Raw genomic sequence first — 144179 nt, forward strand, 5'->3', positions numbered from 1 at the left:
TTGCCAAGATGGGGGGGTTATTAACTCAGTTTGGGCCAAAATAAAAACCTTATGTATTAATGAATATGTAGTTTTAGAAAGGATTTTATATATCTCTGGTATAATACCATCATTACCCGGTGCTTTGTTTGATTTAAGCTTATTTATTTGTGTAATAACTTCTGTATATGAAATACTCTTGTCCAATAGTTTAATCTGTTATTTATTAAGCTTTTTATTCATGTTTGTGGTTATAAACTCCTTTATTTTATCTTTAGGTTCCATGTTAATGTTGTTATGGTTAATCTTGTGAAAGTGATTTCTAAATTCATCCAGTATTTCTAGTATACTAGAAACATTCTTCTTTTTCCTTAGAGAAAAGATGTCTTTGATATGGTTTTGTTTATTCAATTTTTTTGTTTTATTTTTAAGTCTATGTAAGTATTTGGGGCTTATTGAATAAGACAAAAACTTGTATTTCTCTAAAGTTATTTTAACTTTATGAGTTAAAATTTCTTTGTATTTCTCATTTAGTTTGTTTATTTCTTCAATAACTTTCTTGTCCATAATATTTTCTTTATTATTATGTTTATAAGAGTCTAATTTACTTTGAATATCTAACAATTCCTTATCCCAAGATTTCCTTTTATTATTATACCATCTGATACTTTGTCCATATAGATATGATTTTAAGGCATCCCAAACATAGACAATGGAGACTTCAGGAGTATTATTTATGTCTAGAAAATGTTGTACTTCTGAAAGTATATATTCTTTATAGTCTTTTAGCTGAGTTAAGTATGCTGGTATCCTTTTGATCTGAACATTATGAGTATTTTTATCATGAATTCAAAAACAATTGAGTTATGATCAGATATAGGACATGAAATGATTTTGGAATTAATTAAATCTGTTACCATCTGGTTAGAAATAAAGACCCTATCTATTTTTGAATAAGTTTTGTATCTGTTAGAAAAAAAGGTGTATGGTAATGATTTTGAATCTATCTGATTATTAATATCATTCAAATGATAAGAATTAGCAAAATCATTTAAGTGTTTTGCATTAGATGTAATTCTTCTTTTCCTTATAGTGGTAGTATCACTTTCATGTAGTATACAATTAAAATCACCAGCTAAAATAATATCCCCTATAGAGAATGATATGATCTTATCAATATGATGTTTCACTGTATTAATACCAATTCCAGGTATCCAATATACATTAATTAAAGTGTAAGTCTTCCCATTAATTTGTATTGTAACCATAAAAACATTCCTTTGTCATCCTGATAAGACTTAATGGTTTTAGGAATGGGCATACTTTTATTCCATAAAATAGCCACTCCTCTTTTTTCTGAGTGTGCTCTGAACTAACCAATACTGTATACTTATTAGTGGCTAGTTTATCAATATCTTTTTCAAGAGATGGGTTTCTTGCAGGAAGACTAGATTGGCCTTGTGTAAATTAATGTATCTTATTAGGCTTGCCCTTTTACACGGATTATTCAATCCATTAATGTTTAAAGAAATTCCTTTTAAAGATGTCATTTGGCATTTTTAAAACTCAAGAATCTTATGATCGAGATAACAAATAACAAGATAAATAATGTTACATCTCCTCTTTTAGGTGTACCTTTAAATATAGCTGTATTTATTAAATCTCTTACGGGATTTTGTATAGGATTCAATTTTGTTTGTAGTGACAATGAGTGTACAAAATATATTGTGGATGTCAAAACTATATACATATAACTATGAACAAGTGAAAATAATGTAAGGATTAAACCTTGCATCCAGCCTGGAGTTGAAAACTCTAACTTAGAGTAGTATTTACTACTCAAGTTAACCCCCTACCCTAAGCAGCAGTACCTCAGCTACCACCTTATAAATTTAATACTAGTTATATTTAACTGAGATTAACAGTTTTCAGTTCAATTATCTATCAAGACAAAACTATACATTTGGTAAAACAGCATCATATAAACTAAAATAAACTTTTTTTTTTTCCTTTTTTTTTTTAAAACTGTTCATACTACTATATAGATCTATGTAATATATAACACTTGTATTAAAATAGCATTCAAATAATCTTGATGTTAGAAATCAAGAGGAGAGAAAATTAGGTTCTAACATTCATTTAAATCAAAAACTTTGGCTATCATTCAGACATTACATATATTAAGATGCATCTATTTTCTGTCATGTGAATACTATTAACAGCTTCCAAAATAAAATCTTGAATTGTTTGTATATGAGCATTTACTTAATCTCATTATTGTCAATAGAGTAAAATATTGTATTCATAAAAATTATTATAAATCATATTGCATAGTTATGCAAATTCTCAGAAACACTTGCATTAAAAAAAAAAAAGCCATCACACACATACACACAGACACACACACACATACACATATACACACACATACACACACACACACACACACACACACACACACATATATATATATATATATATATATATATATATATATATATATCTGATCTCACTGAGTTATGTCCTTGTTGAGCACTATCCTACTTGCTGTCCCTAGAATAAATCTGTCTGCTTTATAGAAAATAATGCACAGCAAACACATTTTAGTAACCAGATTTTACAATCATGCTAACCTATTGCTTTAAAATATATCACATGACATTTCTTCCAGAATAGAATTATAAAATTGTTTATGCTTGCCAATCAGATGAATTAAATGAATTATAATAAAGTATATGTTTGGAACACAAGTTTTTAACACAGATTATTATGCTGCTGTTAAGTAGATTTTCAAAAACATTTAAATAAATGTTTCATTTTCTATGCCTTCTAAAATAAGACATTTACTTACTACAAGAAACTACATCATTTAAATTCATTATAACTGATATATTTTATGAATAGAGTATTTTTCCTGAATCTGTGGTGTGTCAGTATGATGACTAGGTCAGAAATCATACTAACTGCTTTCAGTTTCTCTGTGAGAATTCTGTGAGTTGAAGCTTCTGAAGTAACTCATGAACACTGTGCATGAGACAGCCCCCATCTCAGATTGTCTCCCTTAACATTTTGGTGGGAAACTTATTAAAACTTGTGGCAAACATTCATTTTGTCAATAGAGTAAAATATTGTATTCATAGAAATTATTATAAATCATATTGGATAGTTATGCAGATTCTCAGAAACACTTGCATTATTATATAAAAAAAAAGCCATCACACACACACACACACACACACACACACACACACATACACACACACACACACACATATATATATATATATATATATATATATATATATATATATATATATATATATCTTATCTCACTGAGTTGTGTCTTTGTTGAGCACTATCCTACTTGCTGTCCCTAGAATAAATCTGTCTGCTTTATACAAAATAATGCACAGCAAACACATATTAGTAACCAGATTTTACAATCATGCTAACCTACTGCTTTAAAATATATCACATGACATTTCTTCCAGAATAGAGTTATAAGATTATTTATGCTTGTCAATCAGATGAATTAAATGAGTTATAGTAAAGTATATGTTTGGAACACAAATTTTTAACACATATTATTATGCTGCTGTTAAGTAGATTTTCAAAAACATTTAAATAAATGTTTCATTTTCTATGCCTTCTAAAATAAGACATTTACTTACTACAAGAAACTACATCATTTAAACTCATTATAACTGACATATTTTATGAATATAGTATTTTTCCTGAATCTGTGGTGTGTCCGTGTGATAACTATGTCAGAGATTATACTAACTGCTTTCAGTTTCTCTGTGAGAATTCTGTGAGTTGAAGCTTCTGAGGTAACTCATGGACACTGTGCATGAGACAGCCCACATCTCAGATTGTCTCTCTTAACATTTTGGTGGGAAACTTATTAAAAACTAGTGACAAACATTCATTTAGCAGTGTAAATGCATCTAAACATGACAAAACCTTCACAATGTATTCCAGAGACCATTACAGCCTCTTACTTCTTTTCAGAAAGAGAAACAAATTGAATCACAGCTTGCCATTAAATCTTCAGATATTTTGACTGGTTATGAAACAAAACATTATAACTGACATATTTTATGAATAGAGTATTTTCCTGAATCGGTGGTGTGTCAGTGTGATAACTATGTCAAAGGTTATACTAACTGCTTTCAGTTTCTCTGTGAGAATTCTGTGGGTTGAAGCTTTTGAAGTAGTTCATGGACACTGTGCATGAGACAGCCCACATCCCAGATTGTCTCTCTTAACATTTTGGCAGGAAACTTATTAAAAACTAGTGACAAACATTCATTTAGCAGTGTAAATGCATCTAAACATGACAAAACCTTCACAATGTATTCCACAGATCATTACATCCTTTATGTAAGTGAAATTAAGCCCAAAATTACCAACAAGCAATAAAACTCAACATTCTTCTCCCAACTCAATTTTCATACAAATCCTATTATTCACTGTGCCCACACAATCAAAAGCATTTCTATATATTAATAAAGAAAAGAAAAAGAGAGTAGAAAATAAAAGGGAGTGAGGCAGAAATAAAAAAATGTAAGAGAAAGCTGTAAGAAGTATATACAATGGAATGTTACTTACTGTTTATATTAATAGAGTTAAAAATAAAACATATTATTTACTCTTATTTAGTTCTGATTATTATTAGTTAAAGCATGACAGATTATTTACAAACAAGCATAAGCAGCATAATCAAGAAAGTATAATTAGAAATAGCATTAGAAGAACTTATAAACTTTTACAAGGAATAAATATGTTATTATTCTATTAATGATATTTTCATTACTGTTCTCTCCCTGCCCTCCCCCACCCTTTACCCACTACATAATCTAAATAGAATGTCATTGTTTAAACAAAGAAAATAATAAAAGAAGAAGGAAAAAAAAGGTAAAGATAAAAAAATGTATCAAATTACTAACCTTACTTCTTTTCAGAAAGAGAAACAAATTGAATCACAGCTTGCCATTAAATCTTCAGGTATTTTGACTGGTTATGAAACAAAACATTTCTTTGCACATAGAGAATAACTTTGATTAAATCTTTTCCAAAATATTTGTGGCTTTCTGGAAATGCAGGAACTATATTCAAAAGATTAATAATGAACTAAAATGATGAGAGAAAAAAAACATATAACAAATCATTTGTTTTTAGTCTCTTCTTCTTCTCTGAAGTCTTCCACGAAGCTTCAGTTGCCAATCTCTTTAATGAAGAACTAGCCCATTCCATTTCTTCTATTTTATCCAAAATCCTTTTTTCTTTGACAAACAGTAAAGCAGAGTCTAAATCATCGAAAACCTTAGGACCATCAGGAAGGAAGATTTTAAGCTTGGCAGGAAACAGAAGGTATGTTTTAAACTGTGCTTTTTTAAGCTCCCTTATTAGTGGCAGAAAAACTTTCCTTTTAGCTATTACCATGGAAGAATAGTCATTGTCAAAACGCACAGTTGTCTCATTAATCTTAACAGGAGCTTTAGCCCAAGCAGATTTAAGAACCATCTCTTTATCAAAAGATGATAGAAATCTAACTATAACTGATCTAGGATATTTTTGTTAGAGTTAGTATTAGCTATAGATCTATGTGCTCTTCGATACCAAAAGAGAATGCTTCTGGTAAGTCTAAAGTTTTAGGGAGCCAAGTTGTTAAAAAGAAGTAATATTGTTACCTTCAATATTTTCTGGCAGTCCAAAAATCCTAATGTTATTGCGCCTAGATCTATTTTCCAGGTCATCCAGCTTTGTTTGTAAATGTGTATTTTGTTTCAGCAGAAACTCAATGTTGATTTCCTCTTCTTGGATTCTATTTTCCATGTCATTCACAGCTTCTTCTATGCCTGTCATCTGGATCTTCTGTTGTTGCAGGTCTGTATGTAACAGGTCTATTTGTTTTGTAGTTTTTCTATGAAGGTGTCTATTTTAGTATCCATTTTATCCATTTTATCAGTAAGTTGCTGGATTATAATTATCAGAGACTGAAGTTCTTTCTTGATGCTGGAGTCTTGAGAATTTGTCTTACTGGAACTCATTTCAGACTGATAAACTGACAGGAAAATTTCCACAGTGATTTCTGACAGGAATATTGTTAAGATTTCCTTTCTTTTTTAGATATAGTTCAAGAACTATATAAAACAAACGTATTTAGAAAGAAAATTACTTCAAAAATTAATTTTTTAAGTAATTAATTCCTGTCAGTGTAATGAAATTGGTGGAGCTGAAGAAATCTGCTGCTATCCTGTGTTCATCCTTGGCCACGCCCCAATCTATTTTTTCTAATAGCTTGTCTTAGTTCATTCTCCACAATATTCTCAAAATTTTTTAATTGTGTATGTATAGGGGGGGGTTCCAAGTACTTTTTTTCTTTAACTCTTTAGAGTAGTCAACTTTTAATGTGATGTCACCATAAATTAATCCTGAATTTATTTTCCTCAAAAACATCTTAACATCAATTATTAATCTACTCATATCACATTTACTCCTGGGGACGAAATTAAGGCCATTTAGAAAACAATTCAAAATAGGTGTCATTAATGTCCATCTCTGTGTAATTGAATATGTTAAAATTCTTAAAATTAGCACATGTGCAAATAACAGTTTTGTCATGTGCATTTCCCAAATCTCTATCAATATTATCATTATCGGTGTCAATATTGTTACTACCATTATTGAAAAATTCCTGATGTTCAGGATATATTATCTCCTGCCCCTCCCCCCCCCAATTCCTCCATCAATTCCTTTGAAAATTTCCTTCTTTCTGATTTTTGATCCTTTCTGACCTCCGAAGGGGGGGGGGGGAGTCTAAAGGGTCAAAAGAATCCTGTTGTAAATCACCCTGTCTTTCATCATGATAGTTAATGTTTTCATGTCTATATTTGTTATTGTATAAATATCTTTCATTCTTATAATTAAAAATAGTTCTAGGTTTGGGATACTGGACCCCCTGATCATATTCAAATGTGTCTCTCATTATCTTTCTTTTTTTCTTTTCTACAATTTTACTGCATTTCTTGTCTATGTCCCTTCTTAAATCTAAATATTTATGTTTCTCTTGTTCCACAGTAAATAAAAGGTCACTAGTTATCTTCCCATTAACAATATCAATTTGTTTCATTAAACACTCAATTTCATCTTCATTATTCTTAATAATGGCTCTCAGGAGCTCAAAGCCCCATCCATCAAACATGTTTAATAACTTGTCATAAAACTTTGTGCCTTCCTTCGCATTGTTAGGAAATTGGTAAATGTGCAAGCCCTTTGGTGCAATTTTAGCATGAAGACACTCTTTTAAATATGTATTATCAATGTTCAAAATTTTGAACTTAAACAACAAATCATTCAGCTTGTATATGTTGTCAGCATATGTACAAACATTTTCATTTTCAGTTAATAAAACTTCATTAATCTCAACCTTTTGTTTGAGCCACTCGTTCAAAGATATATTATTGTACAAACAGTCACCTTGTTTTTCTGGCGAATTACGCGTGTTAACATGTCCACTATAATCCATTTTAGAATTAGTACCCTGAATGAGAATGTTCGGATAATTGTTAGCACCACCAGGACCCATATTCCCAACTTCAGTAAAGCTGTGATTTAAGCCAAGTCCATCTCCGCCAACTCCGTTCTTGTCTCCATGAGAAAACAGTACATTCTGGTTACCAGGAAGAGAATCATTGCCGCTTTGGCGTACAAGTGAATGGCAAAAAGGAGTCAGCAAAGCAACAAGCTGACTCAGCTGACCAATAAGTGCTGGTAACTGATTTCCCTGCGATGTAACAGTGTCCATACGGACCGGGGAAAAGCTGTCCTCACCCTCCATATAAACTGGTAAACTTGAAATGCGAGGCACAGTGCAACAGAAACCAATAAACAATAAAACACTGTGGAGAGGACAAACCTCACCGGACAGCCGAGATGATTTAAACAGATTTATTCCAAAGTTAAACGTTAGACAGATCACCACGTTTTTCTGTAAGACTTCCTCAGACAAAAGCATAATCTAATTAACACACATATATATATATATATATATATATATATATATATATATATATATATATATGTATATATATATATATATATATATGCTGACAAATTTTAAATTAACCAATAAAAAACTGTTCAAACCATCCTCATGAATATAAATGTGAATAGGAAACAAACAATCTCAAAAACTCATTCAATAATTTAAATACTTTAAATACATCCCTATTATTATGTATACGATATGTAGTGCATTAAAAACATTTAAAATTCATTTATTAAATCTGTTTAAAACATCTCGGCTGTCCGGTGCGGTTTGTCCTCTCCACAGTGTTTTATTGTTTATACATGCACTAACTGTCATACCTCCATGATTCTGTTTTATTTACTTGTACCAGTATTCCGTTAGGAGTGAATGCATGGATGCTGTTTTTGACAGAACTCACTTTTTCATCCTAGATTAAAATTTTACTCAGCCAAGTAAATAAGTACATGCAAACATTTCTGTGAGAAAGCACATGGTTAATTTGCATTATTCACTCTCACAAACTGCCGCTCTAGCATACTGCTTCCACAGTGAGGTCTGTCTCCATGCACATGCCTCCACAAGGGGACAACCTCAATGGTATAATGTTCTCGGTATCAAAAGGCTTACTACAGCCAGTGCCATGTCATAGAGGAGTAAAGTCTTGACTATGAACAAGGTGACCAGCATTCAGTTCAAGAAGTGAAGGATGAGTGTGTCCATCCTGGGATGAAGAGGGGAGGGACATACACCTCTGACACACAATGCAGTATAATTTATCTCTTAGAAAGTAGGCAAACAACTTTTGAATAATACTGAAGATGGTTGGGACTGCTTGCTGATGTCAGCCTTTTTGCAGAAGTGAAGGAATGGTCACCCGTGATCACCCATTTTATGTCCCACCCTCAGAACATGCTACCTTTCACTCATCAGGCAATGCCCAATCACACTAGACAACTGTAAATAACCTATTTACTTCTATTTCCATATCGGGTAACAGAGAGCAGAACTGCTTATCCAATCAACTTATTAATGCTTTGTCTACAGTACACTGCTATTAAATAAATTCACATTTCAAACTTTTGCACCTTGACTCACCTCCCCATCAACTTTTATCCATCATAACCTCTTTGTCTAAAGAACAGAATGCACTACCATCCCATAAGAACAAGACAACAAACATTCACACTATACAGAGAGGAAATGTTCATTAAGGGAATGCGTCATGTGGACAAATGTATTTTCAGTGATCACAAAAAGAGTGAGTGCTTTTTGACAAAATTACTTTCACCAACAGTGAAGTTTGCTTTTTTCCTCCACTGTTGTGCAACTTTAGAGTTGGTATATATAAGTCAAAGGAGTGTGGGGATGTTCTCCTGGGGGTGCAGGGGAGCTTGCCCCCATGCAAAAAATTATAATAATGTTCAACAAAGTTAGTTTCAGCAAGCAGTTTTCAGTTTGTTTCTGATTGCTGAAATTATCTTTGATGACTCAACATGAATCCATATGCATGTTCACTTTGTAAATGAGCCAGGTATGTCTTCATTCAAATAAAGAAAATATAAAGGATTATTTGATAGATGCTTACCAGTATCGATGTTTTAAGGAAAATGGTTGATTTGACATGAAAATTGCTTATGAAAGCTGTGTATTTTTTATTCATTTGTTTACTGACTAAGTCCATTTGGCATGCTTCACTTTTCAGGGATGACTCAGAAGCACTGTCTGGTTAAATAACTTACTTGGAGTTACATTGTAGACAAATGGAGGCTAATGGAATCAAATCTTTAACTACAGAATGGGGCTCGCTAACAGATTATAGTCTGTCACCACTGCACCATACTGTTAATTAAAATTCTTTATGAAAGAAGTGTATATATTTTGCATGAGTATAAAACAATGTGTATATACTTGAGTTTCTTCTACCCTGCTTATCTAATCTAGAAGTGTAACAATAAACTGCATTTAGATGTATGCATTTGCTACATCTGCTAGGGAGCAATTGGCATAATGATCCAGGTCTTTCCTTCCGATGTATAATGTACAGGGTTTGATATTGATCTTCGGCCAGTGCCTGTATGTCTCAAAGAAATGCTGAGTGTTTCCACCTCAGATTGTCCCAAAAATGTAGCTGTGGGAAGTATCACAGTCTCAAGTTTGTGCCCTATAGGGGGAAAGAGTTGTATAGACCAACTGCTTTGGATATCAACTGGTGCACAGTGTCCTCAAGATAACAAAACATGAGCGGAAAGTATTCTAAGAACTAAGCCAACACAGGAATGAAGAAAGGAGGTTCTGATGATGAGAATGACTGCAATTAGGCATACAGACAATAGGTGAGAGGGGACTAGAAAATATTGGAGAAAACAGGCAAAGGAACCAAGGTATCAGGAACTAATAGTATGGCAGGGAAAGGTAATAAAATGGGAAGAGGCCAAGAATTTATTTCAACTGCAGGCTACAGATTGCCTCACTATCAAGAATTGATATCAGAATACAGGCAGAGAGAAATAAATAGGGGGATACTATACAAGAGACCAGCGCTGGTGGAGGTTTGGTAGAATCTAGAACAGAAGCTGCTGTTAAAAACAGAATAATTAGTACAGCATACAAAATATTGCATAACTATAAAACTTAATCAGAGGAAGTTAGAAAAGATAGAGAAGAAAGATCGGATAAGCAATTCACAAAGAAACAATGGGGGATTTATGTATGTCTCCAAAATATGCAACAAAGTTTAGAAGATTTAAGATCTTTGCTTGGAGGTGTTTACATAGGTATTTTTATACCTCAAATAGACTCCAAGGAATTTTTCCTCAGGTAGACAGCAAATGTTGGAGGTGTGATAGGGAAGATAGAGGCAATTGGAAATACATTTTCCGGGATTGTAATGAGTTGCAGAGTTTAAAGATTCCCCTGCAGACAGCTCTGTCAATGATACTGGGTGAACAAATTGTGCAACTAAAGACATTTTTTTGAGCTATAATACAGAATTGGAATTGCCTAGACATAGTAAGGCCTTGCTGAGTCTAATTATGGTGGCTGCCAAAAAGCAATTACTAGAAAATGGAAATCAAAGTCTAAATCCACTTTACTAGAAATAATGAATATAGTAACAGAGATAAAACAATGGAATTTGGGACCTTTAGAAAATATAGGAGCAAATTATATAGAAAAAAATGGGAATTGCGGGAACAATACACACAGAGGAGGAATGAGGTTTAAAAGAAGGCAGGAATTGAATGAGGTATGTAATGCTTGACTGATAATGACTTGATAAATTATAAGTGATGTATAATGTTTGCAACTAAAATTATGTCTGTATGGTTTGTGATGTATAATGTTTGCAAGTAAGATCATTTCCATATGGTTTGTTTTCATTTAAATAAATGTATGATTGCCTATGTCATGCATGATAATTTAATAAAGATGTATCTTGTTTAAAACAAAAGATAGGAAAACATGGATCACAGACTGTGCACCATGTTAGGCTAGTCACTCAACACTTTAAAAAATTGTCTCTAGGTGATTTGGTCATGTTGACTAATGTCGCCAAATGGGCATGGGAATTTGCTGGTGGGTTGAGGACCTGGCCTGCTCCAACCTAGGCCTGGGACCCATGCTAATGGTGGAAATGGTGTATGTGTCTTATTGGCCAGTGTGCGCCCACCATAAAGTCTAACATTCCTGGGTCAATAAACTTCCAGATGGCCAGTGCCCAGTTGCCCAGCTTGAGTTACCTGAGATAGCTCTGCTGAGTGAAAGCTGGGCATAAAACCAATCGACCTGACAAATGTAAACTAAGAATTCTTGCTACGCTAAGTTTAGGTTCACTAGTAGGGCACAGCCTAGAAGTGGATGACATAATGGTAAGGAGGAGACTAGACATCCTATGTATCTAGGAAACAAGATGGCTTGTGGTCCAGAGTCTACAGCACAGGAGATAGATAAACAAGAAATGGTGTGGGAATTGTGGTGAGGGAGAGGTTTCAGAAGACAATTGATATGTCATCAAAATTAGTGACAGAGTCCTGTAAAACAGACTTCAGTGTAAGGATAGGACACTATTTATTATCTCAGCCTACTCCGGACAGCAAAGTTGTGAGAAAAAGAGTGCATTCAGACAGCAGTTGCAGGACCTACTAGATAAACAGAGCAATGTGAATTTATGTTGATAATATGTGACCTGAATGAACATATTGGGACAGACAGAACAGGATATTCATGTCAATGGAATAATAGATAGGTCATTCTAGACTTTTGTCTTGCAAATGGCTTGATTGTGGCCATGATTCAGCAAGAGTCACAAGTTTACAAACAGGAATGCTGAACCTGAAACTAAGATAGACTTCCTTCTACTAAAACAAGGGCACTAGGGTAGAAATAATAATTGCACAGTCATCTCCAGTGAAACAGCTGGCTAATAGCATAAACCACTGGTTGCCACAATCAGCTGCAAACAGTGAGCAGAGAAGGCTCTAAGGTCAACAGGGACAAGGCTGAAGTCCTAGAAGATGACTGGAGAGAAACTGCAAGAGTTAAAGGAATTAGTCAGGACTCTAATACTTCAGGAAGAAGAAGAAATAGGTGGAGTTGAAGAAGAAAGGCAATGCCTCAAAACAGTATGTGTGAAGACTACAAAACAGGTATATTGAGATAGAAGGAAAAGTGGCTGAGCCAGGTATGGAAAAAAGATACATAAAGAAAGTTGGTGGTGGAATGCAGAAGTCCAGGAAGTTATCAAAAGAGAGAAGGAGTGCAGAAGATGGAAAATACTGACCAGGCTAAGAAGGAATACTGCTTGGCTAACAAAAAGTCTTAAGACAGGAATTGCAATAGCAATGAATAAGGCATCCGAGGTATTGTACCAGCTTCTTGAAAGTGACTCAGTAGATGACACAAACAAATTCTATCAGGTGCAAGGGAAAGATAGAAAAATAAAGAAGATAGACACTGTTCATAAGGGATACCAGTGACAACCTCCTCACCGGCACAGGAAATAAAAGGCTGTTGGAAGGAGTGCATTCGCCATCTTCTGAATGAAGGAAAACCCACAGAAGCTGTACTGCCCCAGATAAAGCCTATGATGAAAGAGAAGGAGCAGCTCACCACAGAAGAAGTAATAACAGCACTAAGGAAAACAAAGTCAAAGACATCAGCAGGCTCAGATGAGGTCAGAGCAGATATGATCAAGATGTTGGGTAAATAGAGGAGAAAAGGCTCCTAAAGGTACTCACAGCAGTATGGAAAGAAAGATTTATCCCTGATGGCTGGTGAATAAGCATACTAGTGCCAGTGTACAAGAGCAAATGGAACATCCAGAACTGTGGGCAGTAGAGAGGCATCAAACTCATGTTACTCTGCATGAAAGTTCTGGAGAGAATGATTGATAAATGAATACCCATAGTAGTAGAAAATAAGATGGGAGAGGAGCAGTTCAGATTTAGATCCAGATGCAGCACAACTGAGCCAATGTTTGCAGTGAAACAGATAATTGATAAGATGGTATAGATGAGAAAAGAGCCCAGCTGGGCATTCTTAGACTTGGAGAAAGGATATGACAAGGTACCAAGAAAACTATTTTGGTCAGTCCTGTGATGGTTCAAGGTCCCAAAAACATTGGTAGAATTAGTGCAGGCTATGTACAAGGACCCAATGAGTCAAGTGCGAACAATATACTGTCTCACAGGGGATTCACAGTGCGAGTGGGTGTGCATCAGGGTTCAGTTCCGAGCCCACTGCTGCTCATACTGGTGTTAGACTACATCAGGAAGCAGGGTAAAGGGGACAGGGCTATATGCAGATGAGATGGCATTGCATGCAGTCTCTCAGAAAGAACTTCTGCAAAGAAGAGAGGAATAGAATGTGAAACTGAAGGCACATGGGACAAAATGAAGTACATATGAGACATTTGTAATGGCAGCAAATAAAGGAAATCAGAAGATGATGAGAATTGAGATAGAAAGAAAGAGTGGAACAGGTTAGCAGTTTCAGTTAACTGAGAAGGATGGTTGAGGAAAAGAGAAGTCTGAAAGAGGAGATCACAGCTAGAATTAGAGGATCTGTAGCCAACTGGCACAGAGTGTAAGGGGTAGTGTATGACAGAAGAAAGCCAAAGAAACTGGCAAATAAGGTGTACAAAACTGTGGTGCTACTGCATGCTGCAGAAACCTGGACAGTAAAGGAAGAACAGTTTTGGAAGCTAGAGGTGAAGAAAATGAAGCACCTGAGATGGGTGGTAGGATGCACACTGTGAGAGAGATGAAGAAATGAGGACATCAGAGCAGAAGCCAAAGTAGCTCCAATTGAGGATAAAGTAAAAGGCAACAGATTATGCTGGTTCAGGTACATGTGCAGAAAAGGAAAAGGCAATCTGGTGAAAAAGATTTGAGACAGACAGGAAAAAGGCAAGAGGAAATGAGGGCATCCAGCAAAGAAATGCATGGATTGTGAGACAAGACACGTAACAGTGAGGTATGACTCTCAAAGAAGGTATTAGAATGGCATTAAATCAAGAAAGATGATGCCAGTTGACACAACACCCTGATCTCTTGTAGAAAATGGGAAAAAAGGTGGTGTTGATGATGATAATTTGTTATATTTGCATTTTTTCTCATATGACTGTAATTACTACATTAGATGTGGCTCACAGCCCAGGTCATGTCTATAAAGGTGTTTTCAATTATAGATTTGAGGAGAGTAAGTGCAGTCCTCAGAGGTTTACCATGGTACGTTCAAAACTGATCCAGTCAAACAATGACAACACTGAAAAATAACGTCAAAATCTTACAACAGCGTAGGACCGGAATATTGAAAATAGGAGTGTCTGTTCGACATTTTCAACATTACAGTCTTACACATGATGGACTCAGCTAACCTCTACTATTAAGCAGGGAGCTTCACCCCACTGCTCCCCCCATGTGGGGGCTTCACCCCCTCACCCCCCTGCTTAAATATACCAACTCCAAGATCACACTACAGTGAGGAAATGGGCTACTTCCCTATTCCTCACTGAAGATTGACCTCCCTCCACAGTCTTGACTAACCTCGTTCGAGCTCTTTCAGTTTGATTTCCTGCCCCTTGACAATCGTGTGTTCGCACATCATCCATTCAACTTTCTGCAATTCGCGTAAGTGATTGCAAGCCGTCCTCAGAAATATTAAAATTTATGTTTAATTATGGGGAAGTATGTGTGAATTGCTGTATCTTGCCGAATTCCCTTTTCTCAAATGAACAATTATCTCAGAGTTAGTTCACAGATAGCTAGCTAGCTAGCAAGCTATATATGGAAAACATGAATTTGGTTGAAGCTATTTGGTCAACACCTGCTTAGTCGAAAAAAAATGGTTGACCAAGCAGATGGTCAACAGGTGTGCTAGATAGTACAATTTATGGAGTTGGAGAATATGCCATTTCACCAATAATGTACAAATTCGGAGCTAGTGTATATAATTAGCAGGAGATTGGGGGTATGTGTGAGGAGAGAAGCATACTTCCCTGCAAAAAATCTGTAGGACTCATGAACAATCATGTAGGCTTTGCATGAAGCCTACACAATGTTTACATGTTAGCGCAATAAACAGCAGACCTAATCGCATATGCATGCTGTATGGCCATACAAATGCATTGAGTAGCATGTGCGGGCACAGTAAACAAACAAGCTTGCTTATGAGTAAACCTGTTAAGAACACTAGTGTGAACAGCATGAAGAGCTACATAGGGCAAATAATGCCAGCTGTACCAAGTAAGGAAAATATACTGAGTGTACTGTGCACATAAATCATACATATGAATACAGAAATAAGAAAAGACAGAGGGTAAATGGCAAGGGCAACTACAATAGATGAGTTACCAGGCAAGAAAAGTGTACTGAGGATAATATGCACAGAAATCAAAGAGGTGTATACAGAAATATGTAAAAGAGAAAGGAAAATGATTTACAGGTGCTTATGTCACAATGACAATTATGTAATAAGAAAATTGTGCAATATGCATGTCATAATAATTAATGGTGGTCACACTTCCTGAGCAAATATAGGTAAATAAAAGCAGATGTAATAGAACAGGATGTGGCAGTTACACAAATTAACATTGTAACAGAGGGGACTACATGAGACATGATTGTCATTAACAAGTTGAGTTGAAATGACAGTAAGGATAGTACATACATTATGGGATATTTGCGTAGTCTGTATTTCGTCAATATAATATGTTGGAAAATAAGAATGGCTCAGAAATCACAATCTCCATTTGCAAGAATCTAACTCATTCCATCAATGTTACCACTGAGCTGTGTATTAACTGTATACACCACAGAAATAGGCATAAGACATGCATGTAGGATCAACCTTAAAGGAAATTATGCACTTTGAAATTCTAATGAGTATGCATCCCATATGTAGGTGTTTGTGGTGTTACAAATGTGGGAGCAGAGTGTGACATATGTAATACTCTTGAGTAAGACACTCCTGCCTGACACAGTTATTGTGCAGACAGATGAGAACAGATGCAATCACCACACTATGATGGGATGGGTTCCACAGAGCTGTGTATTCTTGGCATCTGCCACAGGAGGTAGCAATGGGTATTGTCGTAAACAACTGAAGTTAATGTGCGAATTAAGAAAGCATCCTTGATAATGAATATCGTGTCAGCATGTCAGACTGATGGCAATTAAATAAGTATGCTCATTTGCACACAGTTGTGATCAGTCCTTTATCAATGTTCCTTGGTCAAGAAAGGTTCATCTGTACATCTGTACACATGCCACCCAAGAACTGCAGCACACTCGTGTGCACCACAGTACTCCATGCATGTGCCATAGTACAACTCTTACCCTTACATTGGCAGAACAAATGTCTACTGCTATGAAATCCAAAGCTACATTCATGTGTTCCTACAACATATCAAGGGATAAGACTGATGTGAAGTAATGGTTGTTGTGTGATGTCAGTGTGCTCACACAAAATGATTTCCTATGATAGAACTGAACATCATATTGTACAACTCCTCCAACTGAAAATGTGCTATTAATCACATGCAGCACAGTGGAACTGTGATCACAGCTGTTGAACTCCACCTAACTGAACTCATTCAATCAGCTGTACTTTATTTGCCCATAATTTTTATATGTTAAAAAGGATGGAGGAGGCCTCTGCCACTCTATACATACAGTACAATGGGGTGATGTTCTACCTGCAGAGCAGTTAAAGACAGTTTCATAAAATTGTACACTGTAAAGCAGCAATATAGAGCAAATATCTTGTGCGCCAACAAACTTAGAGCAGCTAGTTGGGACTTGAGTGGTAATAGCTAGAGATTAAATTGAATTAAGTATTGTGTAAAGATTAAAGTTAGTAGAATTTAATACCGATTAACATAAATTGCTCCAATAAAGCACCGCTAATAGTGTTCTAACCCCGATACACCACCTCCTTTTTGCTCACAAATTAAAGGACTGAACAGTATGGATATGCAATTTCCTAACTTTTCTGTAACCAACTTGGTGGATATGGGCATCTTGAGACAATGTAGCAATTGTCTAATGTTTACTGATAACAATTTAATCCTTAAAGTAGCAGATATTGTATGCGAGAGGTGTACTTACACAATAACACTGGAGGCTAAACTCTTGCATAAAAGTGCACATCAGGTTGTCAAAACCACACGCACGACACCCACTTCTCAAAGTACACAACACACACATAGATTAATGTATCAGCAACAAAACCCAAAGGATCCACACGGCAGAGTATAAGTAAAATCTTTAATAAACAGGATAAGCACTTTCGAGTAATCCAACTCTTTTTCAAATCCAAGTACAAAACATAAAAAAACACAAACCTTTTTAAAAAACACATTCAACCAATAAAAATGCAATACAGCACGCACCCTCTAGAGGGACCAATCAATTCAATTTCCAATGTCTACACCCTCTAAGAACAGGCTTCAGTGGTAAAACACTATTAAGCCCAGGCACGTCTGCCTGCAGATCTGCAATCCAGTTTACTTCAACCTGTTCTGTTTGGAGGGAAATATCACCACCTCTCCTGGTTAGAGCACATAACTGCAGGACCATAAATTTAAAAGTATGTCCCAAATTATTCTTAACATGCTGTGTCAGTGCATTATGCTCATCACCAGTCCTTATATCTCTGCAATGTTGTAGGACCTTCTCCTTCAACATTCTATTGGTTTTGCCAACATAAAATGATTCACAATCCTGGCACTTCACTAAATAAACCAGGTTCCTGGTAGTACAGTTGGCAAAACCTGTCAGACAATACACACATCCAGTAACAGGATGTTGAAATTTATTAGGCCTGTCTATAAAGACACAGTCTTTACAATGTCCACATGTTCCTATTCATTGTATTCCCAAACCATACTGCCCAGAAGTACATCCCACAGAGTCTTTACAGAGCAGTCTCTTTAGATTAGGTGAATTCCTGAACCCAAAGACAGGAGCCGAACCTACAGCCTCCTTAATGTCATCATTCAACTGTAGAATCTTCCAATTCTCATGTATAATTCTCTTAATTTTGTTCACATCACTATTGTAACCAATAGTCAACCTTGGGCATCCTCTATTATTCACAATATCCATACGCCCTCTAGTCTGAGAGGCTAATTCAGAAGTAGGACTTCCAACTCCACCACCACAAAACCAAGGTTTTGCAGAGATCTGCCTCAACATATGACATTCCCTGCTTACCATCCTTATGGATCCCTGTGAGTAACCTCTTTCTTCAAAGCATGACAGCAGAAACTCAGTCTCTCTATCATGCACATCATCTTGGATGCACAGTCTGGAGGCATGCATAATTTTCCCTTTCATAACATCATTAAAAACAAGTTGGGGGTGCATACTCCCCCTCTCCAAGTAGGTGTTCTTCCAGCAATCTTTTCTATAAGTCCTGGTCTGCAGAAACCCTCATCTATCCATAAATAATGAAGTGCCAGGATTGTTCATAGGTTCATAGGTTCATAGTTAGGTACTAGGCTATCTGCCCAAGGGTGTACGTAAGCTGAGCCAATAAGGTTCCCTGGCTTACGCCACCCAAGAAAGTTATTTTCCTGTGCCCCTGTTGAGCAGAGCCATAGAAGTGATTCCCCGGGGTGTATTTCCTATTTCCCATCCACTCATCAAGATTTTTCTTGAAGAGTGCTAATGAGGAACTTTGCTTGACATAGATGGGTAGCTTGTTCCAGACTATAGGAAGTCTCTGGGACAGGAATCTATCCCTCCAGCATGTCCTGTTTATTGTGGTGACAAGGTTTAGGTCCCTAGAGCGTGTAGCTCAGAGGGATTGGGATTTCTTTAGGTGTAGCATGTCCAATAGCTCTGGGTTTGATAGCTTTATATGTTAGACAGAGTTCACCCCAGAGTAGGTGATATGCTACTGAGTAAAGCTGGAAATTTTTGAGATGGTCAGTCTAAGGCATCTGTTTGAGGCCAGTAATCCTCTTTGTGAGGTACTTCTGTGGTCTTTCCAGCTGCTGCAGATGTCTTGTGAGGTAAATTCCAAAAGGGACATTGTACTCTATAATGGGTCTAATGAGTGTCAAGTAGAGGGGAGCAATGACCTCTTTTTCCCTGGATGAGAACCCTTTTGTGATCAGGTGTGCCACATAGAAGGATTTCTTGACTACTATGGTGATGTGATTATCAAAGGAGAGACTACTGTCCACCTGGGTCCCTAGGTCTCTTATCACACATTCAGCATTAAGTAGACTGCCACCTATGTGGTAGTTCATGGGTACAGAGTTTTTACCAAAGGGGATGACAATGCACTTTTTGGCATTGAGCTTGAGGCCATGGCTCTGACACCAGGCATTTTTCTTATGAGGCTCTTCTGTAGGATGTCCACATCATTTGGGGACTCAACTATGGCTCCTAGTTTGCAGTCATCTGCAAACTTTGTTAGCCAAAGGCCTTTTGTGTTAGCCTGTACCTCAGAGAGTAGATACCAAACAGGAGAGATCCCAGGACTGAACCCTGTGGTACTCCACTTGTCACTGGTTTGAAGTCAGATTAGCAATCTGCAACTTTTACAGTGTGTGTTCTGTCAGTGAGCCAATTGGTAACTCATCTTGTGATGTAGGGATTTATACCTAGTTTAGTGAGTTTAGGTATAGCTCCAGAATGGGGGATGGTGTTGAAAGGCTTGGCGAGGTCAGGATAGGCTGTGTGAACCACCTTACCCTCGTCTATGGTTTTGGTGACTGCCTCAAAGAAGTTGATCAGGTTCAGGAGGCTTGATCTGCCTTTCACAAACCCGAACTGGGTGGGGTCCAGAGTTTGGAGGTTACCAATGTCTTTGTTTATGAGTTCCATGATGACACGTTCCATGGCCTTACAGACCAGGCTCATCAGGCTAATAGGGCGATAGATCATGGGATCAGTGGGGGCTCCTCCTTTGTGGAGTGGAATAACTGCTGCTGTGTACCATTTGATGGGAACAAAGCCTGATGTGAAACTATGATTGAACATGGTGCTTAGGTGGGGAGCCAGTTCATTCTGAAGTCCGTGTAAAATGCAGCCTGCGATGTGTTTTTGGTTTTAGAGAGTGCAGCTCTTACCTGCATAGTTGTGATTACAGGGACTCTGCATTCTTCCTGTATGGATATGGGCCCTTTGGGGGTTGAGATGGGGGTAAAGTTAGCACTGAACCTATCTGTCAGGATGTTGGCAATATCAGCTGGTTCTGTAATTTTCATGCCGTTGTGCTGTAACTCAGAGCAGATCTGGGTGTTGCCATTGAGACTTCTGACATACCTGTATGAGTATGAGTATGGTTGTCCCTATAATCAGTGGTAATTTTGTTTTGGTAGCTAGCTTTGTAGGATCTTATAAGGGATGTCCCTTCTTACTGAAGCTAACCTGGGAACTCTTCCACTCATGGGATTTTACTCTGTTTTGCAACATTTTCTGCCTTCTGTTGTAGAGTTTATTTATGGCAGGGGACCACCAGATTGGCTTCCTTTTTTTGGAGGATAGCATCTTGGTTCTATTTGGGATAGCATGATCCATGCACTCGTATAAGTGCTTATAGAGTGCATCTGTGTAGGATTCAGCAGTTGTAACTGATTTGTCCATCTGCATGGGTGTCATGAAGCTCGCCACTTCTGTCTAATGAAGCTTAAGTTGGCTTTGGAGAAATTTTTTACCATGGTTTCCTTAATGGGGGTGGGGGGGGGCGGAATGTGGATATTTAGGGTGATTAGCTTATGGTCAGATCTGACCAACAAGGAATTGACTTCAGGTATGGAATACCGGTCACTCATGTTGGTAATGACTAGGTCTATGATACTGTTGCCCCTGGTCAGGGTATAGATAAGTTGATTCAGGGCATTGGAATTTATGAATTCCAGAAAGTGCTGAGTGAAGGAGTTGGTACATGAGTATTTTTCCTAGATAATGGTCGGGTAGTTGAAATCGCCCATTATTAGGGTGTTTGGTTGAACCCTAATATTTTCCAGTATATCAAGAAAAGAGAAGTGGGAATCATGGGACATGGTGGGGGATCTGTAGCAAACTACAATTTGGATTGCAGTTTTGCCCAGAGTTAGTTGCACTTGGATAACCTCAGATGCATTATGCTGAGCAAGTAGCCTGGAGGTGTGGATATCCTTAATGAATATGGACACACCTCCGCCTTTGCTGTTCCGGTACAGGTTAGGTGGCTGAAAAGTGTGGTATGAGTTATAGCCTGGTAATGCAGGGGTGCTCTCTAGAGCCCTTGAACCAGGTCTCAGTCACTGCACATATATTGATGTTCTCCATTTCAAGGAGTGCCTCCAGGGAGTGCATTTTGAGATTTAGATATCTAGCATTGAGTAGCATTACCCTCAGTTTTTGCTTGCCTATTCCTGTTACAGTGGTGAATTTGTCATTTAAAGCTTGCCTAAAAAAGGCACTATAGGGGCAGCAAGAGCCTTAGCCAGTATCCAGAATCCCAGGGTTGACAGGTGCAGGCCATCTGTGGCAAAGTATCATGGTCTGTCGACCATGTCATCTCTGGCAGACTGATATTGGATCCCCTTAGAATGACACCAGAAGCTTAGCCAATTGTTGAAATCAATCATTTTGTCCTTGTACTGCGGTATCATTCTGGGGATGGCAGGATGCTACTCAGGGATTGAGTCAGACCCTCCTTGGTTACAAGATCAGAAAGCTTTTCCATGTCTCTTTTCATGTAGTCCAGGGAGGTACATCTCAGGTCGTTCACACCAACATGGACAATGACAGAGTCATATTTGTACTTGTTGTGGAGTGACCTGACTGTGTGGGTTATGTGACGAATTCTGACATCCGACAGGCAGCTGACAGTAACCTTTTCCTTGTTTAGCCTGGTGGGTGGAACATCAATGTGCCTGACTATAAAGTCACCTGTGACTAGTGTGTTGGGTACGTTGTTTTGCCTTATGGGCTGTGGTTGAGTAGCACACTGAGTCTGTGGGCTATGTGTCATTTGGGTTGTGTTGGGGGGTGGAGGTTGCTTGCATTTCTGCTTTGGAGGTCTCTGTTGCTTTAGCAGATTATTATTGAGAGCCTCTGTGAATGTTTTTGTGTTTCTATGTGTGGATTTTGGTGGTGTAGGTTTAGTGGGACTATGTGATGAGTATGGTGTGGTGCAAGTGTTTGCCTTCTCCGCTTGACTGTCAAGTTCAGTCTTGGTTGGAGAGAACTTCACCTCCAGTTTGGCTAGATAAGTGCATCTCTCACAGGTTGTAGTGTTGGGTGGTAGGAGGAGAGAGTTTTCTGTGTCCATGAGGCAATTGCTACATTACCCCAAGATGCCCAGATTCATCAGATAGACAGGAGAGAACACTGGAAGCTGTACCTTGGACATGCCTGAATAAAAAACTATTTTCCCCTAGATAAGTGTGGAAAGTGAGTACAAGAGCTGATTTTCTCTAAGCATGTGAGGAAAGTAAGTACAAAAACTGTTTTCCACTAAATATTGAGGATGGTTGACTGCTGTAGTAATCTATAGCTTAATTAGTGCTTACAACAAGTTCTGAACAAGTGCTGAGCATGAATAAGTAACTTCAAGTGCTTGAATAAAAAACTATTCTCCTCTAGACAAGTGAGGAAAGTGAGTACAAGAGCTGATTTTCTCTAAGCAAGTGAGGAAAGTAAGTACAAAAACTGTTTTCCACTAGGTAATGAGGATGGTTGACTGCTGTAGCAATCTGCTTACAACAAGTTCTGAACAAGTGCTGAGCACGAATAAGAAACTTCAAGTCCTAAAACTAAGAATCTGTATCTGAACTAGACTAGTTACAGGAAAGAAACAAGTACAAATGTGGGCTTTTAAATCAGAAAATTGAAAGAGATGGAAAAATTGCCCAAACAGCCAATAACTACAATTTCCGGGCCAGAAACCACTCCTTATGTGGTAGATAAGCTACCCAGTGCTTACAACTCCCACTGATAAGCTAGTAGGCTTCCTTCCAACACAGAAAGGCTTGGGGGCCTCAGGAGCTTACAAACAGTCCTGGATACAGCAAATCTGTATCTGGACTAGACTAGTTACAGGAAATGGGGAAACAAGTGCAAATGCGGGCTTTTAAATCATTTTATGTTGGCAAAACCAATAGAATGTTGAAGGAGAGGGTCCTACAATATTGCAGAGATATAAGGACTGGTGGTGAGCATAATGCACTGGCACAGCATGTTAAGAAGAATTTGGGACATACTTTTAAATTTATGGTCCTGCAGTTATGTGCTCTAACCAGGAGAGGGGGTGATATTTCCCTCCAAACAGAACAGGTTGAAGAAAACTGGATTGCGGATCTGCAGGCAGATAGAGTGCCTGGGCTTAATAGTGTTTTACCACTGAAGCCTGTTCTTAGAGGACGTAGATGCTGGAAATTGAATTGATTGGTCCCTCTAGAGGGTGTGTGCTGTACTGCATTTTTAGTAGTTAAATGTGGTTTTTAAATAGGTTTGTGTTTTTTTTTTATGTTTTGTACTTGGATTTGAAAAAGAGTTGGATTACTCAAAAGTGCTTATTCTGGTTATTAAAGGTTTTAATTATACTCTGCTGTGGTGGCTCCTTTGGGTTTTGTTGCTGCTGTATTTGTTGTTTACCAATTTGGTACTTGAGTTCTGGTACTTCTGGTTTTGTTTGTTTGATAGATTAATGTATGTTGAGGCATTTAAAAACAAAAACAATATTTCTAAACAGCAAAGGTTGCTGTTGTCAAGGCTATGCCTCAGCAAGTCAAAAGGCACTCAGAAAAAACAACACCTAACACCACACATACTGTCACTCTCAGTGGAGCCCCATACACTATAGCCCTAAGGCAAGCAAACACACTTTCCAGGACTCTCATCATAGGAAACTCCATTGTAATATATGCTGATGCCCCTCTAACCAGGCTGAACAAGGAGAAGATGACTGTTAATTGCTTATCTGGAGCCAGAATCCTCCAAATCACGCATGCACACAAGTTGTTACATCACAGGTACCAGTATGATTCCATCATAGTCCATGTAGGTGTAAATGACCTGAGGCATACCACTCTGGAGACATTATGGAGCTTTCAGACTATGTATCCCAGGCTGGTATGAGCCTAGCATTGAACAGCATATTATCATCACCAAGGATGATGCCACAATATGAGCAACAAATTTTTGATTTTAACAACTTGCTGTCTTTCTGGTGCCATTCAAAGGGATCCAATATCTGTTAGCTTTGGAGGATGAGGTTAACAGACCACATCGGTTTGTCAAGGATGATCTGCAACCTTCTCATCTAGGCTTTCAAATATAAACCTACTGACATGGCAGCACACAGCTATGTATTGAACTGGTGGTTAATCATGTCACATTGACTGAGCCCGGTGGTATAGCAAACATGTTAGCTGACAAATTAATTTCCAACTTTGCCCCCCTCACCCCCAACCATTTCCTTAAAAATACCCACAAACATAAACCCTTCAGCTATAACTAGAGACCATGTATTGGCTGAACTCACTAAAGCCAAAATATGGCTCCAATTTGTCCTAATAGCATCCCAGGATGACTCCTGAATATGAATTATCAGGACTCATAGAGTCATTATTTAACTATAGTCTTAATATAGGCTTTGTACCATGACACTGGAGGACTGTTATGGTTACCTCTCTTCAAAAGATCCTGGAAGCTACAGCTCTATTAGTTTGACAAGTCTTATTTGCAAAGCCAAGGAAAATTATATTGAACATTATAAACAAGGGCATAGGACACCTCTAAAGACTGGATCCATCCCAGTTTGGCTTTGTTAAAGAATGGTCATGCTTACTGAATCTGGTGGACTTCTTTGAAAAAGTCACTAATGCAATGGATGAGAGAAAAATGTTGTATACTGCCTACCTAGAGCTGGCAAAAACATTTGATACAATGCTCTACTCAGGCATTGTCAAGCTTATAGAACCTGGTAGAATCTGGTTTATAACATGCTGGATAGCTAGCTGGCTCACTGATGGGACCCAGAAGCTTAGAATCAGTGAGGCCACCTCCACAAAGAAGCTGGTCATCAGTGGAGTCCCCTAGGGCTCTGTGCTGGGCCAACTCCTCTTTGGCATCTACTTCTCAGATGTCAAAGTCAGTGTCAAAGATTTTTGGTTAACCAAGTTCATGGATGATTGCAAATTGGGAGTAGTCATTGAATCCCCTTAAAATGAGAACACTCTTCATGAAGGTCTAATACAAGCAATAACCTGGTGCAAAATCCATGGCTTGAAACTCAATACCAAGAAATACAAGTACTAGGAAGAAGTAGAAGGGTAAATCAAGATTTAGACACTAAATTTTAAATGGTGTAAGTGCTTTTGTCTGTATTTATTAAAACAAACTTCTTCAGACAAAAAGGGGAAAGTAAAGAAACAGTTTAAATAATCCTCCATTAAATGATGTGACCCAAAAGGAAATTACATCACTGAAACAATTCTTTAGAAACAACACCATTTTGTGGTTCAAAGACTGAACTACAACTAAATATTCAATTCATTTGTAAAAGTATCTGACTACCATACAGTATGATAGAACAGAAAACACATTGAATTGAAATGCAACCATAAAAACCATCACATATAAACACTTAAAACCAAAAATATTACCTATCCAGTGCCTTCAATTTTATAAGCACTGTATTGAGCATGTATCATTCAATGCAGAGTAATTTATCAACTGGCTTTAGTCTGAGTTTCATTACCCCTTTTAGTATTGATGCTATTTGCCTTAAGGAAATTTTATATAAAAATTGGAACCTATTGTTGTATGATATTAATTGAAAACAGAAATTAGGTGATCATCCTAGGGCTGTTTTTAAGAAAGGTGCCGATTTTACAAATGTATTTGATTCTAAAAATTCATTTGATTCTAAGAAGTTTCCTTTAGCTAGATGCCCTGGAATGTATACGTTTGAAGCTTGCCCTTATTGTAAATATGTTGATGCTGGCAATAATTTCATGGTCCATACTACCAATTATGAGATCAAGGGTAGGTTTAACTGTAACTCTAAAGGCATTGTTTATATGGCTAAGTGCTTGTTCTGCTAAAGTTTTTTTATAGGTAAAACAAAATGCAGATTTAGACAATGACTATATGAGCATATTTATATTATTAATAAATTGTATGTTCATAATGCCCTAGCCAGACATATTCTGACCTTCCCAGAACATCATTTTAAATTCAAAGTAATTGAGAAAGTTTTGTCTGATTGAAGAGTGGGTCTTTGGACTCTTAAACTGGAACACTGTGAACTTAAGTGGCAAGTTTGATTAAATGTTTATAGCTTTCCTGGGTTGAATGATACATGCTCTATACAGTGCTTATAAAATTGAAGGCACTGGATAGGTAATATTTTTGGTTTTAAGTGTTTATATGTGATGGTTTTTATGGTTGTATTTCAATTCAACGTGTTTTCTGTTCTATCATACTATATGGTAGCCAGATACTTTTACGAATGAATTGACTATTTAGTTGTAGTTCAGTCTTTGAACCAGAAGATGGTGTTGTTTCTAAAGAACTGTTTCAGTGATGTAATTTCCTTTTGGGTCACGTGACTTAATGGAGTGTTATTTAAACTGTGTTCTTTGCTTTCCTCTTATCGTCTGAAGAAGTTCGTTTTAATAAATATGGACAAAAGTGCTTACAACATTTAAAATTTACTTTCTGATTTTTAATATTCCCTTCTGCTTCTTCCTAGTACTTATATTACTAGTTTGTGTGGGTATTTTTGGTTATTAGTTGGTTTGTCATGGAGTTGGCGGTGGGGATAGAACAAGGCACTCCTTTGTTCTTTTCACAAGAAGCTCCGAGTTTAAATACAGCAGTCAGCAATCTTATTTTACTTGTGCAGCAGTTGTCCCAGTGGGTGGATGATTTATCATGCAGAACTTCTCCTTCCTTTTGCCACCTTCAGGAACTGTTGTTAATTCCTAGAATATGAGGCAGGATACTTTTGTGGACAATGGAAATCAACATTTTTGTTCTGCTGCCTTTCATGTGTCCCAAACAAATCATGTGCAAGCAGACATTCACCCAAAGAGTGCCAATGATATTAATGAAGGCACTAAAGGACCAGGTATCTCTTCCATACTATTGCAGTTTTCCATAGGGCTTATGGATGTTCCATTATTACAGGAGTCATTGAACAAGCATCCAGAAGATATGAACAGTTCTGATGATTTAAATTTAGGAGCATCGGCCAATGGAAGTGATATTAATAAGAATTTGAAATTGTTTGACTATAAGTTAGTTAAATATAAGAAATTACAGCTGGAAATCATTTATTTAAAAAATGTTTATGCAAGCAGCAAATCCCTAAAGACTTGAGACAGTGGCATTTTCCTAACAGCGTTGAGCCTAACTCTCCCTTTTATTTTGAGCTGTTGAAATTGTTTTATAAACAAGGCTGTGATTGTATAGAAATACTGATCAAGCATTACTCTAGACTGTTGGACTCACTTGCAGGGGAGTTGGATGTCCTTAATAAGTTAGTTAGAGATGATGGTGATTTCCTAAGGTATAAATATGAATATAGTAGATTATTTGAAAACATTGATCTGTATTTGAATAAACTGAGAGAAAATAAAGTAAAAAAAACTTGACAGGGACAAATGTGATTATGAGAAGGGAGCAGCCTACCCCCAACCCACACCTTCATAAATTTGGGATAATTTGGGTGGTAATGATGAACTAAGAACTTCTGATACTAATGTCAGTGAGGACATTAGTATAAATACCCATGAGGACCATCATGATGTCATATCAGAACAACAACTTAGATGTAGTGAATGCTTAAGAGAGCAAAGAGGTCAACCACCAGGGCCTATGCCTAGTACCACTAGCAACTAGTCTAATAAAGAGGATTTTCATACATCTTTGAGGAGACATCAAATGAATACAAGGAGGAAAAGGGGGCCAATGGCAGAACCCATAACCCCAAAGGTTGAACAATTGTCACCGGAGATAAGACCCAGTGAAATGAGTGACCATTCTGGACTTGAAGTCAACAGAGAATGTGTACGGGTTGTTACTAATACACAAGGTGACTTTAAAATGTTCAATTATTCTGATGTTGACGTTGAAATTTCTTTAGCCAAAATATTGGCTAAAGGTTTAACTTTTGCTCCATCACCAAGATCAGACCTTGCTAGTACTATTTTAGACTTAAAACTGTTCACACGTAAAATTAACTTATCATTATTGTTTGGTTCTGATACTTGCTCTGATGGACAATTCAGAGTCAGTAGTTAATTTAATCTACCACTCCACCCTTTATTAGGTACTTTTGAGCTTATTTGTGAAATGGGCATGAGGTCACTATTGTGTAAATGACATAAATGTGATGAGATGTATAATTTAAATAAGGATGAACAAGATTTGATTTGTTCTTTACATCATTCTAATGTAAGGGTCATGAAACCCAATAAAGAAGGAGGTCTGGTCTTTATGGATATGGATGACTATCAGTCTAGGATGTTTAAAATATTGAATAGGGACACATATGATCCTGTGTCATTGAATGAAGTGAAGTGAATGGGGCTTATGCTAGAATTAAATCTTATATCATTGACTTGCTGACTGATTTCTGTATTGACATAAATGTGTATAATTATTTGAATATGCCTTCACCATTAATACCAGTTATTTTTGGGATCCCCAAAATCCATAAGGACTTACATGACCCCCCTTTATGACCAATAGTGGATGGAAGAAATTTCATCACTAATGCTTGTGCAAAATGTATAGATAGTAAGCTGAAAAGATTTCTCGAACATGAACCCGAAATTTGTAAAGATTCATGGTCCTTTCTTGAAAAAATTAATGAGCTTGAATTTATGGCCAAATTTAATTTTCTAACTGTTGATCTCAAAGATCTATATGCAGTCATCCCCACTAGTTGGGGATTCAATGGATAACTGATTTTTTATTAAAGAAAGGAGCGACCACTGATGACATCAGCCTAATAGGGGAATTATTAGATTTAATTTTGGCTTATAACTTCTTATATTTTGACAGCCAGTATTTCTTACAAAAAAGAGGGGTTGCTATGGGTTCGCCATGCAGGGCCAGTTTTGATGATGTTGTCATGGCCATGTGGGAACATGAGTTTTTATTTATGAGCTCCATTATTAGAGAGAAGATATTTTTTACACCCGTTACCTGGATGATATTTTTATCATCATAAAGGGTAATGCTGATACAGGTTTAGAATTACTTGATGATTTTAATAATTCTACTGATTTTCTGAAATGTATTTCTGATTATAATTTTGATATGATTTCATTTTTAATATGAATTAAGGAAAGACAAGGCAAATTTTAGATATACCTCGAAGATTTTTAGAAAAAGTACATATTACAATTAATTTTTGCATTTTTCTAGCTTCCATCCTTTTCATCAAAAATGCTCTGTTGTAAAAAGGTTAGTTGGTCAGAGCAGCTAGGATGGTCAGTTTAGAACAAGACTTTTTTAATGAGTGTGACAATTTAAGGGATGTGTTTCTTAAACGGAGGTATCCATCTATTTTAGTGGACCAATTAATTAACAAAGTGCAAAGTAAGAGATCTAATGGGTTATATAAACCAATTTTAAATCATGAGGGCTGGCTGGAAAGCCCTGGAATGTTTAGTGACCATAGAGTTCAAGACAGTAATTTATCGACAGCTGGCTTTAGTCTCAGTTTCATTACCCCTTTTAGCATTGTTGATATTTACCTTAAGGAAATCTTACATAAAAATTGGAACCTACTGTTGGATGATATTAATTTAAAACAGAAATTAGGTTTTCATCCTAGGGTTGTTTTGAAAAAAGGTACCAATTCTAAAAATTTATTTGATTCTAAGAAATTGCCTTTAACTAGATGCCCTGGAATGTATAAGTGCAAAGCTTGCCCTTATTGTAAATATGTTGATACTAGCAATAATTTCATGGTCCGTAATGGCAGTTTATGAGATCAAGGGTCTGTTTAACTGTAACTATAAAGATGTTATTTATCTGGCTAAGGGCTTGTTCTGTGAAAGTTTTTATACAGGTAAAACAGAATGCAGATTTAGAGAATGAGTATATGAGCAGATTTATAGTATTAATAAATTGCATGTTCATAATTCCCCAGCCAGACATATTATGACCTTCCCAGAACATCATTTTAAACTCAAAGTAATTGAGCAAGTTTTGTCTGATGAAAGAGGTGGTCCTTGGACTCTTAAATTGAAATGCTATGAACTTAAGTGGCAATTTTGATTAAATGCATATAGCTTTCCTGGGTTGAATGATACATGCTCAGTACAGTGCTTACTAAAATTGAAGGCACTGGATAGGTACTATTTTTGGTTTTAAATGTTTATATGTGATGGTTTTTATGGTTGTATTTCAGTTCAGTGTGTTTTCTGTTCTATCATATTATATGGTAGCCAGGTACTTTTATGAATGAATTGACTGCTTATTTAGTTGTAGTTCAATCTTTGAACCACAAGATGATGTTATTTCTAAAGAATTGTTTCATTGATGTAATTTCCTTTTGGGTCACATGATTTAATGGAGGGTTATTTAAACTGTGTTCTTTGCTTTGCTCTTGTTGTCTGAAGAAGTTCATTTTAATAAATATGGATGCACGTGCTTACATTTAAAATTAAGTGTCTGATTCTTGATTTACCCTTCCATTTCTTCCTAGTACTTATATTAGTAGTTTTTGTGGGTTTTTGTTTTTAGCTTTTAGTCAATACCAAAAAATCCATTATAGTACCTTTTGGAAAATCTACCACCCTGGGTAGCATAATCAATAAAATACACTTAAAATTGGACTCATTCATCAGGGTTATGGGAACTCATGCAGATAGTAACATAGCCTTCAACCGGCATGTGTCCAAAGTAGTAAGAAAATCCTTCTTTGTTGCTCAACTTATAAGGCAAGGGCGTGGCATCTAGGTCCAAAAATGTCATCGTATCACTGTACTCAGCTCTAGTCAGACCCATTATAGATTATAATGCCCCCTTTGGTATGTACCTAACCAGACACATGCAATACTGGAAGGTCCACAAATGTTCCTAACAAAAAGACTACAGGAACTAAACACAATGCCCTACTCTGATTGTTACAAAGCCCTATCTCTTTGCTCTGTATTATACAGACTTCTGACATGTGATCTTTGACTGGCATACAGTCTAATCCCAGATCCTGTTTTGATGAATCTTTTGCACATCCTTAAAACAAACAGCATCAGAACTACTAGACGAAAAAATCTACATTTTGCTTGTGACATAAATAGGACAAGCTGGAGACAGATATGTTTCTCATACAATTCCCATCCACTGGAACAGGCTGCTCATCCATGTGAAGCAGAGTTCCTCCTTATCCATTTTTAAGCAAAACTTGGGGTAGTTAATAGGTAATCAAAAATGTACCCCTGTTTTAGATCCTGTCTCTGATGGACAGAGACAGTCAGGAAATCATCACCTATATAAATTAAATTTGTGGGTCACATTTGAGTTGTATGGCTAGGCTTATAAAGGCCCTAGTGGTTGTTAGCCTAGTGTACACCTATGAACCTATGTTTGCAGTCACTAAGTCTTATTTTGGAACCCTTGCCTAAGTATTGAGAAAATCAGCACCATAATGGGACCAATGAATGTGCCATGGTATGGGACCAATGAATGTTCCATGGTATAAGTGCATCAGCAATTTTCATATGTGTGGTTAAGCTGTAAGCATTACATCATTTATATGAATCAAGGAATATGCATCCTTGTAAATACTTAGAAAGAATCTTGCTGTATGTCAGACACCATTGCCTGATGCTAAGTATACCCTAGCACACCTGTGGCCCCCTGCTGTTGTCAATGTGAAAGAAGACAGTACTCGCACTGCAACTGTTATGGAACACAAATCTTTTCAAATGACAGCATCAGTCTTTAATACAGCTCTTCCAAAGGAAATATAGAATAAACACTTGTAGGAGGAAATGGCATCTACAAATGAACATAGCACATGTGGGTGACAACACTGTTAACAACATGCACACTAACTGTAAGCAGTGATGTTGAGATTTGAGCTATCTACGTAACATTACAAGCTAATGAATGTTTGGTGAAATAGATTAATTTTAGAACTGTGACACTGCACATTTCAATGGATGACATTACCATTGTGTTTTACCTTGATGCATCTGCTAAAAAGTGGTTGCAAGCACAGTGTATAAATATACCTCATATAGTTATGTGCAACCTGTTCTGTACAGTAAAAGTAAGAAACACACACTCACATAAGACAGTCATTCCTGTTTTCAAGCTCACTGAAACAGTCTACACATGTGTATTACATGCACATACCACAGGAGAAGTCTGACTGCAAGTGAGCCACACTGCATCTTTAAATGGATGACATCAGCTCTGTCATGCAAAGGAGATGTGTATGCAAAAATGACTTCTATAGCTATGTGCATTTCTAAATGTTATCAGTACTATGAAGTGTAACAAACTCCTGCATCCATTTATATTCAAACACACACACATAATCAGGAGATTCTCACTGTTTTATTCAAACTCCCTAACACAGTCAGGGGAGTATCACTGCTGTATTCAAACTCCCTGCCTATCTACTGCCACAGTCTATATACAACTGTATTATAGGCATGCACCACATTAAAGGACTGACTTTAGTGGTGCGAGAGTGCATTATTGAAATGATGACCTCATCAGTGTGTTGCAGACAGTATGTGTTTGTGGACAGACTGAAAAGAGAATGTAGGATTGATTTTACCATGTAAATGTTTCTCATGAGTGGGAGTCAAATGAGCACAGTTGTTGAAATAATTCTTCAGTGATGCTAAGGACCCACCATCATACATTCATTAACCTTCCACCTATCTAGTTATACAATCTAGAGAACGCACTACTTAATACAAGCACAGCTGCAGAAGTCTGATTTTGCAGTGTGACATTGCACTGAGGATGATATCAGCATTGTTGCACAGAGAAGATGATGTTGGGAGAAGGGTCTGATACTGATATGAGCTCACCCTGCAATTTAAAGTATCTCCAGGCTACTATTTTAGTACGGCCAGCAGTACATAAGGTCATAATGACATAACTCTGTATACACACACACACACACACACACACACACACACACACACACACACACACACACACACACACACACACACACACACACACACATACACACACACACACACACACACACACACACACACACACACATTGACTATTGTGAGAGTAGAACCTCCTACCTATCTAATTATACAACCTAGACAACAAAGTACTAAAACAAGCACCACTGACACACACACACACACACACACACATTGACTATTGTGAGAGTAGAACCTCCTACCTATCTAATTATACAACCTAGACAACAAAGTACTAAAACAAGAACCACTGCTGAAGTATGACTTCTACAGTGTGAGAGTGCACTTTATAGAGGACAACATCAGTGCTGTGTTGTAGACAAGATGATGTTGGGAAAAGACTCTCACACCACCAGCAAAGGTAACCATCATGAAAAACTTCTCCAAAGCTGACTTTGGGCTCTTAAAAACAGAGGTGGCTAACTTCATGGCACCCATGCAAATGGAAAATAGGTGCATAACCGCCGAATCATGCACCAATGCATTGTACCAACACGTACATAAATGCATGGAACTAGCCATACCCAACAGAACCAAGATGATCTCCTCCAAAAAAGGAAGCCAATCTGGTGGTTTCCTGCTATTAATAAACTCTACAACAGAAGTAAGAAACTGTTGCAGAAAAAGTTGAAGTCCCAAGACTGGAAAAACTCCCTTATTAGTCTCAACAAAAAGTTGAAATCCCTTATCAAAACCTCTAAAGCTAGCTATGAAGGCAGAATTGCAGCAGACACTAAAAACAACAACAAAGCCTTCTACAGTTATATCAAGAATCTCCATGGCAATACCCAGATTTGCTCTGTGTTACTGCGCATTCGTACCTGCTATACTGAGCCAACAGATATTGCCAACATACTGGCTGACAGATTCAGTGGCAACTTTACTCCACTCTCCCCTCAGTTACAATACTGTAAGAATGCCAGGCATCCAGCATTACTGCAGCACAGGTTAAAGCTGCATTGTCCAAGACCAAGAATACAGCTTCCATGGGACCCGAGAATATCCCTGGCTGTGTTCTACATGAACTTCAAAGTGAAATGCCACCACACCTGTGTTTCCTGTTCAATCACAGCCTCACCTCAGGCTTTGTCCCTACAAAATGGTGCACTGCTACAGTCATCCCTCTCCATAAAGGGGGAGCAACTACAGACCCTAGGAATTATCACCCCCATTAGCCTGATGAACCTGATATGTAAAGCTATGGAGTGCATCATTATGGACCTAATTAACAAGGATATAGGGAATCCTCAGACTCTGGATCCCATGCAGTTTGGTTTTGTGAAGTGTAGATCATGCCTGCTCAACTTGGCTGACTGTTTTGAGTCAGTCACCAGAGCTGTGGATGAGGGCAAGGCAGTTCATACAGCCAACTTAATCTGGCCAAGGCCTTTGATACCATTCCTCACTCAGGAATTTTTGATAGACACATCAAACTAGGCATCAACCCATATATCACTAGGTGGGTTGCAAATTGGCTCACAGATAGAAACCACAGTGTGAAAGTAGCAGATTTCTAGTCAGACTGCCGACCAGTCACAAGTGGAGTCCCATAGGGATCGGTTCTGGGTCCTCTCCTGTTTGGAATCTACTTCTCAGAAGTTCAGACCAACACAGAGGGACTCTGACTGACCAAGTTCAATGATGATTGCAAGCTGGGACCCATTATTAACTTCCCAAGTGATGTAGACATCATAAGAATGGCCTCTCTGAGACCAACAGCTGGTATCAAAACCATAGCCTTAAGCTTAATAGCAAAAATGTGTCTTCATTCCCTTTGGTAAAAACTCAGTTCCCACTAATTATGACATTGATAATAGCCCACTGAACACTGGAGGCATTATAAGACATCTGGGGACACAGGTTGACAGCAACCTCTCCTTTGACCACCACATTGCCACTGTGGTCAGAAAGTTCTTCTATGTGGCACATCTCAAAACCATGGCCTTAAGCTTAATAGCAAAAATGCGTCTTCATTCCCTTTGGTAAAAACTCAGTTCCCACTAATTACCACATTGATAATAGCCCACTGAACACTGGAGGCATTATAAGACATCTGGGGACACAGGTTGACAGCAACCTCTCCTTTGACCACCACATTGCCACTGTGGTCAGAAAGTCCTTCTATGTGGCACATCTCATTACCAAGGGTTTTGCATCCAAGAAGAAAGAGGTCATCATCTCTCTCTACTCTTCCCTCATTAGACCAATCATCGAGTATAATGCCCCATTTGGCATGTACCTCACTAAACACCTGCAACAGCTGAAAAGGCCACACAAGTACCTCACAAAGAGGATCCTAGGCCTTAAACACATGCCCTACATGGACAGACTCAAAAACTCCAGCTTTTTTCTGTCTCATATCATCTATTAAGAGGTGATCTCTGCTTGACTTACAAAGCCATGTCTGATCCAGCCCTGTTAGAAATGTGATACCTAAATAAATCCCAATCTCTCCACATCACACACTCCAGGGACCTCAACCTCATTGGTACAATCAACAGAACATGCTGGAGGGACAGGTTCATAACCCAGAGACTGCCCATGCTCTGGAATAGACTTACCATACATGTCAAGCAGAGAACCTCAATGGCCCTTTTCAAGAAAAATCTTGATGAGTGGATAGGAAATAGAAAGTTCACCCCGGGGATCATCCAGTGGCTCTACTTGATAGAGGCACTGAGAACTAATGGCAACATGATGCCAGGGCACTTCTATGGGCTAGGTTGTAAAGGCTCCAGGGCTGTTGGCCTAGTACACACCTTTGAATCTATGAACCTATGTGGACTCACCCTGTGGTGTAAATGTTTCTCAAGGATACTATTTCAGTGAGGCCTGCAGTACATAAGGTCATAATTATATGACTCTATACACAACACACACACACACGCACACACGCACACATGCACACACGCACATGCACACACGCACACACACACACACACACACACACACACACACACACACACACACACACACACACACACACACACAAACACACACACACACAATTTGATTGTGGTGAGATTAGAACCCTCTACATATCAAGTTACACAATCTAGAGGACACAATACTTATCGCAAACATCATCACAGAAGTTTGACTTCTATATGTGAGAGTGCACTTTGTAGAGGATGATTTCAGCATTGTGTTGTAGACAAAATGACGTTGGGAGAGGGTTCTGACACTGATGTGGACTCACCCTGCATTGTAAAAGGTTTTCTAAGCTACTATTTTAGTGGGGCCAGCAGTGCATAAGGTCATAATTGCACAAACTAAAACGCACAGAAATTGAATGCTGTGATATTAGAACCCCCTCCTTATCTAGTCATAGTACTTAACGCAAGCAACACCTTAGAAGTCTGACATCTGCAGTTTGACAGTACAGTATAAATATGATTAGTTTCTCATTCTGTGTCAGAGAAGATATTGTGATGTTGAAGGTGTTGAGCAAATTCATATTTGTATTAAGCAGTAAGTACAATCTTATGACCAATGATAAATATATACTGTTGACGTAAGTCAGCTATGCTGTCATTAATTTATCTTGCAGAACTAAGACTGACATGTACCTGTGTTGTGTACATAAGACACACACACACATGTGAAACACAGGATGGACAATGTAGGATCAACAAGTTATAATGATAGTATGTAAGCCTTAATGAATACTACTGATGTTATCAATGGTATTTGCTCATGCATGGGCAGTGTTTACTGTCAATACAAAACAATCCTTAATGCTCCAATGCAGGAGGGCTAAGAAATGATAAAGTATGTGTGTCAAGGCTGTATGTGGTTGTATATCATTTGCAAGTGTCTGTGCTGCAGTAAAGACTTAACTGCCCGGAATGAACACATAGTTCACTGTATTTCACTTGAGTACATTAAGAAATTTCCAAGTAATGAAGTAACATAATCCAGTAAAAATACTTATTTTTGTTCAAAATCTCTTCCGAAAGCACATTGCTGTGAAACATGGTTTGCACAGATGTTTGCAAAGTGTTAGTACATGTGTGATTATACTGTGAGGTAATGAATCTTTGAAGCAGCAGTGTTCAGTGGTGCTCCCTGCCAACCTTTGTGCAAATAAGGAGCAGAGAGATACTGTTGTGTTTGTGATCACATGTATAACAGATCTGTTTTATCTTAACATGTTGCATATATAAACATTGCATGATGTTATAGAATATGTTTCATATGTTAGGGCCAAGTTTAATTAAAAAAATGAATTGTGCTTGCCTTCCCTGTTTCAGTGACATTAGGTGGCAAGCAAACAGGGCTCACTATTGAAAGAAAAAAGTGAAAACTTTAATTAGGTTAGCCTTCCTTAGTGCAAACAGGCTTACAAGCAAGGTACGGTCATCAGCACTCTGGTCTGGACTGAGTGGGGAAAATCCACCTATCACCAACTTTCTCCATGGCACAAGGTGTAAGCTCAATAAGCTAAATGAAAAAGCAGACTTGAAGGCGGGGTCGAGTCCAGTATGCAGATCATTTCACAAGGGATGTCAGAATGCGATTATTATAATTATTTTTGATTATGACTGTAAGACTATGTAGGAATGACTATCCTAAACATGCCTATTGCCCAAACTGTGTCAGTAATGCCTGCAGAAATAACCTTTTATACCTATTATATAGCAGACTTGCTTCATGGGAAATCCCAAATTAATTGAGTGCGCAATGTGGTATAAGGCAAAAAATCACCACATTTTGCAATAACACTTGAAGTGCCATTTGGCATCACGCAAAACACTTGCTCGTTTCCAGGTCTTTCACAAATGCTGAGGACTACAACAGATAAAACAGAAGCTAGTTAAAAAAAATACATAGTAATCATATTCACAGGAAAGACACTTATAAAAGCAGGCAGTAAGAATTTCACCTAATGCTAGATTCAAACTGTCAAGATGAAAAATTCATTTTAGAGAATTGATCATTATCTTAGCACTGTACAAAGGAAATTCTGTTTCACACATGTCAAATCACACCTTTGAAGGGACAGTGATAACCTGTTCAGCCAATGGAAGAAGTAGATATTATTATTCACAAAGTAATGACCGTATGAAAATGCCTTAAGTTGAAATTTACATCAGTAAGCATAATGAATAGTCAACAGTACAAAGGGTTGAGAGAAAAAGGATGAAGATAGAGACAGATGGATAGACACATATCAAAGGCTGGTGTTATGGGTTATTAATACACATCTTTATAGTGTACCCTCATTATTCATCTGTCATGCCCCATTTGGCATGTACCCCACTAGACATCTACAACAACTGGAGAGGCAGCACAAATACCTCACAAAGTGGATCTTAGGCCTTAAACACTTGTCCTATATGGACAGACTCAAAAAACTCCAACTATTCTCTGTCTCATATCGCCCTACTTAAAAGTGATCTCTGATTGACTTACAAAGCCATGTCTGACCCAGCTCTGTTAGAAATGCTACATCTAAAGAAATCCCAATCCTTCTGCACTACACCTCCAGAGACCTCAACCTCATTACCACAATCAACAGAACAAGCTGGAGGGACAGGTTCATAACTCAGAGACTGCCCATGCTCTGGAATAGACTTCCCATACATGTCAAGCAGAACCCCTCACTAGCCCTCTTCAAGAGAAATCTTGATGAGTGGATGGGAAAAAGAAAATTCACCCCGGGGATCACTCCAGTTGCTCTACTTGAAAGAGGCACTGGGAACTAAGGTTGGGTGGCATGATGCCAAGGTAATCCTATAGGCTAGGCTTGTAAAGGCTCCAGGGCCATTAGCCTAGTACACACCTATGAACCTATGAACCTATGCTGTAAGTGATGGCTCTGGGGATCAAGACGTTGTAGGAGATGCAAAGCATGATTAAGACATGAGCAGAATAAGGGTGGTTTGATAAATCTTCCTTATAGTCATGGACATGTTTGAAAATGTTTTTTGGAACAGTATTCAAAATCTGTTAAGTAAAGGTCATAATTTGATAAAAAATTAAGGTATGTGTCAAGAAACATGTCATAGAAATACATCACATTAAGAAATAATGAGATATACATCTGGAATTGAACTCTTGATGATATGGGCAAAATTGAAATTTCAAATAAGTGATTTATGTCAGTACTCCACAGAGGAAGTTGCACTTTGCTACATCCAATAGTCAAAAAGGTTTTAGAGTAATGTTTGCCAGAATTTCCATTACTCTGCCTTTAATTTGATTCCGGTTGCGTGCAAGTTTCAGCATCTTTGCACAAGAATAACTGGAGTACTGCAGGTCATGGCAACAACTGGCCAGGTTTTGCCATAGGACATGAACAGCAATTAACTATCACTTGGCACGGGTGCATGTTACCAACACCTGCACAAAGGCTTTCTTATGGGCCATTTTTGGACATGCATGTTGCATATGATTTTATTTTTTGACTAGATTAAATGTACAAAAAAGCGATTGATAGGAAAGTGGTGAAATGTGGGGAAAGCAGAGAGGAGCACACAGGGAAAAATAGAGAAATTTGCAGGAAGTAGTGGGACAGAGACATAACTATCCACAACATAAATAGAATTTGCTGAATTTGGACTGCAACCACACCCAGGATAGGTGACAACAACAGAATGATGTTGTGCAACCAGTTGTACCAAATCAAGTGTGTCAAGAAGACACACAGGTGAAGTGGTGAGCTAAGTACTGGTTGATTTTTTTTTGGAGGGTGGCACAGGTGCCCATTTTGTATGCATGTATGTAGTTTATTTATTTATTTAGTTATTTGTTTATTTATTTTAACTTTCAAAGTGAGTGGAACGTTGGGGTATGGGCTTAGGAATGTGAAGGCTAAATAGATTATGTGAGGAACCAGGATCAGATATACAGGACAAAGAAGACAGACAGGGACGATGATAGATGCAAAAGGCTGGAGGACACCATGACTGGAGACAGGAAGAGGACATTGGATGCATACCCACATCAAGCTTGAGAATTATGAGACTCTAGTCCTCATCCTCAGAACTGTCATCACTGGCTCATGTCTCAGTTTCCTGTGTCAGTGTTCAATGTGACATCACCTTGGCAATATGACAAAGCACCTTTCCTACACAGCCGATTTGGGCACCAGAGCCCCTTTCCATTATACCCTCCACCAGCCCTGTCAGCTCTTGCCAGGTGACAAAATCCCCACCTTCACTACTACTACTACTACTCACAGAGGTTACCACTGCAATAGTAGCCAGGGCAGAGATCCCTGATGCAGATGGAACAGGTAGGGCAGGGGTTTTGGAGGCATTACTGAGAGGTTGGGACCCTGAAGTGCTGGGTGTCAGTGCTGCAACTTGTAGAGAGACAGCGGGCTGATCTGCAGTGGTCAGTCTACCTCTCTGTGTGTTGCATGTCAGTTTTTGTAAACAGAAATTTATAACAACAGAATATTTTTAAGCCATATAAAATACCCCCCCCAAAAAAAAAAAATGACAGAGAAGGGGTGGGGTTAGACAAAAAAGAGAGAGAGAGACTTAGATCCATGGCATGTCACATGACTAGATTTCAGAAAATACTCATTTATGATTGTCCAGTCTGTACACCTTTGCAACATCCAAGTATGATGGGAAGGTCTTACTCTGTTGTACTATTAATCAGTTGCACTGCTATGATATAATAAATACAACTATTTATTTCAGTATTGCCATATTGCATATAAGTACAATAGTTATTAAGCTTTCAGTAAGACCTGATGCATATGTACCTTGTACCTCTCTGAGGTGATTTAACTTCTCTTGGTGAGCCTCCCTGTTTGCTGCAATGTCTTCAGCAGCTGTACAATAGAGAAGAAGAGACACGAAAGCATAATGAACAACAGTCTTGGCTGTCTACAGTATTCCATATAATTTGATGCTGATGAGTTAGCATACTTACACAAGTGAGGGATGTCAGCAGTTCTAAATTCATCCTCCCATTGGCTAAGGAGGGCCTTCTTGCACCTTTTCAAGTCACTGTAGTGGCGATGACAATTCTCTCCAGTGCATTTGATGACAGATGCAGTGGAGACACCCTTGGCTAATCTGTTTCAAGCTTCAGTGTTATACTGAGACCCTGTAACCCCCCCCCCCTCCACAGCAGCCTACAGCTGCAGTGCTTCATGAGGAGTGCCACAAAAATCCTGGACTCCTCAACACCATACCTTTGTGCTCTAAAATTGACACCATCATATCCCACACCAGCCATGCCTGCAGAAGTCAAACAGCAATTATTTGTCTGAACTGGCACTAAATTCCAAACTCGCATATCACAGCTAGTGCACAAACATGCATAACCATGCCAACTGCATTTGCATGATGGAAATCATAGAGACATTGATGAGGAAAATATGTTATCAAACAGCAATGATGTTGTGAAACATGGCAGTGTGATTTGCCATGTGTGATGCTCAGCCCTTTCACACTTTTTCAAATGGTCAACACTGACATGCTTAATGGCTTGGTTTGTTAACCTTGATCTTTGGGAGTTTAAATAGGATGACCTGCCACATACATTTTGGGGATTATACACTGTAAAATCTTAGCTATACAATGTGAGAATCAAACCTATGTAGTAAATGCATACATTAAAAGCAAGGTTATTATTTGCCAGTGCTATAGGTGAATTTCCTTTGAACCATGTTCATTACAGATATACTGCATTCATTATGAATGGAAATTTACTTCATGTGTGTTACATTAAGAACTCCTCTGAAATGCATTCCAATGAAAGAGGCAGTATTACTGTTTGTAAATGTATGTCAGATGGATAGGCTTTCATGAGCTGAGTAATACAGGTTGGGGTATGTATGACACATACATACTTCACAAGTCATGCTGTCATAAACATCGGATCGGGCTATGTGAGGACTGAAGATTATTTTAACCTGACTACTCTGCCCATCATAGATATGCAAGTGCATTTTAATGAATTATAATAATTTTCCTGCTTAAACAATTACACACACAATCAATTGGGTTTCATAAGTAACTCTAATGAGATATGCTACTTAGAATAATGTACTTATCAAAGTGCTAATGATTATTTCTAGGAATAAACCTAATTATGATAGCCATGTGTATGTAGTGTTACTTTACTAATCAAAACGTTGTTAGACATTGAAGTCTAACAACCTTTGTAAAAATGTGTTATCTAGACTTGAACCTTGGATAACCTGTATTCTGTTTTTAAATCCACTGCATTATCACCTTGTGACACGGAGACAGCTGCATAGCAGGTGAATGTTCTCCTGTCAGTACTGTCCACAGTTCTAACATCATAAAAGCACCACTAAGTCTGAATGCACTACAGAAGGCTGTCCAAATAAAGTGTTTCACTTTTTTTCCTTAAACAAGTTTGATTGTATGCTGCTCAACTAAAGGCAAGAAACAGAAAAAAAACAGCATATAAAGTTGCGATGAAAGTAAATTATAAATCTTGAGTAACAATTTCCACATTCCCTTCACACAGCATGGGTTTGCACCCCTGAGCAGCTCTGTTATGGGTTCAAAGTCACGGTATTTAAAACTTGTGTCACAAAGAGAAGTATACATAATGTGCACATCTTCACTCATTATAAATACCGCTCAACAGTGACAAAAAGTGTTTGCACTACTCAAGATTACAGAAGTGAAACTGTTCACTCTATCCTTCACCGGTGAACCATATTTTCACTCTGCTAAGCAGTGCAGAAATTACAAAGGCTAATAAAAAAGATAAATTAATATTCCACACCACAAAACACTGGGAGAAACAAGACTTGCATTTCTACTCATCAACAGTTATAAAATGAAAAAGACACATGCTACATTTTCATATCTGCTGCAAATCTTGCAAGCAGCATGTGGTTTCAAGCTGATTAAAACCCTAAATCCTCCTTCCTGTTTCTTTAAACTCATTCCATGTCTCTGTTTCTGTCTAATGAAATTTGTGCACATCCATCACATGGGGAAGTAAAATTAGTAAACATCAGATGGCATCACTTTTAATATTTTGCATGTGCTTAGGTTGTTATGTGTATTCCTTCATTGGTGAGTGTGTGTGCTATCGTTTGCCTCTTAGTTGGTGAGTGTGTTTGCTATACTTTTCTTCTTAGTCAGGACAAGGGCATATCCTGCACTATGTCTGCCATCTCCTTTTGCAGCTGGAGGTTCTTCATCAGAATCATTGCCTGTATGTGCTCGAGGTGCTGGCCCTGCCACGGTTTCCATTGTATAACCTGCATCATCCAGGAGATGGTCTTGTGGAACATCTCCTTTAGCAAAGCTTGTGTAAAGGCTCAAGGTGTGCCATATGTATGAGTCATGATAACTCATCAGGTTGCCTGGACTCACACTGAGGATGATCCCTCAGGCATTACAGACAACTTGGCAGTTGATGGAGTTAAACCCCTTCCTTTGGATGTGTGTACTTCCTAGCTCACCGGGTGGGGGCCCTTATTTCTATGTGAGTGGAGTCTATGCGCCACCCCCCCCCCCCAAATCTTCAGGGATGTGTGCTATGGCATAAAAGTCATGCATTGTTCTTGCTCTTTTGTCTGGTGTGCATGGAATAGATGTACTCCCTTACATGTTGTAGCACAGCATTAATATATTGGTGGAATATTCTGGAGGATGAGGCCTTGACACCCATAGTATATCCCCTGTGGGTCTCTGGAATGTACCAGTAGCTAATATCCTTGATGCTACACATTCCTCATTTTCCACTGGTATTGGTTCTCCTCAGTTTCACCAGGGTCTGAGGTGAAGGTAGCAGAAGTCCTACAGTTCCTTTAGTGTTTCCCTATCAGTCCTATATCATTCTAATATTTCAGTATCATGCAGTCCATGATATGTTAAACATGGTCAAAAAACACTTCTTCTTGTTGGACAAGGTCTGTCAGCAGCAGCAGAATAGATATGAGCCTGCTGCACATGCACATGCAAGACAGGAGCACCAGCTTCTAACATTGTGTTTTTTTCTAAGTGTGATGGTGGCTGTATTTCAATAGGTTTTGGAGTTCATGGCAAAGATCTACACCAAGTCTACATGATTAATTTATAGCTTTCATGAATGGCTCCACCATCTTGGATTGGTTTGTTGGTATGTAATTCAGCCACTTACGCATTCATTAGCATACTGTGCCAGTTACCTTTATTTAGCTGCTCTAGATGATGTATAGAGCCATTTAATGAATATGGAATGGTACGCTATCATGTGCACATTACACTGTGACATACACACAATAGTGGTAGTGAGATTAGCCATTTATGAATCCGGCCCTGGATTCATTAACAATTGTGTAGGCGCTGTGCTAAGCCTACACGATATAAGCGTGTTAGCATGCAGATCAGCACTAACTGAATATGCATGCTGCTCACTACACCTATACATTTGCAAGCAACTTTTTTGTGGCCAGTAATCGTGCTCATGACCATGAAAAGGTGATTGCAACCACAAGCACAGAATGTAAATAAAGCAGCTTCCGTATAGGCAGAGCTCAGATACAAGCACATGCTGCAGCCCAGAAATATTAAGAGCACGTGCATTGAAAAAAAACTGAAAGAGGGGAAGTGAATTGGAGGAATTGTACATAAATAAATAATTGTTTTATACTGCATAATTAATGTGGAAAAGGAAATGTGTAATGTGTACTCATATACCACAGGCAAATGTGCTGAAGTGTCAAAGAATCATTTCTGACATAAATCCTGCAATGCTGATGTAATGATAATTAGTGTCAATGACAATACCAGTTATGCACATAAATAAAAATGGACATGCTAACAAAAGATTTGATAGGGATATAAAGGTGCAGTGTAATGAAGGAGAGTGAAAATGTGACATACATGTTAATTACATGCTGAGTTGAGATAGCAGTTGGCAAGGACAGAAGATAAATTATGGGATGAATGCATAAACTACAGTTATTGCATATGAGATGTATATACAGGAAATTTATGTATGCAAGTTGACACCACTGTTGCATTCTCCACTTCAGCATGCATACATAAGAAGAAATGGACCTTACAACTGTAATGTCATGTACATTAGACATGAACATACTTTTACAGAGAAATGACAGTAACACCCATAAGACAGGGGTTTGTTACCTACAAACGTAATATACAAACAAGTTTTGTATAGTCATGTAAATGCAAAATGGTACTCTAATAACACACAACATAAATAAGTGACAAATGACAACATAGATCGGATGACATGTCATGGGTTCAAGTATTCCACTGCTGATTTGCAAATGTCTCAGACATTATTATACTGGGCATGCTCACATGGAATTATAGGGAACAATAATAGTAGCTCACAGCAGTAACACACAAGAAGATATTGTAACAGAGGACGAAGCACAGTTTCTGATGGTCTGGCTACATGCCATACAGTAAGAAACAGTTATGGAATCTCTCATCTGCCATTAAGCTGCATTGTGTGAAGTAAACAAAGCAATAAAGAAATGTCCAGATGAAGACATGCAATACAAAGCATAATTATCTTGGCAACAGGCAATGCCTGTAAGCAATGAATATCATGCAGAACATTTTCATCATGTCATTTTCAAGCACATACCAGGACAGATATCAGAGACAATCACGAGTGCTACATAAATACACATATCGGTCATGTCATGAAGAGCATTCTTGAATGGCTTGTAGCACTTTCCTAGCATAAGGTGTGTGGATGCCCTACCTTGTAGGACAAGGCCTGAAAAAGGTGGCCCTATGACTGTGCCATAAGTATTGTCTGCGTGTAAACCACTTCTGTCTCACAGACACATTTTACTAGATTCAACTAGACCAGTGTATTGACTGCATGTACACCATCAGATAGTAATGATGGCTGGCAGAAATGACTGAACTGAAGGTGTGCATTAAGAAAAAAGTTACAAATATAATATGAACAATTATATTTAGTCAGAGTGACCAAAAGGAGCTACACATGTTAGTGCCCATACAACAGTGTGAAATACAAGATCAATGAGTCTTTGATAAGGAAGCTGCTTCTATTATGTATTACACAAAATGCCCCAGAACAGAGCCACAATCTATCTGGGGAGGTATGTTATACAAGCCAGTACTTAATGCACATGCCACAGGAGCAGTCACAGCATGATATGATGGAAATAACCATTCCAATACCATGCAATCACAACCTGTGATGATATATCATTATTCAATATAAATATGGATAAGAATAACTAGATACAATGGTGTTTATATAACATCAGTATATTCATATAATGTTGTCCTTTCAGGAACTGAACATCATGATATGTGATTCTACTAACTAATGGCATGTGGATGAACCACAAGATTCACAGTAAAAATCTTAACAGAACTGTGACACTCCACTTTTGCTAACATATTTCATCAGATGTATGTGTTGTAAACAAGCTCTTTGTGATAAAAGAGATGGTGGAGGCCTCACCCACTGCAAATGGACAAATTATAACTGTGTTGGATTCCATCCATGCATTATAGTATAAGGCTTTATAATGGTAATAGGCACTGAATGCAGATATTGAGTAGAAAAACATTTGAAAACATAAAATATATGATATTGTACAGGTGTAATGCACCAAAGTAGAAGTGTCACTGCTATTGTGAGATATGTCGGCATGTGAAGACAGTACATCATGTTATTGCTGCAAGGCATATGTGTCCCTGTAATTGCTGTACTAAGTCAACAACATACAGAATGTCATCTCATTCTCTTGTACCAGAGGACAACACTTACTACTTATGATATGCAAGGAATATGTAATCGCATGTCATCATTACTCTGAATAAAAGAAGTGCTACATGAGAAATTGTCAGAGCTTTTTGTAAGAAGAATCAACAGCTATACATGTATACCGCAGATGTGTTTGACAACAGTGTTAGCAACATGTACAGTCGCAGTAAGACTGACACAATGCAGTCTGAGCAGTAGTGGCTGGATTTGAACTAACTACCCAAGATCACAAGCTACACATTAGTGCCTGAATTGCAAGTGCCACACAACATGTTGAAGTACAACTGGGACACTGCACATTTCACTGGATGACTTTGCCACATTTTATTAGCTAGATGTTTATACTATAAAGTGGTTGAAGTGTACAATAACATTGTACAGTTACACATTATATATATATATATATATATATATATATATATATATATATATATATATATACCTAAACCTTGTCATCACAATGAACAAAACATGCTGAAGGGATAGGTTCTTGACCCAGAGACTCCCCATACTCTGGAATAGATTGCTCATACATGTCAACCAGAGCACTTCCTTGGCCCTCTTTAAAAGGAACCTTGACGACTGGATGGGAGATAGGAAATTTACTCCGGGGATCACGTCAGTCATCCTGCTAGACAGGGTTCCAGGGAAGTAAATATTGTGGGAAGAAATAGTCAGGGAATTGATATAGCCAGGCTTGTATAGGCCCTAGGGCTGATAGCCTAGTACCAGCTTATGAACCTCTATATATATATATATATATATATATATATATATATATATATATATATATATATATATATATATATATATATATCTGTGTGTATATATATATATATATATATATATATATATATATATATATAGAGAGAGAGAGAGAGAGAGAGAGTATGAGGATGAAGGACACACAAATGGCCTTAAACATCCTACATATGTAGTTACACAATGCATGAAGCACAGTATCAACATCATACAACACAAGAGAATCAGCACTTTTACTGTGAGATATTGCAGCTATTGTTGCATTATGTAATCATTGTGTTTCCAAAAAGTGATTATCCTCGAGGGATGCTTGGATTTGATAGTGCAACAATGTGCCATTGTAAATTCATCTCATAAATAGAAATGTACATAAATGTGATTGTGAGGTGGCCACTACTATACAACAGTAATCAAGGTCACACTATTTACACAGTGATGGACTTGAATCACCTACATTTACATTTACACCATTTGTACAACACATCAGCAGCAGCCAGCACCACAGGAGAATATTGTGTACAAGTGAGGCATACAGCATTAATGAAGGGATGACATCAGCAGTGTATTGACAAAGAGGTGTGTCTGGTAAAATCACCTCTACAGCCACTTGGGGTTGTATAAGTTGGCACTCCAAATTTGTGTAAACCAATCCTGAATTCATTAGCAGTCACACACACACACAGTTGTAGAGGTTAAGCACTGCTGTATTCAAACTTTCTACATAACAATTTACACATTCTATTGAATAGTGTAAGAAATGCAAGTACAAGAGAAGTCTGACATTTAAAGTGTGACAGTTCACTTTAGAAAGAATGACCTTATCAGTGTGTTGCACAGGGGTTTAGGTGCAGAATCTGTATTTATGTTATTTTCTTGCTTTCCCAGAAACCATCTGGCATTAGAAAAATGGAAATGGTTCCACCTACTTAAATTTTTGCAACCTGTTCAATCTGAAAACATAAAATAGATATTTTTTTTAGTCTATGAGACTGCTATTGGATACATTAAATTAGGCAGTTGTGGACATAGTATGGCTTTAAAAACATGGTTTCCCTAAGTAAAATATACAAATTTATACTCAGTAGAGTAAAGACAGTATGCCTGGTTACACCATTGTGCTGCAAAAAAGTTATGGTTGTGAAAGGTGGAATTAGGAAATGGTGGAATCATCTAACAGTTTGAAATGTTTATCCAGACTAGAAGTTGATTGAGCACATACTCACCTAACTATAAACACCCTCACTCACACATGCACACAACCTCCACATATTAAGCACTGAACATCTACCTATCTTATCTACCTTATACAATCTACAGAGTACTGTATTAATTACAAGCAGCACAGGAGATGTCTGACAGTTGAGGGAGAGAGTGCATTATTATCAGGATGACCTCACCAGTGTGTTTCAGTAAAAAAGTGGGATAAGGGAGCTGTGTGCATGTATGTTTAAATGCATTTGATTCGGGGAAAGTGGATATGACACCAGGTGTTATATCCATACACACACACACACACACACACACACACACACACACACACACACACATTTCCTGCATTGAGTATCAAACCTCCTAGCTATTTAGTTACACAATTTACAAATGACTGTATTAGTAATAAAAGCTAGAGGAAAATTCTGACACTTAAGAGGAGAGAGTGCACTTTGGTTAGGATGACATCATCAGTGTGTTTCAGTAAAAAGTGGGATAAGAAAGCTGGGTTCACATTTAAATACATTCATCATTGAGGAAATGTATACAACACCAAGTGTTGAACACACTCATACAAGATTCCAATGTTTGGCATCAATCCCCCTACTTATCTATTTACACAATCTAGAGAACATTGCATTAGTTGTAAGCACTACAGGAAAAGTCTAATTCCTTAGGGTAGAGTGCACTTTTCTCAGGATAACCTCATCATTGTGTTTCACAGAGGATGTTTCAGTAGATTGTGGGATAAGGGAGCTGTGTGAATAGTTAAATCAATTCTGCTCAGGGAAAGTGGATACAGCAGCCTTACACACCCCCTCTCTCTCTTAGACACACACACACACACACACACACACACACACACACACACACACACACACACACACACACACACACACACACACGTTTTCTATGTTTGATATCAAACCTCCTAGCTAGTTACACAATCTAGAGCACACCCATTAGTCACAAATACTACAGCAGAAGCCTGACTTTTAAAAAAACATTTATACCCGAGTATTATCAAAGCACACCACCAAGAAAGTCATACTTCTGATGGTTAACACTCAACGTTGCAGTTCAGAAAATGTCAGTCTATGTGCATATCTTCATTACCCTATTGACCACTGAAATCTGTGCATCCAGCTTCTCAGCTTGTTGGAAAGTATATTAAACTGATTAAACAGAACTTAGCACAGATCTGAACAGCACAACAGAGTAGTGTGGATGAAGTCAATAAAAATCACAAGATATTGACATAAGATGTGTAGTTCCATTTAGCCTTAGTTGTATTTGTATCAACAGGGCTAAATTCATGCAGGGACAATGTAGCTTATGTCAGAAACAGGATAATGGTGGTTCATAATAATATATAGCCAACAGGTACATTTAAAGTAGTGTACAAAAAACAATCAGTAAAACTTAACTAATGGCTGGATTAGAACCATTGAAATTAGTATAAAACCTTTCTAGACATGTGAGCATTAGCTCATCACACCTCAAAGGAATTATAACATCACAACATTAAAATAGCACATCTGAAGCACAGTGACAACTTACTGAAGTAGAAGAGATGAACAGAGGGAGATAAAGACATATGCAGAAAGGAGGAGTAATAATATGTTTTGTGGGACACTTAGGAACATCTATATGATGTTTTAGTCCTACTTACTAAATCATCATTAATCTGTCATGTTCTGTACAATGAAGTACTTGCTATAGATACAAATAAGGGGTGGGAGTAGGTAATAAGCATGAATACGTAAGCAGGATAAGGTTGACTTGACTTAATAAGTCTCCCAGTTAGGACAGCAATGTTTTTGCAAATAATGTCTTGCTGCACTATTCAAATGGTATATTAAGGAAATGTTTTATATGGAGAGAAATGCAGACATTTGCTTTTAAATATATGATAGGAATACAAAATGTCACGAATTAATAAATTGACATAATGCTGTAATCAAACACATGACACTATGTAAAAACCTTAGGTTACAAATGGGTAATTATCTCAACACACCACATAGGAGATCCTACTTCAGCAGCCTAAGAACTGTTAGATTACCTGTTCCACTGTATTGCTTTTGGTCAGCCTTTGCTCAGTTTTCTCATAGAGCAGCAGATTTAAACATATTTGCACAAAAGTAACAAGACAACTGCAGATTATATTGAAATGTGCAGCTGTTGCAATAAGAACTTAAAAAGCCTTCACTGCCACTTAGCTTTGCTGCTCTATGCCAGACTCCACACAAATGCTGAGGACATAAAGTGAAGACTTTTCCATGGGCCATATCTGGCCATGTGTGTTGTGTGTGAATCTATTTTTGACCAGACTAAATGTGTGAAAAATTGGTAGGTAGGACAATAATGGAAATGGGGTTGGCAAGCAGAGAGTAGTTCATGAAAAAAAGTATAGAAATTTAAAGGAGGGTGTGGGAAAATACCATAGCTATCCACATCTTCATGACATAAATGTACAATGGTACACTCACTTTCAGGATTTTTCAGAGTCACAACAGTGGTGGGTGACAACAACAGAATAATGTTGTATGGCCTATTCACCCAAATCAATTGTTTTAAGATGACACATAGGCAAATTGGCTAGCTATGTATAGGGCATTTTTCTCTTGGGGGGGGGGGTATGTTGAGAAATATGCTTAGGAATAATAGGATTAGATCTAGTGTTGGATAGGAAGCATGCACAGACATACAGGCTACACAAGACAGACAGGGATGGTGATGGAGACAAAAGGTAGGTGGACATAATTGTTAGGATAAGTAAGGGCTATTGTAGGAGCATGAATGTCCAGTTGGAGAGCTGTGAAAATGTAGTGATCACCCTCAGAACTGTCATCACTGTCTCCTCCAGCAGCTTACTGGGTCAGTGCCAGACATAGCATCATCTTTGTAAACCAAAGCAGGACATTTGCAACCCTGCTGATATGTGCCCTGAGGTTCCTTTCCATTATATCCTGCACCAGCCCTAGCAGATCCTGCCAGTTGACAAAATTGCTACCTCCACCACTACTGCTCCCACTGGGTACTACTGCACCAGCTGCCAGGGCAGATACCTGATTCATTTAGTGCAGGGGTTGTAGAGACAACACTTACAGGTTGTAAACCCAAAGCGATGTCTGTTGTGCTGTTTCTGGAGATATGATGGGCCAAGCCACAGCGGTCAGTGTACCTCTCTGTACTGCTGAGCATTCATTTTTTCAGCAGCAAGATATGCAATCAGCAGATTGTTAATAAATTATAACCCCCCCAAAAAAAACATTTAAAAAAGAGAGAAAGGGTGGGAGAGACTGGACTGGACTACATGAAAAGAGACAAGCATGTGAGATTATTTACTTAAGTTCTGTGCCTGTTTTATATAGTGTGCAAAGCCTGTTTTATATAGTGGTAAAGCCAATTGTTGTATTTTTATTCTCTATTTCAACTACATGTATAGCCAATTGTTTTATTTTTATCTCTATTTCAAATATATGTAAAGCCTATAGTAATTTTTATTGTCTTAGCATCTATTATGTTATCTGTACCTTCTTCTTGGAGCTTTTCTCCCCGGGCCTCTACTGAAAATGGACATGTATCCAGCTAGACTAGCCCGGTAAACAAATGTAAAATAATAAAATAATAATAATAATATGTAGCCCAGGCTGGTATGACCCTGACCCTGAGCAGCATCTTGCCCTCACCAAGAATGATGCCACAATACAAAGACAAGATGATCAGCTTTAACAATTGGCTTAAGTACTGGTGTCATTCTAAAGGGATCCAATGTCTGTCTGCCTGGGATGACATGTTGGACAAGCCACGCTGCTTCGCAAGGGATGGCTTACACCTGTCACCACTGGGCTTCCGGATATTGGCTAAGGCTCTTGCCACCCCCATAGTGCCTTTTTTAGGCAAGGCTCAAAAGACAAACCCACCTCCTTAGAAAACAAAAATGGAAAAAAACTAAAGGTAATGCTGCTCAACGCCAGAAGTCTAAATCTCAAGATGCAGGCACTCGATGCACTCCTCAGCATGGAGAACATCGACATCTGTGCAGTAACTGAAACCTGGTTCAAAGCTCCTGAGAGCACCCAAGCGCTACCAGGCTATACCTCGTATCGTGCTTTTCGGCCCCAAAACCCGGGCCGAACCACAAAGGGAGGGGGAGTGTCCATATTCATCAAGGACACCCACACCTCCAGGTTAGTAGCAACACATGAAGCATCAGAGACCATACAGGTGCAACTAAGCATAGGCAAAACTGCTACACAACTGGTAGCATGGTACAGACCACCCTCCCAATTTCAGGAACCCCACTCAGCCTTCCTGAAAACATTGGAGGATATGAATGTATCACAAAATACCATCATAGTGGGAGACTTCAACTACCCAAACATAGATTGGGTACATTATTCTAGCCCTAACACCCTAGCCCAAAGGTTCTTGGAATTCATAAATTCAAATGCACTGGAACAACTAGTCACCTCTCCCACTAGGGGAGATAATATACTAGACCTGATCATCACAAACATGGGGACAAAATGCTCCATACTGGAGGTATACCCCTCACTAGTGAGATCTGACCACAAACTAATCACCCTGGATATACATATCCCACCTCCACCCCCAGCACAAAAGACCACAGTGAAAAACTTCTCAAAAGCAGACCTCACTCTTCTTAAGACTGAGATGGTATCCTTTAAGCCCACTGGGCCAGTGGACACCACATCCCACAATGCCGAATCCTTCACAAATGCTTTCTATGGACAATCCCAAATAAATCTAAGTCCCTCTCCACCAAAGGCAAGCGTCCTGTCTGGTGGACCTCAGCCATTAACAAATTGTATAACAAAAGAAGGAAGCTACTGCACGTCAGAGCAAAATCACATAAAGGGAAGACATCTCTGATCAACATTAGCAGAAAATTACGTTCTCTCATAAAAACATCCAAGGCCAACTTTGAGAGAAAAATCGCTAAGGACACTAAAGATAACCACAAAGCCTTCTTCAGCTATGTTAGAAACCTGGGCAGAAACCCTCAGATATGCTCAGAGTTAGTTCACAGCAACAAAAAATACACTGAACCCACAGATATTGCCAACCTTCTGGCTGACAGGTTCAGTGCAAATTTCTCCCCTCCCTCACCCCCCAAAAGAAGAAATACTCATCCCAGCTGAATGTAATCTCCCTGTCATCTCAGATGTCCAAGTGAGAACCGCCCTCAACAAAGCTAAAAACACAGCATCAATGGGACCTGACGGTATCCCGGGTTGCATGCTACGTGAACTCCAAGAGGAGCTAAACCCGCACATAAAAATGCTATTTAACCTTAGCCTTACTACAGGATACGTACCTGAACACTGGCGTACAGCAACAGTGGTCCCACTCCACAAAGGGGGTACCTCTACAGACCCTGGGAACTACCGCCCCATAAGCTTAACCAGCCTGGTCTGCAAAGCTATGGAAAGAATCATTATGGAACTCATAAACAGAGACATAGGGGACCTACAGACACTTGACCCCACCCAGTTCAGCTTTGTAAAGGGCATATCCTGCCTTTTGAACCTGGTTGACTTTTTCAAAACAGTCACTAGAGCCATTGATGAGGGCAAAGCAGTCCATACAGTCTACATGGACTTGGCTAAGGCCTTCGACACAATACCCCACTCAGACATCATAGATAAGCTCAACAGCTTAAACGTAAACCCTTATGTCACTAGATGGGCTGCAAACTGGCTAAAGGACAGAACCCATAAAGTTAAAATCACTGGAGCAATGTCAAACTCAAAGCCAGTCACAAGTGGTGTCCCATAGGGATCTGTCCTGGGACCCCTCTTGTTCGGCATTTATTTCTCAGATGTTAAAGCAAACATGGGAGGGTTGTGGCTGACAAAGTTCGCAGATGACTGCAAACTAGGCACCATAGTCGCTACACCAGTGGACACATACATCCTACAAAAAGACCTCACAGAAATGGACAACTGGTGGCAGAGTCACGGCCTTAAACTAAATGCCAAAAAATGTATAGTCATCCCCTTTGGGAAAAACAAAGTACCCACAAATTATCACATAGACAGCAACCCACTGCGTATGGAAAAAGTAATCAGAGACCTAGGGACGCAAGTCGACAGCGACCTCTCATTTGACACCCACGTTGCCAAAGTGGTTAGAAAAACATTCTACCTTGCACACCTCATCATGAAGGGATTCACATCCAGGTCCAAGGATGTCATTGTACCCCTATACTCCTCCCTCATCAGACCCATGATTGAGTACAATGCCCCATTTGGTATGTACCTCACCCGGTATTTGCAACAGCTGGAGAGACCCCAAAAGTACCTCACCAAAAGGATCAAGGGTCTCCAACATATGTCTTATTCTGTCAGACTAAAGAAACTTCAGCTCTATTCAGTAGCATACCGCCTGCTCAGAGGTGATCTCTGCCTGACGTACAAGGCCATGTCCAATCAGGATCTGATGGACATGCTCCATCTCAAAAAATACAAATCCATCAGGGCAACGAGAGCTAAAGACTTAAACCTCGGCACAAGTATGAATAGGGCATGCTGGAGGGATAGATTCATAACCCAGAGGCTTCCCATGCTTTGGAACAAGATCCCAGTTCATGTTAGGCAGAGCCCCTCACTGACTCTCTTCAAGAGAAATCTTGATGAGTGGATGGGAGATCGTAAGTTTACCCCAGGGGTCACATCTGTGTCACTGCTAGACAGGGGCACAGTAAACTAATTCTATTATATAAGGGGACCTTCATTGTGCCACTACTAGACAGAGGCACAGTATTCTAAATTTATTCTGTACATTTTTGTACCATTTCATGGGGTGGCAAAAGCCACATCACTATGGCTAGGCTTACAAATGCCCCAGGGCAGATAGCCTAGTACTAAACTATGAAACTATGAAACTATGAAATAAAACAGATGATTAAATACATGGCATTCATAGTACTGTATTTTTCAATAAACTTTGGCAATATTTAAACAATTATGATAATTTAATATTGTACATCTTTGCCACATCCATATATGATGGAAAGGATATATGTCATAAAAAGATATGTGTTGTAAAATAAACAAATCTCACTGCTACATTGTAGCAAAGAACAGCCTTTATTTTCCTGTGAAGGATAGGAAATATGCATCCAAATTTAATAATTCAATTACCATAAGTGAATTCTTCCAGACCGATTATCGCTGCTAATATTTTAGAAATACTTATTCAGTAATAAAAAGTTATTGCTGCTTCTGAATATTGAACCCACATGCAGTTAAGCTGCTTTTCTCTTTGCCTAATACAAGCAGCAATAAATACTGGGGAAGACGTGCATACTTGAGATGAAGGTTGAGGTATGCCTGTTCAAGATGCAAGTGCTTGAGGAAATAAAAAGAAATACTTACCCCATGCCTCTCTGAGGAGAGTTAATCTCTCCTGGTGCACCTCATGATTTGCAGCTATTGCCTCTGCAGCTATACAGCACAAAAGAAAAGAAATATATATGAAAGCATAATATATTTATATGAATATAAATATATATGAAAGTACCTGCATTGGCTGGCTAGATTATTAATGCCATATCATAGACAGGCTATGGGTCAGTATACCTGCACAACTGGCGATTGTTCATAGTGCCAAATGCAGCCTCCCATCAGCATAAGAGGTTCTGATTGTGCATCATAAGGTTACCATAGTTGTGATGACATTGTTCCCCAGTGTGTAGAATACCTGTTGCATTGGAGACACCCTTGGCTAAACTATGCCAAACCTCAATCTTATACTGAGACCTGGTATAATTCCCCCTGCAGCAGCTTAAGGCTCTAGCACTTCACAAGGAGTTCCACAAATATCGTGGACTCCTCAACACTCCACCTTTGTGTTCTAAATTTAACACCATTCTCTTCCTTGTCAGCCATGTCTGCAAAAGTCATGCTAACAACATATGTCTGAATTGGGCCCCACTTCAAATGGATTCAGTTGAATTAGCTGAATAATACAGGTTGGGATATGTTACATACATACTTCCAAGATAAAGATGTCCTAAAAACATTGTTTGGATATGTGATGACTCATTATGATTATGATAAAATTACTGTACCCATCATACATATGCAAGTTAATGTTATATCAATAAAATCATTGTCAGGTTTAAGAAGGTGGACACACAGTAACTTCAGGTTATTTGTGAAACATTAATGATATATGCTAAATAGTAAGCTTTACATATGCAGGCATTGCTGACATATTGTTTGCAAGAAATATGTCTAATGTTGACATTTGGATGGTGCAGTGGTGCAGTGGTATCATTGTCACCTCATAGCATGAGGTTCTCTGGTTTGATTCTCAGCTAGGTTGCCTTCTTTGTATAGTCGGCTTGTCCTCCCTGTGTTTGTGTGGGCTTCCTCCCATGTTACAAAGACATGGATCTGGAGCTTTTTTTCCCAGGCCCTGTGCTGAAAATTAGCTTCATTCCAGGTCGGATTTTCCCAGTTAACAAATGTTAAATAAAAAAAATAATAGTATAATTTTTCTTTACTGTTTCAGTACTAATCAAAATGTTCTGACAAATGGGATTCTTAAACCCATTGTAAAATTAATTTTAGCTAGATTCTGACCTTTAATTGGCTGTGTTCTTTATCTAAACTCACTGTACTTTTATCTTGTGCAACAGAGATATATATTTGAAAGGCAGAATTTCTCCACTTAGCACTGTTCAGAGTGTTGAGGAAAGTGCAAGTCCTTTCCTTAAGTAGGGAATCCTTCTTGCATGATTCCAAGCGGAGAGCAAATGCGGATTAAAAATTATTTAAAAAATGCATTATATATAGAGAGAGAATAAATACAATGTGATCTTGAGACATGATTCGAACAATGCCTCCTGTGACTTATTACACTCTATTCACTTCAGTTACACCTTGTGCCACAGAATCGGACATATGTCAGGTGCATTCTCTACATAAGTATTATCCATGGTGATGCGAGCCACGGAATGATGCCAGGCATATTTTCTCTAAATAAGGCAGCCTAAACTAAAATTTTCACTTTTTTCCTCAGGCAGTGAACAGTTTTTGCTCATTGCCAAGCACAGAGCAAATGCAAATTAGAATGAGTAAAAATTAAAAAAAAAATTACATATTGTAAATAATTGCAATGTGATCTTTAAATAGACTTTGAGCAATGCTTCATGTGCTTTATTTCTCTTAATTCACTTCAGTTACAACTTGTGCAATAGAACTGGACATCTGTCAGCTATATTCCCTGCAGTAAGTATTATTGATGGTGTGCAGGCAGCCTAACAATGCCAGGCATACTTGCTCTACATAATAGAGCAAAAAATGTTCTCACTGGTATAACTAAAGCTACACTTTCCACAAACCATCTCCCCTATTTCTTTATGGTTCTCCCATCCTTACTAAATTTCAAGTCATCACAAAAATCAAACCTTTAACAATACTATGACAAAGCAACTAAATTTGCAGTAAATGCCCATTTCAGAACCCACCACTGTATAGCACTAAAAGGCCTAAACTGGTTAGAACTACCCCATCAACTAACATATTCACAGCTTCTTACCTCCTATAAAATTATCCAGAATCCATCTGTTTGCTCACCATTAAATAACTTTCTACACAACTATGATACTAGTTGGTCATTCTGATCTAATGACCAAAAACTCCTGTCTGTCCATAAACCTATCAAATCTGCTGGGCACTGTCTGTACTAGAACATGCTGCTAAGGCCTAAAACTCCTTATCTCTAGCCATCAGGTCAATATCCTCCCTCCCATCCTTCAAAACTATTCTGAAGATTTCCTAGCCAAATTCTGGCTCTGTTCTAGGTCAACACCAGGATAAGCTATATCACTAAATGTGGACAAGTACCTATTGATAACTTACATCTCCTTACTATCCCTTTTTCACTCAATTTCTCTTCTTTTACATTCTCTCTAAGCATTTAGTTATTTATTTATTTATTTTACATTTGTTGACCAGGTTAGTCTGACTGAGCTGGAGAGCTCTTTTTCAGCGGAGGCCCGAGGAGAAAAGCTCCAGTACATTATACAATAACATAAGCAGTATTAATTTACATTCAAATAAAAAATATTATTATTACATTATGATTCCATAGATGGTAGTGAAAAAAAAAACATTTTTACATTCAAGAAAAGAAATACTTGCATTTTCACATATGGTACTATCAACTGATTTATATAGGAGAAATACAAGAGATAGAATGAATGTTGGACTAAGGCATAGGAAGTCTGAGGTTAGAAGTGTCTAGTATTGAGCTCAATTTGAGGGGTAAGGGAGCTAAGTGGCACTGTGAGTAGGAGATGGATAAAAGGTAGTAGGTGAAAAGGAGGACAATTTAGGGTTGATGTGAGGTTTATGGAGGGTCAGTACAGTGACATAACCAGAAAGTTTTTAGGTGTTCTTTAGAAGCAACTTTGAATTGCTTAGGTTGTTTTAGTGATCTGATATGAAGTGGGAGATGGTTCCTAGAAATGGTAGTTTTATCGCTATAGAGATTGCATCCAATTTTTATCTTAGGTTTATAGATAAGTAGGAGGTCTTGGTTTGAGCTATGGAGAGATCTAGTAGGAGAGTAGTAGGAGATAAGAGGAGTTATGTTTAGACAGTAGGAAGGTTGGTAAAGGATGGAGTGAATGATCTGAAGCTGGGTTAGAAGAAGCTGTTTAGGAAGTTCAAGTCAGCTTAAGTGTTTAAGTGAGTGGCAGTGATGGGTTTTGTAAGTGTGGTGTGCTAAGAATCATGCTGTCTTGTTGTAGGCTGAGTCTAGTTTAGCTAGGATTGTGGAGTATTTGTTAGAATTTGTGAACTGTATAGTAGACTGGGTAGAAGGTATGTATGAGAGAGGGTTACTTTAGCTTTGGAAGTGAGAAACTTTTTGTTTCTTTATAGAAGGCTTATTTTCTGATGAGTTTTCCTGATACAATTGTTGATGTATAGATCAAATTTATGTTGATCATCTTTAGTGATGCCTAAGTTTTGTGTAAGGTTCCACTACAATTGGAGTGTGATTAAGAGACAGTAAAGAGAAGGTAGATTTGAGATGGTTAAAGTTTTTGGGCAAAAAGAGCAAGAGTTTAGTTTTTTTAGGGTTAAGAATTAGTTGGTTATTGGAGATCCAGGTTTCTACTGATGTAAAAGAAGCCTGAGTAGCAGAGAGGAGTTTGGAGGGAGAGTCAGAGATGGTGATGACTGTAATTGTACAAGGCATGACTGTGGGCAGGAAGTATAGAGATGATTTGTAAAGATATTGAATAGTAATGGACCAAGGATAAATCCTTGGGGAACACCCATTTTAACGGGGAGAGAAGGGGAAAGTGCAGATTGCCATTTCACTGATTGTAGTTGGTCAGTAAGATAGCTGGAAAGCCAGACAAAGGTAGTCGGGAAGAAATTTAGGTTAGTTAGTTTTGTCAGTAGTAGAGAGTGAGATACAGCGTCAAATGCCTTTGACAGATCAATAAATAAGCAAGACATAAGTTGGTTATTATCTCTGGCCAGAGAAATAGTGTTAGTAAAGGAAATAAGGGCAGTAGTAGTAGTACTGTGTTTAGGTCGAAAGCCATGTTGTGTTGGAGTGAGCAGATTTTCTTGAAGTAAATGTTGCATTGTTTGCTTGTGAATGTACTTTTCCAGACCTTTAGAGAGTGGTGACAGGATAGCAATGGGTCTAAGTTAGAGATTTCTGTGGAGTTGCCTCCTTTATGAATAGGGAGAGTGTAAAATTCTTTCCAGATAGTTCGGACTTTTGACAAAGAGATGGAGTGGTTTATCAATATGAATACATGGAGAGCAAGAGAGTCAGCTGCTTGCTAAAGGAAGTAGGGAGGAATGTGTCAGCTGATGTAGAGCAAGGTTTTAATTTGGAGAGTAGAAATTGAATATAAGTGGTGGCTACAGGTCTGAGGTGAAAAGTATTAGAGGGGGTTGATGATAGGAAAAGGGTCAGATATGTCAGTAATGTTAGTTGTAAAGGGATTGTTGTTAATCATCTTAGATATTGATTCAATAAAATAGGTGTTTAAGATATAGGCAGTTTCTTCAGGTGTCATATTAGGGTAGGGATTAGGGGAAGAAGGGCAGCTGGGATGCAATATTTGGTTGTTTGAATTCCATATTTTTTTTTAGTTAGATTTTAGTGCTGTAGGAAGATTAGAGTAGAATTTCTTTTTGTCTTTAGTTATGTAATTTTTTTGTCATATTTCTGAGTTGCTTGTATTTTTCCAAATCAGAATATACTATAAGCCTGCTTTCCTCTCAGTTAGTATTGCAATTCGTGTTTGTATTATACACTTACCTTTAAGTTCTCCATTAACTGGATAAAATTTCTCTATTAAATCATTGTCACATAACTTGTAACTATTCTTAACCATCATTTTCATACATTTTATGTCTGATTTGGTATAATTATTTAAACTGTATTTTTGTATTATTTTTAAAGACTGTCAAATTATTATTCTTAAAATGTTTTGCAATACATTGGAGCTTTTTTCCCTACACCGTCACTGTAAATGGGCTCCTAGCCAGTCGGGCTTTCCCGGTAAAAATATTAATAAGTAAATTATTTAAATAAATAAGGCAGCTGAAACTACATTTTTCACTTTTTTTTCCTTGGACATTAACCATTTTTGCACACTGAGTGGCAAGCAGATTGAAGAGGCATTAGAAAAAATACATGATAGAGAAAGAAACTGGCAGTAAATTAAGTGCATTCAATGGGTATATGACCAGGGCAAAAAGTGCATTCAAGTGACACATTTATCCTTCTCACTTGTCATTGCAACACCAAAACATACTATGTAAAATGCATTATCAGACCTGTAGTTAAAGAAAAATAATGTGAAAGTGGACAGATGAAAGCTCACATGTTGTTCACAATAGTGACAAGAGCTGCTTTTTAAAGAACAGCACAATGGTATCACAAAATGCTTAATTGTATATTCAGATTACCCTATAAAATGAACAGTTATTTGGATGTGATCTATGCATCAGCTGTCCTTTTTCTCTATGCTCACTACACTTACACCTTGCTCCACAGAGAAATTTACCTGACAGGAATATTTTCTACACTGAGTACTATACCCAGAGTGCTGATGGCCACACAATGCCACCAGGTTGGCTTGTGCTACATAAGACAGCCTAAGCTAAATTTACCACTTTATTCCTTAAGCCATGAAAGTTAATTTCACCCTGACAAGAGGTACTCAAGTGCAGAAGGCAATATTTATCAGAAACATTCAAACACATTTTGGGAATAACAACTTGAAGACACATGAAACCAAACCACAATGTATATCTAGCAATGAGTAGAGCTGCTATTGCATTACACAGATACAGTCAGCCTTCTAGCATCTCCTTGCTACATTAGTACTATCATGTATGTCTCACAATAACAGGACTTTAGCTAATGCCACAGGAATGATGAAAGACACAGCGAACAGCAGAAATATTTTCATTGTTCCCACAGCACATGCAATTACTATTGATATCATTCCAAAAGACGGATTTGTCACTTTTAATCAATACTGACCTTACATCAACACATTCATACACTAAAATGAGTGGCAGTATGCAGTATAACCTACCTCAGTAAAATGATACGTGATCAGGTTTGAACCCTGCATCATCCATACTATTCCTTTAAGCTCAATACATTTACACATTATGCCACCCAGAGATGAGTGTGACAGCTTGCATTTCTTCACTCACGACTGTCCAGACTGCTGAGAAAAAAGCAACAAAGGAAGTTTTCTTTGCACTATTAATGGCAGTCCAAACAAAAATGTCATTTGTTACCTTGGGCAGTGAAATGCCATTTAATTTTATTAATATCTACCAGTCAATGTAGCACAGTGCCAAACAGCATGCAAAAGATAAAAGGAAAAAAAATATATATTGTTGATCAAATACTTTAAACTCAGATTTCAAATGTTTAAGCAACTTTGTCATCTTGCAACAGCAACTTGTATGGATTTAAACACTCAAACAAGGGTAGTGAGAACAAGTTTTAATATCGTTTTAGTGATTGCTACAATGTTGACTCGCAAAATAATGAGACCAGAAGGTCACAAGATGAGAATGCCTAGATTTGACCCCCTTCTGGACCCATGTTAGCACTTGTTTTGTGTCGACATAGGTCAGAAGATTCAATGTTTGACACTGCTTGAAGAAATAGTCCTTGGCATTCTTGTCTATCAACCTTCTGGTTGTGTTATTTAGTGATTTGACATTGCAGCTATTGCTAAAAGTTTAGTGAACTGAAAGCAGTCATTTAAGAGCATTTCCCATAATTGCCACAGACAAAAACATATATTGGCAAAGTGAAAATGTGTTTAGACGTACTAATAATGTGGCATTGTATCAAATCACATTGAAAGTGTAACAGAAGCAAGTTATGAAGGTTGTTCTTCCTCATTTGACAGCAAATTTCTGGATGACTGGGATATTGCAAACAGTTAATCTACCCATGTACTCTCAAAATATTAAACAAAGACTGCAAACACTGCTGGTGCATTCCTGTCTTTTTATAGTGTTTCATTCCCTTATCTATGCTGTCTTAATTGCAGTTCTATTTATGCTTTGTTGCACATGCTATCTTTATCAATGCTTAAAGTACTATCTTGAATATGAACAACATTTCTTAGAAAGGTGCATTAAAGCCAACATTTGAATGTTATGAATATAACTTTCCTAAACCAGTCTATGTACTTTCAGACTTTTTGGGAAGGTTTTTCTCCCTGACACACCTTCGGTGGGTGTACATCAAAGAGGGGAGACTGTGAAAGCTGATTGTTCCTGCAGTCAGAGCAATCATAGCCACCTGTAAGCCATTACCAGGTAACATTTTCTCAGTGTTCATACTTGCTTTGCTAGTGAGTGTGTATGTAATCATATAGGTCCTTATACCATGTTTATATTCTATACACTTAAGGCAGATTATAGTGTTCAGGAATGCTAATGATGTAACACCTAATTTTCATACTCACAATGCTGCTGTTTCTGACATATTGCTTATAGTTTAACATTAAAAGGTGAATTACATTAATTACTGAAAAGCATTTTACATTGTTGTTTCATTACACCTTTATTTTGCCATAGCCATGTCTGCATTAGAAAATGTAAGCTACAGAATGGTACATCACCTATTTTTCAGTTTGCATTTAATTTTATGTTTGCATAGTTATTGCAGATGAGTGTATTATAACTTTGTAGGAAGGTTTAAAATTTTACTTGCGTTAGAAGAAAAGGAAAAATGAGTTTGTTGTGTGGATTTCTACCTGACTGCCCTCTACAGCAGTGGAGATGGGACATATAATAGGTTTGCCTTACATTTCTGATGCTACATTTTCAATTATTAGTGTTAATGCTGCAATTACACAGTTATATGTATTGAAGAACTATTATAGATTGTTGTTGATATCTGATTTGAAAAAAAAATTTTGAGAGGCAGGGGTGTCCTAACTTGTCTGCAGTCATACGAAGCATTAACTTTGAAATTGTTGTATGCATATTGGATGCATGCAGTCATGGATAAGTGAGCCCACAGCCACCATGTCTGAGTATTATGTATGTAATTATGTGTGTCTGTTTTCTCTTTCATCTCATACAGGGATATGGCACCTAAGAAGACATCTGTACCCCACAAGACAACATACACTGGTGCAGAAAATGAAGTCATTATCCAGGCTTTACATCACCAAAGAGATTTTCTATTAGGCAGAGGTAGCTGTGACCATTTTGTCCAAAACAGGATATGGCAGCAGGTGGCTGATGACATTAATGCTGTCGGAGGGCATGGGAGAACTTATTCCTGGATACAACACCAGGCAAGTGAAATGACAACCTCTGCCTGCCTTATGGCAGCTGCAGTTGCCTGGGAACAGTTGGCTACAGGGGTACATCTTGCTATATAACCACCATTAACTAAAACAGAGGAGTTCCTATCCACTGTCACAGATCCAGATTGCTCAGCAGAGGGCTGCCACAGAATCTTTGACATCAGTGCAGATGTAGACAACAAATCCAGAGTATCACATGTAGACCTTCCAGGTATCAATATATATAACACTAAGATTTTGGTTCTCACACCCCCTGCCCATATTTTAGACACAGTCAGCATGCCTACACATACCAATGACACAGAGACCTCTGATATAGGACAGGTTGAAGGTGACACAGTTGATCAAGGTAGTGTGGTTACTCCGGTTGCAGACTTGGTTGCTCCTCCCTGTAGCCATCGTGAGGGAATGGTGCCATACAGGAGGGTTGGTAGGGATGCTTGGAAGGTCCCCACTGTTCACTCTGCTCCTGATGCTGGTGTGTCATTAGGTGCCACCAGACATATGTATAGGACTGTAGTGGAGGCACGGGCACATTCCACCAGGGCCTCAGAAAATATATTCGTGTAGCTGGAGACTCTATTATTAGAGGAAGTGATACTTTTGCACAGAAGATAATGAACATTGAATAGTGTTATGCTTGCCAGCAGCAAAAATCAAAGATGTGAGGCAAGCCTTGGAATGCCTTACTGTAAGGAAGCACAGATCTGCTTTCATTCATGTCAGTACAAATAATCTCATCTGCAAGGACTGTCTGATTGTTAGTAGGGGACTTAGTCATCCTAGCTAATAAAGCTTGTGCTGGTGTTAGGACATATTTTTCACAAATCACATGTAGAAAGGGTAGTCAGGTCAATGTGAATGAAAATATTTTGGGGGTAAATACTTATATGGAAAAAATGTCCCATTTTAAAAAATGGAAATGTGTAGAACATCCAAGCCATGTTTGGCGTACACGTGTTCAGACAGGATGGCATACATTTGTCAAGAGCAGAGAATAGAACTTTTGCAGCAGATATTTTGCAATATTTGACAAACACTAGGCAAGGTTTTGCCAGGTCAAAAAGTTCACAGCAACATTTGATGCATTTCTGATGGTTGTTAATGCTAGGAGCATTATTAATAACGTTTTTTTTTACTGGAAATTTGCTATATTTCCATAAGACTGATGTCAGTTTTTTCAGAAACATGGTTAAAGAACAACGATTGGAAACCAGTTCTGCTAGGGTATAAATGTTTTTACTGTAACAGACAGTCTAACAAAAAATCAGGTGGAGGTGTCATGATAGGGATTAAAGATAGTTATGAGACCTGTGATTGTTTTATATTCAATGGTAACACCATACTATAAATTGTGTAACTGTGACAATAAAGATGACCCTGGAATATATAACAATTGTTGGAGTGTATAGAGCACCAAAGTCAAGTGCAGATGACCTAGAGGAATTCATACATTTCTTGCATGAAACACAAGAGGGAAGACTAATATTAGCTGAAGACTTAAATTTACCAGAAATAGACTGGAATAATATTGATTCAGCAACATTAGTAAGGACATTATTCACAACATATGTTCAGGAACAACAATTGCTTCAGATTGTAAAAAAACCTACCAGGGAATATAACATACTAGATATCTTTTGTGTTCCTAAAGAAATTACTCTTACTTCATGTTAAGTTTTACCACCATTGATGTGCAGTGATCATGGGGATGTGAAGGTTAATTTGTTGATAGATAATTCTGCCAAACTGAAATCTAAACCAATGCACAGAAGGTTAATTACAGATTAGATGCAAGCAAAACAGTCACTATGTAAAACTAAATGGAGTGATGTGTTCAATGGAAAAACTGCAGATGGAACATGGAAAGTTTTAAAAGAGAAATTTAGTGGAAAAAAATGTATAACATCAGGATCTAGGCATACAATGTCAGAGGGATATATTTCCGTAAGAACAAGATACTTGATTAAGTTGAGAGACAAAAAAATGTAAAAAACTGAACAGAGGTTGAAGTACAACTTTCAAAACTGAAATAAATATGCTGGACAAATAAATTAGGCATAGTGTGAGACAAGATCAAGAAAATTTTGAAGAATAATGAGTATAACAGAAAACCTTTTTTTAAATACATAAGATGTGGAAAGAGTAAAAACATACAAATTGATAAACTGTGTGTAGATTCTAAAAATGTATTCTCAGACACAACAGCTTATAGAAATATTTGCAAAATCTTATGCAAAACAGTTTGGTTCCACAAAGGGAGTGATATGTTGCCCTAGTGACATTCAGGTAACTGCAGAAACTGGAATCAAATTAGATTATATTGAAAAAGAACTGTGCAAACTAGATCCAAGCAAAGAACAGGGAGAAGATGGAATTAGTAATAATGACCTGAGAACACTTCAGCAAGAGCTTACATTATCATTATATCTATTATTTACTAGGTCATATAAACATGGGAAGATTCCTCAAGATTGTAGACATGCACTTATTAAACTTGTCTTTAAGGGAAAGAGGAGCAGGACAAACCCAGAGTTATATAGACCCTTCAGTCTACTTTCATGTTGTGGAAAGATAGCAGAGAAGGTAATATTGGATAAGTTATTGTCAGTACTGGACAGGATGGGACTTGGAGCACTATATCAGCATGCATGTGTTGAAAATAGATCTATTACCACCTTTAACATGATATTCTTTAACAACATAACAACAGCTATGAATGGAAAGTTGTGCTGTGATTTAATTTATATTGATTTAACTTTAGCATTTGACTGGGTCATACACAAAACACTGATCAATAAATTTGAATGACTAGGCATTGATGTACTCTTGATAAGATGGACAGCTATATGGCTTACAAATAGGACACGGCAAGTATCATACAGCAATTGGACGGGGGAAATTCTTTGTTACAGTCAAGGTGTCCCACAGGGCTCTGTCCTGGGCCCTTATTTGTTTAGATTGTATCTTTCAGACCTAAACTTTTCATCTGAGGTGTTCTATTGTCTATACGCAGATGACCTGAAATTGGGTAAACCGATTACGTGTTACAGATAAGGCATGTCTGCTAAAGAACTTGACTAAATTGACCATTTGGGCACAGGAGAATAATATGCGAATAAATACATAAAAAAACTAAGCATATGAGATTTGGGAGACATAAATTGAAAGGTGAATATTTAATACAGCACATAGTGACTGAAACTATATATTCATTTAAGGACCTGGGTATATGGGTAGATCCAGCTATGAGTTTTTTTAATCATATCAACCAATTGATTGATGATAGATATATAACTATAGGTTGTAGAAAAAGATTTATAAAGTCTAGGAAATCAGAAATGGTGAAACTATTGTTCGTTGATTACATTAGATCCAAGTTTGAGTATGGAATAACAATATTGAAACCTTATAAGAAAATAAGCATGAGTAAACTGGAAAGAGTACAGTAGAAATATACCAAGGGTATCCATGGATGTGAAAATTTAAGTTATTATGAAAGACTAAAATATCTGAACTTGTACAGTGCCTCTTATAGATATCTAAGAGATTTTATTCAAGAATATAGGGCATTTAGAGACAACTATCTGTGAAAATGTTTGGGCTATCAAAAAGTACTAGAGAATCATCAGTCAACCTAGGTAGTAGATTGTATAGGAATGAGAAGGGTACTAGCTGGTTCTTTGAGAGAGCAGCTGATTCATGGAACAGATGACCAAATTACATTAAAGCAAGTACTAGTTCAAATATTTTTAAGAACAGCCTGGACACTTATTATAGGAACAAGTGTTTTGGTATACTGGCAGGCTAGAAGGGCATTAATGCCCAGGCTTGACATATTTGTATGTATGTATGTAAGTATGTACATACATATGTATGTATCTATGTATGTGTGTGTGCAATCTATGGCCTACAACACTTCAGTGAAGTGTGCTACTGTACAGACTTCCTGCATGGTTCTTGCTCTCTTCTGTGGGGATTGTGAGAAACAGACATAGTCCCTTGCATGTAGTAGCATTGCATTTAAAAATGATGTAATATTCTAGAACCTGATGCCTGGGACACCCTTAATATATCCCCTGTGGGTGACTGGGAAGTGCCAGTAGCTAAAGCAAACAAACAAACCAAACCAAATACACAAAGAAATGGCAGCGTAGAAGCAATCCAAAAGTAATCCAGAATTCCAGAAATCAAGTTGTAAATAAATCCAAGTTTATTAAGATAGGTTAGCGCTTTTGGCTGTGACACCAGCCTTCCTCAGACAATTATCACAATAAAATCAGCTTGTTATATAGTAAGCCTTTACATATTAATTAAAATCAATTATTCAATAAATGTATTAATTAATTAAATATATAAAAACAATTGCATATATTTAAATTTAAAACAAGTTACCAAACTATAATTAAATATAACTTAAACATTGCACAATGCCCTATCTATTATAAACTTTTAACTTTAAAATGCTTGTGATGGAAGTTGAATCATTTAAACTTGGGAATTGTGTGGCATCTAAATAAACTTGCCACCAATATTCCCTTGATTCTAAAATTATTTTCCAAGGACCTTTCCCTGGAGTTGGTCGAACTTGTTCTAATACCACAAACTTGAATTTATGTGTTGTTTTAAATTTAAATATATGCAATTGTTTTTTATATATTTAATTAATTAATACATTTATTGAATAATTGATTTTAATTAATATGTAAAGGCTTACTATATAACAAGCTGATTTTATTGTGATGATTGTCTGAGGAAGGCTGGTGTCACAGCTGAAAGCGCTAACCTATCTTAATAAACTTGGATTTATTTACAACTTGGATTTCTGGAATTCTGGATTACTTTTGGATTGCTTCTATGCTGCCATTTCTTTGTGTATTTGGTTTGGTTTGTTCGTTTGCTTTATCTGGTTATAAGTATGGCAACAAGCAGTTGGCAAGAAGCGGTCTCAATGGTTATCAGAGCTGAATTTGAAATGCTCCAACATTCGGTTCTAAACTTAACACAACTAATACAACAACTGTCGGGAAATATTTTCAATACAGGAGGGACAATACCAAGTGGCCCCATGCATATCAGAGCTGATAGTGGCGATAGCTTGGATAGTATTCCACCAGGGCAACCTCAATTGGAGCAGCCATCCACAGTGCATAATGAAGAACAAATACATAGTGAAATACAACTGCAGCGATGGCTCAATCAAATAGATAATAATATAATAGACATGGACAAATAATTGCCTAATTTTACAACACTTATCAATGACTTTCATGATCTCTTATGGAGCTATCGTAAATTAGTGCATGAAAATGTCTACTTTAAGGAGTGTATTAAGCGACAACAAGTTCCTAAGGGGTTAATATATTGGAAGTATCCAAAGGGGCTAGATGAAAACAGTGCATTGCACAAGGAACTCCTGCAACTTTTTAATCGGCAGGGGTGTGAACTATTAGATATTTTAATCAAACATAATGGATACAAATTGGATGAACTAAATATGCAAATAGCAACACTTGATGCTAAAATAAAACAAAATAAAGCTTACACGGCCTATCAAAATCAATATCGTGAAGTTTTTACACAGATTGATAGTCATAGTAAATTGGTTTCAGATAGGAAAGCCCGCAAATTACAAAGAGATCAGTTGGATTATTCCAACGGAAGAGCCTACCCAAAACCAACATGTGGTCAGCGTTATACTGAGCAGCAAGGAGATGGAGTTATTTCTTTAAATAATAATGGCAGGCAAACCAACGATGAAGCGACAGTAAACAACCAACAACCAACCCCTTTAGAGGAAGGTACCCTTCGCAGATCAGAGCGGCTACGCAACAAGGACAATCACCTGGTGAGGGGGAATTCAACATACACATGGAGGAGGCAGAGAACGGGTTCACATTCATGGAACAATTACAACTAGATTTGGTAGGTGAACAAACTTTGCATAATACCTACCAGCTAATAACTAATGCTACGGGGGACTATAACATTTATAATTACAGTGCTGTAGTTTTGAATGTTGAACATGTCAACATTTTCAGTAAAGGATGTACATTCATACCAAAGTGGTGGGCAAATGTTACTGATTTAATAACAGAACTGAAGTTATTTACCAGGAAAATGAATTTAGCTGTAATATTTTAGGATGGTGCAGTAACACAAAATAATCCATTGCACATTCCTAGTAGCTTCAATCCTGGTTTACATCCAAATATAAAGTTATTTGAAGAGATGTGTGAAATAGATTTCAGGCACCAATCGCAACAAAAAACAACATATTATGAAAGTAACATCACTAAGCAACAACAAAATATGTTAAATTATTTGAAACTAAGAGATGATTTACAAATCATGCAGCCTGATAAAGGAGGTGGGCTGATAGTAATGAATGCAATGGACTATAATCAGCTCATCTTGCAAATATTGTATGAAGATGCATATATTGAAGCTTCTATTAATGAAATCAACATTTCTAATGCTAGAATTGATTATTATTTAGAGGACATGCTTATGCAAGGGCAAATAACTAGAGAGGCCCATGCATATATGCATGTACAAAACCCCAGAAAACCAATTATTTTTGGAGCTCCCAAAATTCACAAGGATTTAGAAAATCCACCTTTGCATCCAATTGTGGATGCTGGGGGCTCCAAAACATATTTCATGGCAAAGTATATAGACATGCAATTGAAAGAAAAAGTGTTTGATTTACAGTATATTTGTCATGATTCCTGGGACTTCCTTTCAAAGGTTAACATGTTGAAAATTTCTAATATTGAAATTATTACATTTATTACAGTGGACGTTAAAGATCTTTTTACATGTATACCTCAAGATATAGGTTTGGAATGGTTCACTGAATTTTTTACAGAGATAATGGTTATGGCCCAAGCTGACATTAATACTTTATCACATCTTCTGCAATTGGTATTAACAAATAATTATTTATACCATGATGGTCATTACTTTAAACAAATCAAAGGGGTAGCAATGGGCTCCCCAGCAGGCACATTGTATGCCAATGTAGTGATGGCTGTGTGGGAATATAAATATTTGTTTCAGTCACAATATATGCAACATGTACAAATGTATTGCCATTTTTTGGATTATCATTTTTTCATATGGAATGGTCCCATAGATGTTATAGATGAGTTTATGCAATTTATAAACAATTGCACTGATATTTTGAAATTCACACATGAAGTGGGACATGACAACATATCATACTTAGATGTTTTGCTAGCCAAAGACATAACACAATGTTATCTAAAAGCTGGTATATACAGGAAAAACACTTATTCCAATAAGTTTTTACACTTTACCAGCAATCATCCCAAACATGTGAAAAAAGCAGTTATAAAGGGGCAAATGGTTTGTGCAGCTCGAATGGTCACTGACATAGATGATTTTATGGAAGAATGTCAATATATTGGTGATATGTTTTTTGAATAGGGATTATCCCAAGCAATTTGCGGATAGTATTATCACTAAAGTAGTGCATAAAAGGAATACAGGGTTTTATAAGCCTTTATTAACAAAAGGTAGTATAGTTAACCTACACTCACAGTCAGTGGAATCATCCTCAAATGCAGTACAAATAAAGGTACAATTGAACACAAACAAGTATGGCAATGTAGGTTTTATAACAACATACACCAAGGATTCTGCAGATACTATTCGGCTCATGCGAAAAAATTGGACATTCATCACAGGTGACATAAATCTAGCTAAAGTTTTAGTCACACAACCTTTGGTTACTTACAAAATGGATCGGAACTTGAAAGATTGGTTCAATGCATGTTAAAAAATGGTAGAAAAAAATGCAAGGAATAATGAGAAAATGCAATATGTTTACATATTGCAATTATATTGTAGAAGTAGACCAGACATCAATAATGGGAATACATATTACCATTCCAGGCCATTATAATTGCAACACAATGGGCATTGCATATGCAGCCATATGCTCACACTGTTCTGCCTATTAAATAGGCAAAACAGAACGGAAGTTAAAACAACGTATATATAGCATATTTATGAAATCAGCAAAAATGCACACACTAATGCACTTTACAGACACATAGAGCAAAATCCAACACATAAATTCAAGTTTGTGGTATTAGAAGAAGTTCGACCAACTCCAAGGAAAGGTCCTTGGAAAATAATTTTAGAATCAAGGGAATATTGGTGGCAAGTTTATTTAGATGCCACACAATTCCCAGGTTTAAATGATTCAACTTCCATCACGAGCATTTTAAAGTTAAACGTTTATAATAGATAGGGCATTGTGCAATATTTAAGTTATATTTAATTATAGTTTGGTAACTTGTTTTAAATTTAAATATATGCAATTGTTTTTTATATATTTAATTAATTAATACATTTATTGAATAATTGATTTTAATTAATATGTAAAGGCTTACTATATAACAAGCTGATTTTATTATGATGATTGTTTGAGGAAGGCTGGTGTCACAGCCGAAAGCGCTAACCTGTCTTCATAAACATGGATTTATTTACAACTTGGATTTCTGGAATTCTGGATTAATTTTGGATTGTTTCTATGCTGCCACGTGCCAGTAGCTACTATACATAATAATACACATACCTTTGTTTCCACTTGGATGGGTTTTCCAGAATTTTCCTGGGGTTTGAGGAGGGGGCGGCAGAGGTTGCATACTTCCTCCAGTGTTTCCCTGTCCACTGAGTATCTCCCAAAAATTCTGTGTCACGCAGTCCATGATAGGTCAGACTGGGTCTAAACTGCCTTCATCTTGCCCTAGCTCTGCCAACAGCAGCATCTTAATTTAAAGCCCATTGTACATACAGCATAATAATGGCAGGAGCCAACCCCTAACATGCTCAAGGACAATCACTTTAGAGTGAATCTAAAATGATCAGAAATATAACGTGCCCCTGCACACCCCAGATCCCTTACTAATTACATAATAACTCCAAGATTGCACAACAGTAGGTAAGGACAAATTCCCTTATCGTACTGCAGCATGATCCAAAACAAATGGATGCAAGCAAAACCTCTATTTAAAACTACATTCACTTTTCTTAGACTAGTAAAAAGTATTTGCTCATATATACATATAGGTCTACTTGAGTAGACCAAAAGTCCATTTAATCAAATCTTAATTAACTGAGACAACAACAACAAAATCTTACTTTAACAAATGTTCACATCACCAGAATTTTAATCCAGGAAAGAAGGCAGTTTGCCAACATTAAAAAGCAAACACATTGAAGCATGTCAAAACCACCCAAGCGGGGGACTTCGACCTCCACACCACCCCTAACTAAATATACTGACTCTGAGATTGTACTATACTGGGGAAAAGGGCAAACTTCCCCATGTTGGCCAACTGCCTCCTTTCCTGGATTAAAATTCCAGTGATGTGAATGGTCATTGAAGTAAGACTTCTGTGTTGTCGTCTTGGTTAAGTAAAATTTAATTAAATGGATTTTCGGTCTATTCAAGTAGACCCATACATTTATCTCTCTCTCTCTCTCTCTCTCTCTATATATATATATATATATATATATATATATATATATGTGTGTGTGTGTGTGTGTGTGTGTGTGTGTAAGGCATCCATCAATCCATCCATCCTTGGATCCAGCAGTGATAAACCTTTTGCACATCCACAAAATGAGCAGCATCAGAACCACATGATCTAAGGATTTAAATTTTGAATGTGACATAAAAAAGGACATGTTCGGCAGACAGATATATTTCTCAAAGGATATCCATGCTCTGAGTAAGGATTCCCATCCATATTAATCAAATCCCATCTCTAACCTTATTTTACCGTAACCTTGACTAATGGATAACCACAACCTTCCTGTTGTCATCCATACTATATGCCTTCCCTATACTCATCAATCTTCAAACCACATTGCTCCCTAAAATGGAACAATGCTATAACACGTCACTAAATTCACAGCTAACCATCACTTACAATTTCCACAGCAAGTAACCTTGACACAATTGCTAGTAACCCTAAAAATTATACATCACCCAGATAAATGTCCTGATCTATAATATATTATCCAACTCCACTCCTCAAATTAAGAGTTAATATCTGAAGACAAGTCTCTGCTTGTTATTTCTAAATCCTATAACTCAGCAGGTAACTAAATTTTCTGAAATTGTGACTCCATTCCCCTCTCTCTATGGCAAATAAACAACCTAAACTCATTTAAAACTCACCTAAAACAATATCTGCTGAGTACATGGTCACACTTCTTTTCATTTTGTTGTTAGCCCATCCTAAGTGTTAGAACTCACAAACTACTGCTTCCAATAAAATCAAAAGTCCTGCATCATGTGATTTCAACTTTCCATTTCCTCATCCCACGATGGTCTTTTCACCTCACTACTTTTTTTTCACAAGCCCTTCATTGAAGGTTGGGCGTTGGGCTGGCACCTCGTCACCGTAAAAATCTACTGCCAATCATTAGCGGACAGAAGTTCCGGTGTGGCAACTCCTAACCGGGAAAAGCCGAAAGAAGAACAACTATTTTTTCACACGCTATCCTTATAAACTGTATCATCCTTCCTTGTCCTCCTCTTTTCACATATAACACTCACTGTCTCAAACCTACATGTTACCATTTCCTCCTTTCATTTTTTTTATTTTCACTTATCTTTCCTGATTTATTTTTTTGTTTCTTACCTTTCATACTTCACCCTCTTTTCCCTAATATCAGCCTACCATCCTGCATTTCAGCTGTTTCTCATCATCATCATCATCAATATCAACCACCCTTCTTCCAATTTTCTATGTGGAGTTGGGGTGGCGGGTCAACTGTCACTATCTCTCTTTATTCAGTGCCAGTTTCCCACCTTCTTTGACACGTATGCCTGTCTGTCACAATCTTCACTCCCACAATCCATCCACCTTTTGATGGACCCCCTTGTTTCCTCTGGCATTCTTCCTGTCTGTCCCAAATCTTCTTTGCTAAATTGTCTTCTGCTTTTCTACACATGTGCCTGAACCACCATAATCTGTTTTCTTTGACCTTCACTGCAATTGGACCTACTTTGGCTTCTGCTCTTATGTCTTCATTTCTTCATGTGTCCCACAATGTGCATCCTACCACCCATCTCAGGCAGGTCATCTCCATCACATCTAGCTTTCTCATCTGCTATGTCTTTACTGTAGTGCTGATCTCACCACTGTTTTGTACACCTAACTTTTCAGCTTCTTTGGCATTTTTCTGTGATAGTCTACAGCCCCTCAGTCATAGGCTACAGCCCCTCTGCTTTTAGCTTTGATCTCCTCATTCAGACTTCCATTTTCCTTAACTATCCCTCCCAGACACTTGAAGTTGTTAACTGTTCCACTATTTTCCCTTCTATCTCAATTTTCAGCTTCGTATTTCTCCCATTTGCTGCCATTACAACTGACTTGTCTGCACTAGGTTTGATTACATGTACCTTCAGTTTTGCATTCCATTCCCTTAACATTTGCAGATTCTTGTTCAGAGCTTACATGTAATGCCATATCATCTGCTTACAGCAGCTTTGGTGATTTATCCCATCAACCTGTTTGCTAAGTATTCTATCTCCAGTATGAACAGAGATGAAGCCTGATGCGCATCCATTCCCACTGGGAAACCCTCTGTGAGTCCCTGTACATAACCTGCAGTACTTCTGACAATGTTTTTGGGACTTCAGAGCATCACAGGACTGTCCAAATCACCTTCTTTGGGACCTTGTCTTATACTATCTTGAAGTCCAGGAATGCTCAATTGGACTCCTCATCTGTAGCTTTTTCTTAACTATCGACCTTACTGCAAATCAAATGGGACAAGAATAACTCACTCCAGGGAACTCAACCTAGCCTGTGACATTAACAGAACATGCTGGAGAGACAGATATATCTCCCATTGATTACTGCTCCTCTGAAATAAGCACCCAATCCATGTGACCCTATTCAAGCGCAACCTTGACAACTGGATGGGTGACTGTAAATTTGTCCTGGGGGGTGGCATCCATGTCCCTCATGGATAGGGGCAGTTGGCGCTGATCACAGAATATCTCTGTTAACAACGGCTGTCTAAATATCGTGAATAAGGGTACTCTGATTTTTACATGACTTGGCTTATCAAGGCCCTAGGACCATTAGCCTAGTAACCACCTGTGAACCTATGAACCTATGAGTCAGTTATGCTGGATCCTGATTGGAATCTGAACTAATTATTTCACATCTTACTTTCCACTACTCTGTGTTGTTTGCCAGTAGTTTGATACCTCTATACTGCCAACACTTGAGAACGGTCCCTTTGTTCTTGTACATAGGGACTAGGATGTGTAATCCTACATCACCTGGAATTCACTTCTTTTATCTCTCTCTCTCTATGGCTCCATGTACCATCAAAAGCCATTTCTCACCTTATTCCCCCAACATCTTCATGCTGCTTTCCCTAACTTAATTTTCCTAAATGCTATTTTTACTTCTTCTATGATGGGGTCTGCTTCCTCTTTCATAACAGGCTGTGTCTGAGGTAGTACACCTTTTGTGGGGTTATCCTTATTCAAAAACTGCTAGAAGTACTCATTCATCTGTCTTTGTTGTTAAATTTCTCCTATTTAATTTTCTTCTTGAGGTTCTAGAGCCCTGAATATTTTGCTCCAGTCAAATTCCATGTCTTCATGCTGATTGCAGCCACCAGTTGTTTGTGCCCATCCCATGTCCATCACTGAAATATCTGTTCCAAAAATATTCCCACTCCAAAGACAGATTCCTTCTGTTGTGATCTGAGTCATGTAAAACAGCTGGAGATGCCTTATACTCCAACTATAACTCAGATTTGTGGAACACAATCCCTTTTCCACTGAGAGAGACTGCAAAAGCATGTCATTTTAAACTACAACTTCAAATTGACCTAAACATGTCACAGTGCTCTAACTGCTCACTTAATCCATGGTAAGCACAATAGACCCAGCTGTCTGCTTTATCATAAAATGGTAAGTATTCCACTATGCTGTTTGCAATCATTGACAGACTTGGTTAGCCATAAATTGTGTTTTTTAGTCTGTAGGTCAGAGAAGTAAATTCCAAACAAAAGTGGTCCTAACATGGAACTGTACAGGACTGGTACTGTTCATGTTCTCTGATAGCGGCACTGCCACCTGCACCACTTGGCTCTGCTGGTACTGTTCATGTTCTCAGATAGCAGCACTGCCACCTGCACCACTTGTCTCTGCTGGTACTGTTCATGTTCTCTGATAGCAGCACTGCCACCTGCACCACTTAGCTCTGCTGGTACTGTTCATGTTCTCTGATAGCAGCACTGCCACCTGCACTACTTGGCTCTGCTGGTGCTGTTCATGTTCTCTGATAGCAGCACTGCCACCTACACCACTTGGCTCTGCTGGTACTGTTCATGTTCTCTGATAGCAGCACTGCCACCTGCAACACGTGGCTCTGCTGGTACTGCTCATGTTCCCTGATAGTAGCACTGCCAGCTGCACCACTTGGCTCTGCTGGTACTGTTCATGTTCTCTGATAGCAGCACTGCCACCTGCACCACTTGACTCTGCTGGTACTGTTCATTTTCTCCCATAGCAGTACTGCCACCTGCACCACTTGGCTCTGCTGGTACTGATCATGTTCTCCCATATCAGCACTGCAACCTGCACCACATGGCTCTGCTGGTACTGTTCATGTTCTCCCATAGCAGCACTGCCACCTGCACCACTTGGCTCTGCTGGTACTGTTCATGTCTCCCATAGCAGCACTGCCACCTGCATCATATGGCTCTGCTGGTACTGTTCATGTTCTCCCATAGCAGCACTGCCACCTGCACCACTTGGCTCTGCTGGTACTGTTCATGTTCTCTGATAGCAGCACTGCCACCTGCACCACTTGGCTCTGCTGGTACTGTTCATGTTCTCTGATAGCAACACTGCCACCTGCACCACTTGACTTTGCTGCTACTGTTCATGTTCTCCCATAGCAGTACTGCCACCTGCACCACTTGGCTTTGCTGGTATTGTTCATGTTCTCCCATATCAGCACTGCCACCTGCACCACTTGGCTCTGCTGGTACTGTTCATGTTCTTTCATAGCAGCACTGCCACCTGCACCACTTGGCTCTGCTGGTACTGTCCATGTTCTCTGACAACAGCACTGCCACCTGCACCACCCGGCTCTGTCGTTTAGCCAATCTGCTATTCGTCATACTACATAAGGCTCTATTTGTAATTCATTTAGTTAATAAGTTATGGTGGGTGGTGGTTGATGAAGGTAAACTGTGTGTGCAGTATGACCTCCTTCAATAACATATTACCTTCTCAAAGCAGTTCACCAGGTGCAACAGACAGGATACTCATTATGGCAGTGCCCACCCACAGATTTATGTTCTAGTTGTATCCTGACTTCAAAATGGTGTTCATTTACATCATGGCATTAGAAACCCAAAGCACTTGGAGAAACTAAACAAGAAACCACACTAACCAACAGTCCAAATGGAGAGATGAAATCAGCAATAAAAGGAGAGTAGTATTGCTGTATTGCTGAATTCATCCCTATGGCTTGGTGATTACTTCACATGGTGGGCCCTGTCTTGCCAAATCTCATCAAAATGAAACTGATACACAGACAGTATTTTATATATCATGGAGAAAAATGGGTCAAAAAAATTAAAAGAAAGACTGGGTGCACAGGTCCCAGTACACACTAGTATCAGGACTGAAAAAAAAGACAGTGTAGAATCCTCAAAACAATGGAAACATTCTTAGCACAGGGTTAGGCCAGGCTCAGGGAGATGATGGCCCCAGTGTGGTAGAAGGAAAATGTAGTCCACAAAAAAAAAATACAAAAACTGATAGGCCAAAATGAGCCATAGAGATGACAATGTGGACTGTTAAGGATAAGGAAGATATTTTGTATTGTTACTATTATGCAAAATGCCAGAATTTCCAGACAGAGGATGTTTAGAAAAGAGTAAGAGAAATTGGACAAGAAAAACTGTCAAAAGCTACAAAAATGTATGTTCCTTAATAGAATATATCAACAAAGAACATTACATCAACAAAGAAACACAGGGTCGCCTGGAAAAATAAAGTGACAGAGGAAGAGAAAAAGTATAAAGGACAAAAATCTGTAGATTTGAAAGATATAATAAAGGAACAAGGGCTTGGGAAAGAAAAAGAGATCTGATATGGTGCTATATATATATATATATCTATATATATATATATATATATATATATATAGACATACATATACGTATGCAAAGGAAAAACTCAAATATCAACACAAAAAATGCAGGTCCAATGATATTTGAAGAGAAATATTGACGAAGACAACTAGAAATTAAAAAAAAAATTACAATACAAAAATAATACCACAAAGGGAAATGCAGAAAAGAGGATTATAGAGGTAGAAGTTAAACAAATGGAAAGTATACTGATAGTCTGTCTGGGAAGTGAAAGGTTTAGTTAGGAGACTGACACAAGCAGTTTTGCAAAATAATGGAACAATTGGTCCCCAGATTAAGTAGTATCACGTAGAGCAGAAGGCATCTGAAGAAGATTTGCCATATGGGTGCAGTGGTCCTAGGATAAGAAAGTGCCAACTTCCTTATGAGACTCCAGTTGAAGTTGCACAGCAAGGGGAAGAGTGGGAAACAGTGGCAACTCAGATACAGGTAATGTCCTGACATGATGAGCTAATGAGTTCCCATATCGAAAAGCAACAGATAAAGCAGGATACTTTTCAGGAAGATATGTCACAGGAAGATATTCAGGAACATTCTGTAGAAGACTCACAGAAAACAGAAAGGAAAGCAGATGTTCTCAGTCCAAATGAAAATTATCAAAGAAAAGACCTGTTTGATTTAATAGAGATGAAAATATATATTAAGACAGATAAAAGATTAAGATCACATAAAATAAATAAGATACAAAATGTTAGAAGACTGGTAAAACAAATGAACACAATAATCAGGACTATTAAGAGAAATAAATGTGATATAAAATAAATAAATATGACATATTACAGTACAGCTTAACTAATAAGAAATAAACTGTTTCCACCAAAGCCTAGAGTGACAAAAGAAACAAGGGGAACATGCTGAGTGCCACCATGGAAGCACTGAGCAGAGAAAAATTATATAGCTATTAAGACAAGCCCCCGGATTCATGAAACCTCCATGTAAGACTTAATATGTCTTACTCGGAGGCTGCAGTTGAACGGTATGATGTCAGCATGCCATGAATATTCATGAGGGCACGCAGACTCATCCGTAACTCTTACACGGACTGAGTAGGAAAGCAGGGGGCGTGTCCGACTGCCGAGCAGTCTAAAAGTCCACGCCCCTGCAAGGTTTTAAAAAGCATAATGTCAACAGACAAGAGCGAGTTCGCTCAAATGTACTTGCACCCAACACCACACTTCCTGACACTGTAAACCCCCATCACAGTTATAAAACGTAAGATATGAATTTTATTTTTTTTAAATCCACGATATAGCTGCCCGTATTTGTGCTTGTTTATGCGGGTGTGCCCATTGCTTAACCACAGTTAGCAATTGTGACATTGAAGAGCATATAAGAACTACTCATGCAAATTAAGCCAAATAGCAATAGTGTAATGGTAGAGCGTATACACAAAGAGGAGGCATTCATGGTTTGAGTCCCACCACTCCCCTTCTTATTTATGTTTTAAATCAGTATTTGAAATAATACCAGACATATGTGAATAAAATTTTATTAAAAGCAGTGACATGGCCAATGTATCAGTGAACAAAATATATATTTTTAAAGGACCCAGATATATAATAGGCTGCTGTTAAGCAAAGCTTTACCCAGCAAAACACAGGAGCCCATAGTTTAATAGCGCTTTACTCAGCTAAACACAGGTGCCCATAGTTTAATAGTGCTTTACCCAGCTAAACAGAGGTGCCCATAGTTAAATAGCACTTTACCCAGCTAAACAGAGTTGCCCATAGTTTAATAGTGCTTTACCCAACGTAATAGGGTTGCCCGAAGTTTAAAAGCGTTTTAACCAGCGCAATGTGTTTGCGTGGACTTGCGCGCCATGCCAACCAGAGCACCGTAGGGCTCTGGGGAGCAACGTAGAGCTAAGTTGCTTAAACGCAGCCACACCCCCTAGTCTGTCTAGACAGTATTAAAATGAAAGAACGACAAGGTTCAAACCCTAGACCCTGTGCATCATAATCAAAGTACAGAAATACTAAGCCATGACAACATAAGGGAAGCAGCCACTATTAACATGCATATACTTACGAATGGTAGTTTAACCATTACTAAGCAGGTCTGCAGTCAGCCGAGAATTTTACAAAACGGCCAATCACAAAAAAGTGCGGGAAATGCGGCATATTTAAGCCCCATAGGTGGGAATACTCGCCATAACTGATTGTAGCTCACATTTGCAGTCAGAATGGCAGGTGCAGGAGAGGGTTCACACTTCCGAGCGCAACGTTGGGGCATTGAGGAGTCCAAATACATGGTTTGGCTCCTTGTCCACTGTCACAAGTCATGACTCCTGCAGGGCCAGTTCCAAGGGACGGAGTACAAGGCAGAGGCTTGGAACCGGTTAGCTCGTGACCTCACCAGTGCCACAGGCGTTCCCCGGACTGGTGAGCAGGTCCGTCACCACCATGCAGACCTGAAGAGATGAAAGCAGGACCACCTGAACTAGTGGATACAGGATGCCCGTGGGATGCAGAATGTCCCACAACTGAGTATGTAGCCATGGAAAGAAGTATGTAAGAATTGATAATGGAGTATGTATAACGGATAGGTATGTCTTAATATCCCTTCATTTACTTTACAGCTGCAGGTGACCGTGCTACGAATCAGCAAGCCTATGCTGATAGGCTGCTAAGGCTGCGCCACCAGGCAGGTTAGTGATTATTCTGTATTTATTGTTATATAAAATATGGGAGAGAGCATGAAAGAAAGTGTTGTAGTCCAATAAAACAGCCATAGAATTGCCTGAATAAGACCTCTGCATGTACTGCCAGATAAAAACATTAGAGAGGCAGAAAAAGAGTGTAGTAACCCATTAAGAAAGGTAACATATGTCTGGAATAATATCTCTGCAGGCACTGTCATATAACATAAGTGAGTGAGCCTGAAAAAAGATTGTTCTAAGCTATTAATAAAGGTATAATATGTCTTGAACATGTCTGCCATAAACACCGTTAAAACAAATAAAGGAGTGAGCCTGTGGAAAAGTGTGCAATGTCATTAATAAAGGTCTAAATCCCAGAGTGTGTCTGTGTCACAGAGTCTGAAATGTTGTTGTACCCTTGCATTATACAAACAGTACTGTTTGAAAATGTGCTGGCAACCCAGAGTTATGCAGTCCCATATAAAGTGGGTGATGGAAGTGCTAGTAGCTGTGAAACATATATACAGTCCGCAATAGTCAGTTACTGGCTGGCATGAATAAGTAAACCTGGCACACATGTAGCATGTAATTATTTACCAGAAATGTGAGTGTGTGTTAAGAAATGCAGGGTTCTGTACAAATCGAAGTGAAAATGTCATGTGAAAACATCCCAGATATGTAGATAAAGAAATATAAATGCAAACAAGAAATATGTAGCAGTAACACCTGCATCATGGACAGTTAGTATGTCAGATATAGGTCAGGCATATATTGAACTAGCCAAACCCATGACACAACCTAATGTATGGTGGCAAGTGTAATAATACAGGTAGGGGATATACACTTGCAGTCACTGGGAATGTAGTGTAGACTAAAAGGTCATTATAAGATGTTAACCAAGGTTTTTTCTACACCCTACCGTATGTGCATAAACCATGCAATTCCACACCTCAATGGGTATGTGTAACCTTAAATATTTGTTGGGACATATGTCCTATTGTTTTATAAATATTTGCATTGATGTTGATGCATGTACCCTGTTCAAATACCATGTTCATGGTGGCCTATTGCTACCAAACATCCCTGCATGCAGTTGAAATATCCACTGTCGTTCAATATATGCATGTGTTATGCTTGCTGTTCAACTGTTGGAACCTTGATGTGTTGGGTTAATGGAAATATTACTGCATGCTGTTATAACTAATCTGGAATGCTGTTGTTTATGTTGTATATAAACACACCTAATCACAGAACGTATGGGAAGGCCGGTCCCAGCGGACCCACCTGTCCCTCCTCAGTTGGTGAGTGCACCTGGCACCAGCAGCTCCGGTTCCCAGCCCGGGCTCCCCTCCTCCACTGGTCCTGTGCCACCTTCGGGTGGAAGTGCTGCAGGAGATGGGGCTCGTCCCTCCCGTGCAAGCATGTGTGGAGAAGGGCCACCTGTCACCCTTCGAATGGCCTGGGCTGTGGTGCATAGGGAGATCCAGCGTTCAGTCGCTGATCCCCTACACCAGCTTGAGGCAAGAGTGGCGCTTCTCTCAGGTGAGCCTGCCCGTCCTACTAAGCCCCCAGCACAGCCACCCTCAGGGCTGTGAAAGTGCAGTGGTGACTGCCCATGGGTGGGGATCTCAGTTCCACTGTTACCATCTGTGGGCTCATGGGCTTGCAATTTCCAAACAACCTTCCCCGTCAATTGTGTTCACCCACCCCATGTGTCAAACTCCACCCCTGTATGTGTCTTGTTTGTCTTGTCTGTTTACCTCCCCAACCTACCTACCCAAATATACCTACATCCTCTACCTCACATTCCACTCTCACCTGAAAAAAAAAATAAAAAAAAGGGCAATCTGTTCCCACAAAAAAAATTACGCCCCATACATAGCTGCCCAGTTCGCACACATGTCCGCTGGACATGTAAACTGATAATTCTAATTGGCAGTACAACATATTTTGTTGTCCTCACTCCTCTCTCAGGGGTGGAAGGCTTCAAATTTCACACCAAATTTCATACATATGCACAGCTGTTGTTGGTAAAGAAAAAGGCAGCTATGGACCTTCTCTACACCCATCCTGCACATCCCGAGCTGGTTTCCCTACTGTCTTTCCCTCTTTGTGCCCCCTTTTTCACCACTTTCCTATCTCCCCATTTTCTTTTCTTTAAAAGAAATTAGCACGGGGGTTAGCGGGAGTAAGCACTTTTAAGCAGTAGCTAGCGGGGGTGCGCAGGTGTGAGCTTGTGTGCACTTAGCTAAGCATTGCTAAGCGTCATGCAAACCCATGCAAACCCACTTACAACTGCTTAAAAGTGCCTTAGTCACTCTGTATGACAAGGCCCTTGTACTGCTCAGCAGCAAAATAAAATGCCCTTGTTAGTCTCAAACCCAGGACCTTGGACTCACCAGTCTGCATAAAGTACCACTACACCACAGCAAATACACACGAAGTTAGTGCTGAAAGCAATATATCATGCATTACCATGAGTGAATGTAAAGGGAAAATAGGAATGGCATAACACAAATCTTGTTCTGTGGGCCTTAATCAGCAGGTGTTGTTGAATTGCATGACATGACTGTGAAAAGAGAATCAGCCATGCTAGCAGGGAATAAGGTTACAGTAGCAGCTTACAAACCCCACACAGTATCAGAGCAGGATAAACACTGGCATATTTGCATCGGTCACAGGCCAGACCTCCCAACAGTGACTGCTCTACAGTGATGACCCTGATTTGTAAACAAATGTTAGCTGTGCCCCTCTAACTCCCTGTGAAATGTACTAACAGTAGGCAGAAAAGTGTTTAATCTCACTTAATGACAAATGTCAATAAGTGAGAGTAGACACCGCTTGCACATCAGAAAAGGTGTAGTTATAGATATACTCTGAATCCCCCAAAGTCTGAACTGCAAAATATCTGACCTATATCGCAGGTGTATCCCAGTTATATGTACTTTTCCCTGAGGCTGTTCAAATATATACGTGAGAGTATCTGAGGCCTGGACGAGTCAGAAACACACAGGCATATCAGCTTGTCTGCTGTTACACACTCTGCAAATAGCTGTAGAATGAATCCCACAAGCATGCCCTTATGTAGACGTACAACACAGAAATATCAAAAGATGTAGCCATGTACTGCTAGCAACCACCTGTGACAATGCCATTGTTCAGGTGCTGAAAAGAATGCTGTGGTCACAGTCAAAGAATACTAGGTTGACCTCTGTCTACCATCTGGATATGTCCACAGGTGGGAGCTACTCAGACAGACTACAAGCCTTCATAGACTTACAGGTACACAGCAACTCTGCATGTTCAGTAAGATAAACATCACACGATAATAAATAATGCACTCTGCAGTTCTGCACCCCTACCCAAAGGTACTATATACCCATGTAGTCAGGCACAACCAAGGGTGTAGGTAGGCATACACAGTACAGAAATATGTCCAGTTGTCCTGAGCAGACTGTGCTAATGTCAACACAAACAAACCACAAACTGTTCAGAAGTGAGTAACGTACTTATGACAGTATAGCAGTTCACAAACAGTGCATGTGCCTGATATTCATAATTGGTAGTACAACATACTTAGTTGTCCTCACCCCTCTCTCAGGGGTGGAAGGTTTCAAATATCACACCTAATGTATTGCATATGCACAGCTGTTGCTGGTAAAGAAATAGGCAGCTATGGACCACCCATCGTGTACATCCCAAGCTGGTTTCCCCTACTGTCTTCCCTTCTTTGTGCACCCTTTATCACCACATTCCTATCTCCCCATTTACTTTTCTGTCAAAAAAATGAGCGCAGGGGTTAGCGGGAGTGAGCACTTTTAAACAGTAGTAAGCATGTTTGCACCAGTGTGCGCATGTGTGCACTTAGTTTAGCATTGCTAAGATATGATAAGCTACACCAAGCTTAGCTTAGTATTGCTAACATAAAATAAGCTGAGCTAAGCTTTGCTTAGCATCACTAAGCATCGTGCAAACCCGCACAAACCCACTTACAACTCCTTAAAAGTGCCTTAGTCACTCTGTATGGCAAGGCCCTTGTACTGCTCAGCAGCAAAATAAAATACCCTTGTCAGTCGCAAACCCCACACCTTGGACTCACCAGTCTGCATGATGTACCACTAAGCCACAGCAGGTATACAATAGCTTGGTGCTGAAAGAAATATAACATGCATTACAATGAGTGAATGTAAAGGGAAAATAGGAAAACCATACGAATACATTGCAATAAAGAAATATAACATGCATTACAAGGAGTGAATGTAAAGGGAAAATAGGAAAGCCATAGGAATACATTGCAATAACTATTGTTGTATGCCAGTTAATTCCTTAATTCCAAAACAAAGTACATACTCCCATGTATCCAGTATTAGCATTAGGAGGTGTGAGTAAACTTACACACTGAGAAGAGTGTACTGGAAGAAGCAACAGTCAAGTTTCAGTACAACATGCATTTCACTGGCTACGACCCAGCTTCAGATGTGAGACATATACCAACCTTCTGACTGACACAACAGTGTCCACAGCAAACAAGCATGGTCCCCACCTTGCAAAACTGAAAGGCCTATGCCTACCTAACCTATCATTTTATAGCAGTGTCCTGAAATCACAGTGAGAACTGCAATTACCACACAGCAGGCTGCATGCAATTACTAAATAGTGGGCACCAAATGGTGCAGAGGCCATCACATGCACATGTGCAGATACCTACAAAAGCAGCCTGTACTTGCTGTCCACACATGCAAAGAGAGAGAGCGAGAGAGACAGACAGACAGACAAACAAACAGAGGCAGTTGGAGACATCAAACCAAAAAAAAAAAAAAAACATGTCAACAGGTACAACAGACAGAAGTGAGAAATACAAAGGTAAGGTATGTAACAGAGATGTATTTGCTGGCATCCAAATGATGTGTCTGAAGGGTACTCCACATACTGTGAACCCTCCATATGTGGTAGCAGTCCGTATCTATATGTATATGCAGATGTGCATAGGGCAAGGGACATACTGCAACTGTTAGTAAAGGCTGGACATATACATGTAGTTGAAGGTTGCTATGTGCACATATCTATGTAGGTTGTAGTGTGTGGCATTGAAAACAGCAAGCAGTGCAGGTATATGTCATGTGGTGGTTAAATGCTGTGGGACTGAGTTACAGCCAGTGAGGTCTTCTACAGCTATACGGCCTGAGGACAGTGAAATGTATTCTGCACAACACTGTGCAATATTATTACATAATTGTATGTCTCACAACTGTTTCATAATTGATATTTCCACCATGAAAGGTGGGCAGTATATGTGCCTATATGTGCATGTATATGTACAGCAATGGATGTTTACAAGTATGTATATATATATATATATATATATATATATATATATATATATATATATATATATATACATATATACATATATATACATATATATATATATATATATATATGTATATATATATATATATATACATATATATATATATATATATATATATATATATATATATATACATATATACATATATACATATATATACATATATAGATATGTAGATATATACATATATACATATATACATATATATAGATATATAGATATATACATATATAGATATATATAGAGACATATAGATATATATATATACAGATATATATGGATATATATATAGGTATATATATATATATATATATATATATATATAGATGTATATATATATATAAAGAGATAGATATATATAGATATGTACATATATATATATATATATATATATATGTATACATATATATATATGTTTATATATATATATATATATATATATATATATATATATATATATATATATATATATATATATATAAATATATATAGTGAGAGAGGGAGACACGGGGTCAGATGTATTGCAACAGGTGCCTGATGACCAAGGCATGGACTGAACACCAGTGTTGATACTGCAGTGCCATACCCCATTCCAAAACACTTTACCCACTGACTACCAGATAGCTGGTTGCCTGCCTAACACTGAAGGTGTCAGAAGGGAACATGGGACACAGGTGGACATTAGCCTCCCCTTTGATATTCACAGTGCCACACTAGTCTTGTAATCTGTCTACGTGGTACATGTCATCACAAACGTTGTGTCATGTACGGAAATATAGGTCAGTGTTCCCCTGTACTCATCACAATGCCCCATGTGGTATGTACCTCGTATGACAACTACAGCAAGTGGAAAGGCCACAGACATACCTCACAAAAAGTAATACTGCCCTCAACTCAAACACATACCCTATGCAGACTGACTCACATAACCACAGCTACAGTGCGTTGCATACCGGCCACCCAGAGGTTACCTCTGCCGAACATACAGAGGTATGTCACACCCATAGCAGTCAGACAACCACCATGTCAACACCTCACAATCCCACCGGGCTACACGGCCTAGGTCCCTAATCCCTGCCTCCTCACTAAACAGCACATGCTGGAGGGATAGGCTCATATTGGCAAATATGCCATACTCTGGAATAAACCACCCAGCATTAACAAACAGGGCTCCTCAGTAGCAGATGTCATAATAGCCCTGATGATTGTCTGGGGGATAGGTAACATGCCCTGGGAATCACCTCTGTGTATACGGTTGATAGGAGAAAGTGAAATCAAATTACATGTGTGTTAAAGGCCAGGGTAGTATATGGCTAGGCTGCTGTACACCCTAGGGCCAATAGCGTATTACCTACCTATGACACAATGCACACACACATGTACTTAGTGCAATACCTGCTATGTGAGGTGGAATGAGTGTGACAGTGAATGTGTGCAAGGTCTGTAATGGTGTGATAGCTTAGTGTGAGGTTGTTTCTGTCATGGTCATTTGTGTCCTAGGTGTGAGGCCAGAGAAAGATGTGTCAGTTATTGGAATGCAGACATAGTAGGATTGCATATGTTGTGACATAGTTCCTTGTGTACGGCTGTGGTGTCCCATCATAGGCTGAAGCGATACATGTATGCTCAGTAAGTGGTACTGCTGGTGAATCCAGCTGACATTTGAACTGTTGTACTACCTGAAGCTGTAGGCCTAAACAGCACAGTATGGTGTATGTTCACATTCCCTGGTAACACTGTCTTGTGTGTTTCCTGTAGTCTGCACAGATTACATACCTCAGGCATAGGTATCTGTAAGTAGGGGCACACAGTACTGTAAGGTACACAGGAAATGCTCATCTGTGTCAGCATACATTTGTGTGTTGTATGAATGTCTGATGTGTGTGTAATGATGCCTGTACCATGTCCGCAATCACATGTGTGTTGCAGGGTTTGCGTGTGTACCTAGCAGCATGTACACTCTGTTACAGCAGTATGCCAGCTATATTAACAACTGTGCACATATGTTAGGTAGGGGTATGGCATCAACGACTAGGGTGGGTTACTGGTTATACTGTAACTGTACTTCACATTCATTGCAATGGATGACATATTTCTTCATGCATTAGCTTGATATGTACCCCCGTGGTGAGGCTGTGCATTGGATCCCAAACAGTGTGCCGAGTACTGGTGTATACTGGTTTGTTATATGGAGTGTGGCAGGCACTGTCAGCCAGTTGTGGGCTGAGCACTGATATGTGGTATTGAATGTGTGTATCCTCTGACAGACGAACAGATGCTATATATGGCAGTTAACTGATATCTGTACTGTATAATGTTGTGTGCCACATGACTTGCTCACACATATCATTTACTTGTCTTCCAGGCTTATGGTTCATCAAAGGAATCCCTCCTACACAGCCACAGAGGAACAGGAAATCCACCACAGTCTGGTTCAGCACTATACCCTGCTGTTTTCCCGGTCCAGCCAGCACCAGCATGAGCGCACTGCACTGTAGCAAGATCTTGTTCATCGGGTAAATGACATAGGCATGCATAACCAGACATATGAGCAGGTACACCATCACTGCAGTGATTTAATTAGACATGTCCATAGGCGTGCGTCTGATATCCATAGACAACAGCTTGCCACAGGTGGTGGGGTGGCCATACATCCCCCCTCACCAGAGTGGAGGAACTGCTCCTAAGTGTGGTGGCTCCTGGCCTACAGCAGAAACAACATCACACATGTGTCATCATGAAGGCCGGAGCCACCCAGCATGGTGACATGGAGCGTGCAGGTAACATGCCCTAGCTGTAGACTAATGTTACCTGTATTGTTAGATTATGCATATGTGAGATGTGTACTGTGTTTAGCAGTTGTGCTGCCTATTGTGTGCAATACTGATATTTTGAATAGTATCCGTACACCTATGCCTATTGTTCTACTGTAGTTTAGCACACTCACAGTAGCAATGCCACAGTTGTGGCCACTGACAAACTGTGTCATATTCTTGTAAGTCCCTCTGGTGTGACAGCAGGGCAGACGATACATGCTGGTGAGTGTGTTAACACTTTAAAATTGGTATTGAAATGTGCATGTCATAGGTGAGGTGAAGGCCATGTACACATAACACATCTACGCATACTGCATGCTGCATGTTGTGCATGTTTGCTGTGAGACGTTAAACATCTCAGTAAAGTCAATAGCTGCCTCAATCACATGCAATGCACAGAGCATCAGACACAAATGTGGCAACACTGTACTGCACATTGGATAGGCATAGTTGACACATGTACACAACATGACACGTTTGTCATACGCAGTACACCTCAACATGCTACACATAGTGTAACCGGACACCCGCTGCCAGGTCACACTTCAGTATCCCACATGTCATCCACACACCACACATAATATACCTGAGGGGTAGGGGCCTAGCATGGGGCTGTGCAACACTCTTCAACACATAACACAGTCATGTTAGGCAATGCTCCCTATTGGACACCTCACACACCCTTGTGCAACATGGCTGTGTAATTGTGAACTTAGCCATGGCACTGCGGTTCAGGTACAGCATGCTAGGCGGTGGTCTAGCACACTTTAGTGGCCTTGAGTGACCACATGATGCATGATGATGATGGTTAATGGTACTACACCCCATACAGTTACAGTGACTACAGTACTGCACATAGCTGCCATTGCTTTGCACCTCCATGTTGTGTGTGTGCACACGTATGCTCCTATACACATTATGCATAGCATGTTGTGTGTGTGTGCAAACATATGCAACTATACACAATATGCATAGCAGTCGCATTCTGTACAAAGTGACACATATTTTCCTGGAATGCTATTGGGTATATAGGTCACATGACACACATTGGGTATGTGTGATGTTTAATGTTGCCATCATGTGCCATGCAATGTCATGGCTGGCACTGGCATATCTGGAATATGACCCACACTCACCATAACCACTGTACAATGGCCATGTCCAGGATTGGTATTCCATCACGTATACATGCACCAGTCATCCTGTGTGCGCACATAGCATGCATGTGCTACACCTGTGTCCACAATTATCTGCTACAGACACAGACACTGCAATCAGACATGAAATCCATGTGACACACAGATAACACATGCAGCCATGGTATGTATACCTGTGAGTGATGGTGCACAGGACATTGCAGAGCTTATAATACTTGCACAGAAATGTTGTGTCCTTGTACACATTGTGTTCCAGGGTGTAGGCAATCACTGAACATGTACACACATGCACCACAGCCATGTACACTGTCATTAACTATGGCTGTCTACACTCACACTGCATGGACTTGATCAACACATATTCTGCATGCTGACACGTGTGACGTGACTGTTTGCCTTGTGATACTGTCACCCACCTTCAACCACTATTGAGTATGTTTTGGATTGCTGTTGTGTGTGTGTATCTGCTGTAGTGAGGAGTGTGCATGTGTTCCTGTGTGCATGTGTGCATGTGTTCCTGTGTGCATGTGTTCATGTGTGCATGTGTGCATGTGTTCATGTGTGCATGTGTGCATGTGTGCATGTGTTGATGTGTGCATGTGTGCATGTCTGCATGTGTGCATGTGTTCATGTGTTCATGTGTTCATGTGTGCATGTGTGCATGTGTGCATGTGTGCATGTGCAGACTGTAAAGTGTGTTTCCTGTCTTCCTCTCACAGGTGCTGAGTTAGGGGTTGGCGAAAGCAGCAGGCGACCTGAAGCCACTGCCACGAATAGTGGTGATGATGACACGTATTTTGGCACAGGAAGATTTGACAGGGTCTGTCGTTGGTCCGCCAATCAACAGTACACAGCGTTCAACCCCATCTATGTGCACACTCATACTGTCAATACATCCCTCACCACCAATGGTCATAGGCGAGGGACAGCATACAGTTGGCATTGACCAGGAGAGTGTGGTACCCATGGCACTTGCATCCCCTCACAGCAGCCATAGCCATAGACCCGGAATGGTATCACATAGGCAAAGGTCCAGGGGTTCTCGGGGGGAGCACCACTGGTCATATTGCCCCTGACAGGAGTGCCCTCACAAGTCTTATGACAACCAGTATGTTCCAGGCTGTAATGCAGGCTCAGGTACGTATGGAACGGTACACCAGGCAGGGACTTAGGGCACAGAGGGCACATTACACCACTATCAATGACAGCATCCGTGACCTTGCCGGTGCCATCCGGACTTACACCGAGGTCATTGATAGACGTTGGGGGGAGACATTAGATGCCCTCCACAACATGTCTTCCATGAGCAAGGAGCATGCAGGACGGTTGCGACATCGACGTGGATGCATGTCAGCAACAGCTGGCAGTGGTCACGGTCAGCCCACAGTTCACAGCCACTCCCGTAGTGGCAGTAACAGCCCCAGCAATGCTGGGGCTGGCCTGTCCATTGACCATCCCAGTAGACCACGTGCACATGGCTCTGGCCAGTCCCAGCAGGGGCATGGGTCCAGTCATCATACCTCTGCCACTGATGACAGTACCCAGTCAGGGTTGGTACCCGATACTGTCCGTAGCCCCCCTGCCAGGCACAGGAACTGTGTCTGTGGCCTGACACAGTGATCTGTATAGCCTAGCAGGTACAGTCTGTGGCTGCCCCACAAACTACCATATATGGCAGCCACATGGTGGAGCTGTGTGCATGCAGACACACACACATTAACCAAACAACTAGGGCTCACACATACACACACACATTACATCAACATTGGCCCATGCTGTACTGTTGTCCCTCACACACACACACACACACACACACACACACACACACACACACACCCGCACACACACACACACACACACACACACACACACACACACACACACACATGTCGATTGGATGGGTCAATGTCAGGCTCTGGCAAACAACAAAACACCCTGTGCATATGATGATACCTGTGCTGCCTCCTGTCATCTGCATTATTGACAGAGGGGCAGGCTAACATGGTGCTAATGCACAGGGTGACACTATAGCAGTGTAGCAATAATAGCAAGTTGTCAACAAGGAAGTGTAACTACATCCTTGTAGGTATATCTGAGCAGACATTATGCATCAAAGCTCTGATTGTCAATGTAGCATTGTTTACACCACTGTTAGGTCTGAGTATGTATTATCCACCCATGTGCCACTTGGCTGAAGTGTAATGTGTTGCCAGCATGTGTTAGTGAGTGGACAGTATGTGTGTGATGTGTGCAGTACAGATTAGCAAGTGTGCATCTGTGAACATGGTGGGTGTGCACTGTCTGGATATACGTGCATAGTGGACACATGGGACGTGTGACATACCCTGTCGTACACATTGTTAACATCTCATAGCATCTTTTAATGGCCAGTATCCATTCTATTACAGTTATGTACTAACATGGGTAGACATGTGTATGACATGGGTTGACACTATGCTGTGGGGGATACCGTTACTATCTGTCAATGATTTGCGGTCTGGTAGTATACACAACCTCAACAGCATGACTATAAGCAATCATTGGATGATGTCCTGACCAATGACACACAGTAGTAGGGAACCCAGTAACAATTGGATTCTTCCGGTGCTACACTATAACACTAACCAGTGGTAATGACTGCCACCCATTCCTGTGACCACACCTGTTTGTCATATAGCCCCCTTAGGTACATGCAGACACACTAGAGATGTGTCCATTCAAATCTGGAAATGCATGGATTGGCCTACAATGCATTCCCTGGATGGGACGCATATCCTACACAAGGGTATCATACAGACAGATACCTGTTGTCTGATACATACTGTATAGCAGTAAGCCAACTATGGCATACTCATCCTCATGTACTATACATACTATCCCGTCAGTACCACACAGGTGGTAGCCCTCAACATGTATGTTGGGTACCAATGTGTGCATACAGACTCATGTTATGTCATGTGTCCCTTGGTATCCACATATCCATAGGTATTGTGGAGTCCCAAGGTGTATCACATAAGACATTAGAGGCCTGAATGCATATCCACAAGGCAGTCATACACCTATAAAGACTGTCCATTCTTGGCAGACTTTGTTGTGTATGACCATGTCTGACATATACCCCAGGCATATACCCTCACTCACACTACTCTTCAGTAACTGTCATGGGTGTGTGTGCCACAGAACATGACAGTGGACGGCCTTGTCACATACATACATATGTGACCTATGATCTAAGAAGGAGCAGAACAACCTGTCAATGGAAACAAATGTATTCATGTAGTATGCAGGCTTCACACCTATGTACTGATTGAGGGGACATGTACACATATATATTTGCCACGCAGATACCTGATGTGTGCAATGCATTACTGTTGTAATCATACTGTGTCATACCATAGTAAAAGCAAAACCCACACTACATTGTCCAACAGTGACACACACAGAGTCAGCATTTGCAGGATTCAAACCCCTACCTAACTGTGTTATTATACTAGAGAGAGATGCATTAACATGGTGCGCTATTTGCTTTACAGGTTGGTTTTCCTTCTCCTGCTGTATTTGTAGGATGGTGACATCATCAGTCTTTCCAAAGAGGAATGTACCTCTTTTAGTGAGTTTTCCCAGTCTCAAAAAAGGGGACACCTCTCAAAGGAAACTACACACATACACACACCCCCACACCCTCACTGTTTGCAGGAATCAAACCCCTACCTAACTATGTTATGATACTAAAGAGAGATGCATTAACACGGCGCACTATTTGCTTTACTGGTTGGGTTCCCTTCTCCGGCTGTATTTGTAGGATGGTGACATCATCAGTCTTTCCAAAGAGGAATCTACCTCTTTTAGTGAGTTTTCCCAGTCTCCAAAAAGGTGACATCTCTCAAAGGAAACTGCACACATACACACTGTTTGCAGGATTCAAACTCCTACCTAACTATGTTATGATACTACAGAGAAACACATTAACACAGCGCGCTATTTGCTTTATTGGCTGGTCTTCCTTCTCCTGCTGTATTTATAGGATGGTGACATCATCAGACTGGACATGGTGATGTGTGTACATTTTGTTTAATGCCATTCCAGGAATGGTCCATGTGGGTCAGCAGGTGTCAACAGCTTCAACAAGACCTCAGAATCCTTACCTTGTGTGATCTATCTGTGGATACATTGACATTCCGTCATATGTCAACACATATTTATATACAGCTTGTTGGTTTTGTGGATACTACATGTGTCTGGGATGTTGATAAAGGGCTATTCAAAGTCTATGTGACACATGTGTAGATGTGTTCATTGATGTATGTCCTGGGTGGCTGCCTTGCAAACAGTCTAGCATGTTTGGGAACCATGATCTGCACATGAACATACCATGGTTGGTAGGGTTGTGTGTATGTCAGCTTCCAATAGCTCTGTTTATGACTGCAACCATGATGGACTCCATGACCTTGCAGATCAGACTTCATAGGCATACTGGACTTGACTTCCCATGGTGTGTTGTACACCAACACTTGTGGGGAGTGCCATATGTAGCTGTGACACATTCAATGGTTCCACATCATGTGTAGGGGGTGAGGCTAAGCTGACTGTTCAGGTGCATGATCCATTTGTTCTGTAGTTTGTGCATGACACATATTGGGAATCAATGTATTCCACTTGCTGCCATGCTTTTGGCAGTGGGGGTAGCTGCTCATCCATTCTACATGTGATATCTCCTGGTATGATGATGTGGACTATTGTCAGTGGGAGATGGGTATGTACATATGGGCCTGTCTGTCATGATGTCGGCATTGTCACTCAGGTACAGTTGGCCCTGACTCAGGAGATATATGGGTGTACATTGCTATTTATGACATAGCTGAAGGAGGTGTCATGATTCAGTCTGGACTCCTTCTCAGCTACTCTTTACAAAACACCAACGAACATGAGCACTAATCCCTGTTATACTCTTTTACACGCTTAACACCCTACTGATCCTTTGTGATCAGGCTACAGAGTATGTCATGATAATATTCTGGCATGTCCAGGGGTCGGTTTCGTGTGTACTCTTTAGTCCAGCTGGTGGATATTGTGATATTGACACAATGTCACATCTGCCTCATGTACACAGACAACCCTCTCCTCCTCCCGACAAACTCAGATATATGTGTGAGATGCACCTATATAGACATACAGGGTGCTGAACTCTCTCGGCCCATGACTGGCTCAGTCTATCAGGTGGTGAAGGTAACCACACACACCACATATCAGTCTCACATATCCTCTAGCAACAGCATTCAAATCACATTATCACACATAGACATACTCGGATGCTGTAAATGTACTCTACCTAAGCAGCAGAGAACTCCAAAGCAGACACACACACACCTGCTACCCCACTGCAATACCCACATATCACATAGTTCACAATGTCAGTGTGCCACACAGTCACTGCCCTTCAGGCTAAACAACACACCTAATACACTTGTAATAGGTGACACTTATTGTCAGACACACTGACATACCACTCACCAGCCCTAACAAGGGAATAGTCACTTTGAGCAGTCTGTTGGGTGCCAGGATCTGCCACATAACACAGGCAGTCAGGTCACTCCAAAGCAAGTACAGGACTGGCACCATCATTGTCCATGCTGGTGTGTATAACCTCAGACGTTACTCCCTGGACCACATGACATGATACATGGAGGAACACTCTGACCATGTAGCCCAGGCCAGTATGACCCTGACCTTGTCTAGCATCTTACACCCACCAATTATGATGTCACAATTTATGGACACACATATCGCTTTTAACAGTTGCCTAACAAATTTGTTTAATTCATAGGGGATACAGTGTCTGTCAGCCTATGGTGACATGCTCAACATGCCACGTAGCTTCACTATGGACAGCTTGCACCTGTCACCCTTGGACTTTGGAATGCTGGCTAAGGCTCTTGCTACCACAATAGTGCCTTTTTTAAGCAGGGATCAGAAGACAAACACACCTCCATAGACATTACAGGTTAAATGAAACTAAGGGTAATGCTACTCAACAACAGTTGTGTTAACCTCATATTGCGGCCACTGAGGACTCTCCTCAGTATGGAGGATAGTGATATCTGTGCACTGACAGATGCCTGGTTCAGGCTCGCTTATGCACACCAGCACTACCAGATTATGTTTCATACCATGCTGTCTGACAACAAGACTTGGAACAGACAACACAACTAGGGGGAGTATCCATATACATCACAGATACACACACCTCTGGGTTAATAGCACTGCACAAAGCATCACAGATCATACATATACAACTACCATTGTGCAATACTGCCTTTCAGTTTGTTGCCTGCTACAGAACACACTCCCAAACTCAGGAACCACACTCAGCTTTTGTGGAAACTATGGAGAATATGAAGGTCTCCACAAACACCATTATATTGTGTGTCTTCATATACACAAATATTGACTGGGGATACTACTCAAGCCCCGACACCCTCACCCAACAGTTGCTACAATTTGTAGACTCATATGCTATGGCACAACCAGTCAGCACAGCCACAAGGGGGAATACGTACTGGACCAGATTATCACCAACATGGGGACTCTATGTTCCACACCAGTGATATACCCCTCATTGGTAAGGTCAGAACATACATGTATCTCACTGGACATACATATACCCTCCACACACCCATCCTAGGTAATCTTGGTGAAATTCTCATGAGCCAACATCTCACATCACCGAAGCAAGGTGGTATCCTTCAGAGACCCTGAGACAGTGGCAAATATGACTCACACTGCTGCATCCTTTACATACACGTTCTATGGACACCTAGTGGACTGCATGGATTGTGCTATCCCAAATAACAACAGGACTCACTACACCAATGGCAGGGGACGTGTGTGGTAGACCCCAGCCATTAATAAGCTGTACAACATCAGGTGGAAGCTACTACATGATAGAGCACAATCCCAGACTGGGAAGGCATCTGTGATCTGTACTAGCAGACAGCTACGATCACTCATGAACTTTTCTAAGGGCCGCTTCTACCAGACAATTGCAACAGACACATAGGACTATCACACAGCCTTCTTCATTTATGTCAGGAACCTGGGTGAACACTCACTGATATGCTGTGAGTTACTGCATACTGACTAAACCTACCCTGAACCCACTGGCATTGCCAACATCCTGGCAAACAGGTTCAGTGCAGATGTCTCCCACCCATCCCCCCTAAGGAGCAACTATCCATCCCAACAGAGTATAACCTCCCTGACATCACAGAGTAACAGGTGAGTGCTGCCCTCCCCAAAGCGCACATCACAGTATCAATGTGACCAGATGGTGTCCCAGCCTGCATCTTACACAAACATCATGACAGATGCAACCCTCACATTACATCACTGTTCAATATCCGAGTTACCACAGGATATGTAAGCAAGGAATGGCGTACAGCAACAGTGGTCCCACTCCACACAGTTGGTGCCACAACGGACCACAAACAATATTGCCCTATAAGCCTAAGTAGCCTGTTCTGCAAAGCTATGGAGTGTATTGTCATGAGACTCATACACATAGACATCAGGAACCTACAGACACTGGGTCCTACACATTTCAGCGTTGTTGTGGGTAGATCTTGCCTCTTGAACCTGTTTGTATTCGTTAAATGGCTAACAGGTCCATCGACATAGGGACGGCTGTCCACACAGCCTACCTGAACCCTGCAAAACCCTTCAACACAATAACCCACTGGGCCATTATACATAGGCTTACCAGCGTCGATATGGACACATACCCCACACAATGGATTGATACTTGGATCAGGGATAGCACCCACATGGTCAGAATTGCAGGTGCCATGTCTGACTATACACCAGTTATACGTGGCATCCCACACGTCTCGGTCCTGGGACCTCTCTTGTTCAGTATATATTTGTCTGACATACAGGCTACCACAGGGGGAATATGGCTGAACATGTTTACACTTGACTGCAAACTGGGTGCCATGATCAACTCTCAAGCTGCCACATGCATACTCAAACAGGGTCTCACAGAGATGGATGACTGGTGCCTGAGCCATGGCCTACAGCTAAATGTCATTAGTTGCATAGTCATCCCCTTTGGGAATAACAACATGCCCACACATTACCACATAGGTAGTACTCCATTACATACAGTAGGAGTTGTTAGGGGTTTGGGGACATGACTTGTTCGTACTGTCGCCTTTGACATTCACGTTGCCAAAGTGGTTGGACACACCTTCTATGTGGGCCACCTTATCCCATATGGTTTCACATCTAGATCGAGTGAGGTCATTGTGCCCCTATACTCATTACATCCATGCTTGTTTACAATGCCACATTTGGGGTGTACCTTACCCGACACCTGCAGCAACTGTACTGGCCATGGAAGTCCCTCACCAAGCAGATCTAGGGACTCACACAGATGCCCTGCACAGTTCAGATGCAGTAACTCCAGCTCTACTCAGTCGCTTACCAGCTACTTGGATATGATGTGTGCATGTTGTTTACAGATATACCCAACCCAAAATTACTGGACATGCTCCACCTCAGGATATCCGACTCCCTTGGAGCTAGACACTCCAGGGACGTATACCTCAGCACAGATGTTAATAGGACATTGTGGAGGGACAGATTCTTATCCCAGAGGCTCCACTCACTCCAGAATGTAATCCCAGTTTCACATAGGCAGAACCACCCACTGACCACCTACTGGAGACATCTTGACAACTGTATGGGTGATCGGGTGTTTACCCCTGGGATATCTTCTGTGTCCCTGCTAGACAGAGGCACACTAGCCAAAACTTACATGGGCTATCTTGTGTGACCTACTATTCACACACACAGTGTAGTAATCTGACAGGGTTGCGAATACCAAACACACTCTGGCTAGACTTGTACATGCCCTAGGGCAGATAGCCTAGTATCGACCTCTGAACCTATGCTAATGTTCAAGATGCACAATGTTTATTGCTGATACTATTTGCAGGTCTTTATCATCTTTGCTTTACCAGTTTCTATGAACAACTTCGGTATCTGCAGAACATATTTGATTATGACAGGGTTCCACTATATTATAGATGTGCCTGTTGTCATATGACTGTGTGCACAGGGCAGATTTCTGTATAGTGGCAGGTTCCTGGGTTAACACATGCAACTGCCAGATATGCATGGCCCACTGCTGTACTCAGACATGGCCTAAGTGTGAGAGCATGCCCAGTTCTGCCATTCTGTGTTTTGTTGCCTGACATTTGTCTCATTTATTCAAGTGTGGGAGCATGCCCAGTGTGAGCTTTCAGTATGTTGCTATCTGAGGTCCACTACATTGGTTGATGTGTGCGAACATGACCGATATTAACATTTATACTGTGTGTGTTGGAAGTCAGGTTCTGTTTTCACTGCAGGACTCACCTTTGTGTCATAACTCGACAGGGATTATGCTGTGCCTGCAGGGTTTCCATGAAATACATTGCATAGACTTAGCAACATTCCTTCATACAGGCTGACCACTGCAATACTGTCATGGTTTAGTGGTTCAGTACTTTGGCTATAGTGCACAGTATCCTGGGTTCGAGGCCCATCACTGCTTTATATTTTCATACTGAGCAGACCAGACTGCTTAAGGGCCCGTTAAGCAAATATGAGCATGTTGGCTTTTGTTCAGCTATGCCCTACTTAGACCAGGTTTGTCCGACATTGCTCAATATTCACCAACATTGTTGGACGTTGCCCAATATTACTGAACATTGACCACAGTTGTGCTAGTTGGTGTGTGCGATTTTGTTTGCATATACTACATGGTGGTAAATGCTGTTTAGCACTGCTTTATATTGCTTAACACATGGCAATCATGCCTTAGGTGGTGCTGCAGGGCTGCCTATGTCGGATGCACATACTACACTCCCTGTACATGTTTGAAAGCAGGTAGTGTCAACTTAGGCATCCCTTTTACTATATGTGTGAGATGGAGAGAGGTATAATTTCCGGATTTCCTACTGAGCCAGTGTATGTGCTATGCGTTGCCTCTTTGCCAAGGCCAAAGCATACTGGGCATGCCTCCTTCTGCCTACTGGGGCAGGCTCAGGTTGTTCCTCCTCCGAGTGACGCTCTGCCTGTGATGGCCTTGGCAATGGTGGGGGGCTGTTTGGCCCAGGCTTATGCTGGTCCTGCTGCAGCTGTTTTTGCAGGATCATATTATGTAGCATAGCACATACCATGACAATTTGGGTACATGTAGTTGGTGAGTACTGCAAGGCTCCACCAGATGTGTCCAGGCACCGGAACCGTGACTTGAGCAGCCCAAGCACACGCTCTATTACATTACGTGTTTGCGTGTGTGCCTCATTATGGCATTCCGGTTCAGGTGTGTGTGCATTTCTGATGGGTGTCATCAGCCACAGCTCCAGTGCATAGCCAGCATCCCCCACTAGGTGACCATGTGGGATGTCCCCATTGGCAAATACCTGGTACAGCTGCTTCAGATGCCAGATATGGGAATCATGGTAGCTTCCAGGGCAGCCTGCACACACATTCAGTATTATGCCCTGGCATCACACATGACCTGGCAGTTGATGGAGGGGAAGCCCTTGCAGTTGTAGTAGACCCTACCCCACTCGCCGGCTGGTGCTTTGATGTGTATTTGCGTGCAGTCTATTGCACCCACTACCTCAGGGTATTCCGCTATTTGCTGGAAGAGACGCATATTGCTGGCCAATACCTCAAGGAAATTGGGGAAATATACATGATCACCGACATGTGCTGACATGGCATCCAGGAACTGGTGTAGTACCCTGGATGCTGATGCCTGTGATATCACCATCATATCACCAGTTGGTCTCTGGAAGGTACCTGTTGCTAATATTCTTAGGCCAACACATACCTTGGTTTCCACTGGGATGGGTTCCCCTCTGTTGGTTCTGTGTGTGAGGCATGGCCTGCACAGCTCAACAATTTGCTGCAGGAGGTCTCTGTCCACTCTATAGCTCTCCACTATCTCCAGCTCATGTAGCCCCTGGTAGGTTACCCTGGGCCTGTACACTCTTCTCCATCTCCTCACTGTGGGTTGTCCAGCAGCATTTCCATTGTCACCACCCTCAGCATGTTGCATATATCGCCTTATAACAGCAATGGCAGCCCTAACATTTCTTTGTCTCAGTAAAGCTTTTTCAGTTTTCACTTCTATTAGCTTACTGCAGTGTCTGTTGTGAGAAACATACTGGACTGTTGTTTGCAGAGTTTTAAGTGCTAGCCTGGGCTGGGCTAGTGTACTGCCTGTTTAATTGCCTGATTCTGATTGTTTTCACCTGCTAGCTCTGCTGGTACTCCCTGGTAGCTTCCTACTATTTGTTGTGCTTCCTTTTTCCTTTCTGTTTCCTCAGGGGAGGAGCACCGCGCACACAAGCGCAAACACGCGCACAGCAGATATCATGCGCGCACACATGCTTACATGGACTAAAACTTGCTTATTCGGGTTAAAACGCGTGCACACCAGCGCAAACGCGCTTGCAAATCTTTAAACATCCTTATACATGCTTACTCAGGCTTAAAAGCGTGCACTCAGACTTACACGCACGCACTCTGTCTTACTCGGGTTTACATGTGCGCACACGCGCACATACCCATTCAGCAAGAAACTTTGGTGTTATCCACGGCATACACCTTCCATTTTTTGGCTTTCCCTAGCCTACCTGTTGATACACCTCTTTCCATGATGTATAAATGACAGCTGACACATGCCACTCTGCTCCAATGAGCTTCACTTCTTTCATACATACCCCCTCGTGATGTCACCTATCTTCTACTCTGTTACTCCCCATATCCTACTCCTACACTCCACTGATTGTGCTCATTTGCTATGTAAACTTGCAATTCACTATCCTAACACTCATTTACATAGGATTGCCTACTAATGCTTGGTTACATCTCTTAGACTGAGCTTCCCCCCTTAGCAACCTCTACTCGGTGGCCATGTCTTCAGCCTGCCATTCCCTTGCATTGTACATTAACAATTTCAATAAAATACACATGTGTGGGTTTTAATTTTTAGTATTCTGGGTTTTAGAGCGCAGCCCGTTTGCGCGGTGCTGCGCTACGCTTAAACATTGGAAATCGGCAAAAAAAATATTTTATTTTCATATTGCATCAGGAAACATTTCCAATGGCTGTATATTTGGCCATTGGCATGCTTCCTGCACTGGATGCAACCTTTATTTGGAGCTGTCATGGCTTCGTTTTGCTATTTGCAGAACGGTACTCAGTTGTCAACTGAATACATTTCTGCAAATAACACTGCTCTTACTCAGACAGGTTTGGGTTTCCTGAATCGCAAATCTACCTCATTTGCATGCCTTTCGCCTGCATTTGAGGTAATTTGAATATCCCAGCCCTGTCCGTGTAAGAGCCGTTTTAGGAGCTCTCTTACACGCCCCTACAGGCTGTTCCAGGATCGCTCATCAGACATGATGACTGCATGGTGTCTTACTCTACTCTAAGACTCCATGCAAGCCTTCATGAATCCTGCCCAAGAAGTATCACCCCTTGAAGAATATATGGTTCATAGGTGTACACTGTGCTAATGACCACTAAGGCCCTTATAAGCCTAACCATGCCACCCAAATGTGACCCACAAAATTGACTTATATGGGGCTGATTTACTGACTGCCTCTTTCCATCAGAGACTTAGACACCAGGCCAGTGATGAATTTCTGATTACCCAGCCATTGGTCTAAGTTGCACTTAAATAAGGTTAGGGAGGAACTCTGCTTCACATAGATGGGGATACTGTTCCTGAGAATGGGAATTAGCTGAGAAACATATCTTTTTGTACAACATGTCCCATTTATATCACAAGCAAAATTTAGATATTATAATCTAGTAGCTCTGATGCCATTTGTTTAGCAAATGTACAAAAAGTTCATCAAAACAGGCTCCAGGAATGCCTTGTGTGCCAGGTGAATATCACCTCTCAGAAGTCTGAATTTTACAAAATAAAGAGACAGGGTTTTGAGGCAATCAGTATAGGACATTGTGCTGGCTCCCTGTATTCTTGTAAGGAACCTTTGTGGACATTCCAGTTGCTGCATGCATCTGGTCAGGTACATATTGAAAGGGGAATTATACTCTGTAATGGATCTGATGATAGCTGAGTACAGTGGCATAATGACCTCTCTGGAACTAGATGCCATGCTCTTACTTATAATTTGAGCTATATAAAAGGATTTTCTTATTACCAGGACACATGTTGGTCGAAGGCTAGGTTAGTATCTACATGAGTTTCCAGATCACTGACTAGTGAATTGAGTTTTAGTGGTGTTTTATTGATGACATAGTTACCTGGGGTGGCCGACTTCCCAAAAGGTTGTATAACGTATTGCTTAGTATTGAGTTTTAAGCCATGGCTTTGACACCAAGCTTTTGTCTGTGTTAGACTTTTCTGATGTGCAGCCTCATTTTAGGAGGATTTAGTGACTGTTCTCCATTATCAATCATCTGCGAACTTGGTTAGCCAGAGGACTTTGACACTGGCATTGACATCTGATAAGTAGATGCCAAAGAGGAGTGACCCTAGCACAGAGCCCTGAGGGACTCCACTGGTGATAGTCCTCTTTGCAGAAGTGGCCTCACTGATCCTAACTTCTTGGGTCTTATCCATGAGCCAGCTAGCAATCTAGCATGTTATAAAGGGGTTTATGCCCATTTCCATAAGTTTGTTGATTATGCCCGAGTGTGGTATTGTATCAAGTGCTTTAGCCAGATCTAGGTAGGTAGTATCCACCGTTTCCCCCTCATCCATTGCCTTAGTGGTCTTTTCAAAAAAAGTTTACCAGGTTCAGTAAGTATGACCTTCCTTTGACAAAGCAAAACTGGGATGGGTCCAGTGCTTGGAGGTCTACTATGTTCTTGCTGATAATTTTAATAGCAATTATTTCCATGGCTTTGCAAGTAAGACAAGAAAGACTAATAGGTCTGTGGTTTCCAGGATCTGTTGAAGGTCCTCCTTTCTGAAGGGGGAAGACTATAGCAGTCCTCTAATCTTCTGTCGCAAAGCCTGTTTTAAGACTATAGTTAAACAGTGATTCTAGAGGTCCTGATAAGTCATATTTTAACCTATTGAGGAGGTATCTGGGATGTTACTGGGTCCCACCGAGGCTGTGTTCTTGGCTTTAGCAAGTCCAGCCAGTACATGCTCCCTAGTTATAGTTGGAGGTGTTATGTTTATTTCTTGTGGGATGGTTGGGGGTAAGAAGGGAATAAAGGTGGAAATGATTTTTTCTTCTAACAAGTTCACTATATCATCAGGCTTGGTGAATCTGGCACCATTAACCACCAGTGCAGCATATTGTTTTGTGCTGCTCTTGAGGTTTCTGACATAGCTGAAGAAATTATTATGGTTATCTTTCCCTGGGAGGCTATCTTAATCTCAAAGTTGGCTTTGTTTGACCTACATCCCTCAATCTTAGATTGGATCTTGGTTTCTGAGCCTGTAAAAATTATCTCATCAGGAACTCTCCCAAATAGCATCAGTGATCACTCTCCTGCATTCATAATATGCAAGCCCACTTATATCCAAATGTACATCAATATAGATACACCAGAGATCTATCCCACTTCTTCCCAAACACCTTCAATGGCATCCTGCAGAATACTAACTGGAGCCCACTAAAATTTCTCCCACTCAACAAAGCTGTAGAATTCTTCAATTCTACATTTCTTAGGATCCTAAATAGCCTTGCCCCACTCTGGTTAAAAAGGATCAAGACAAAACATGCTATCTGGATTACTAAAACTACAAAGCAGGTTATGTCTTCTAGGGACAATGCCTAGAAAGCCTGGCAAAAAACAAATCACTATCTAACCTCACTCTTTATAAACAACTCTTTAATTAAGCCAAATGCCTAGTTATCAAAAATAAAAAGGAATACTTCCAGGCTATCCAAGACCAACATAAACTAAACACAAAAAACCTCTGGGGAGCAATCAACTCCCTTCTCCACCCTGGAACTAACAACAACCCAGACCCAAACCCTGAAAAAATACCCTCTGAAATAGCCTTCCTCTTTAACACGTACTTCATCCACACCATCAAATAACTTACTGCCACCTTCCCACCTATAACAACTGACCCTCCAGGAGCTCCTCCTGTACATTCCTCTTCTAATCTTCCACCTGCTTTCACAGTAACACCCATACCCACCACCACCATCAAAAAACCTCTTCACAAACTTAAACTCTGCACCAATGCCTCTGATAATGTACCCGCAGAATACTTACAACTCTCAGCCTCCTCCATTGCATATCCTGTCAGTATCCTTCGCAACAGGTTAATTCAGGAACCCTACATACCTGACATCTGGAAAAAAGCATTTATCTTTCCACTTCATAAAGCCGGTAATAACTTTGACATCTCTAACTTCCATCCTTTTGCCATCCTGTCCCCAATCTACAAAATATATCCTTCTCAACAGATCCATTCAGGAATCCTACATACCTGACATCTGGAAAAAAGCATATACCCTTCCACTTCATAAAAGCAGCAATAACTCTGACATCTCTAAATTCCATCCTATTGCCATCCTCTCCCAATCTCCAAAATACTTGAGAAATGTATTTATACCCAACTCCTCAGCCACTTGGACCAACACCAAATCCTCTCGCCCACTCAACACGGCTTTAGGGCCCGGACACAGGCCTAACACTGCCCTCATTTCCTTCCTTGACACACTAAATAGAGCTTGAGATGCTTGCTGCTTAGTCTCAGCACTCTTCCTGGATTTATTAAAGGCTTTCAACACTATTTCCCACACCCTCCTGCTTACCAAACTCTAATTTCAAAGTATCTCCACCTACCCTACAATGGTTTACAAACTATCTCAGTAACAGACAGCAAACCACAAAGTGGCAACACTCTTCCTCTCCTTTCATAACTACAAATATAGGTGTCCCCCAGGGTTCAATACTTGGACCCCTCTTATTCAGTATATTTGTCAACAACTTTCATTCCTCTCTCACCCACTGTACTGTTATCCAATATGCAGATGACTCTTCTATATTTTGCTCTGCTAAATCAGCCTCCACACTACAACATCTCACCCAAGAGGCATTTAGTTCCACTGAAACCTGGATGTCCCAGAACCATCATGCTCTTAACCCCAATAAAACAAAACTTTTACTATTCACCCCCACAAAATTCAGCCCTGTTGACAAGTCACTATTCACCATTCGATCACAAAATACACCATCACTGATATCGTCCCCAGTACCAAATAACTAGGCATCATCATTGTTGACAAATTAACCTTCGACCTTCACGTCTATAACAACATAAAAAAAACCATCAAAAACTAGTTGCCTTGTATAGGCACAACTACTTTCTTAGCCTCTCCACTAAAAAGCTCTAGCCTCATCCTTCCTGCGTCCAGCACTTCTATATGGTGCTCCTATCCTCACCAATCAACTGTCCTCCTTAAGAACAAAACTAGACTCTTGCTACAACAAAATTGTTAAATTTGCTACAAACACAAACTTTTGTACATATCACTGTTCCTCTCTGCATGAACTAAACTGGCTAGAATCCCCTCACTATCTCACTTTTCTACAATTAACCACAGCCTACAAGCTCATCTACAACCCAGAAATCTGCCCTTCCCTCTCCTCCATACTGACCATGTATCAGCCTAACTGACATCTCATGTCCGAAAACAAAATGCTACTATCCATTGAAAAACCTAAGCTCACAGTCGACAAATGTCATATTCCTACACCATCTCTAAAGCATGGAACAATCTCCCCCTTCACTCGGAGCTATCAGCAATCTTGCCTCCTTTAAAACAATCCCTCAAACATCACCTTTCCTCACATTGGTTATGCTCCTGTATCCCATCACACAACCCCAGCGCCTGACTTTCTCTCCCCAGTGTTATACCTCTCACTATCACTTCCTTTCCCTTCACTTTGCCTACTCACTGCTTCCCTGTCACTTTAAACTGTCCTTACCCTCCCTAGCCCTTCTAATCTCGTACTATTTCTTACACTGCACTCAACTCCCCATGATAATTAGCCTAGCAGATATATCACATTCAAACAATATTTGAATGCACTCTACGAACCTTGCAGTTTTATTTTTCATTCATGTGTTATGTGAACATATGCCATTTATTACTTCTATTTTTCCATGATTGTAACGTGTTCAATATTGTTTTTATTAGTTTCATTCAATTAATTAGTAGTGTCTGATATTCTCTGCTAAGTGAATCAACACTTTCTTTGTATGTAATTTTGTGAACTTCTCTCTGAAGTGTAGTAATATTTATCTTTGTAAGTAATTTTGTGGAGATTTTCTCCCCAGGCCTCCACTGAAACTGGGCTCATTCCAGGCCCAGTGGACTTTCCCGGATAACACATGCAATAAATAAATAAATAAATAAATAATAATAAATGCTTACCCTCTTAGTTGCCTATGTAGTTTGATGAGAGAGCTTTTATCTTTATGGGAATTACCCTTCCTGATTTTTGTCATATGTTTTCCCTTTTGTTGTATATCCCTTTTAATTTGTGATGCCACCAGGGTGGTTTGTTATTGGAGCAAGTTCTGGGCTTGCTTCTGGTAGATGCAGTAGCCTCTATGCAGCCATAGATATGGTTGTACAGAGCTTTTGAGAGCAATTTACTTTGGACTGCTGTATAAAAGGTAATTTGACTTGGAATAGTTCCTAACTGTTACTGGTTTTACTAGGATTGTAGAACTGATTTTGATTTTAAAGGATACAGCCTTATGGTCAGACTTGTTACCTATAAAAGGGAAGAAATCATCAAAAACACTTTGACACATAACAGGGGTAAAAGCAACATATATCATCAAAACAAACCAGGATTTATCATACACTATTTCCAATAATAAACTAAAAATATCAGCATAAGCAGAAAAGCCTAGAAGATATTCACATTAATATAAAGGAAAAGTATAAAATAATCAATTTATTAATGACCCAAAAAGATGTTATAGAGAATAATAGGAAACAAAGTAAAAGAAGTACAAACACAACCAAAAATAAACAGTGGGTACATTTTGACAAAATATTACTGAAGACCTCATTGGCCATAATAAAGATGCTGAGTACATAGAGAAATTAAAATAAACAGTACATAGGTCAAATGATGAGGATATGAAATGGGATGATACAACAGACAGAGAAACTGAGACAAAATTAAGAAACACTCCTAAATGGAAAACTCTGTGTCCAGATGCAGTACCCAAATTCTGGTTAAAGGTATTAAAATGTTTACACAAGAATTTACCCTTCAGCAAGAATCATTTATATGCACATCCCAAACTGACACCAATCTGATTAGCAACAGAAAAAAAAATACTCCTTAAGAGCGAACCTGCAAGCTATCCTAAGAACTACAGGCCAAAAACTTGTCTTCAGAAAATATTCAAATTATGTAGTAGAATTGATGTGGACAGAGGTTATACTTATTTATAAAAAAATAAATTATGCCAATAGAACAAAAAGGTAATAAAATAAAGTTATATGGAACAAAGGATCATTTTTTTGCTGAGTAAAAGAATAACGGAGAGTTGTAAAAAATGGGAAGATCTAACTATGACATGGATAGATTACAAAAAAAATTTGACAGCATCCCACATTCATGGATAAAGGAGTGCTTACAGATGTTTAATATACACCCTACAATGATCAATTACATTAGAGTGACCATGAAACAGTGGCAGTCCACTTTGCAGTTGAGGCATGACAAAGGACAAATCATTATCCCAGGGATAAAAATTCAAAGAAGATATTCTATGGTGACTCTTTGCCTTGTCTTAACCCATTAAGCTGTGTACTAAGAGATTAGGCTATTACTAAAATATGGCTCCTAGAAACTGTCCTTGTTTAAAGACTTCTTGTCTAGTTTTTTTTTTTTTTTTTTTTTGTGGATGACTTAAAATTGCATAGTTTATTAGATGAAGAGTTGAAAGCACAACTTTAAATAGTAAAACACTTCTTCAGATCATGTTATACTGACATTTGGTCTGGATAAATGTGCAAAAGAAACATTTAAAATGAGGAAAGCTGCAGCACCAAGAAAATATCATCCTGGAACAGAATTGTGATATAAAAAACCTGGAGGAGGAGGAAATGTATATATATATATATATATATATATATATATATATTTGGAAATAGACGAAGTATCAGCAATAAAACATGAACAAATGAGAATAAAGCTCATATTTCAGAATACTTCAGCAGATTTAAAACTAATATTGAAGATGAACCTGACATTTTGTTTATATGCATATGCCTTTTTAGCATTGTCTGTTTGCTGTCATAATTTACGGGGATTTTTATGCTGGTTTATATTAGTGCTACATTTATTATTGCTATTTAGAGTGTATAGTCTGACAAAACTGTGATGCTTTTTTTTTACTGCTCATTGTATATGTAGAGCTTGGTGATTAATCCAGTGTGTATATGCTTGCTTACATATCTAAACTTACCTAGGAAACTAGACTTGGCTTCATAGACAATTCCTTTTGATATCTGCTTCACTCTAGTTGCATTTAATATTAATAAGCAGAAACTGTTTGTTTTGTACACAAACAGCAGAAAGACAGCTTTTGACTACATGCAGCATATCACATGCTGTTTACGTTTTATTGATGATGTCTTTATTGTGTGGGAAGGTGACACCTTGCAGCTTGGAGATTTTATTACTTACCTCAAACAAACAACCCCCTTCCTGAAGTTTACCTCTTCCCATAGCTGTACTTCAACCACTTTCTTAGATATGCAGATTTCCAAGGACACCAACAATAACAGAATCACTACTGATCTATTCAGAAAACCAACGAGGGTTAACTTATTACTCCACAGTAAAAGTCTACATCCTACAAAAACTAAGTATAATGTAGTGAAATCCCAAGGCTATAGATTAGCTCGAATTACCATAGAGATGGAACCATTTTTGAGAAACCTGAACAACTTAGATAATGATTTTCTAGTGAGAGGCTATGAAAGTCAGATGTTAAAAAACATCCTGGAACCCATTATAGAACTGAAAAGGACTGAAGTAGAAAAATGTGAAGTAATCCCACAGAGAATAACAAATGCAAAAATAGCTGCACCCTGACATACACTTTGGATTATCACAGTATCAAAAATATTATTGAAGAAAACTGGGACATTGTCACAGGAAACCCTTTTCTGATTAACATCTTAGGTGAAGCCCCATCATTTCTTTATAGAAAGGCCAGGAATATTAGAAGTTTTGTTGAATTTAAACCTAGACCATGTGAGAAAAGCACTAAAAGATGTGAAACTAATTGTACATTTTGTATATTTATACAGCAAGGTGATAGTTTTATTGCCCTTATTTAAAGAAGATCATTAAAACCAGTGCAGGGGGTGACTGTAACACTAAAAAAGTAATTTACAGGGCACAGTGCAATGAATGTGATGCATTCTATGTGGGCAAGACTGTAAATAAACTCAAGCGAAGGATTTCATGTCATCTGTCAGAAATCCGCTCAGGATGTAAAAATAATGCACTAGCCAAACACCTTTCTCTTCATAAAAGACACACAGGTTTTAAGTTCCATATCCTGGATCGCATAGACATGGGTGATCTTGAAGGAGACATCCCGAATATTCTGGAGAAACATGAACTCATGTGGCAATTAAAGCTGAATTATTTTAGAAAGCCTGGACTAAACTACTACTGTTCAATTAAAAGTGCACTGGAACTTAGAAAATTGCCACATTGTTTACATGACTAATTGTATTTTATTTTTTTCTACAAATTGATTTTAAATACCATTTTAAATCATTTGAAATTTAAGTGTATATTTTGTTTCCATCATCATACATATATATATATATATATATATATATATATATATATATATATATATATATATATATATATATATATTTTTTTTTTTTTTTTTCTAGTTCTATATTATATTTTTTTCTGGTTCTCTTGTTTCCACTTTATTCAAAATAATGGTAATAACAATACTAACTAATTATACAATTATATAGGTTTTTAGGGTTCTTGTACACAGACCTGAAGAAGTCTAGAAGGACAAAAGCGATCTTTGTTAACAATAGGTTATGAAAATAGAAACTGATTTTTACATGCAAAATGTATATGTATATATTTATATATAATTTTTGATCACAAAATGAACTAAGGTCGATATATTTCCAGCCATGTATTATATTGCCTTGTATAAAAATCACAGACTTAATCTACTTAATAACTTGGTTAAATAAGATGTACCATTAAAGTACATTAGGGCTATATATTATTATGACAGCTACTAGGTAGGGCAGGACCAGCTCGAATGTCACACTGATGGGGGAAGGGATGTGAATTTAACATGTGTACCAATAACACTTTGTTTTACAGCACAATAAACCACTCCCATGCCTGATAAAAAGTATATATATATTTAGAAAGCTTGTGAGGAAATTATTACTCTATTTTTGTTTTACTTGGATCGCTTGTCTGTGTACTTAATAAAGGATTTTTGACTGGAAACAGACTGCCTGCCTTGTTTGGATTACTTTCGAATACTTAGTAATGCTGTAGAATTATATATTTTCTATTATTACTTTTTGACTTGACGAGTTTACGTTCACTACTTCTACTACTATTGTCTGATCTGATTAATATACAGTGATTAACTAGAAATATATGGACTGAAAATCTTCCACACAGAGAAGTTTCTTACATTGTTTTCATTTGTTACAAATTCTAGCCAATATCTTACCTAACTACTGTTCTAATTGGTATTGGTTAGCAGAAACATACCTGCTATTAGTAAGGAAAAACATACAGTTTGTTTATTTGGTATCTGGTATTTGAAAAGCTGAAACAGTATTTGTTACCTAACTACAGTTTCCACTGTATTAGTTATCAGAAACATATAGTAAGGAGAAACATACAGTTTATTTGGTATCTAAAAAGCAGAAACAGTGTTGGTTGCAAATTCTAATCTGCATCTCAACTAACTACAGTTCTAACTGGTTTTGTAAGCAGAAGCATACAGTTGTTTATTTGGTATTTGAAAATCAGAAACACAGCATTTGTTACACGTTATAGCCAGTATCTTACTTCACTATGGTGCTACTTTAACCTGTTAGACTTAGTACATTGTTAAATTTGTCTGTAATGATTTGCCTAGGCACCGTTTCCTATTCTTTGTGATTTTTTACTCTTCCCCAGACATTTATATATGTACCTACTTATTGTACCATTTCTTGTACCAACTCTCGGTCTTCTGATAATCCTTCCATCGCTCTCTGACTAATATCCTCTACTCTCCTAATTGTGTCCATTTCTCCTAGAACTGTACTACTCACTTTCTGCTCACACTCTCTTTTTTTCTCTTTTTGCAGTTTTCTCTGGCCATCCACAAGTCTCGGGATTGCGCACCACCCCCACCAATACCACCGCCTTCGGTTCTGAAGCAATTTTCAGCTAAAGCTCATATCAGCCCTGGGGAATCTCAACTTGTAAACACAAGCCTTCTAGTAGAATTAATTATTAGGTGAATGTCATTGAATTTGTTTTTAACAATTTTCTCTTACTTTGTGACCATCTTTGTGAGGTGAGCACAGCTGCAATTAGCTCCATTCAGCTTCTAACTTGGAGAGCTTTAATGAAGTTGGCCACTCGGTAGGAACATACTCTACTAATCCACCCTTCTTACCATAGCTAGGTGGAACTTTTAGTTAAAGCATACTCCCCATTCTATATTTCCAACTTCCCATCTCTCTTAGGGAAGCTAACTGCAGATTAATTATTATTGAATCTTACCTTACCTTATCTTTAGACTAAGTTACCATCTTGCTCAGTCAATCTCTTGCTGTTACTGATAGGTTTCTGTACCTTTAGGTTCGCTTGCTCTAGCCCACTCCATTCACCCTTTGGGCTCACTCCGCTCCCCTCTCTGCCCCCAAATTCCAACTACCCCCAGTGCTCCTACACTTATAGCCCATATATCCCCACCCCCTCCACAACAGCCTATTACCATCCCTCAGTCATCAGATCCACTCCCACTTCCACACCACACCCTCCACCTCACAACAACCTCCTCTGTACACCCCACCCACACCATGCAAGGCATACTAGGAATACTACTACTAACTCTCACCACTCTAGCTTACACCACATCCATACACTCTAACTTACCAACAAACACTACCTACCACATAATACACACCCACACACGCAACCTCACACAAATATAGTAATATGCTCCACACTATTTAACAACAACTCATTACTGTACATACACAAAACAGCACCCACACTACATCACAAAAGGCTAACAGTACCCAAAAACACATAGATATAGCCTATGCCATAAAACTTACATTATTCCTCAGAAAATGGCTAGTAATCTCAGGGGACATAGACCCCAACCCACGTCCAAGCAACCCAATCCTATCCCAGAAACACAAGTCAGACCTACTTATTATCAATATAAACACACATAGCATATCCAACAAACTACATTACGTTCACGCATTCATATCCCACTACTCCCCAGACATACTAACCGTTACAGAGACCTGGCTAAAACCTGCCACACAAAATGAAGAAATTCTTCCCCTAGGCTATAACATCCTAAGGCAAGATAGAGCTACCAAAAAGGGATGTGGAGTTGCAATCTTACTTAAAAATACACTCAACCTCCAACCACTAAAAGCCCCACTTCCCAAATTCCAGAATGCAGAAACATTAGGCTTCATTATGACCCTTAAAAACAAAAAGAGAATCAACATCCTCTGTAGTTATATTCCTCCAGGAAATAACTCACCTATAATAGGAGAGATACTACAATTGGCCACAATCAACCTACACCACGAAACCATCCTGATATCAACATCCTCTGTAGTTATATTCCTCCAGGAAATAACTCACCTATAATAGGAGAGATACTACAATGGGCCACAATCAACCTACCCCAAGAAACCATCCTGCTATCAACATCCTCTGTAGTTACATTCCTCCAGGAAATAACTCACCTATAATAGAAGAGATACTACAATGGGCCACAATCAACCTACCCCAAGAAACCATCCTGCTATCAACATCCTCTGTAGTTATATTCCTCCAGGAAATAACTCACCTATAATAGAAGAGATACTACAATGGGCCACAATCAACCTACCCCAAGAAACCATCCTGCTATCAACATCCTCTGTAGTTATATTCCTCCAGGAAATAACTCACCTATAATAGAAGAGATACTACAATGGGCCACAATCAACCTACCCCAAGAAACCATCCTGCTATCAACATCCTCTGTAGTTATATTCCTCCAGGAAATAACTCACCTATAATAGAAGAGATACTACAATGGGCCACAATCAACCTACCCCAAGAAACCATCCTGCTATCAACATCCTCTGTAGTTATATTCCTCCAGGAAATAACTCACCTGTAATAGAAGAGATACTACAATGGGCCACAATCAACCTACCCCAAGAAACCATCCTGCTATCAACATCCTCTGTAGTTATATTCCTCCAGGAAATAACTCACCTATAATAGAAGAGATACTACAATGGGCCACAATCAACCTACCCAAGAAACCATCCTGCTATCAACATCCTCTGTAGTTATATTCCTCCAGGAAATAACTCACCTATAATAGAAGAGATACTACAATGGGCCACAATCAACCTACCCCAAGAAACCATCCTGCTATCAACATCCTCTGTAGTTATATTCCTCCAGGAAATAACTCACCTATAATAGAAGAGATACTACAATGGGCCACAATCAACCTACCCCAAGAAACCATCCTGCTATCAACATCCTCTGTAGTTATATTCATCCAGGAAATAACTCACCTATAATAGAAGAGATACTACAATGGGCCACAATCAACCTACCCCAAGAAACCATCCTGCTATCAACATCCTCTGTAGTTATATTCATCCAGGAAATAACTCACCTATAATAGAAGAGATACTACAATGGGCCACAATCAACCTACCCCAAGAAACCATCCTGCTATCAACATCCTCTGTAGTTATATTCCTCCAGGAAATAACTCACCTATAATAGAAGAGATACTACAATGGGCCACAATCAACCTACCCCAAGAAACCATCCTGCTATCAACATCCTCTGTAGTTATATTCCTCCAGGAAATAACTCACCTATAATGGAAGAGATACTACAATGGGCCACAATCAACCTACCCCAAGAAACCGTCCAGCTATCAACATCCTCTGTAGTTATATTCCTCCAGGAAATAACTCACCTATAATAGAAGAGATACTACAATGGGCCACAATCAACCTACCCCAAGAAACCATCCTGCTATCAACATCCTCTGTAGTTATATTCCTCCAGGAAATAACTCACCTATAATAGAAGAGATACTACAATGGGCCACAATCAACCTACCCCAAGAAACCATCCTGCTATCAACATCCTCTGTAGTTATATTCCTCCAGGAAATAACTCACCTATAATAGAAGAGATACTACAATGGGCCACAATCAACCTACCCCAAGAAACCATCCTGCTATCAACATCCTCTGTAGTTATATTCCTCCAGGAAATAACTCACCTATATTAGAAGAGATACTACAATGGGCCACAATCAACCTACCCCAAGAAACCATCCTGCTATCAACATCCTCTGTAGTTATATTCCTCCAGGAAATAACTCACCTATAATAGAAGAGATACTACAATGGGCCACAATCAACCTACCCCAAGAAACCATCCTGCTATCAACATCCTCTGTAGTTATATTCCTCCAGGAAATAACTCACCTATAATAGAAGAGATACTACAATGGGCCACAATCAACCTACCCCAAGAAACCATCCTGCTATCAACATCCTCTGTAGTTATATTCCTCCAGGAAATAACTCACCTATAATAGAAGAGATACTACAATGGGCCACAATCAACCTACCCCAAGAAACCATCCTGCTATCAACATCCTCTGTAGTTATATTCCTCCAGGAAATAACTCACCTATAATAGAAGAGATACTACAATGGGCCACAATCAACCTACCCCAAGAAACCATCCTGCTATCAACATCCTCTGTAGTTATATTCCTCCAGGAAATAACTCACCTATAATAGAAGAGATACTACAATGGGCCACAATCAACCTACCCCAAGAAACCATCCTGCTATCAACATCCTCTGTAGTTATATTCCTCCAGGAAATAACTCACCTATAATAGAAGAGATACTACAATGGGCCACAATCAACCTACCCCAAGAAACCATCCTGCTATCAACATCCTCTGTAGTTATATTCCTCCAGGAAATAACTCACCTATAATAGAAGAGATACTACAATGGGCCACAATCAACCTACCCCAAGAAACCATCCTGCTATCAACATCCTCTGTAGTTATATTCCTCCAGGAAATAACTCACCTATAATAGAAGAGATACTACAATGGGCCACAATCAACCTACCCCAAGAAACCATCCTGCTATCAACATCCTCTGTAGTTATATTCCTCCAGGAAATAACTCACCTATAATAGAAGAGATACTACAATGGGCCACAATCAACCTACCCCAAGAAACCATCCTGCTATCAACATCCTCTGTAGTTATATTCCTCCAGGAAATAACTCACCTATAATAGAAGAGATACTACAATGGGCCACAATCAACCTACCCCAAGAAACCATCCTGCTATCAACATCCTCTGTAGTTATATTCCTCCAGGAAATAACTCACCTATAATAGAAGAGATACTACAATGGGCCACAATCAACCTACCCCAAGAAACCATCCTGCTATCAACATCCTCTGTAGTTATATTCCTCCAGGAAATAACTCACCTATAATAGAAGAGATACTACAATGGGCCACAATCAACCTACCCCAAGAAACCATCCTGCTATCAACATCCTCTGTAGTTATATTCCTCCAGGAAATAACTCACCTATAATAGAAGAGATACTACAATGGGCCACAATCAACCTACCCCAAGAAACCATCCTGCTATCAACATCCTCTGTAGTTATATTCCTCCAGGAAATAACTCACCTATAATAGAAGAGATACTACAATGGGCCACAATCAACCTACCCCAAGAAACCATCCTGCTATCAACATCCTCTGTAGTTATATTCCTCCAGGAAATAACTCACCTATAATAGAAGAGATACTACAATGGGCCACAATCAACCTACCCCAAGAAACCATCCTGCTATCAACATCCTCTGTAGTTATATTCCTCCAGGAAATAACTCACCTATAATGGAAGAGATACTACAATGGGCCACAATCAACCTACCCCAAGAAACCATCCTGCTATCAACATCCTCTGTAGTTATATTCCTCCAGGAAATAACTCACCTATAATAGAAGAGATACTACAATGGGCCACAATCAACCTACCCCAAGAAACCATCCTGCTATCAACATCCTCTGTAGTTATATTCCTCCAGGAAATAACTCACCTATAATAGAAGAGATACTACAATGGGCCACAATCAACCTACCCCAAGAAACCATCCTGCTATCAACATCCTCTGTAGTTATATTCCTCCAGGAAATAACTCACCTATAATAGAAGAGATACTACAATGGGCCACAATCAACCTACCCCAAGAAACCATCCTGCTATCAACATCCTCTGTAGTTATATTCCTCCAGGAAATAACTCACCTATAATAGAAGAGATACTACAATGGGCCACAATCAACCTACCCCAAGAAACCATCCTGCTATCAACATCCTCTGTAGTTATATTCCTCCAGGAAATAACTCACCTATAATAGAAGAGATACTACAATGGGCCACAATCAACCTACCCCAAGAAACCATCCTGCTATCAACATCCTCTGTAGTTATATTCCTCCAGGAAATAACTCACCTATAATAGAAGAGATACTACAATGGGCCACAATCAACCTACCCCAAGAAACCATCCTGCTATCAACATCCTCTGTAGTTATATTCCTCCAGGAAATAACTCACCTATAATAGAAGAGATACTACAATGGGCCACAATCAACCTACCCCAAGAAACCATCCTGCTATCAACATCCTCTGTAGTTATATTCCTCCAGGAAATAACTCACCTATAATAGAAGAGATACTACAATGGGCCACAATCAACCTACCCCAAGAAACCATCCTGCTATCAACATCCTCTGTAGTTATATTCCTCCAGGAAATAACTCACCTATAATAGAAGAGATACTACAATGGGCCACAATCAACCTACCCCAAGAAACCATCCTGCTATCAACATCCTCTGTAGTTATATTCCTCCAGGAAATAACTCACCTATAATAGAAGAGATACTACAATGGGCCACAATCAACCTACCCCAAGAAACCATCCTGCTATCAACATCCTCTGTAGTTATATTCCTCCAGGAAATAACTCACCTATAATAGAAGAGATACTACAATGGGCCACAATCAACCTACCCCAAGAAACCATCCTGCTATCAACATCCTCTGTAGTTATATTCCTCCAGGAAATAACTCACCTATAATAGAAGAGATACTACAATGGGCCACAATCAACCTACCCCAAGAAACCATCCTGCTATCAACATCCTCTGTAGTTATATTCCTCCAGGAAATAACTCACCTATAATAGAAGAGATACTACAATGGGCCACAATCAACCTACCCCAAGAAACCATCCTGCTATCAACATCCTCTGTAGTTATATTCCTCCAGGAAATAACTCACCTATAATAGAAGAGATACTACAATGGGCCACAATCAACCTACCCCAAGAAACCATCCTGCTATCAACATCCTCTGTAGTTATATTCCTCCAGGAAATAACTCACCTATAATAGAAGAGATACTACAATGGGCCACAATCAACCTACCCCAAGAAACCATCCTGCTATCAACATCCTCTGTAGTTATATTCCTCCAGGAAATAACTCACCTATAATAGAAGAGATACTACAATGGGCCACAATCAACCTACCCCAAGAAACCATCCTGCTATCAACATCCTCTGTAGTTATATTCCTCCAGGAAATAACTCACCTATAATAGAAGAGATACTACAATGGGCCACAATCAACCTACCCCAAGAAACCATCCTGCTATCAACATCCTCTGTAGTTATATTCCTCCAGGAAATAACTCACCTATAATAGAAGAGATACTACAATGGGCCACAATCAACCTACCCCAAGAAACCATCCTGCTATCAACATCCTCTGTACTTATATTCCTCCAGGAAATAACTCACCTATAATAGAAGAGATACTACAATGGGCCACAATCAACCTACCCCAAGAAACCATCCTGCTATCAACATCCTCTGTAGTTATATTCCTCCAGGAAATAACTCACCTATAATAGAAGAGATACTACAATGGGCCACAATCAACCTACCCCAAGAAACCATCCTGCTATCAACATCCTCTGTAGTTATATTCCTCCAGGAAATAACTCACCTATAATAGAAGAGATACTACAATGGGCCACAATCAACCTACCCCAAGAAACCATCCTGCTATCAACATCCTCTGTAGTTATATTCCTCCAGGAAATAACTCACCTATAATAGAAGAGATACTACAATGGGCCACAATCAACCTACCCCAAGAAACCATCCTGCTATCAACATCCTCTGTAGTTATATTCCTCCAGGAAATAACTCACCTATAATAGAAGAGATACTACAATGGGCCACAATCAACCTACCCCAAGAAACCATCCTGCTATCAACATCCTCTGTAGTTATATTCCTCCAGGAAATAACTCACCTATAATAGAAGAGATACTACAATGGGCCACAATCAACCTACCCCAAGAAACCATCCTGCTATCAACATCCTCTGTAGTTATATTCCTCCAGGAAATAACTCACCTATAATAGAAGAGATACTACAATGGGCCACAATCAACCTACCCCAAGAAACCATCCTGCTATCAACATCCTCTGTAGTTATATTCCTCCAGGAAATAACTCACCTATAATAGAAGAGATACTACAATGGGCCACAATCAACCTACCCCAAGAAACCATCCTGCTATCAACATCCTCTGTAGTTATATTCCTCCAGGAAATAACTCACCTATAATAGAAGAGATACTACAATGGGCCACAATCAACCTACCCCAAGAAACCATCCTGCTATCAACATCCTCTGTAGTTATATTCCTCCAGGAAATAACTCACCTATAATAGAAGAGATACTACAATGGGCCACAATCAACCTACCCCAAGAAACCATCCTGCTATCAACATCCTCTGTAGTTATATTCCTCCAGGAAATAACTCACCTATAATAGAAGAGATACTACAATGGGCCACAATCAACCTACCCCAAGAAACCATCCTGCTATCAACATCCTCTGTAGTTATATTCCTCCAGGAAATAACTCACCTATAATAGAAGAGATACTACAATGGGCCACAATCAACCTACCCCAAGAAACCATCCTGCTATCAACATCCTCTGTAGTTATATTCCTCCAGGAAATAACTCACCTATAATAGAAGAGATACTACAATGGGCCACAATCAACCTACCCCAAGAAACCATCCTGCTATCAACATCCTCTGTAGTTATATTCCTCCAGGAAATAACTCACCTATAATAGAAGAGATACTACAATGGCCACAATCAACCTACCCCAAGAAACCATCCTGCTATCAACATCCTCTGTAGTTATATTCCTCCAGGAAATAACTCACCTATAATAGAAGAGATACTACAATGGGCCACAATCAACCTACCCCAAGAAACCATCCTGCTATCAACATCCTCTGTAGTTATATTCCTCCAGGAAATAACTCACCTATAATAGAAGAGATACTACAATGGGCCACAATCAACCTACCCCAAGAAACCATCCTGCTATCAACATCCTCTGTAGTTATATTCCTCCAGGAAATAACTCACCTATAATAGAAGAGATACTACAATGGGCCACAATCAACCTACCCCAAGAAACCATCCTGCTATCAACATCCTCTGTAGTTATATTCATCCAGGAAATAACTCACCTATAATAGAAGAGATACTACAATGGGCCACAATCAACCTACCCCAAGAAACCATCCTGCTATCAACATCCTCTGTAGTTATATTCATCCAGGAAATAACTCACCTATAATAGAAGAGATACTACAATGGGCCACAATCAACCTACCCCAAGAAACCATCCTGCTATCAACATCCTCTGTAGTTATATTCCTCCAGGAAATAACTCACCTATAATAGAAGAGATACTACAATGGGCCACAATCAACCTACCCCAAGAAACCATCCTGCTATCAACATCCTCTGTAGTTATATTCCTCCAGGAAATAACTCACCTATAATAGAAGAGATACTACAATGGGCCGCAATCAACCTCCCCCAAGAAACCATCCTGCTATCAACATCCTCTGTAGTTATATTCCTCCAGGAAATAACTCACCTATAATAGAAGAGATACTACAATGGGCCACAATCAACCTACCCCAAGAAACCATCCTGCTATCAACATCCTCTGTAGTTATATTCCTCCAGGCAATAACTCACCTATAATAGAAGAGATACTACAATGGGCCACAATCAACCTACCCCAAGAAACCATCCTGCTATCAACATCCTCTGTAGTTATATTCCTCCAGGAAATAACTCACCTATAATAGAAGAGATACTACAATGGGCCACAATCAACCTACCCCAAGAAACCATCCTGCTATCAACATCCTCTGTAGTTATATTCCTCCAGGAAATAACTCACCTATAATAGAAGAGATACTACAATGGGCCACAATCAACCTACCCCAAGAAACCATCCTGCTATCAACATCCTCTGTAGTTATATTCCTCCAGGAAATAACTCACCTATAATAGAAGAGATACTACAATGGGCCACAATCAACCTACCCCAAGAAACCATCCTGCTATCAACATCCTCTGTAGTTATATTCCTCCAGGAAATAACTCACCTATAATAGAAGAGATACTACAATGGGCCACAATCAACCTACCCCAAGAAACCATCCTGCTATCAACATCCTCTGTAGTTATATTCAGGAAATAACTCACCTATAATAGAAGAGATACTACAATGGGCCACAATCAACCTACCCCAAGAAACCATCCTGCTATCAACATCCTCTGTAGTTATATTCCTCCAGGAAATAACTCACCTATAATAGAAGAGATACTACAATGGGCCACAATCAACCTACCCCAAGAAACCATCCTGCTATCAACATCCTCTGTAGTTATATTCCTCCAGGAAATAACTCACCTATAATAGAAGAGATACTACAATGGGCCACAATCAACCTACCCCAAGAAACCATCCTGCTATCAACATCCTCCGTAGTTATATTCCTCCAGGAAATAACTCACCTATAATAGAAGAGATACTACAATGGGCCACAATCAACCTACCCCAAGAAACCATCCTGCTATCAACATCCTCTGTAGTTATATTCCTCCAGGAAATAACTCACCTATAATAGAAGAGATACTACAATGGGCCACAATCAACCTACCCCAAGAAACCATCCTGCTATCAACATCCTCTGTAGTTATATTCCTCCAGGAAATAACTCACCTATAAGAGAAGATATACTACCATTGGCCACAATCAACCTACCCCAGGAAACCATCCTGCTATCAACATCCTCTGTAGTTATATTCCTCCAGGAACTAACTCACCTATAATAGAAGAGATACTACAATGGACCCCAATCAACCTACCCCAAGAAACCATCCTGCTATCAACATCCTCTGTAGTTATATTCCTCAGGAAATAACTCACCTATAATAGAAGAGATACTACAATGGGCCACAATCAACCTACCCCAAGAAACCATCCTGCTATCAACATCCTCTGTAGTTATATTCCTCCAGGAAATAACTCACCTATAATAGAAGAGATACTACAATGGGCCACAATCAACCTACCCCAAGAAACCATCCTGCTATCAACATCCTCTGTAGTTATATTCCTCCAGGAAATAACTCACCTATAATAGAAGAGATTCTACAATGGGCCACAATCAACCTACCCCAAGAAACCATCCTGCTATCAACATCCTCTGTAGTTATATTCCTCCAGGAAATAACTCACCTATAATAGAAGAGATACTACAATGGGCCACAATCAACCTACCCCAAGAAACCATCCTGCTATCAACATCCTCTGTAGTTATATTCCTCCAGGAAATAACTCACCTATAATAGAAGAGATACTACAATGGGCCACAATCAACCTACCCCAAGAAACCATCCTGCTATCAACATCCTCTGTAGTTATATTCCTCCAGGAAATAACTCACCTATAATAGAAGAGATACTACAATGGGCCACAATCAACCTACCCCAAGAAACCATCCTGCTATCAACATCCTCTGTAGTTATATTCCTCCAGGAAATAACTCACCTATAATAGAAGAGATACTACAATGGGCCACAATCAACCTACCCCAAGAAACCATCCTGCTATCAACATCCTCTGTAGTTATATTCCTCCAGGAAATAACTCACCTATAATAGAAGAGATACTACAATGGGCCACAATCAACCTACCCCAAGAAACCATCCTGCTATCAACATCCTCTGTAGTTATATTCCTCCAGGAAATAACTCACCTATAATAGAAGAGATACTACAATGGGCCACAATCAACCTACCCCAAGAAACCATCCTGCTATCAACATCCTCTGTAGTTATATTCCTCCAGGAAATAACTCACCTATAATAGAAGAGATACTACAATGGGCCACAATCAACCTACCCCAAGAAACCATCCTGCTATCAACATCCTCTGTAGTTATATTCCTCCAGGAAATAACTCACCTATAATAGAAGAGATACTACAATGGGCCACAATCAACCTACCCCAAGAAACCATCCTGCTATCAACATCCTCTGTAGTTATATTAATCCAGGAAATAACTCACCTATAATAGAAGAGATACTACAATGGGCCACAATCAACCTACCCCAAGAAACCATCCTGCTATCAACATCCTCTGTAGTTATATTCCTCCAGGAAATAACTCACCTATAATAGAAGAGATACTACAATGGGCCACAATCAACCTACCCCAAGAAACCATCCTGCTATCAACATCCTCTGTAGTTATATTCCTCCAGGAAATAACTCACCTATAATAGAAGAGATACTACAATGGGCCACAATCAACCTACCCCAAGAAACCATCCTGCTATCAACATCCTCTGTAGTTATATTCCTCCAGGAAATAACTCACCTATAATAGAAGAGATACTACAATGGGCCACAATCAACCTACCCCAAGAAACCATCCTGCTATCAACATCCTCTGTAGTTATATTTATCCAGGAAATAACTCACCTATAATAGAAGAGATACTACAATGGGCCACAATCAACCTACCCCAAGAAACCATCCTGCTATCAACATCCTCTGTAGTTATATTCATCCAGGAAATAACTCACCTATAATAGAAGAGATACTACAATGGGCCACAATCAACCTACCCCAAGAAACCATCCTGCTATCAACATCCTCTGTAGTTATATTCCTCCAGGAAATAACTCACCTATAATAGAAGAGATACTACAATGGGCCACAATCAACCTACCCCAAGAAACCATCCTGCTATCAACATCCTCTGTAGTTATATTCCTCCAGGAAATAACTCACCTATAATAGAAGAGATACTACAATGGGCCACAATCAACCTACCCCAAGAAACCATCCTGCTATCAACATCCTCTGTAGTTATATTCCTCCAGGAAATAACTCACCTATAATAGAAGAGATACTACAATGGGCCACAATCAACCTACCCCAAGAAACCATCCTGCTATCAACATCCTCTGTAGTTATATTCCTCCAGGAAATAACTCACCTATAATAGAAGAGATACTACAATGGGCCACAATCAACCTACCCCAAGAAACCATCCTGCTATCAACATCCTCTGTAGTTATATTCCTCCAGGAAATAACTCACCTATAATAGAAGAGATACTACAATGGGCCACAATCAACCTACCCCAAGAAACCATCCTGCTATCAACATCCTCTGTAGTTATATTCCTCCAGGAAATAACTCACCTATAATAGAAGAGATACTACAATGGGCCACAATCAACCTACCCCAAGAAACCATCCTGCTATCAACATCCTCTGTAGTTATATTCCTCCAGGAAATAACTCACCTATAATAGAAGAGATACTACAATGGGCCACAATCAACCTACCCCAAGAAACCATCCTGCTATCAACATCCTCTGTAGTTATATTCCTCCAGGAAATAACTCACCTATAATAGAAGAGATACTACAATGGGCCACAATCAACCTACCCCAAGAAACCATCCTGCTATCAACATCCTCTGTAGTTATATTCCTCCAGGAAATAACTCACCTATAATAGAAGAGATACTACAATGGGCCACAATCAACCTACCCCAAGAAACCATCCTGCTATCAACATCCTCTGTAGTTATATTCATCCAGGAAATAACTCACCTATAATAGAAGAGATACTACAATGGGCCACAATCAACCTACCCCAAGAAACCATCCTGCTATCAACATCCTCAGTAGTTATATTCCCCCAGGAAATAACTCACCTATAATAGAAGAGATACTACAATGGGCCACAATCAACCTACCCCAAGGAACCATCCTGCTATCAACATCCTCTGTAGTTATATTCCTCCAGGAAATAACTCACCTATAATAGAAGAGATACTACAATGGGCAGCAATCAACCTACCCCAAGAAACCATCCTGCTATCAACATCCTCTGTAGTTATATTCATCCAGGAAATAACTCACCTATAATAGAAGAGATACTACAATGGGCCAAAATCAACCTACCCCAAGAAACCATCCTGCTATCAACATCCTCTGTAGTTATATTCATCCAGGAAATAACTCACCTATAATAGAAGGGATACTACAATGGGCCACAATCAACCTACCCCAAGATACCATCCTGCTATCAACATCCTCTGTAGTTATATTCCCCCAGGAAATAACTCACCTATAATAGAAGAGATACTACAATGGGCAGCAATCAACCTACCCTAAGAAACCATCCTGCTATCAACATCCTCTGTAGTTATATTCCTCCAGGAAATAACTCACCTATAATAGAAGAGATACTACAATGGGCCACAATCAACCTACCCCAAGAAACCATCCTGCTATCAACATCCTCTGTAGTTATATTCCTCCAGGAAATAACTCACCTGTAATAGAAGGGATACTACAGTGGGCCGCAATCAACCTACCCCAAGAAACCATCCTGCTATCAACATCCTCTGTAGTTATATTAATCCAGGAAATAACTCACCTATAACAGAAGAGATACTACAATGGGCCACAATCAACCTAACCCAAGAAACCATCCTGCTATCAACATCCTCTGTAGTTACATACCTCCAGGAAATAACTCACCTATAATAGTAGAGATACTACAATGGGCAGCAACCAACCTACCCCAAGAAACCATCCTGCTATCAACATCCTCTGTAGTTATATTCCTCCAGGAAATAGCTCACCTATAATAGGAGAGATACTACAATGGGCAGCAACCAACCTACCCTAAGAAACCATCCTGCTATCAACATCCTCTGCAGTTATATTCCTCCAGGAAATAACTCACCCTTAATAGAAGAGATACTACAATGGGCCACAGTCAACCTACCCCAAGAAACCATCCTGCTATCAACATCCTCTGTAGTTATATTCCTCCAGGAAATAACTCACCTATAATAGAAGAGATACTACAATGGGCCACAATCAACCTACCCCAAGAAACCATTCTGCTAGGCGACCTAAACTTAGACTGGCTAGCCTGCAACTCCAACAACCCCTCAAACCATATTAACTTATTTGAATTCTCACAACTAATCCAAGAACCCACCAGAATAGGCAAAAAATCTAATAGAACCTCCATTCTAGATTGGACACTAGTTAATATTGCCACAGAAAATGATCATGTGGACTGCTTACCTGATACATTGAGTGACCACTGCCCCATATTCCTCCTTCATAAACAGGCAAAAACACCCAAACCCATGCTATTCAAGGAGACTAGGGATGAGCACAAATTCAATCCACAAACTCTTAACAGTATGCTCCAGCAACAGGACTGGAATCCACTAAAAAAATCTACCTTTAGACCAGGCAGTTGATTTTTTTAATGCTACTTTTATGAATGTACTAAATATACTAGCTTCCATCAGGAAATTCAGGACTAGAGTTAACTATGCCCCATGGCTAAATAGGACAACAAAAGCCTTAATAAAATCCAGAGACAATGCCTGGAAAAACTGGAAAAAGAATAACACTATCCAAGACAGACAGAAATATCAAGAACTATGGAATAAGGCCAAAACCCAAACAAAAGTAGATAAAAAGAACTACTTGATAGACATCCAAAACAAGCACTCTAGAAACCCCCAAAAGTTCTGGCATGCTATCAATATCCTTCTAAAACTGGGCAAAACTACCACCCCATCTCCCAACAACAATTCTGATAATGATAGCATAGCTTCAGAATTCAACCATCACTTCACAGACTCTATCTTTGCACTATCTATCCAACTATCCAACAAGAACACTAAAACCACCCCAACTGTAGAACAAACTAACATACCCACCTTCACACTCTCACCTGTACCAACCTCTTCAGTTAAAAAGCTACTCTCTAAACTAAAACCTACCACACTCGCAGCAGATGGTTTACCCACAAATTTTCTAAAATTAGCTGCAGAATCACTAGCCTACCCTGTCTCAATTCTTATAAACTGCTCTATACTAGAAACCTTCGTAGCCCATCGATGGAAAGTGTCACATATAATTCCCCTTCACAAAGGTGGAAACGCTTAGGAACTATCAAACTACCGGCCAATTGCTATCTTGTCCCCCTTTTACAAGCTTCTGGAGAAATGTATTCACACCCAGGTAATGCACTTCTTATCCTCACATAACATCCCCACACAGCACGGTTTCCACCCAAACCATAGCACAACCACTGTTCTACTCTCCTTTACCAATCAGATTAACCATCTAAGAAACAACAACAAATTAATGTTAGCCATATTCCTAGATCTATCAAAAGCATTTGATATGGTCTCCCATAACCTACTCTTAGACACTCTGTCAGCCTTACTTTTCGCCCCCTCTACTACTTCATGGTTTGGAAGCTACCTGTCTGACAGAAAATAATCAGTTAAATGGCAAAGTACACTATCACCTCTATTACCAACTACTATAGGCATCCCACAAGGATCAGTACTGGGTCCTCTACTATTCACCATTTTCACTAACAAACTAAATACTTCCACCCTGCATGCATCACTTATACAGTACACAGATGACTCTACCCTAATCTGCTCAGCTGCATCCATAACCACTCTTCAAAAGCTTACCCAAGAATCCTTCTGCTCCGTGGAACAATGAATTACTGATATCCAACTCATTCTAAACCCCAAAAAGAGCAACTTACTCCTTTTTACCCCCCAATAAATCCAAATCCAAATACACACCTCCTACCTTCGCTATCACCTCCAAAAATGGGACCACAGTCTTCCCCTCCCCTCACATTAAGCTGCTCAGGGTTGAAATAGATAAAAATCTAAACTTTAATGTCCATATCTCACAAACCATCACAAAGGTACATAAGAAACTAGGAACCCTATACAAACACAAACAGTTCCTATCAGACCAAGCTAGAATCTCCTTAGCCCAAACCCACCTCTTGTCTACCCTAATGTATGCATCACCAATCCTAATTCATATCAGGAAAACAGATCTAAACAAACTAGAGTCATGTTACAATAAAATTGCAAAATTCGCTAACAACTCCACTTTTAGAAGTCATCACTGTCTTGCCCTGAAGCAGCTACAGTGGTTAGAACTCCCTAAGCTAATTAGCTATCACCAATTAGTCCCCACCTTCAACATAATAAGGAACCTTCAGAAAACTTCAGCCTTAAACCAACTTCTAAACCAATATTCTGCAAATCGCCCTCTATGCTTATCCAAAAAAACCTTCCTCTGCATAACCAAAGCCAATAACACTGCAGGGAAAAGTCTGTTCTCCCACACCATTGCTAGGGAATGGAATAACCTCCCCCAAAGTATCTCCTCTGCACCATTCATCTCACTTTTCAAGACATCACTAAAGTCACACCTCTTGCAATCATGGCTCTGTCCCTGTATCACATAAAATCTTTTCTGCTCTCTTCCTAACTTGCCACACCTCATCTCCTCACTGCTTACCTCAGCTATTTTGTACTACTCAAATACTCCCTATCAGGAACTACTATCCTACAAACTATTTCTCATGCTATGACATATCTCCCAAATAGCATTATTTTCCAGATTCCATTCCTTCATTTTTATGCTTTGTACTACCAATAGGGAATTCAAAGGTTTGCTATCTATATACCAAGCTTGTTCAACTCATACTAAGGTATGAAAAATCTCCTTGATTGTATATATGCCACTGTAGAGAAATTTTCTGTCATTCGTGGATTATGTGTTGTCATATAAAGACATGGAGCTCTGATTGTATATATGGCTCTGTACAGAATATTTTTTTGTCATTTGTTGTATCTGTACTGTTATGTTATGGAGCTTTTCTCCCCAGGCCTCCGCTGTAAATGGACCTTGTTCCAGTCGGACTTTCCAGTAAACAAATGTAAAATAAAAAATAAAATAAATATAGGAAAATGTTCAAGCTATATTTACTGTTCCTGTCATAACTTACAGCTTTGGGGTGAATGGTTTGTCTCAAAAAGTACTGGATCAACTGGACATGAAAACAAGAAAAGTACTTCATGCTAATCAAATGGTGTATAAAAGTCAGAATATATCAAGATTATATATTTTTCACTCTGAAGGAGGCATGAGCCTCCTCGAAACTGACTAAATGTATAGATCTGCAGTCGTAGGACTGCATACATATTGCTGACCTCATCAGATCCAAACATACGGAAAGTTTTAAAACATGAGGAGAAGAAATCTAAGATGATATCTTTGCTTAGTTTAGTAGAAACATTTCAAAATAAAGCATGACTGCAAATCAGACCAGAAGTAAACAAAAATAATCAGACAGCAATTCAATGTGCCAAAAAAAAAAAAAAAAAAAAAAAAAAAGAATATAAGAAAATGGTTCAGATGAGAAGGGGAAAAAATGGAAAATCCACAAATATAGTAGCAGGTACAGAGATATTATGGGGCTGCCACATTGACCAAGATTTGAAACAGGAATGGTTGAAGAGTGGAGAATTGAAACCAAATGATGAAAGGCTAATAATGGCAGCCCAGAATAGTGACTGCATACATATTGATTTAAGTCTACTGAAAAAGTTGGTGAAATAGACAAATGAAAGTTACAGTAAAATAGAACTGGAAATAGTTACACATCTTTTTGCTGGGTATAATATACTGTATGACTGAGGGCATGAATACTGAAAGATACAATAATGTAGCAAAATTGCTGCACTGGGGATTGTGCAAACACTACAATACAGAAGTAGCCAAGAAACTTTGGAAACATGAATCACAAAGCATTATACAGAATGATGAAGTCTATATCACATGGGATCATGCATTACTAATAGTTCAAAAATAGATGCAGTAAAACCAGACATAGTAGCCCATATAGTAGGACATAGTAGCCGCATATAGGTCCCACCACTGTCTATCCCTTAAGCAACTCAACTGGCTTGAGTTGCTTCATATACTTCTACTCAATCAACTCTCTATAGCACACAAACTCTACTACCTTCCTGAGATAACCCCAGCACTTCAGTACCTAATTCAGCCCCATATTCCATCTAGAGCCTTAAGATCTAGTAACCAGAACCTCATAACTGTCATCAAACATAAAAACGAAGCTGGAAGTCCCTCTTTGCCAACACCATTGCCAAAACCTGGAATACACTACCATACCAAATAACTACTACTGCCTCCTTTAATCAATTCAAAAACCTCCTGAAAACCCACTATCTAAGTAACTGGCAATGCTCATGCCACTCACCAGGCTAATCCATACCAAGAGAATTTGTCAGGGTACAACTATGTATAAACAGTTTCTCCCCTAAAAGCTTCCAAACCCGTGTACATTTATTTATTTATTTTATTTTACATTTGTTGACCGGGCTAGTCTAACTGGATAAATGTCCATTTTCAGTAGAGGCCCGGGGAGAAACGCTCCAAGCATGAACACTAACAAAGTTAACAATATATAACATAGACATGTATAATAACAGTACAGAGGTACAATTGACTAAAGACATTATGTTAAAAGATTAAACTAAGTAAAAAATAACAAGTACACTAAGCACAAGCTGGGTATGGGCAAACAGAGTCAGGTCGTTACATTTATCCTATTACTATGAGAAAAAAAGAGAAATCAGTAGATTTGGAGGTATAGGTTAGGGGAGAGGGGAAGGGGTATGAGCAGGAGGGGAAAAGTTTCAGTCTGGGTTAGCACAAGGACAAAGCCACTGAGTTTAAGATGTTCTTTAATATGCTTTTTGAATAGAGAAGTAGAAGCTAGAGTAGAAATTTCAGGAGGGAGCTGATTCCAGTTTTTACCTATAGTGTTTGAGAAAAGTGAGTCACCAGCTTTGTTGTTAGATTTAACTGATGAGACCAGGAGTTTATTAGCAGAACGTAGTGTAGCTAGGTTTTTATATGGTGTAATCAGATTAGTAAGGATAGGGGTGTTATTGGGGTGGTGTAGGATCTTTTGAGTGATAAGTAACTGTTGACAGAGTATATGGTTCTGCAATTCTAGCCATCCTAGTTGTTTAAGGTTAAGGCAATGGTGAGTTTGAAATGGAGAGCTTGTGATAAATCTAGCTATGCTATTATAACATTTATCTTACAAAACTTATAACTGCAAAAGAAAAAAATGTGCCTCTAATTGTCTACTGTAAGAAATGTTAATCACTAGCATGATGTCCTGTTGTGTGTATATATGCTATATGTATGTTTGTTAATCACTAGCATGTTGTCCTGATGTGTATATATGCCATATGTATGTATATTCTACTTCTTTTTACTCTCATGGAATGTATTGTAATGTGGAGCTTTTCTCCCCGGGCCTCCGCTGAAAATGGACCTGTGTCCAGTCGGACTTTCCCGGTAAACAAATGTAAAATAAATAAAATAAATAAAAAGACCAAAGTAGCATTGATCATTGACATTGCTACTCCCAGTGATTATAGTATCTTAACATACAGAGAGAGAGAGAGAGAGTCTTAAAATACCAGGATTTGTGATCAGAAACAAGAACAATTTGGAAGAAATATACCCAGACAGTTCCAACAGTAGTAGGAACAATAGGTCTAATGATAAAAAAATGCAATTGTGCTAAACTATGCTATCAATACATGTAACCCCATATGGATTACAAAAGAAGGCAATTCTGGCAACATTGTGGGAGATGAGAAAAGCACAGCTGTAAGAAAAATCCAAATATGACAATACCGATGTTTTCTAATCTCAGAAACATTCTTTGTGATAAACATCTTGGTTCACCTGCCCAGAGACTTATGTCAAGATAAACCAGAACCACACTACAAGTAATTTTTTGGTTCTAAGTGCTAAGAACTACAAAGCAGTAATAACCCAACTGTTGAAAAAGCGTTTGTCCCAGAAGTCTTACTATGATAAAACCATCAAACCCCTTCGTCAAAAGGTTTTGACTGCATCGGATTTTTGAAAAGTTTGTGTCAAGAGCTGAACTTGTACATTGTGGAGTCACAAGGAATGGAATTCAGACGAAATCGGAAGCATTTGTTACCAGTGTCCGAACCAGTGTTACAACATCTTGCCTGTGACAAAGACTCTGCTTCTCAGAGTGACTTATCCAATGTTCCTGTTCCAGAGGACATTCCATCAGCAATCCTCATTCCTGAGAAAATCCCTGAGACTCCTCAATCAGAACATTCCACAGGGACTGTCCCTGTTGCTAAACCCAGTCCTAACTATTATGTCACAAGATCAGGTCGCATCTCAAAACCTATTTCCAGATACAAGGGAACCTGGACATGACTATTATTTTTCTTTATTAGTGTCTGTATAACTGCAGGTGGTCGCGGTGGTGCAGTGGTTAGTGTTGCCATCTCACAGCAAGAGGTTCTCCAGTTCGATCCTCAGCTGGGGTGCCTTCTGTGTGGAGTCTGCATGTCCTCCCTGTGGTCATGTGTGTTTCCTCCAGGTGCTCCAGTTTCCTCCCACATCCCAAAGACGTGGTAAGTGGATTGGACACTCTAAATTGGCCCTAGGTGTGAGTGTGTGCATGTGTGTGCCTTCTGTGGAAGGTTGGATGCTGGGCTGGCAACTAGACACTGTAAAACTCCACTGCTAATCATGAGTGGACAGGTGATCCACTGTGGTGACCCCTAACCAGGAAAAGCCAAAAGAAGAAGTGTCTGTATAACTGCATGCCTATTCAAATATTGTTTATATGAGACATCTCAGTAAAGAGGGAGGATATAGATCAGTGTGTGTGATATACCTTTAAGAAGTTTTTCAGTGAGTCAGCAGTGCATGTAAGTACTGAGCATGTGCAAGCAAGAGTACCATTTTGAGTGAACAGCCAGAGTGTGAGCATGTAAGCATGTAGTCAGTCAGTCAGTTAGATAGTTTGTTTAAGTTTAATGTTCCTGCCATTCATCCTGATGTATTTTTATACAATAAACTACTTATATGAACATGCAAGCCTCAACGTCTTCTTAATGCACATAAAAAGAGCATCAAAACCTACCAGACAATTGTGCAGATTTTAAAAAAAATTTCATATTTTATTTCTTTAAGCTGCATATTGGGGGGGGGTATTTTGAGTTTGTTATATGCAGTTTTCTCAACTTCCATTGGAATTATTTGCTGGTTATTGAGTTTTATAATACTTGACTATGTTTATACATATAACCATGTTTGTTTTATTAGCTTCTCTTTCTAAATTATAATTAATAGAACACAGGGATACAATAGATAGGTATAACGATATTATATAGATATAGAGACAGATATGATATTATATAGATATAGAGACAGATATGATATTATATAGATATAGATACAGATATAGATAGATATTTCGTAATTTGTACTACGTTAAATAAATAACTACACAGACAACCACTTGTATACAGATTTGAGATTTTATTGAACTACATCATTATGAAGGCAACAGCAAATAACAACAGTGGCCTTCTTAGAATACTATCAAACTTTGCATATTGTGCTTTCAGTACTGAAATTATACTAACACATAACAAGTAAAGTAAACTTTACATTAACAGGAGCTCAGTTACAGGAAAGAACTGCACTGTATGAAGTACTGTCTTTCACAGCACTTCAATATTCCATTCAAAGTACTATTTCTGTGACCTTTATGTTCTGTACTTGCTTAATACATCTTATTCACATTTATTACTGTGAACAAGCTATTACTTCGGGAATTTATTAGCTTCATCCACCATTTGACCTCATTATTTTCAACTATGTACAGTGCAGCATAAAGCTGTACTATGTCTCATGTACTTGCCCTCTGCATACTATTAACTTTCATATTATGAATAATTCAAAGTCATACATCCCCTGGGCATGTATAACTAGTGGCAAGGAATGTTTCCTGACTTGTGTGAAGTTTTAAAGCTCAAAACATCAATGAAAGTATTTTATAGTGACATGGCACATATTACAAGCAAATATGGTAATCCATTGTGACAAGCATTTTGGAGAATTGCCAGTGTATGGAATAAATATCTGGTAAACTGTTACATTTATAAATTAATGCAGACTGAAAGGAACAAAAGTGTTTAAAAATTGTGTTATTTAGATGTTCATGGTCTAACAGCTATATTTTGGTATGCTTGTTTATAAGATACCCTTACTTAGAATCTAGTACCACATGCATCTAATAGAGTACCCAAATGATCATTATAAAGAAAATATGTTTATAAAGAAATTGAATAGAAATTATTGTTATGCCTAATAACATGCATGATGCATTTGTGAAGTAGTTTTATTACATAGCGTGCTAACGCGGTTGTCTATCAGTATTGAGAGGACAGTAATATGTGAAGTAAATGGTGACACATCATAAGTTGAATATTGTAAACACAGTCCATGCTTTGCTTTGTTGAGAAGGAAACCCTATACTTCAATAAATAATAAACAACTCTTAGCTATCATCCGTGATCACAGACGCATCATAGGTTTCTATCTTAAACTATTTATTTCATGTGCACACTGTATGAATGATATGAGATATATTACAATTCTGCTATAATAGGCCAAATACTCCGTATAGCCCATTTAATTGTCTTACATCTTTGACCATAAAAATGTGACTAGACTAAGGAGCAGGCAACTTAAAATGAATCAACTTTATCATTAATTATATGGAGAATTTTAGGTTTGTATGCAAATTATGTAGTTGTCATAGTTGTAAATATTGTATACGTGTTTTTCTTTAAAATAAGAATATGCTTTTTTAATTTATTTTCCTATAACTGATCCTTATAACAATGACTGTTCTGGTTGTAACATGACTCATAACTCCACTTATATTCTACAATTGTTGATGTGAATTAATTCACCTACCCCGGGATTCAAGAAGCTCGGCGCAAGGACGGTTTTAGCCTTGCGCCGTGTCCTCACTACAGATGGCGCAGCAGCAGCGTCATATGAATATGTATGAGGGCGCGCCACCGCACCCTCGATGTGCACAGGAAATGTGTGCGAGTGCAGGGGGCGTGTACAAGTGCTCTACGGAGGCATAAACATGCCTGACAGTTGCAAAACCTACTATGCCTACTAGTAAAGCCCACCTCTAATAGTAAGTCAGTAATTCAGTGTCTGTGGATACTGAAATGTATGCTAAGCATACAAGAGTGTCCATGAACAGTGAAATAAAATCGAAGTAGTAAACACACAAGCATGTAGTGGAATGTTGAGCCCTGTCCCTAGAACTTTCACAATTGGATTCCCCGTGTCCCTATTATACATTTGAATTGCTGCAATACCGAAGGTGTAAGCAAATCGCAGCATGTTTGCACGTCACTGCCCTCCGCTGAGCGTAGCTTACACATCAAATTCAGTCAAATAGAGAAAAACATGTGGAATCAACGTAAATGTCAATAGTGTAGTGTTTAGAGCAGCCGCCTAACGAACAGGCATTCAGGGTTCGAGCCCAATAATCGCACATATCTTCCATGTGGAATGAATGTTGGTTTGCTGTAAAACCGACATAAGAGTATCTCATGAGATATTTAACTTAAATATCATTCAAGCAAAGTGGCACTGTCATAATGAATAAGGCACTAGTAAGCAGGTGTAAGCACAAATAAGCAGCAGTAAACACATATAAGTACCAGTAAGCAAGTCTGAATGAGCTTGAGCGGGTCTAAGCAGTGCCCAGCATAGGATATGTATATAAGTATGTACAGATATATAATATATATATATATATATATATATATATATATATATATATATATATATATATATATATATATATATATATATATATATATATATATATATACCTATGAATAAAGCATGATGTAACAATAAAGCATACAAAAGGAATGAGAAGGGAATCAACAGCAACCCCAGTATTATATAGCGCTGTCAGCGTATGTCATATAAAGCTGGGCAGGAGTGAACAAAGCACTGATACTCACACCACAGGCAGGATATTACCAGTGGGAGTAACATTGTTGATCTGCTAAGTCTACTTTACACACAGAGGGTAGTCCCTAGTGGGACTATCCAAAAAGTGATAGGTTATTTGGCCATCTGACCATTACACAAGCAAGGGCAGGTATGTTCAAGGAATAAATGGAGGGAGAGCCTGAGAATACATGGGTTGGGATAATATACATGTAGGGCCCCTAATGCTCGGGAGAAAGCAATGTGTGGAGGTGTGTCATGGCTGCGATAACAAGTGGACAATGGATGGTATGCATGTATGTTGAGCACAGGTGGGGTGGGGGAGCTATGGGTATGAAATTATGGAGCCAGGCATGCCAGGGTTGGATGGGCTGGTTCTAATTGGACCGCCCCATGGAGGTTAGCGAGTTCCTTATAAGTATATATGCATACACACATGCAGTCATCAATATGTAGAAGTACATTCTCTGTAACACATTCATTCCATTTGCAGACATAAATAACATGAATGTGCCCTTACAAACCTCAACAGTAGATAGAATAATAGGTTGTGCATAAGAGGGAAGGGCCAAAACTGCTAAAATGCAGAAGTGTATACAATGTCCGAAGTCAGTGCTGTGCTGAAAAAAATCAAATATGAGGACTTTCTCACACATGGAATCATTTCTGTGATCTGCCTACTACGGCAACGCCAATTACTAAACCAGTTTATTTGTAAAAGAAATGCATTGAACACACACACATAATTAGGCTCTCATGTGTAACGTGTGCATTACCACATAGTCATACTTATTAATTTATTGTAGTGTCATATTAACGGGAGTAAGGATGCAATGATTCATAAACCAGAGGCTCCCTTCACTCTGGAATAGAATTCCAATTCATGTTAGGCAGAGCACCTCACTGAATCTCTTCAAGAAGAATCTTGATGAGTGGATGGGGGACCGTAGGTTTGTCCCGGGGATTACTTCCGTGTCACTATTAGACAGAGGCACAGCAAACTAAACCTTAAAAAGGGCACAGTATACTCAAATCAAGGGGTGGTGTAAGCCAAACAAAATCAGGCTAGGCTTATAATTGCCCCAGGGCAGATAGCCTAGTATGAACCTATGAACCTATAATGAAGTATAGAGTCTAATCTTGACATAAACACATGCGTGTACCATGTGGGACAACCCAAAAATTGGGAATAGTATTCTTTTGGTCGCTCATGTCACCATTGTTTGTGGACTAAAAGCTTGGGAGTTCTGAGGATACGTGGAGTGAGTCAACCGATGAGATGGGTCTATAGGAGTAGGGAGTGGCCAATGTGTATTGGTGTGGATACTCTGCAAATCCAACTGGAGAATGGATGACTGCAGTGTTAAGAAGGCATTGGGGTATATGTTTGGGGAACCAGGAGCCATGGGTATATGGGTATATATATAAAAATGAAGCAGCACAGCAATAGTGTATTGGTTAGAGCAACTGCCTAATGAACAGACATTCCCGTAACGAATCCCACTGCATCACATACTATTTACCATTGGTAATCTGTACATGAACATATTGCGACATCTGTCCACTGTATAACATGCAAAATAACAATTAAAAGTTAACTGGAGTGAAGTGTCAGTGTCATAATGAATAAGGTACTAGTAAGCAGGTTTAAGCATATATAAACACCAGTAAGCATGTGTAAGTGTGTTTGCGTGGGGTATGCATTGCTTTACCACAGGCAGGATACAACCGGGGGGGGTTACACAGTGCACCCGTGAATTCTAATCTTGAACACAGACAGGAGCATCCCTTGTGGGACACCCCAATAATTGGCAAGACCAAAAGAAGGTGATAGACCGAACATTCTGGCTGGGGTGCATACATACTTGGAATACAAGGGTGGGAAAGCCTGATGACCCATGGATCGAGACAATTGTATGAAATGGGTCCCGTGAAGTGGAGAGTGGGCAGTGTGTAGTGGTGTGTCCAGAACCGACCAGAACCCAGAGTAAGGATGGGTGCTGTAGAGGAGGTGCGGGCGGGGGAACTACGGGTAGCTACTTATGGGTCTAGGTGTGCAGGTGTTGGCTGATGTGGGCCTATATGGACAGCCCTAGGGATGTAAGCGAATGTGTTCATTGGGCAGAGGCGTCGCCCAATGAGCAGCCACACCCACTACGAGTCCCACTGCAGCAAAGTGTAATCTATATGGCAAGGAACGGAATAACCAGATGTAGATGTATATATGTATATATGTAGAGGTATGTGTGTGTATATCTACCCATAGCAACACAGAGAAAGAATACAGATACATACCCACAAATAAATGTATACATATGCGGACACCCATAGACCCATATGTTGTTAGATAGATATATATATATATATATATATATATATATATATATATATATATATATATATATATAGACAGCAATATATAAATAAATAAATACATGTTTGCATACATATACAGATATATCTGTATATATATATATATATATATATATATATATATATATATATATATATATATATCGGAAAGCAGTAAATAATTTATTCCACAGATAAATACAAGCGCTTTCACCCGGCCGTAGTGCTGGGCTTTTTCAAGTAAAACAAACATGTACAAACACAGACCAGTATAAATACTCTTTCCCTTCCTTTTTAAAGGGAAAGAGTATTTATACTGGTCTGTGTTTGTACGTGTTTGTTTGAATTGAAAAAGCCCAGCACTACGGCCGGGTGAAAGCGCTTGTATTTATCTGAGGAATAAATTATTTATTGCTTTCCGGTGCATCCAGACCATTTTTTTCAGTTACTATATGAATATATATATATATATATATATATATATATATATATATATATATGTATATATGTGACTGTAAATGTACACATGTATATAGCTAGGATATGATACAGCAGTTACGAGTTATATATGTTCACAGGCCGTGCATATGGGGGTGAGGGGTCCAATAAACAAACGTGTAACATGTAGCATCAACCCCCCCTCCCCCTCAGCTAGGCCAGTGAGACATACAGACACACAATAAAAGTAAACACACCACTGCTTCCCAGACCACCGGCAGGATACTACCAGTGGGAGAGACCTGCCAGGTCTAATCTTGAAACATAGACATCGATGTCTCTTGTGGGACACCAAAAATTAATCATCATCGGAGGCAGTCCCGGTAATGATTCATCAAACCAAGCTGTAGATGTACATGGACCAGTAGGTTGGGCAAGCCTGATAACCGATGGGTCGACACAACATATGACATGTGTCCCGACACGGGGAGAGTAGGCAGTGTGTAGTGGTGTGTTTATATCCCAACTGCGCCCACAGTAAGGATGAGTGCTGTAGAGGAGTGGCAGGTGGGGGAACTATGGGTATCCAGTTATGGGCCTAGGCGTGCAGGTGTTGGCTTTTGCAGTCATATTAGGACCGCCCCGGGGATGTAAGTAATATTCCGAAATGGGCATAGCTGACGCCCATACCTCTCATCCCCTAAGAGCAAATCCACTGGACAGGATATAAAGCATTGGAGGAACAAATAGGGACCATACCACTGAATTGTCCCTGATTTCCAGGGACGTCCCTGATTTTGACTCAGTTTCTAACTCTGTCCCACTTGATCCCTCCTAAAACTAGTGACTTTTGGAGGAAAGGTGGTGAATTACATGTAATGAATAATGACAACAATTAAGAGATATAAACATCATTTACCTCAGAAAATGTGTATGAATTCATATGCTCTGAGTCTGTCAATGAGTCAGGTTAATAGCACCAATAATATAAATGTGTCCCTGATGTTGTTATGACGCGTCCCTGATTCAGTTTGTATTTTTCCCCAATCGTATGAGAGGTCTGATAGGGACAGAAAGCACATATTCCACTGACAACCTTAGAAAGATGATAGAATATTAGGTATGGAATAGCATGACTCAGCTGAAGGATGTGGGTTCCAAAACCCAATTACTTATTTGTATTGAAGAGTGTCAGTTCCCATGTATTAGCCAGACAGGTGCAGATTGTAAGTGGAACACACCAATAATATGAATCAAACTCTTAACAGGCCATGGATTCCGTACAGTCGAACGGCATGCTTTCACCTAATGGGCAGCCATTCCCAAAACTGTAGACATGTAATCCGATGTAATAGGCATCACAAGGTAATATCATAGTCCTCACTCCCACCCAGGGGTGTGAGTGTCATATGCAAACACCAAATGCAGTGCATTTGCAAGTGTGGGAGCAAGTGGGTGTAAGCCTGTTTCACCGTCAGTAAGTGAGTATTACACTGGTAAAGCAATGTAGAGGCTTAGTGTAAGAAACTGTAACCGGAGGTTAGCATTGCTTAGCTCCATGCAAACCCACGCACACCCGCTCACAACTGCTTTAATATGCCTTAATCACTCTGTATCCAATGGCCTTGTTCTGGCCAGCAACAAAATAAATGGCCTCTGCAAGTCTCAAAATCAGGACCCTGCACACACAACTATTGTGATTTACCACTAAGCCATGGCAGATATACAGACATTGGATCTTATCATAAACATATCATCCAGTGCAGTCATTCAACAGTATAGGAAATGTATTCCATCATGTAGATGTGTTTGTGAGTATTTATGTTCAGATATAGATACATACATATATATAGATATATCAAGAACATGCCATGTGACAACAAAGCATTACAAAGGAATGAAAACAGAAACACCAGCAATGCCTGCATTATGTAGTGGTTTTGTTCTATGTAAGATCAAGACTCCCTCAGACAGACATGTGTCATTAATACACGCAAACATTTGTACATTGGCCAAATACATCACTCTGTGCATTTTATTTACATTAACACAACAGTTCCTGTCCAATCATTATGTGAGAACAGTACTCTTGCAAGGTGCTGTGTGCAACATCATCATCATGATAAAGGTAAATGTGGTAACCATAGAGGGACCGGTAGTGTTGTGTGTACAATGGGGTCATCTGCATCATGTGTACCTGGAACCTTTAGGCGTCATGTGCATACCAGGATTGTGTGCCTGAGAGACAGGGGTGAGGACAACTGGAGTATGTTGTGA

Source organism: Protopterus annectens, chromosome 2.part2 (assembly GCF_019279795.1).
Source record: "Protopterus annectens isolate FY-2018-M chromosome 2.part2, PAN1.0, whole genome shotgun sequence".
Classification (NCBI taxonomy): Eukaryota; Metazoa; Chordata; order Ceratodontiformes; family Protopteridae; genus Protopterus; species Protopterus annectens.